This window comes from Nicotiana tomentosiformis, chromosome 6 (genome assembly GCF_000390325.3).
Source record: "Nicotiana tomentosiformis chromosome 6, ASM39032v3, whole genome shotgun sequence".
Taxonomy (NCBI): domain Eukaryota; kingdom Viridiplantae; phylum Streptophyta; class Magnoliopsida; order Solanales; family Solanaceae; genus Nicotiana; species Nicotiana tomentosiformis.
The window spans coordinates 92428478-92572656 of NC_090817.1; the positions used below are offsets into that span (position 1 = coordinate 92428478).

A 144179-nucleotide genomic window follows, 5' to 3' on the forward strand; every position below is an offset into this window, starting at 1 on the left:
AAGGGGGGCAATTGAGCTGCTAGTTCCCAGTTTGTTTAGATCATGTACCTGACATCTTTGGATAGAAACAAATAATGTTGACAGTAAAATGATAGATAACTAGGTTTATAACTGAAGAAAAAAATATGATACATAACAATAGATACTCCAAGAAACCAAAGGCTAGCTTGTACTAGTAAATAATAAATAGAATTATGTACCTTACTACTTGATCATACTAAAGCGCCTAAGATACACTTAAATCTTTGACTAAAGAAAACAACATTATATATACTTTTTACAAGAGTGTGCTATCTCATGACAAACCACAATTTTTCTAACATTAAATCCTATGAGTCATTTGAAAGGCTTTCTGTTTTAAATAGTAGCAATTGGAAAGAAAAGAGATACAAAAGATCCATTGATCCAATATATGGTATTCCTTATTTATTTGTTAATGACACTTGACATTTTTCTAAGTCATTAAGGTAGAATACATGGTTTAGAAATTCATGATTTAAAAGAAGTAATTGGAAGATTATGTAACTTATAGATTTACCCCATCATTGTCGTATGCTTCATATCTGCTTATGTTTTATTATATTGTTTTATTGGACCTTTAGTAAGTATCGATGTCGACCCCTCGTTACTACTTATCTGAGTTTAGGCTAGACACTTACTGGGTACACATTGATTTACGTACTCATGCTGCACTTCTACACTAAATGTGCAGGATCTGACAGGTTCATTCGATGATCACCTTGGCGTGTAGGTGCACCTGTTGAGGAGACTTCATGTGAGCTGCATTCCAGGCTACACATCGTGGTCCACCGAGTCTCCATTGTACTAATTATTTTTTCTGTCTTATTACATTTAGGACAACTGTTGTATTATTATTGTACTCCTTAGAAAAATACTCATGTACATATGACACCGGATTTTGGGGTTCCTACGGGTCGTTGATGTAGTTGTGTAAATATTATCATTTACTTTCAAAATCTATTTCATATGATTTCATTAAGGAAAAGTTTTGATTTCAATTACTAAAATAGGTAAGTAAGTTGATAGATCACCGTTGGCTTGCCTGACGGCGGTGTTAGGTTCCATCACGACCTTTAGCAAATTTTGGGTTGTGACAGCTTGGGATCAGAGCGTTAGGTTCACTTAGGTCTCACGAGTCATGAGCAAGTCTAGGAGAGTCTTGAGGATCGGTACGAAGACATCTGTACTTATCTTCGAGAGGCTACAGGGCTATTAGAAGCACTTCCCTTCTTGATTTCCTCATCGTGCGGTTTGATTCAATTGAGGCTTGAGCCTTTATTTCCTTCATACTCAATCTTATAAGACACGAAGCACTTGCTGTCAATTGGACGTCGAGTAGTGGTATTGATACTGCAGACGTAGTGCCGGATATTTTCCCTGCGTGTTCGGACGAGTTATTATCGTCACTTTGCGGAAGGGTGTTCTATCCTTTCGGATCAGTATATGTACTTTCTATGGTTTTGAGGCTATGCATGGATTTCTAGGTTATTCATGAGTTGTTATCGCACCGTGTTGGTGTAATGGTAGAGTGCTTATGTATGGATAGCGGCAGTGAATGGCTCGAAAGGAGGATTTCTCAGTACATGATTTATAGGTTCAACATTTAATCTCAGCAAAAGAAAGGTAATCGGACGAGGGATGTTCAAGTTTTAGTTGATGGAGTAACGAGACTAGGTATCTTCGAGCGTGGTGGAATTTTCGTTGTGATGTGATGTCGTCGTCCTTGTTTGAACGCATTATGGTTTGTCGGCATTATGGTCTTCTTGAGTATTGCCTTCGGGGCAGGGTGTTGTGAAATGGTACCTGAGAAGCGGTTGTCAGAGATAGCAGGGTATAGCGGTTTCGAAATCGAAGGAGTATTTCTAGTGTTGATGGCCGGAGAAAGATGATCTTCTAAGAGATTTAGAGTTGATAGCAATTCATTAGTTCCAGTGCTATAGGTTTGGATTTGATTTGAGGCAACATTGGGACAGTGAAGTATGAGGAAGGACACGGCGGAAGGTGTCTCGCAGCGGAGGAATTACTAGCAGGTCAAGCATGAGAAGCAGAGGTCGAGAAGTTACTTAAAGGAGATGGTTGACCAAAGTGGGAGTGTTAGAGTAGTATATGTATTCTGTTGTAGGATAACCACATATCTTGAGGAAGATTTGAGAGATTTGGGAGGCATGGTAGAAAGTGACTAGGTCCACGGATTGTAATTTGAATGGTGATTACTGTGTGAAGAAAGATTGAATATGGTAGAAAGAAGTTTTCCTGAAATAAAGAGGGGTGTAAAGATTTGATTATCATTTCGGATGCACCATGGCTTTGATTTTGGAAGGTATTGTTGAACTTTCAGTGGACGCCAATGGGGAAGGAACATACTTATACAGCCGGTGGGCGAGCATGGGCTCAGGAAAGTTTACTGATTACGTGGTAGTTGTACCTAGTGCAGCGTCGTTGGAGTATGTCAGTAAGGAATTCCATAGGTGGGTTACCTCCTATGAGCAGGTTAGCGGTTGCGTGATGTTGATGAAGCTTCTACGAAGAATATTACTTGCTACCCGGTATGAGGTCGAATATGTGATTGAGACTGATTATTCAGAATGTTCATGAAAGGCTTAACAAGGGACTTCGAGGAATTTGGTGGGTTAATAGTACGTGATCATGGTAATTGAGAATGAGGAATCGTTATGGGCTCTACATTATGTGATGGTAGCTTAAAGCTAAGTGGGGGAGCCCCACCATCTACGATTGGATCGCGTGGTTGTCTGCTTATGCGGTTTCTGGTTATCGGTGTATTGGTGGATTATTTATGACTAAGGAAAAGGAAATGTCAGGAGTAATTCGAACAAGGAACTCGATGAATGTGTGTTATACTTTGCCTTATCGATTGAGGTGAAGGATTTGGGAAGACTGCGAGTCTATGTTTCTTATGGATGTAATGTACAAGGAAGAAAATTTAGCTGGTTACTTCTTTGAGAATGTGTTCATGTGCTAGCAGAGCATTGAAGTTTGGTGATATTCGGGATCAGGTTAGAGTGGGTGACTCTCAACAACGGTTCTAGTGGGTTCAAGAATTTAAGTTCAATGCCCAAGGATTTCGGGTTTGTCGTGTGGTTAAGGATCGAGTTTTCACAGTGGATTATGAATGGGACTTGGAACGTTCTATGTTATCATCGGGTATGCGGTGCAGTATTGGAGGAATGGAAAAAATAGCTTCGGATTCGCGGAAGGTCTTACAGAATGGGTGTACCCGTTGGAGATGTTATTGTGTGCATAAAGAGGGTATGCGATGGTTCATGAGTATTGAGACGATGTGGTGTCGTGATGCATGTCACTCGGGATGAGTGCGGATTGAGTTCGTTATGTTGCGAATGGAGCTATTCTTATTTCTAAGACAAGTCAAGAGTAAATTGAAAGGAGTTGGGTTGGTTAGTAGTAGTTGAATCGACATGATTGTGGCAATGATCAGTCCCTTCGGTATGTGAAGTTATACATGTGGTTTGGGACGTACGTGCGGCTTGACAACCACCATAACTTGATTGATTTAGGAGGTATTTGATTCACATGGCCTTGTTGGGTAAATAGATTCCAGAAGAGTCATGGCGGTTTAGGTCACGACTTGAGGTTTGTATTTTCTACGGTTTGGGAATTCGGTTGCGTGTTGCATCTGTTCTTCTGAAATGAGTTAAGTGAAAGGTTTCTAGCCAATGAAGTGTTTATTCTACTGGTAATTCAGGGGTTATGATGAATTCTTATATTCTCTCGTAGCGGCATGATGGGTGTAGTGAGCAGCATGAGAATTTGAAAGTTGAGGATCAAGGTTGCGGTTCGGTGTTGATAAGAATGTTACGAGCTTGGATGAGCAGGGCAGAATTCAAATGTTTAGAGTGAGCTGGCGTTATCTTAGTATCGCCTGAGCATGGTGTTCTGTTGAAGAGGCATTGTGTATTGATTGGCGGATTGTGATTTGCCTAACAGAATTAGTACAGTTGGTGGTATGGATGTGCGGACTTTGCTACCTGAGCGGAAGGTCATGGGAGCGTACCCCACAGGGAGATTTGTATAAGTGTGGCATGTTAGTCATTTGATTGTTAAAGATTAGGACCAAGTATGGAGGTTATGGTAACATCGCGAATGCGAGAGCTTATGACTGAGAGGCTCCCTATTCCTTGGGTTGTGGCCCTTGTGAGTTTGTTTCGGATTTGACGGTTGTTCTTATGTGTCATGAATAGGGCCATTGTGGATCTTTAGAAAGTTATTAGCCTAGTATGGTATGATCAGAATCGGTGTGAGATCCGTTGGTATGACTAACGTAAGTGTGTGCTTTACGTCAGGTCGAATGTTATTTCCGCCATCAGCTATTCTATGTAAATCTCTATTATTCCATGTGGGTTGTGCGACGGCTTGATTATTCGCACACGTGTTGATGTCCTATGTAGCTTGTGGTATTATGTGAGCAGGGTGGCTCTCGAGATACAGGTCATTTATTGCACCTTAGTTGTGCTTGGGGTTCGTAATGTATGGCGCTATCCGTATCCCTAGGATTTGGTATTATGCACTTGGCGTGCTTGTGTTCGATATTCAGGCATTTCGTAAGTATAAGCATTACGGCTTGATATGTGTGTTTTATTCGTGATTGTTATGTGTGGATCAGGTGGCACGCAGCCACGGGCATGTTGTGTGAATCGGGTTGCATACCGCAATAGTGTCATGTCGGATCGAGTTGCACGCCGCAACAATGAAAGTTTGAGCATAGCTCCTTACACATATTTTGTGTGCCTTGTTTTCATCCCTGAGGTAGGTTCACAACATCTATTCGGCCTATTTATTCGTTACCTGGGCTTGGTAGTCCTTCTCTAGAGTTTGTTTTCCTTATGTATCGCATTCGAGTTGGAGCTTGTTGGCGCGTTATGGGCGTCATATAAGATTTTTGGCAGTGTCTGAGATGACTTATTGCCTGAGTAGCTTGTACTGGGTGAGACGAGGTTATTGGACCTGAAATTTGAGCAATCAGATTTATATAAGGTTCATTAAAGAGAAAATATCGTTATTTAATTCAAAATGAGGTAATGGTTCTTGTTAGGAGGAGATACTCCATGAATTATTGATTCGGCAGGTGGTTATGAGTTTCTACGCATCTCTTTTGTCGTGGCAACATTGCGAGAGTTGGAACAGGACATACATGTGTCATGAGGTGTATTGTGGGCATCAGATTCGTGGAATCTCAGTTATTGTGGTCGGGGAATGTTATTATGGACAACAGACTTATGTGGAGCATGGTGTGATTTCGGCATAGATGCATGATCATGTTTTGGTACAGTATGTGGTAATTGGTACGGTGTCCGTGTGTTAGGATCAGGCCTTGTAAAGAAATTCGGAAGTCAGAACTTGGTTCTAAAGCTTGTTAGCTAAGGTTATAGGGAGAATTTTCAGTCTGGCTCGAGCTAATGTGTTCAACTGGAATGTGGTGGCACGGGTAGGTGCACGAGGTGTTAAATAGTGATTTTGGACAACTCACGAGAAGTCCTTAGCACATTCGAGGATGAACATATGTTTAAGTTGGGGAGAATGTAACGACCCGACCGGTCATTTTGAGCTCTAGCGCGTTGTTCGGCGGTTTGAAGCCTAGAGTAGATTCACCTCAGGTATTATGACTTGTATGTGTAGTAGGAATCGAATCTTGGGAAGTTCGGAGTTGATTTGGAAAGAAAATTCTGATTTCGGAAGCTTTAAGTTGGAAGAATTGTCTAAGATTTGACTTTTAAGTAAACGACCTTGGAAACGGGATTTGAAGGTTCCAATAGGTTCGTATGATGATCGAGCTCGGGTGCATTTCGACGCTTATTATGGGAGGTTGGTATTTCAAAAGTTTAAGAAATTCTTAAGTTTGACTTGAAGTGGATTTTAATATTATCGATGTCCGTTTGGGGTTCCAAGCCTTGGAATAACTTCGTTATGTCATTTATGACTTGAGTGCAAAATTTGAGGTCAATCAGACTTGATTTGCTAGGTTTCAGCATCGAATGTAGAAGTTTGAAGTTCTAAAGTTTATTAATCTTGAATTGAGGTGCGATTTGTAGTTTTAGTGTTGTTTGATGTGATTTGAAGGCCCGACTAAGTTCGTATTGTATTTTGGGATGTGTTGGTATATTTGGTTAAGGACCCGAGTGCCTCAGGTGAATTTCGGATGGTTAACGAATTGATATTTTGGACCTAAGAAATGCTGAAGCTGGGTAGCAACTGGTGTGATCGCTTATGCGATGTCTTGGTCGTAGAAGCGACATCGCAGAAGCGAGGTCAAGCTTGCAGAAGCGACATGGAAGGGGCAAGGCAGTGGTCACAGGTGCGAAGAAATTCCTGTACCTGCAGAATCGTAGAAACGAGAATTAAGACGCAGAAGTGGCGGATCCGCAGATGCACATTTGGCCATCGCAGAAGCGCCTGCGCAGAAGCGAAAATGCTTTTGCAGATGCGAGGTCTCAGCTGGGCAGTGTGCTCCGCAGATGCGTATTTTGGCTCGCAAAAGCGAGGCTGCAGATGCATAAATATGTCCGCAGAAGCGGAAACTGGGCAGAACATAAGGGGATCGAACTTGGTCATTTCGTCATTTTCATTTGGGATTTTTGGAGCTAGGTTCTTGGATGATTTAGAGGCGTTTTCATCATGTAACACAAGGTAAGTAATTTCCCACTTGTTGGGAGCTTAATGTAAGGTTTATATGTGGATTTAAGGAGGAAAATTGTGGGATTTTGGTAGAAGACCTAAAATTTATAATTTTGGATTTTGACCACGATTTTGGACATATAATTAGGAATAAATCTTATATTTGAGTTTGTGGTGTCATGGGTAAAGTTATCTTTGAAAATATTTGGAATCCGGGAACGTGGGCCCGAGGGTTAGCTTTATCGACTTTTCGAGCAGAGTTGAAAATTGTTTAAATTGATTAATTATGGATATTAGAATATATTTTAATTGGTTGCACATTGTTTGAATAGTTTTGGATCGACAGGCTTGGGTTTGAGGTGTTATAGACGCTTTGGAGCCGGTTATGAAACTTCGGAGCGAGGTAAGTCTCCTGTCTAACTTTGTGAGAGGGAAACTACCCCTAGGTGATATTTATTATTATGTGCAACTAGTTGTGGGTGCTACGTACGCACGAGGTGACGAGAGTTCGTACGTAGCTACATCATATTATGTCCGGGTAGACTTAGGATCTCATCATGTAATATTTGAATTATTTGAACCCATTCTGTTGGCTTAATTTATTGAAGTTATAATTGAAATTGATTTAGAAGTAAATATATGTAGACTAGGTCAAGCCTTAACACTTTGAGTTGTGGGCGAGTTATTTGAGAAACGGTAAGAGTTATATTCATTTTATGCTTGTGTGCTGTATTGTAAAAACGTGTCCCGTAATTCGATGACTTCCTTACTTTTCTTATGGAGCGGGCCGAATGCCTTGGTAGTATATAGATGCATCTATGAATCATGCCGCACGTCCCTCGGCAGTGTACACATTATTCTGGATCGACCGAACGACCTCGGCGAAATCGTGCGTTATATCGTTAGTAATCCGAATGTTCACGAGATAAACCTTCCACTAATGCCCGGCGTTTTATATGGTATTCCTTATTTATTTGATAATGACACTTGACATTTTTCTAAGTCATTAAGGTAGAATACATGGTTTAGAAATTCATGATTTAAAAGAAGTAATTGGAAGATTATGTAACTTGTAGATTTACCCCATCATTGTCGTATGCTTCATATCTGCTTATGTTTTATTATATTGTTTTATTGGACCTTTAGTAAGTATCGATGTCGACCCCTCGTTACTACTTATCTGAGTTTAGGCTAGACACTTACTGGGTACACATTGATTTACGTACTCATGCTGCACTTCTACACTAAATGTGCAGGATCTGACAGGTTCATTCGATGATCACCTTGGCGTGTAGGTGCACCTGTTGAGGAGACTTCATGTGAGCTGCATTCCAGGATACGCATCGTGGTCCACCGAGTCTCCATTGTACTAATTATTTTTTCTGTCTTATTACATTTAGGACAACTGTTGTATTATTATTGTACTCCTTAGAAAAATACTCATGTACATATGACACTGGATTTTGGGGGTTCCTGCGGGTCGTTGATGTAATTGTGTAAATATTATCATTTACTTTCAAAATCTATTTCATATGATTTCATTAAGGAAAAGTTTTGATTTCAATTACTAAAATAGGTAAGTAAGTTGATAGATCACTGTTGGCTTGCCTGACGGCGGTGTTAGGCGCCATCATGACCTTTAGCAAATTTTGGGTTGTGACAGCTTGGGATCAGAGCGTTAGGTTTACTTAGGTCTCACGAGTCATGAGCAAGTCTAGTAGAGTCTTGAGGATCGGTACGAAAACATCTGTACTTATCTTCAAGAGGCTATAGGGCTATTAAGAGCACTTCCCTTCTTGATATCCTCATCGTACGGTTTGATTCCATTGAGGCTTGAGCCTTTATTTTCTTCATACTCAATCTTATGCGACACGAAGAACTTGCTGTCAATTGGACGTCGATTAGTGGTATTGATACTGTAGACGTAGTGCCGGATGTTTTCCCTACGTGTTCGGACGAGTTATTATCGTCACTTTGCGGAAGGGTGTTCTATCCTTTCAGATCAGTATATGTACTTCCTATGGTTTTGAGGCTATGCACGGATTTCTAGGTTATTCATGAGTTGTTATCGCACCGTGTTGGTGTAATGGTAGAGTGCTTATGTATGGATCGCGGCAGTGAATGGCTCGGAAGGAGAATTTCTCAGTACATGATTTATAGGCGCACCTGTTGAGGAGACTTCATGTGAGCTGCATTCAAGGCTATGCATCGCAGTCTACCGACTCTCCATTGTAATAATTATTTTATTCTGTCTTATTATATTTGGGACAACTGTTTATTGTAATAATTATTTTATTGTACTCCTTAGAAAAATGCTCATGTACTTGTGACAACGGGTTTTGGGAGTTCCTACGGGTTGTTCGTTGATGTAGATGTGTAAATATTATCACTTACTTTGAAAATCTATTTCATACTATTTCATTAAGATTTTTTTTTATTTCAATTACTAAAATAGGTAAGTTGATAGATCACCGTTGGATTGCCTGGCGGCGGTGTTAGGTGCCATCACGACCTTTAGCAGTTTTTTGGTCGTGACAATAAATGTCCTATAATTTATTCAACTAATAGAACTAAACGGATAAAGAATTCTTTTAAAATGCAATAATTTAGTCATTCCCAATGACCATCAATTATATTGTCTCTTTTCTCCATTGTTTTGCAATTTTTGCCTTTACCTTACGTAAAGAAAATACAAAAAAAAAAAATAATAAACTAACAAACTTGCGTCTTTTCCCTTGATTGTAGCTGCATGATATAAGGAAAAATAAATTTTACTGTCGCTTCTGAATTCTAATGGATGTGTTCCTAACATATACAACTTTTTCCTTTGGTTTATAAGACAAATGTGTTTCTAAGACAAATGCTTAGTAATATTTTTGCTAATTTATATGGAATAAATGCTTACCGTTACAAAAAGGTTTAAGTGCTTACCAATGCTTACCGTTATAAGAAGGCTTCGGCTTCTACCGAAAGGCAAATAACTTTGGCTCTCATGTGAATTCTCAAGAAACTAAACCAAAAATGGAGTTCCACTATTTTATTTGCTCATGGAGTACTCAACACTAAGTACTTCATGGGTTTCTTCGCTTCTTTTATTTTTTGCTCAAACATATCTAAGTTAAATATCAGATGATTTACTCAACGAAGGATTATATATGGATATATCTTTTGTTTAAGTATCTTGAGTTCATTATTGACATATTATATTTCTTGTAGCCTTGTGGGTGCGATTCCCGTATAATATTTTATGCTTTCAATGGGCAGGAATTGACACTATAAAAGGTGTGGAGTTCATAGCTTTTGTTGGAGAATGTAGAAACTAGAAAGTTTTGTACTTGATCTTTTCTTTTATATTTTGCAAAGTTAGAGAATGTGGCAGTCTGGTAGATCCCGTTTTCTTCTTTAAAGAGCTTTACACGGCTTGGCGGCAAGAATTCAAATTAGTCCAATTACTAGATAATAATAGAAGTAAAATACAAAGGCAAACTAATAATGTGTCCGAATGTTATTTTTATTTTATTGTTATATTAATTTCTGGACTTTCATGTTTTTCTTATTGTATAATAGTTAGTATTTGATCATTTAATCAATAAAAAAAATTAATGATTTGTCCAAAAGTCGAACCAAAGGATGAACGCAAATTCACCAATCGCCACAATTGACTTTAATGCAACTAACCTATATTCACGTTGAAAATGAGTTATTCCTTTCATGATATACGAATTTTATATACAAAATTCAGTTATTTTATACCTAATTGCAAGTAAGACTAAATACTTTGATGGGATGGACTTGTCAAATCTAGAAGTAGTAAAACAAAAAAATGCATAAGATGCTAGAAATAAATTTTAAAATAGCATATTACGCCTCAAAAAGTTATACAAAATCTTATAATAAGTCAAAAATAGCCGAAATTGTAAAAAATACACTTCTAAATGTGATTCCATAGTAATCTCTTTTTTCGCATTTTTCAATAAAATAACAATTATAATTTGTTAAATACTCGAGAAAACCAAAAGTACTCACTTTTGACTACTTTATTAATCAAAACAACTAAGGAGTATATTTATGGGCGCATATTAAATTACCGGAAAATATAAGGATCATTTTTATTATTTTCTCTCACATTTTAGGTGGGGTTTTAACAAAAAATATCGAAAGTTATTTTTGTGAAAAGTGGAGCAAAGGAAAATGATTTTTATATAACAAAAGAAAGAATATCGACTTTTGTGTAATGCATACAAAGCTGGATGACCACCCATAAAATTTACTCTTTTTTTTAGACTAAATGTCTCTTATTATGAATAATAGTTACCTCTAAGTTATACATTTATTAATAACAAATGATATTGTTTACAATAATTAAAATTATTTGTGGACAAATATAAATCAAAGGCATGCTAGAAGAGTTATGTTACATATTCTTTTTCTATAAAATGAAAGCTAACTTTTCTCTATGTGGCACTTTTATTCCTTTTTTGTTTTTTTATATATATTTTTTTGTACATTTAATTTACATTTTGCATATGTCTTATATTATATTTTAATCATAAAATTTTATATAAACTTTTATATTTTCTATATCAACTAAATTTATAATGATACATGTATGACCGCGCTTGTAACTTAACTAGTTTCTTTAATAGAGCGGAGGTGATTTTCCTCTCATATAACTGCTGTTGCTGTACCAAGGCTTCACAGTAAAGCCTTCGCTCTTTCAAAAGTTTCATGTAAACAAGAATTCAATACAAGAAATATGGTTTTCTGGGACACATTTAGTCGCCACATAAATTGATAGTGGCGACTCTCATATTTGACTTGGAAAGTAAACATTTATCGGCGAACCATAAGAAGTCGCCAAGAAAAAGCTCTTTTGCGACGATCTTATTTCGTTTATAGGAAAAAAGATAAAATAAAAAAATTACGCTCTCAGAAAAAAGCCGCCTGTCATTTCTTTTTTATTTCTATTTTCTTCCTCCCGTTTTTGTTGGGTTAAGTCTTCCCCCCACCCCCCCCCCCCCCCATTTTCACCAAAACAACAATAACACCCCTAGCCAAATGCAACCTCTCTTCTTCTTCCTTTGTTTCCCAGCAGCCGACTAGCATTATTCCAGTACTTGTGTTTGTCATCTAAATATTACCAGGACATATGTACTAGAGATAGAGACTTGCTACTTGTGGGTATCAAAGAAAGAAGAGTAGGATGATTAACAGATATTGAAGAAAGGAAAGTAGGAAGAGTAGAATTAAATGTTTCTTTATTATGACTCCCGCGTCCCCTTTCTGTTTGTAATCAAAGTATTTGAACAAGACTGCTAGGGACTAAATGTAACAGGAAATGCCTATATGACATTTTAGTTGCCTTCTGATCACTAATGTAGGAGATTATTTTAGTGCAATAAAAAAAGGAGGATGACAGCTAGCGTATGGCTAGACTCGAACTCAAGACCTCTAGTTTGAGAGAAAGAATATCAACCATCCCACTCACACCCTTGGATAAATATAGATATCGCAATTTTGTATCAGAAACACTGATAGTACTAATAAAATAGCAACTTATTTTCAGAGCGAGAAACGACTGCCCAAATCAATCCCACCATTGTTTTCCTCTGTCTTTCATTTCTTTTTCTTTCCAAGAAATGGATTTAAGGAAACTTGTTGGCTTGCTTCTATTAGTTTTCATCTCCCTTCTGGAGATGCTTTTAAAGAAAATTGCAGTTTCGGTGTTAAGTTTCGTGGGGTTTTCTGATTCTCAAAGATCACCATCGAATAGCAGGGAAATGCAGAGAGTTGTTTCTTCACCAAGAATCAGACTAAAGGATGGAAGATGGCTGGCATACAGAGAAAGAGGAGTACCAATGCACAAATCCCTTCACAGAATCATCCTTGTCCATGGGATTAATAGCTCCAAAGATAAGGATTTTCTTGCAACCCAGGTATGACTAGCTAACACCCTTTTCAACTTTACTAGTAATACAACATTTTACTTTCCTAATCTTGAAGCATTATCGTCCTAGTCTCCTAAGAATTAAAAGTATGTTTGATGCTCATTTTTTCTCTTTAATTGTTAACATGGTTGTTTTGATATTTCACACTCAGAGAGGGACATCCAATAATAGTTTATTTGTCTCTCCGCTTTTAGCTCCTAAATAATGTTTTCATTAGATTGATCTACTAACTATATTCTTTAGGAAATCCTAGAGAAGATGAGGATATATATGCTACAGTTTGATAGAGCTGGATATGGGGAAAGTGATATAAATCCTAAACGGTCATTAGAAAGTGAAGCTTGTGATATAGAAGAAGTAGCTGATCAACTACAAATAGGATCAAAATTCTATCTAATTTCAGTTTCTGCTGGAAGCTATCCTGCCTGGAATTGCCTCAGACGCATACCACACAGGCTATCAGGCGTGGCTTTTGTTGTTCCAATAATCAACTACAAATGGAACTCCCTTCCTCATGATTTGATCAAGAACGATCATAATAACAAGCTTTGGCGATTAGTAATTTGGCTCGCACGCTATGCTCCTGGGTTACTCTACTCATTTTTTACACAAAAATCGAACAATGTTTTCTCGGGCAATTCTGCATTGTTAAGCAAAAAGGACAGGGAAGTTGCAAAGAATGCAAATAGATCGGAAGTTTTTGACCCGGTAAAGCTCATCATCCACCTCTCTCAAATCAAACATGAGTTTTCGCGAAATGATTATCTTGAAAATTAATTGTCTTAATTAATTTGCAGAAACTTTATCCGAAGCAAAGTGATTTTGAGTCTCTTCTCCAAGACTTCACCTTGGCTTATGGAAAGTGGGACTTTGATCCACTAGAATTTGGTAATCCATTTCCTGATGAAAAAGAAAGCTCAGTTCATATTTGGCAAGGTTATGAGGACAACATAGTACCTTGTCGCTTACAAAGATATGTTTCCAAGAGGCTACCTTGGATTCATTATCATGAAGTTAGTGATGGTGGACATGCGTTGTGGCATGTTGGTCCAATCGGTGAAGCTATCTTGAGGTCCCTTCTACTTCGTGAACAAGACACAACACCACAGAGTGCTTGAATGTAATCAAGAATATTATTAGGCCTAATATCATTTAATGAAATTAAATTGCAAGGATCTTTTAATTTTTAATGTGGGTATTTCACTTTTGAGCTTGTTTTCCAATTATAACGCGTACTTTCAGTTTCAGATCTAATGATGCACATTTAGGTAAAGCCCCGAAGATTTTTCGCTAAGTATTACTATATTTTTTATCAAGCTCTAAGTTAGACACTAGATGTTTGAAAAGTTATTAAGGTACAAACTACATAAATCTTCTGTTTAGAAGGTTGAATGGATGGTTATAAGAGGAGGCGTAAATTGGAACACATTGGAGATGTTTAAGGGGTGAACATGACCTTAGCCGTACATGACCTAAGTTTCAATGAGCATATATATCAATATATTTTGAATTGAGATTTGAGCTATATATCAAAAGAAAGACCTTGAAGTCTAGTTTCTAACCCATTAAACCGTTCATCATTTTGATGTTCCAATAAAACGTTATAGGCGTTTTACTGAATACTATCATGTCAGAAAAATAGGCCACATTTTTGGGCGCCCAGGGTTGCACCAGGCGCCAATAAGAACGCCAAAACCAGAAAATAATTTTATTTGGGCGTTTTGGGTAGCGCTGGGTGCAGACCGTGATGCCGAACACGTGAGATTGAAATAAAAGGGACAGGAAGAGAGAAAATAGCCTAATTCTTTAAAGATTAAGCCTCCTCTCTCATCCTCAAGTCATCCAAGGATTCTAATACTACCTAAGATGAGTTTTCAATGCGATTAACGTTAGAATACTACTTCCAAACATCAATTCTAACAATATTCCATCTCAAAATCAATAGATTCTCAACAAGAACTCAAGAACAAGGTCTTTCTAACCTAGGGTTTCGCAATTCAAGATAAGTTTCATAACTGCCTTCAACCATAATTGTTAGAGAGGTTTATGGTTGGTATTTGTTCCTAGAAACTACTACAAAAACTTAGATTAACTATGAACCGTAGAAGGAGAGAAGAATGAAACCTAAGGTTTCTATATTTTGGAAATCTTGGAACTTCTAGTATTGATTTTTATATTAACTATCTATAGATTTGTTTGGTGAGTTGAACCCATTGGATTGGAGCAAACGAAGGTATTCAAAAGTAAGGAATCAAGTTGAATAGAGACAACAGTTTTACTAAAGTTGTCTTCTCACAAAGATCATGATTAAGTATTTGTTGGATTGTATAAGATGTTAATGTGGGCTCTGAATGGAACGAGTGCACTCACATTATCCATTAGAATTATAGAAAAGATCTTAGATGATTATCATGGTTAATAACTCAAGAATAGTATGTTGTTCCGTAAATCATGTCTCATGCATCCATGACTTATATATATATATATATATATTTTTTTTTTTAATGTATAAACTATTGAAATTTCTTTTACATGATTTTATGGAACTGTTTTGTTGAGAATTATGGAGATATATCATTATTTTAAGTTTTGTGATACAAGAATCACTCAGAAGAATATTGTGGGAGTTTTCTTAGATCTCTGAGAAGGGTTCATAACCTCTAGTGGTTTATGTTACCCGAAACTACTCATACCAGAGTAGGAGATTAGTGTATAGTTGGTTCGGACACTATGATAGAAGTACCCTGGTAAGGCACAAGAACGCGAGCATGCTAGAACCTTAAACTGTAAGGCACCACAGGAATGGGGTCCAGGCGATCGGGCTGGGATCGTCCACCATACCGATCATATGGTGACCTTTTCATAATCAGAATCAGAAAGAATGTCAAACTCAATGGAATTCCCCAGAAAATAAAAGAAAAGAAAATGCTTTAGAAAATTTACAAGGATTGTTTCGAGAAAGTTTATATATTTATCTATTTGAATTTTTTTCTTCAGAAAACAAGTGAAAATTAAAGAAATAGAATTCTCATGAATGACATGAAGAAGAACTTTATACCAGATATATGAGTTGTTTTTTTCAACTCTTCATCAGAAGCTTTTAGAATTTTCTTATATCATGTATACATATTTCTTTCAGAGTCTCGTTCCAGCTTTAATGGGAGGATTGCTTTACATACTGAGTACTGCAGTGGTGTAGTGACGTTCTCTTCACGGAATCATACATTGACCTATGTCATTGTAGGCACATATTTTGCACGTAAGCAGGCTACGAGCTAGGATATTCTCCTCTCATTACCAACAAATTTGGTGAGCTCCATTTTAGTTCGTAGAGTTCATTAATTCCAGAATTTTGTCTTACTATTCAGTATTTCTAAGAGGCTTCGTAGAAAAGGTCAAAATAGAGTCATGAGTGTCTACTTTGCATTACATTTGTTTTTCAATGTATTTCAGATAACAGAATGAATTTCTTTTCCGATTATTATTTCGATTAAAGATTTAGAAAAGAATTTTTTTTAAATTATATTGAATTGTGTTGAGAGATGCATTGCATAATAGAATTATAACAAAATAGAAACGCCTAGATGGTTCGCTCGGTCAAGTTAAGGCATTGAATGCCGGTTACGACTTGGTTAGAAATTGGGTCGTGACAAACTTGGTATTAGTGAAGCAGGTTTAGAGAGTCCTAGGGGTATATGAAGTCGTGTCAGTAGAGTCTCGTTTATCGTTGTAAGGGCCTCACTTCTATAAACGAGGGACTACATACATTTAAGAAAAGTTTCGCATTCTTCCTTACTCTAGATCGTGCATTAAAGCTTCAAGCGAGAATCAGACTTCCAGTTTCATCGATTAATCAAATGATTGATATACCGATGCAATTAGAGACTTTAAGAAGAAATGTTATCAAGACATCATCATCTACAAGTGAGGTGGTTTACGATGTTAACTACCTTTAAAGGAGAAAAAAAAGGTTAAGCCGGGAACTGACCAAGAAAAGAGTACCACAAAAAGGAGAGTGAGGTAATACCGAGATGACCTAATTCAAGACTGTAACAAATTAGAACTATCATAAATATGTCAAAGACTTTGTACTAAATAGATGAGGTGATGATGTCTTCAATAAGGTTAGAGTTGTCATAAGACTCATAAGGAGTTGGTGCTAGTAAGGTTAGTAGTAACACGATGACAGAATATATCCCTAAGCTATGTCTAGATTTAACTTATATACCCAGAAGGTCAGTCATGGCATATGCTACTGTTAATGTGAAGAGATTAGGCCAAAGGAATACATATCAGGATCTCGTCCTTGAGTTGAGACCAAATTTTATTCAAAACAACGAGGCTAATAAGTTATGTACGGGGGTCAGATAAGAATTGTACATACTCTTAAGATGAAACTTATGGTAGTTGCAGCGAGTACTTTGTGGTTCCTATCAAAGAATGTCCTCTAAATGATGAATACGATAAGAAGAAAACTAGTAGTTTATTGTATGTATTATGACCTATAGTAACACAATGAATAGATTTTTTGAAGTGCATGTGTGGTCTATTACAGTTTAAGAAGTACAAAGAGACATGGCCTCGGGATTTCAAAGTTGAGATAAATTACCACCATGAGGCGACCCACGGTAGAATGACAACACCAAGCTCTTTAAAGATACGCTGCCTGGTCATGAGTACCAAAGGACAATAGGACGTAGAAGGGAGGTAAATGTACACTATAAGCAATTCTCTTTTGGGAAAAGAAAACTCACAATACTCATAAAGTCATCCTTATATTATGGAGAGGATGAATGCTACAAAAAATGGATGAAGCGAGCAATATACTTCTAATAAGATACAAGTGTGATATGTTGGCTTAAGGCCCTAGAGTTCTTAAAGCAATATTGATATTTTTTGAAGCTAGGATAGTTATGAAGGATTCAGAGATATGCGATGAAATGACTTGAATCTCGACTATTGATCATGGTCAGTGGTGCCTAATATAACTTAAGGTTGAGCTTGTGAATAAACTCCAGAATTTCTAGCACGTAGGCACAAATAGAATGAAAATTTACAATATATTTTTTATGATAGATGTTCAGCATGGCTAACGTACCATAGTTTGACAGAAAGATTCAGAAAAGCCAAGGCATAAGAAGAGAGATATCAGAAAGGTTAGCCTTCGCGCTAGAAGTTTAATTTCGAGATACCCCAAGAAATTTCGTAAATGTATGATATCAAAAAGGTAAGATTACATAAAACATATTTTTCTATGTTGCACGCATAGAGTTGTACCAATGCAGAGTAGATTTTGAGAGTTGGAATATGTGTTTCTGGAAGAGTCTCACTTTCTCAAGTTCGCCTAAATGTGACTCAAAATAGAATAGAACATTACAAGAAATAGTATCAAGGTGATTTGCATGTGAAGTGTGCAACCTAATGCAATAAATTGGATGGTATATGATGCTTAGACATAAGATTAGTATTTTTGAAGTGCTGTAAAATTCGGATACAATAAGAATAAAGAGGGCCTAGGATGAGTGAGCCAATTGATCAAATAAGTGGTCAGGTGTTAGGTATTATACGAGTTAGACTATGAAATAAGAAAGTATAACCTAAAGAGATAAATAACTAGAAGAAAATAAGCTACTAGATGAGATCATGACTAACCTAAAGAGATTGATCAAATAAGTGGTCAGGTGTTAGGTATTACACGAGCTAGACGATGAAATAAGAAAGTATAACCTAAAGATATATATAACTAGAAGAAAATAATCCACTAGATGAGATCATGACTAATTGGTGTTATTAAAATATGTGAGTAATGAATCGGGAAGGGGTTCATCTACAAAGTATGGAATCAAGGAATCTTGAATATTATGGAAGGATTGAATGTGCGGGGAAAGTACATTAAAAGAGATGTTGACAATACTAGGATAAATCTAAACAAATGGTTAGTATCCCGAGAATTGTATATGAGAGGTAAGTATCAAAGTAAATAGAGGACACTTCGCTCCAAGAAAATGGATGCATGAAAGAACATATCTCTGATTGATTACTAGAGTGCCTAAGTGAAACATCCGCAATTAAGGAAGAATCCTATGAAACACAAAGAAGGGTAAAGAATATGCTCAATCCTTAAAGGGTGAGTCGTGACAAGTAAAGTCGGTATGAGATTGGCCCAACAAGAAGAGTCCTCATCCATCTGGGAAACAAATAGATAGTAAATCCATATAATTGCAATGTATGTGGTGTCACGACCAAAGACTCATACTAGAGAATGAAGTAACATCCTCTCTTAAAAGGCAAAGCCAAAATTATTTATTGTTGGCTAGCAACCCATCATTACAGTAAATGGCAGGTCTAAGTATGTAAACAGATTTTTAAAGGTGCATGCGTAATGCGAATTAAATACCAAAAATAATATAAGAGCACCGTGAATGTTGTAGTAGAATCAAGGGATTAAGAGAACCTGATGAGGGATGCCATCGAAAAATAGATATTGTGAGTGCACATACAACATAAGACCAATGGGTATAATTCTTAAGGTGTTAATAGACTAAGAGGCTAAAATAGCACTAGAGTGTTGTTTGCCAAAGAGTTATGTAAGAATGCATACAAGTATATTAGTTTTATAGTGCAAAATCTAAGATTGAGTAATCTAGTGCGCCTAGGCTATGTGATACCATACCCTTCATATATGTCTATCGTGCATTGAATTGTGTGACAAACTTTAATTGCACGACAAAATTGAGAATGGTGCCAATAAGTGAGGTATGAGCGTTATACTACTGTAATTCCAAAAATAGTAGAAGCGCACCACCATCTTTTGTGTAGTTTTAAAAAATTAGAAAAGATAAGAAGATGAAGAACATACATAGATGTGTTGCACCACTTGTCACAAGTCATATGAAGGTGGATAATAGCCTACCCGAAGAACAAGTAACTCACAAAGTTAGATATTGTCATAAGTTTAGAAGTAGTTCTATTTGTAACAATCAAGTGGGTAGAGGGCCAAGTTGCCAAATTGATATAGCGAACATGATAAGATAAGTGGCATTCTAAGACCAAAAAAGGATAAAAATAATGTTAGATATAAATGATTAATAGGCACCGGTAGTCTTATATTGATGAATGACGTCTTGAAATTGAGGTTGCAAAAAACAAGATACATTATAAATGTGTGGTCTATAAGAAGAATTGATATATATTCTGAGAAGAAGAGGGAAGTGATGCCTCAATCCCCCTAAACCTTAAGAAGTCCAGAAAGAAAAACCAAGAAAGAAGTTCCTATATATGAGTCATGTTTCTGATGTAACATTATGATTTTTATGAGCAGGCCTATGATCACGTCCAAAGCACACCTCAATAGATATATGAGACGGTCGTATGCAATAATAAATACCCAACTAGGAGTCGAGGTCGAATCCACTAGGAGCTAAGATGGGAGTTAGGGATATATATTTCAAATGAGCAATTGGATTATCTCAATTGCACTTCCACAACAGGGATTTGTTTTCTATTTCTACGGTTAATAATAATTGCAAGATAAAGAAAGTAGACTAGAGATAATTATTTTTAAGGTTTTTTCAAATGGGTAAAAGGCCTAGGGCTATGATCATAACATAGGTGTTTGCCTAATGGGATAAAAATGTTAATGTTTGTTTTGTTGATTGGGTACATTATAGCTCTCAACTCGATATTATGCACTCAATACCTCTCGGTTATAGATTGATTTTGCCCAATTTGGATTTCTCAAGACCAAATGGGTATCACCCAAAACAGTTGATAGGAGCTCAAGTCGGGTTATTACTATCTCTAGGTTGAACCCTTTAATTGGGTTAATCAATCTCTTAATTGACACAATTCCTTGTTAGCTAAGTTATCCTAGACTAGGTCCCTCTTTCTCAAGTAGAGACTAAGTAAAATAGGCATGAACTAATATTTGCAATAATTAATTCTATAATTAAATCATGAACTAAGCTAAATAATCAACACCCAATCATAAACAAGCACTAAATTAGATACCTATAAGGTTTATACATTAGGGTTGGGTCACAATCCTAGTAAAGGTCTAGCTACTCATAATGGGATTTGAAGCAAACAAGGAAGAAAAACTAATTAAACTCATAATGGAATCTTAGAATGATTAAATCTAATGTAAATACACTAAAGTAATGTAAAACTTCCTAAAAAGGTAAAGGAAAACGGCTACCACAACTTCAGAGGTTCAAACTTGACCTAATTTTGTGAAACTTGTCTATTTATACAAGACTGAAAATTACGGACAAAAATACCCATCGGGAGGTTCTACAGCCGCACAATTCCATGTGCGATCCGCAGATTTCTTCATCTGGCAGGAAGTGGAGTTCTGCGGTCACACATTTCTGAACTGCGGTCGCGAAGCAATCTTCTACAGCCACACATTTTTGGGTTGCGGCCGCAGAATTCTTGTGCGGTCTGCAATTCACAGAGGCTTCTGGACTTGGTCTTTTTGCATACTCACTGATCTTCGACTCTTGGCCCAATTTTGTGGCCGCACAATTCATTTGCGGTCCGCACTTTGCACACATTTCTGCTAAATTCTTCCTCTTGGTTTGCGGCCGCGGATGGAATTTTGCGGTCCTCAATTATTTCTGCGGACCTCACATTTGTTCTTCTGCGCCCTTTATTACCTTGTGCTTTGGACTACTCATTTTTGAGTCGGATTTCATCGCTGGAGACCAACTTTCAACATTCCTTTAATTTCACACAATTTTATTAGTTTTGGGAGCACAATTAAATTGCTTTTGGACTAAAATATAATCTAAAAGGAGCTAATAAGCAGTCAAAATCTCCACTTATCAACTCCCCCAAACTTAAATCTTTGCTTGTGCTCAAGCAAATAAATTAGGTCCCACCTCCAAAAGTTAAGGGACATTTCAGCGAGTCAAAGGTTAGTTATCCATATATCAGTTGGGACCGACAATTACCCATACTACTCATTTATTATCAACAAGGGGACAAGTTAAACATTCATGCACATATAGTTCTAATGTGACATTCGAGCTTCAAGAATTGGCTTTACTCATCAAGGACTCCTGCTCTATTATGTAGGTCATGGTGGACTCCAAACTCTTCCTCCTCTACTTTTCATTTGCCTAGCTCACTTAAGAAATTTAACACTCAATCCAAAGATTTATGAAAGGTACACTCATCTCTCTCAAGAGAATGTCGCAAGTACGGATTCAAGTACCATAGGCTTGACCCTCATGTAGATCACCACTTATGTAAGATCACTCGACTTGATATCAAGTAGGACTTCTTTCGTGATGTAATGAAGGCTTTTGGATTAGGGTTGGGTACAGTATGGGTGAGTGGTTACACCTTTCCTTAAGCACTCCATTTTTTTCATTTTTCGGCTTACACTTTGCCAATTTTTAGAGGCACTTTCTTTTCATTGGGGACTAGAGACACTTAACATCACTATTTCTTGATCAATTCATTCTTTTTCTCCCTTTTTGATTTCTCCGTGTTTGGGATCATTACATCCTTATTGAATCCCTTCAACCCTTCACTTATTCACTTTTTGCATTTTTCTTTTTATTCTTTTCTATTCTTGCCTTCTCTTCTCATTGAGATCATTTCTTTTCTCTTTTTATGCTTTGATACCTTTTTCAAGTTCCTCATCTCTCCCCCCATACTTACTCTTTTAGCCATTTGTTATACAAAAGTGTTAAGGAAAGCTCGGGTGCCAAGAGAGGGTCATGACAAAATGGGTAAAGGCTTGTAATATGGTCATCAAATGAGAAAGGCTCGAGACCTCCTTTGTAAAGGCTTGTAACATGGTCATAAAGAGGACATAGTCGAGGGACCACAACAACCACATTCAAGTTTAAAAATCACAATGGTCCAATCAAACCACTCGATGGTTGTCCAAGTCAACATAAAAGTCACAAAGTCACGAACTAGAGCTATTTTTTTCAAAAACCTTATTTTTAACCATAAGCACGTAGTTAAGTGTGCTGGTACCAATTGAAGCAAGTTTGACTCTTCAAGCATGACTTAATTAAGTCTTTTTATTCATTACTACTACTATTATTACCTAAACACAAAAAATAAATTAATTCCCTTAAGAAGGTTGTCATGCCATCCTTCGTTGGGACGAGTCACGTGATTCATACAATAATTACCTTCGAAAAGAACCGTGATATTAAGAAATCCAAAGGCTTATTATCTTCTAAAATATAAAAAGAAACTACTAAATCAATCAAAGAACTAATAAAGAAACAAAAATAAAGAAGGTACTAAGCAAAAACTACTAAAGATAGAATAAATGTACATAATGAGAGAAAGAGAGAGAATATGTACATAATAAGAAAAGAGAGAATAATATCAAACTATTACATGCAAATTGTCTCAGAATGTATAAAAATATGATCAATAAACTCCACTCCCCCCCCCCCAAAAAAAAGATAAGCATTATCCCCAATTCTTAAAAAAATAAGATTAAAAGAGGGGAAAGAGTGAAGAAAACTTCCTATGACTCCTTGGACATCTATGTGTCCCCAGCAATGTCACCACCCTCAGTCTCATCCAACTGAATCTCATCATCCTCAACTCTGGGTATCGCTGGGTTGGTGAACATCTGACGCACTGTCTCGGTAGTATCGGCAGCAAGGTCTGGCTCCTCAGACTGGTCGGCTGGTGCCACCGGTGTAGTAGGATCTGGGCCTGAATGGTGTGGGTCAATCAGCATGTCAAATGGAATATCTCCGGCTATAGCAAGTCGGGTCACCTGTCTCCGGAGCCGCTGACTTCTTGCTGGCCTGGGACTTTCTCATCTTCTTTACTTCTTTTCCCAGCTCTTCGATCACTGACCTGTGCTGCACCAAGGTTGCCATAATGGTGTTCTGGTTCTCTAGGATCTTCTTCAATGCCTCTTCAACTGTCGGGAGAAACTGAGGTGCCTGAGCAGTAGACTGTGCTACAACAGTACTGGTTAAGTCAGACAACTTTGCAGTTGTTGTCTGCATCCAGTTGTTGAGGCTGACCAATGTATAGGAGACTCGAAACGTAGAAAGTGGGGAAGTAGGCATGGGCACCAGCTTCAAGGATGAAGTGGAAGCTGTATCAGGAGCTTCAGAAGGGGCTGTGGATGATAGCGGAAGCATAACTGCGAAACTAGAGGAAGGCTCGACCGAAGTGGATGGAACAACAACTGCATCAACATCTACCATAGTTGGCTCATCAGACCGGCCCGCAGTGGTAGGAGGCTAAACTTTCTTCTTCGGGTTGTTCGCATCCATCAGTGAATAACAAGTAAAAGGCTTATTCGGCCTCACCTTTGTGTCATAATCCCTCAGCTTTACCCTTGCATCTGTGAGGTATTCTGTGATTGTGTTGTGATATGGATATGACGAGTCATCTTGCCGAGCAATCATTGAGATGTTGGCCAACAACACGGCCCCCACATTGATAGGGTACCTGGCCATAATAGAAGCAACCAGAACTGCCCGAGGAATCGGAAGGTAAGTCTCATTTTGGCTTGGGTCCAGTCTGCTGCAGACAAAGGTTTGCCACCCCTTCACCTAGAAACTCAGTGTGCTCTTGTGGATAGGAACCCCAGCGGTAATCCATGGTGGTGGTGGCCCTGGTGCTGCTAGAATATCTTCTAACCAAGGCCGGGCTGCATCTGCCATCTCAAGCTTCTCCAAATATTCCTTTGGCTCAACATCTTCATAACCCAAGTATGTGTTGAGTGTATGCTAATCAAATCTCACTTTGAGGTTATGCACTTTGGTGACCTTTGTCCCTTTTTTGATATGCGGCACATTGTCATAGAATTCACGGACAAGGTACTCTTTGGCATCCACCACACTCTGGGTGAACCACATTCACCCTTTGTGTTCCCTGAACTGTCTCAACACTGCTAGGTTGTACTTCTCCAGATCTTTCAACTGAAACTGTCGCTCAAGAGTAAGCGACATCACTGACCACCAAGTACGAAATCTAATGAAGGCAGCCAAGCAGACAAAACGATCCTCCCAGACCTCTTTCTTCTTCGAACTTTCAAGGCCGACAGTTATAGCATCTCCCCCTCTGCCATCATCGGGGATGTTCTGAACTGATGTATGTTGTGCCTCGGGGACAGGTGTAGTGGATGGCTCAGAAGCCTGACTAGCACTTTCCAAACCCTCGGAAGTGCTATGAGATGAGGACGACTCATCCCTGAGTTGATATCTTCCTGATGGCCTTGACTGTACAGCTGACTGCTCTTGAACAGAGTCTGAGTTGCCCTCTGATACTTCCCTAGACGGGACATAAGAGCTCATCTCAGAGATATCTCCACCTCTCCCTCTACCGGATGTAGCTTTATTTATTATTGTCCTTTGTTGGCCGAGGGGTAAGGCACTCTTTCCTCGACCCCTAGAAGGTTCACCCCTCCCTTTAGAAGTGTCACTTGTGCCTCTATATCGAACCATTATCTGTATCAAGCATAAGCGATTGTTAGTTGCAATTCAATGTTTAGTCAAACAAGGAGATATGAAAGTATACACCAAGAACACAGTAGGGGTCACAGTTTAATCATGCTTGCAGGATAAGGATCTACGGTCCGCATAATTTTCTTGCAGCTACAGATGAGGCCTTGCGGACCGCATAATTTTGTCTTGCGGCCGCAAAAAGTGAAGTGCGATCCACACAATTTCACTTGCGGCCACAACTCAGAAGTCCAAAATATGCCAACTCTATGATGACAGAGAATTGGCTGTTGTGCGTCCGCAACATGATTTCTGCGGTCCGCACAATTAGACATACGGTCGCACATTTGAGTCACAATTTTGTAGACTCTCTAATGACAGTAAAAGGGCTGTTCTGCGGCCGCAATGGGAATTCTGTGGTCCGCACCTTTTACCTTCGGCCATAGACCCCTTCCTAACTAATGTTTCCCTAGATCAACTTCTGCGGATCGCACAATTTTAGGTGCGTCCGCAGAATTCAAAATAACTACGAAAGGTCCAGTATGTCTATCTAGGTTTTGCAATTTTGTGCAAATTTTGACATGGAAACAACATAGAGGCTTGAAAATATGTTGACCTAGTCCCCATAGAGCATGTATTAGTTAACCCACTACAGAATTACCCCCACATGAATGTACAATTGAATTCTATTGACAAATGGCCTAAAAATGACTAAAAATCTACAAATTAAAATAAAACGATTAACAAGAAATTGAAGCATACCAGATGAATGAGTGTGAGGAATGACTGATAAAAAATGTTGTATGTGTGTATAGACAGATTCACTAAGTAATTTCAAGAGATTACTCTGTTTGTGCTAAGAGAGGGAAAAAACGTAACAGTTGCCGTTATCTCTCTATTTATACTACTTGGTTTTCTAAGGGAAGGAGGGGCGAGTGCAGCCATACAATTTCATGTGCGGTCCGCACTCTGTTACCTAGTGAGCTTAAGTCGACATCTAGTCTGCGACCCGCAAAAGTTTATGTGCGGCCGCAAATTGACCTTTTCTATGATACACCAAACTTGAGAGAATTGATATTTTTCACCTCCTATTTGTGCGGTCCGCAAGCTAACTATGCAGCCGTAGTACACTTTTGTTGCAACAACCATAAATGTGCAGTCCGCACAAATCAACTGCGGTCTGTAATTCTTGCAACACTAAGCCAGAATTCTGTCCACAATTCCTGTAAGTCACCCTCATCCCTGTAGTACACTTCAAAACATGTTAGCACAAAAATAACGACTAACTACAAAAGAAAAAGGAACATGGGTTGCCTCCCAAGAAGCGCCTGATTTAACGTCGCGACACAATGCAGAATACCATTATTTGAAATGAATGACCACTACGACGTGGCTATCTCCAACTTTTCCCAAATAGTGTTTCACCCGATGACCATCCTTGTTTTTGTTCTCCAAGTCCAATGCACCAAAAGGTGTCATACCCACAATTTCAAAAGAACCACTCCATTTAGACTTTAACTTCCCGGAAAACATTCTCAACCTTGAGTTAAACAACAACACAAGAATGCCCACCTTGAACTCTTTGTTCCAAATGTATTTGTCATGAAGACATTTCATCTTTTCTTTGTACAAGGACGAACTTCCATACGTATGATATCGGAACTCATCTAATTCATTCAAATGTGCAACCCTCAAGTTAGCGGCTACATCCCAATCAAAATTCAACTTCTTTAGAGCCTGCATGTCTTTGTGCTCAAGTTCCATCGTAAGATGACAAGCTTTTCTTAACACCAACCGGTATGGAGACATTCCGATAGGTATTTTGTAAGTCGTTCGATAAGCCCATAATGAATCATCAAGCTTTTTGGACCAATCCGTCCGATTAGCATTCACCGTTTTGGACAAAATACTCTTTATCTCCTGTTTAGAGACTTCCACTTGACCGCTAGCTTGTGGATGATAGGGACTCGTAACTTTATGAGTAACACCATACTTGCTAAGTAAAGTGTCGAAAGCCGTGTTACAAAAATATGACCCCCATCGCTTATAATAGCCCGCAGAGTACCAAACCTTGTGAAAATATTCTTCTTTAAGAACACCACCACACTTCTCACCTCATTGTTAGGTAGATCAACGACCTCAACCCATTTGGACACATAATCAACCGCGACCAAGATGTAGGTGTTTCTACAAGAACTCACAACAGTACCCATGAAGTGAATACCCCACACATCAAAAATATCAATCTCCAAAATGGTAGTGAGAGGCATTTCATTTTTCTTTAAGATTCCACTGGCCCATTGACATTCATCGCATCTTTTCACTAGCTCACTATAATCTTTGTAAAGAGTGGGCCAATAGAAACCACAACTTAGCACTTTGGCCGCCGTTCTTGCTCCATCATGATGACCACCATATAGCGAAGAATGACAACCCCCAAAAATTTTACCTTGCTCTTCTTCCGGTACACATCTTCTAAACATCCCTTTCATACAAATCTAGAAAAGGTATGGTTCATCCCAATAATATTCTTGGTAATCCCATTTGAACTTCTTCCTTTGGTTTGAAGAGAACTCATCTGGGATGATTCCACAAACAAGGAAATTTGCTAGATCCGCTAACCATGGCACCTCTTTCATTGAAATAGCCAAGAGTTGCTCATCAGGGAAGAAGTCATTAATTTCACATCATGTGGCCTCCCCTTCTTCTCCAAACGAGACAAGTGGTCCGCCACTTGGTTTTCACTCCCTTTTCTATCTTGGACGTCAATATCAAACTCTTGCAACAAAAGCACCCATCTCATCAACCGAGCTTTGGAATCTTTCTTGCTCATAATATACCGAAGTGTTGTATGATCTATGTGGACAATGATATTTGCACCCATCATGTACGTGCGAAACTTCTCAATTGCAAACACAATGGAAATGAGCACTTTCTCCGTAACGGTGTCGTTGAGTTGGACACTATTCATGATCTTACTAGCATAGTAGACCGGGTGAAAAATCATGTTGATGCATTGCCCCAAAATAGCCCCAACCGCTACGTCACTTACATCACACATGAGTTCAAAAGGGACACTCCAATTTGGAGCGGTGATGATGGGAATAGTTGTCAACTTGAACTTAAACAATTCAAAAGCTCGCATGCAATCATCATCGAAGTTGAACTTAGCATCCTTCTCAAGAAGCTTGCACAACGGGTTCACCACCTTAGAGAAATCTTTGATGAAACGCTGGTAAAACCTTGCGTGTCCTAAGAAACTCCACACACCCTTCACCGAAGATGGAGGTGGAAGTTTAGAAATCACCTCAATCTTTGCCTTGTCAACTTCAATTCCATTCTTTGAGATTTTGTGGCCAAGGACAATGCCTTCCTTGACTATGAAATGACACTTCTCCCAATTGAGCACCAAATTTGTTTCTTCATATCTTGTCAACACTTTATTTAAATTTGCAAGATAGTCATCAAAAGAATCTCCAACCACCGAGAAGTCATCCACGAAAACTTCGAGGTAGTCCTCAACTATATCCGTGAAGATAGCCATCATACACCTTTAAAAAGTCGTTGGTGCATTGCACAAACCAAATGGCATTTGCTTGAAGGCGAAAGTACTATAGGTACATGTAAAGGTTGTTTTCTCTTGATCCTCCAGAGCAATAAGGATTTGGTTGTAGCCCGAATACCCATCAAGAAAGTAATAGAAAGCGCGTGCATCCAATCTATCAAGCATTTGATCTAAGAAAGGAAGTGGAAAATGTTCTCTCCTTGCGACTTTGTTGAGCTTGCGATAGTCCATACACATCCTCCAGCCGATCGCCGTTCTTGTAGGAATCAACTCATTCTTGTCATTGGTGACCACCATCATGCCCCCTTCTTCGGGACATATTGAACCGGAGAAGTCCACGAACTATCAGATATGGGGTAGACAATCCTGACATCCAACTACATCATAATCTCCTTTTTGACAACTTCTTGCATAGCCTCATTGAGTCTCTTTTGATGTTCAATAGATGATTTTGCACCTTCCTCCAAGCTGATCTTATGCATGCAAAATATAGGGCTTATTACCCGAATATACGCCAATGTCCACCCAATAGCCTTCTTCCTCTTTTGTATCACTGCCAATGTAGAATCTACCTGCACGTTAGTCAAACAAGAGAAAAGAGTAACTGGTAAAGTAGAGCAAGGGCCAATAAATTCATACTGAAGAAGTGGAGACAATGGTTTCAACTCCAAGGTAGGAGGCTCTTCAATGGAAGGCTTTGTAGAAGAAGTTGTCCTATTTTCAAGATCCAAAAATAATTTCCAGGGTGCACAATTGTACGACCCCATTTCTTGCAAAGAGTTAACACATTCCATGAAGCCATCCATCTCGTCATCATCAAAGTTGAGCAAGACAGTCTCCAACATATCACCAACATTAATCATAGCACTTGTGTCATCCACAATAACATCGGTCACCAAGTCCACAAAAGAGCACACCTCATTGCTATTTGGTTGGCGCATGGACTTACAAACATGGAGCACCACTTTTTTTATCACCAACCCAGAAAGTGAGTTCTTCAACTTCAACATCACAAAGCGCCTTCCCCGTAACAAGGAAAGGTCTTCCAAGAATTATCGACACCTCATAATCAACTTCACAATCTAGAATGACAAAATCCGCTGGAACAATGAATTTATCAACACGAACCAAGACATCTTCAAACATTCCCAAAGGTCTCTTCATATTACGATCGACCATTTTCAATCTTATAGAGGTGGGTCTTGGTTGCCTAATTCCCAAGTTCTTAGAAACCGAATAGGGCATCAAATTGATATTTGCCCCAAGATCACAAAGAGCTTTAGCAAACTCAACACTTCTAATTGTACAAAGAATCGTGAAAGCACCGGGATCCTCTAGATTAGGAGCCATTGAATGCACAATTGCACTCACTTGATGAGTGACTTTTATAGTTTCAAAATTCATTGACCGCTTCTTTGTCACGAGATCCTTCATAAACTTTGCATAACCTGGCATTTGCTCCAAAGCTTCAACTAATGGCACATTGATTGAGAGACTCTGCATTATTTGAATGAACTTCTTGAATTCATTCTCGCCATTTTGCTTGGCAAGTCTTTGAGGGTATGGAGGTGGAGGCTTAGGCAATGGTTCCTTAGCCTTTTGTATTACCGGCTCCGGTATGTCAATAATGTGATCCATAGAAGGGTTCACCTCCTCTTGAGTCTCTTTCAAACTTTTATCAATATCAATCCGAATGTCATCATTTGATTGCACCACAGTGTTCGGGACCTCTTCGTCTTGTATCACTTGCTCATCATCCACAAGTTGCTTTTGACTTTAGGTGGTGCATTCCCACATCTTCCACTTCTTATAGTAACGGCCATGGCATGCCCCGTTTTGTTTTTACCCTTTGGGTTTACTACCGTGTCACTTGGTAGTGCCTAAGTCTTTGAGGGTATGGAGGTGGAGGCTTAGGCAATGGTGCCTTAGCCTTTTGTACTACCAGCTCTGGTATGTCAATAATGTGATCCATAGACGGGTTCACCTCCTCTTGAGTATCTTCCACACTTTCATCAATATCAATCCGAACTTGATCATTTGATCGCACCACAGTGTTCGGGACCTCTTCGTCTTGTACCACTTGCTCATCATCCACAAGTTGATTTTGACTTGAGGTGGTGCATTCCCACCTCTTCCACTTCTTATAGTAACGACCATGGCTTGCCCTGTGTTGTTTTCACCCTTTGGGTTTACTACCGTGTCACTTGGTAGTGCCCCCTTAGGATGAGAATTTAGAGCTTGAGAGATTTTCCCCATTTAAACATCTAAGTTGCGGATCGATGTGTTGTGTGAGGCAAGTTGGGCATCTGAATCGGTATTATTTTCCATCATTTGTTTGAACATGTTCTCAATACGCCCCATCTCATTGTTTGAAGAACTTGGACCATGGAAGGATAAGGAGGCGAGTTGATCGGTTGTTGATATATCGGGGGCCTTTGAAAACCCGATACCCGATTTCCTAGATTATTATTCCATCTGACTTGATTGTTACCCCCCCAATTTCCTTGATTGTTGTTGTTATGCCAATTCCCTTGATTGTTGCCACTCCAATTTCCTTGGTTGTTAGAACTCTAATTGCCGATTGTTTTGAGGTCGCCATTGTTGTTGGTTTGGGCCGTGGAAGTTGTTTCGTTGACCGTCAAAGTTATTCACATATTGCACCTACTCTTCTTGTTCATTGTAAGAATCATATTAATAAAAACTACTATCTTCTTGCACATAATTCTCCACTCGATGTTGCACTTGTGGACCCTTGGTCAATGTTTTGTTCACCATCATGTTCACTCCCTCCATGGCATTGACATGCTTAGGATTTTGCACTTTTTGAAGTTGAGCCTTTGCTAATTGATTCATAGTGGTAGTTAATTTGGCAATGGCTTGCCCATGGTCATGCAACTCTTTGTGAAGGCGGATCACATTCGGATCACCTTGTGGAACATTAGCTTGGGATTGCCGCGCCAATGATGTTTCCTCCATTTCATCTAAAGTCTCACACGCCTCCGCATAAGGCATAGTCATGAAGTTCCCACCGGCAAGTTGATTTACTACACATTGGTTGGTTGTGTTAATACCACGATAGAAAGTTTGTTGAATCATATTCTCCGTCATATCGTTTTTGGGACATTCCTTAACTATTTTTCTATAATGTTCTCATATCTCGTGTAGTGGTTCATTTGTCTCTTGCTTGAATGGCAAAATCTCATCCCGAAGTGTAGCCATGGTCAGCCACTTGGTTTTCACTCCCTTTTCTATCTTGGATGTCAATATCAAACTCTTGCAACAAAAGCACCCATCTCATCAACCGAGATGTGGAATCTTTCTTTCTCATAATATACCGAAGTGCTGCATGATCTGTGTGGACAGTGATATTTGCACCTATTAAGTACGAGTGAAACTTCTCAATTGCAAACACAATGGCAAGGAGCTCCTTCTCCGTAACGGTGTCGTTGACTTGAGAAATATTCATGGTCTTACTAGCATAGTAGACCGGGTGAAAAATCCTATTGATGCATTGCCCCAAAATAGCCCCAACCGCTACGTCACTTGCATCACATATGAGTTCAAAAGGGACACTCCAATTTGGAGCGGTGATGATGTGAGTAGTTGTCAACTTGAACTTTAACAATTCAAAATCTCGCACGCAATCATCATCGAAGTTGAACTTAGCATCCTTCTTAAGAAGCTTGCACAACGGGTTCACCACCTTAGAGAAATCTTTGGTGAAATGCCAGTAAAACCCTGCGTGTCCGAAGAAACTACGCACACCCTTCACCGAAGATGGAGGTGAAAGTTTTGAAATTACCTCAATATTTGCCTTGTCAACTTCAATTCTATTCTTTGAGATTTTATGGCCAAGGACAATGCCTTCATTGACTATGAAATGATACTTCTCCCAATTGAGCACCAAATGTTTTTCTTCACATCTTGTCAACACTTTATCTAAATTTGAAAGACAATCATCAAAAGAATCTCAAACCACCGAGAAGTCATCCATGAAAACTTTGAGATAGTCCTCCACCATATTCATGAAGATAGCCATCATACACCTTTGAAAAGTCGCAGGTGCACTGCACAAACCAAATGGCATTTGCTTGAAGGCGAAAGTACCATAGAGACATGAAAAGGTTGTTTTCTCTTGATCCTCCGGAGCAATAAGGATTTGGTTGTAGCCAGAATATCCATCGAGAAAGCAATAGAAATCACGGGCGCCCAATCTATCAAGCATTTGATCTAAGAAAGGAAGTGGAAAATGATCTTTCCTTGTGATTTGTTGAGCTTGCGATAGTCCATACACAATCACAAGCCGGTCACCGTTCTTGTAGAAATCAACTCATTCTTGTCATTGGTGACCACCGTCATGCCCTATTCTTCGGGATACATTGAACCGGAGAAGTCCATAAACTATCAGATATGGGGTAGACAACCCCGACATCCAACCACTTGATAATCTCCTTTTTGACAACTTCTTGCATAGCCTCATTGAGTCTCCTTTGATGTTCAATAGATGATTTTGCGCCTTCTTCCAAGTTAATCTTATGCATGCAAAATGCGGGGTTTATTCCCCGAATACCCGCCAATGTCCACCCAATAGCCTTCTTCCTCTTTTGTAGCACTGCCAATGTAGAATCTACCTGCACGTTAGTCAAACAAGAGGAACGAGTAACTGGTAAAGTAGAGCAAGGGCCAAGAAATTCATTCCGAAGATGTGGAGGTAATGGTTTGAATTCCCGAGGTAGGAGGCTCTTCAATGGAAGGCTTTGTTGTAGAAGTTGTCCTATTTTCAAGATCCAAAGATAATTTTCGGGGTGCATAATTGTACGACCCCATTCCTTGCGAAGAGTTCACACATTCCATGAAGCCATCCATCTCATCATCATCAAAGTTGAGCAAGACGGACTCCAACATATCACCAACATTAATCATAGCACTTGTGTCATCCACAATAACATCGGTCACCAAGTCCATAAAAGAGCACACCTCATTGCTATTTGGTTGGCGCATGGACTTACACACATGGAACACCACTTTTTTATCACCAACCCGGAAAGTGAGTTCTTCGGCTTCAACATCACAAAGAGCCTTCCCCGTAGCAAGGAAAGGTCTTCCAAGAATAATCGACACCTCATAATCAACTTCACAATCTAGAATGACAAAATTCGCTGGAAGAATGAATTTATCAACACGAACCTAGACATCTTCAATCATTTCCAAAGGTCTCTTTATATTACGATCGACCATTTTCAATCTCATAGAGGTGGGTCTTGGTTTCCTAATTCCCAAGGTCTTGAAACCCAAATAGGGCATCAAATTGATACTTGCCCCAAGATCACAAAGAGCTTTAGCAAACTCGGCATTTCCAATTGTACAAGGAATCGTGAAAGCACCGGGATCTTCTAGCTTAGGAGCCATTGAATGCACAATTGCATTCACTTGATGAGTGACTTTAATAGTTTCAAAAGTCATTGACCTCTTCTTTGTCACGAGATCTTTCATAAACTTTGCATAACCACGCATTTGCTCCAAAGCTTCAACTAATGGCACATTGATTAAGAGACTTTTCATTATTTTAATGAACTTCTTGAATTGATTCTCGCCATTTTGCTTTCCAAGTCTTTGAGGGTATGGAGGTAGAGGCTTAGGCAATGGTGCTTTATCCTTTTGTACTACCAGCTCCGGTATGTCAATAATGTGATCCATAGACGGGTTTACCTCATCTTGAATCTCTTCTACACTTTCATCAATATCAATCCGAACTTCATCATTCGATTGCACCACAGTGCTCGGGACCTTTTCATCTTGTACCACTTGCTCATCATCCACAAGTTGCTTTTGACTTGAGGTGGTGCATTCCCACCTATTCCAGTTCTTATAGTAACGGCCATGACATGCCCCGTGTTGTTTCTACCCTTTGGGTTTACTACCATGTCACTTGGTAGTGCCCCCTTAGGATGAGAATTTATAGCTTGAGAGATTTGCCCAATTTAAACTTCTAAGTTGCGGATCGATGTGTTGTGTGAGGCAAGTTGGGCATCCGAATCAGCATTATTTTCCATCATTTGTTTGAACATGTTCTCAATACTCCCCATCTCATTGTTTGAAGAACTTGGACCATGGAAGGATAAGGAGGCGGGTTGATCGGTTGTTGATACATCGGGGGCCTTTGAAAACCCGACCCCCGATTTCCTTGATTATTGTTCCATCTGCCTTGATTATTAAACCCCCCCCCCCCCAAATTTCCTTGATTGATGTTGTTATGCCAATTCCCTTGATTGTTGCCACTCCAATTTCCTTGGTTGTTAGAAATCCAACTGCCTTGATTATTTTGAGGTCGCCATTGTTGTTGGTATGGGCCGTGGAAGTTATTCCCATATTGCACCTCCTCTTCTTGTTCATTGTAAGAATCATCTTGATAAAAACTACTATCTTCTTGAACATAATTCTCCACTCGATGTTGCACTTGTGGACCCTTGGTCAGTGTTTTGTTCACCATCATGTTCACTCACTCCATGGCATTGACTTGCTTAGGATTTTGCACTTGTTGAAGTTGAGCCTTTGCTAATTGATTCATGGTGGCAGTCGATTTGGCAATGTCGTGCCCATGGTCATGCAACTCTTTGTGAAGGTGGATCACATTCGGATCACCTTGTGGAACATTAGCCCGGGATTGCCGCGCCGATGATGTTTCCACCATTTCATCTAAAATCTCGCATGCCTCCACATAATGCGTAGTCATGAAGTTCCCACTGGCAAGTTGATTCACTACACATTGTTTGGTTGTGTTAATACCACGATAGAAAGTTTGTTGAATCATATTCTCCATCATATCGTTGTTGGGATATTCCTTAACTACTTTTCTATAACGTTCCCATATCTCATGTAGTGGTTCATTTGTCTCTTGCTTGAATGCCAAAATCTCATCCCGAAGTGTAGCCATATTTCCCGGAGAGAAGAACTTAGAAATAAACTTTTCCACCAACTCATCCCAAGTGTGAATGGAATGGTTCGGCAAACGTTCCAACCAATCTATAGCTTTTCCTCGTAGAGAGAAGGGAAAAAGCCTTAGCCTCAATGCATCCTCGGAGACATTTGTTTGTTTGCTCCCCCAACACGTGTCCACAAACCCCTTCAAATGTTTGTATGCATTTTGATTTGGAGCCCCAGTGAAGAAACCTCGTTGCTCTAGCAAACTGAGCATCATATTGGTGATTTGAAAGTTGCCCGCCCTAATATGGGGATGGACTATTGCACTAGTATATCCTACATTGGGTAACACCCGGTGTGGAGTCGCTCGTGTTGGAGGTGGAGGTGGAGCGGGTAAATTATCATGAGGCACTCAACCTGTTCTATTGACTTGAGGTTCAAGAGAAACCTCATCAATTTGGTCATCCTCGATGTCCACATCCCCCAAAGGTAACTTTTCGAGCTCATTGTTCGCCATGGTTGTACCTATGATTTCTCAAATAATTTAGTAACATGGAAGGAAACGAAGATATTTCAAAAACACAACCAAATATATAGCTAACACCATTTTAACTCCCCCGACAATGGCACCAAAAATTGATCACGTCCAATGCACGCCTCAATAGAGATATGAAACGGTCGTATGCAATAACAAATACCCAACTAGGAGTCAGGGTCGAATCCACTGGAGCTAAGATGAGAGTTAGGGGTATATATTTCAAATGAACAATTGGATTATCTCAATTGCAGTTCCACAACAGGGATTTGTTTTCCATTTTTACTGTTAATAATAATTACAAGATAAATAAAGTAGACTAAAGATAATTGTTTATAAGGTTTTTCCAAATGGGTTAAAGGCCTAGGGTTGTGACAAGGGGTGCTTATAGGGAAGATTGAGCGGATTATTACGCTTAATGGTTCAGTTTATCGGTTATCGGATTATAAATGTAGTAATCTGCTAGCCATCCAATAAGACAACAGGTGGATTGGTATCAGATTAATGATTATTGGGCGGTTTATCAGCTAAATCAAATAGAAAAATTTTGAACCTTAGTTCTTTTGGTTGCATAGCTAAGAATATTTTCCTGTATATTGTCATATTTAATTAACAATTAAGGAATATGTATACCAACAACATAAGAAGAAAGAAAGAGATGCACGTAACTTCTTAACGTACATCATTTCGAATACATGCTTTTCAATATACTGTAAATATAACATGTTTTGATTGCAAAAGAAAGGGGAAACAATAGTTGGGAATTCAAGAAAGAGTACCTTGAAGTTCCCAAGAGTACCTTAGGGTTTAAAAAATTACTTTATATACATGGGTAAAAGTACAAATATAAAAATTCTTAACGGCTTAACGGTTTATCTACTAAAAAAATTGAGTAATCCGCCTCCAAACCGTTAAGCCATTAATTATAAAATCTCAATTCGTTCACCAACTATTATTTCGATAACCCGATACCAATAAGCCAATAAGCGGTTTTTCGGTTCGGTTAACGGTTATGGTTCGGTTTTGAACAACCCAAGTTGTGACCATAACCTAGGTGTTTTCCTAATAGGATAAAATGTTAATGCTTGTTTTATTAATTGTGGTATATTATATCTCTCAACTAGACATTATACACTCAATACCTCTCGGTCAGAGAGTGGTTTTGCCCAATTTGGTTTTCTCAAGACCAAATGGGTATCATCCAAAATAGTTGATAAGAGATCAAGTCGGGTTATTACTATCTCTAGGTTGAACCCTTTGATTGGGTTAATCAATCTCTCAATTGATCCAATTCCTTGTTAGCCAAGTTATCCTAGACTAGGTCCCTCTTTCTCAAGTAGAGACTAAATCAAATAGGCATGAATTAATGTTTGAAACCATCAATTCTAAGATTAAAGCATGAAATAAGCTAAATATTCAACACCCAATCATAAATAAGCAATAAATTAGATACCCATAAGGTTTACATACTAGGTTTGGGTCACAACCCTAGTAAACGTCTAGCTACTCATAATGAGATTTGAAGAAAATAAGGAAGAAAAACTAATTAAACTCATAATAAAAGCTTAAAATGATTAAATCTAATGTAAATACACCAAAGTAATGTAAAACTTCCTAAAGTAGTAAAGAAAAATGGCTACAGCAGTTTCATACGTTCAAACTTGACCTAATTTTGTGAAACTCGTCTATTTATACAAGGCTGAAAATTGCGAACAAAAATACCTCTCAGGATGTTCTGCGGTCGCACTATTAGATGTGCGGTCTACAGATTTCTTCATCTGGCAAGAAGTGGAGTTCTGCGGCCGCACATTTCTGAACTGCGGCCACGAAGAAATCTTCTGCGGCCGCAAGGCAAATCTTCTGCGGCCGCACAACTCTTGTGCGGTCGGCAATTCACAGAGGCTTCTGGACTTGGTATTTTTGCATACTCTCTGAACTTCGACTCTTAGCCCAGTTTTGTAGTCGCACAATTCATGTGCGGTTTGCAGTTTGCGCACATTTCTCCTAAATTCTTCCTCTTGGATTGCGGCCGCAAATGGAATTCTGCGGATCGTACATTGTACTTCTACGCCCTTTATTGCCTTGTGCTTCGGACTACTCCTTTTTAAGTCAGATTTCATCTCAGGAGACCAACTTCCAACATTCTTGTAATTTTGCACAATTTCATTAATTTCGGGAACACAATTCAATTGCTTTTGGACTAAAACATAAGCTAAAAGGCACTAATAAGCAGTCAAAATCCCCACTTATCAACCTACAATAGAGGGTGCATTTCCTAACATATATGTGTCTTTTCATGATGAAATAATTAGAATAGAAGTGGAATAGTGAGTACGGTTATGTCGCAAACCAAAATAGTAAGGGTAGCTAATTCGGACATAGAGGCTGAATCACAAGCGAAGGAGGTTATTATGAAACTATAATTGTATGGTAGCTTCATATGATATGTAAGGGAATTTACTATTACATAATTTCTCTTAAAAGTCACGAAAGATCTATATATATAAAGTCATGCTCCATGTTATCCTCAAGAAATTATAGACTTAAAAAAGACTTAGAAAAGGCTACATGGGAAGCCGAAGAGGACTTGAAGAAAAAGTACCATCATTTATTTGAGGAAGAGGCATGTACTGTTTCAAGTTTTGAAAAGTTTTCCTACCTATATATGTACAAGTTTTGATAGCTATGTGTGATCATGAGTGGCCTGGATTTTGGATTGTAGTTGGATAACAATGTGGGAAATAAATATTGAGATTTGGCAAGTTAAAAATTTTGTGGTTGTTCTAGTTCCAAAGGAGGCACTATAGATGTTTATAAGAAATTTCAAAGTGCTGGTCAAGTTTCGCGTCTTAGGAAACCATTCCAAGTGATAGAGAGTTAATAATAGGAGTTGTAACTGTAAGTGACTCATTCGACATTCGAGGACGAATGCCATATAAGGAGGAAGATTGTAAAGCCCCGAAGAATTTTCGCCAAGTATTATAGTTTTGATCAAGCTCTAAGTTGGAAACAAAGGTCTATGAAACATTATAAAGGTATAAACTACATAAATCTTATGTTATAAGGTTGAATGGATAGTTATAAGAGGAGAGGGGTAAATTGGAACATATTGGAGATGTTTAAGGGATGAACATGACCTTAGCCACACATGACCTAAGTTTCAATGAGCATATCTATCATTATATAATGAACTGATATTTGAGCTATATATCAATAGAAAGATCTTGAAGTGTAGTTTCTAATACTTTAAACAGTTCATCATTTTGATATTCCTATAAAACGTTATAGGCATTTTACTTAATACTATCATGTCAGAAAAATAGGCCGCGTTTTTGGGTACCCGGGGGAGCGTCATGCGCCAATCAGAATTCCAAAACCAGAAATAATTTTATTTGGGCATTTTGGGTAGCGCTGGGCGTGGACCGTGACGTCGAAGACATGAGATTTAAATAAAAGAGACGGGGAGAGAGAGAAAATAACCTCATTCTTTAAAGATTAAACCTCCCCTCTCATCCTCAGGTCATCCAAGGGTTCTCATACTTCCTAAGGTTCATTTTCAATGCGATTAACATTAGAATACTACTTCCAAATATTAATTCTAACAATATTCCATCTCAAACTCAATAGATTCTCAACTAGAACTCAAGAACAAGGTCTCTCTAACCTTGGGTTTCGCGATTTAAGGTGAGTTTCGTAACCGCCTCCAACCACAATTGTTAGAGAGGTTTATGGTTGATATTTGTTCCTAAAAACTACTACAAAAACATAGATTAATGATGAACCCTAGAAGGAGAGAAGAATCAAACCTAGGGTTTCTATATTTTGGAAATCTTGGAAGTTCTAGCATTAATTTTTATATTAACTATGTATAGATTTTTTTGGTGAGTTAAACCCATTGGATTGGAGAAAACGAAGGTATTCAAAAGTAAGGAATCAAGGTGAGTAGAGACAATGCTTTTACTAAAATTGTCTTCTCACAAAGATCACGACATAAGTATTTGTTGGACTGTATAGAACGTTAATGTGGGCTCTGAATGGAACGACTGGACTCACATTATCCATTAGAATTATAGAAAAGTTCTTAGATGATTATCATGGTTAATAACTCAAGAATAGTATGTTGTTCCATAAATCATGTCTCATGAATCCATGACTTGCATATATTTTTTTTAATGTTTAAACTATTGAAATTTATTTTACATGATTTTATGGGACTGTTTTGATGAGAACTGTGGAGATATATCATTGTTTTAAATTTTTTGATACAAGAATGACTTAAAATAATATTTTCGGAGTTTCATTAGATCTCCGAGAAGGGTTCATAGCCTCTACTGCTTTTTGTTACCCCAAAACTACTCGAACCACAATAGGAGATTAGTGTACCGTTGATTCAAGCACTATGATAGAAGTGCCATGGTAAGGCACAAGAACGCGAGCATGCTAGAACCTTGAACTGTGAGGCACCACAAGAATGGGGTCCAGGCGATCGGGCTGGGATCGTCCACCATACCGATCATATATGGTGACATTTTCAGAATCAGAAAAAATGTCAGAATCAATGGAGTAATTGGAACAATCAAAACAATCAAGAAAATTTGAATGTTCAAAACAATCAAAGCAATTGAGGTGGCAATAGTCAAGGATATTGGGGAGGCAACAATCAAGGGGGATGGAACAATAATCAAGGGAATCGGGGGACGGGCATTAAAATGCCCCCGATGTATCAACAACCAAACAACCCGCCTCCTTATCCTTTCCATGGTCCTAGCTCTTCCAACAATAAGATGGTGCAAATTGAGAACATTTTTAAGCAAATGATGGAGAATAATGCCGACTCCGAAGCTCGACTAGCCTCTCACAACACTTCAATTCGCAATTTAGAAATTCAGTTGTGGCAAATCTCACAAGCTTTGAACACTCGTCCTAAGGGGGCACTACCAAGTGACACGGTGGTGAACCCAAAGGGTGAGAACAACACGGGACATGCCATGGCCATGATTACAAGGAGTGGAAAAGGTGGGGATGCAACCATCTCAAGTCAAAAAAAAATTATGGATGATGAACTAGTGATTCAAGAAGATGAGATTACAAACAATTTGGTGCAAGCCAATGATAAAGTAAGAATTGATATTGATGACAATGTGGAGGAGACTCAAGAGGAAATGAACCCGTCTAGGGAGCACATTATAGACATACTAGAACCGGTAGTGCCAAAGGTTAAAGTACCAATGCCAAGGCCTCCTCCTCTATACGCTCAAAGGCTTGCCAAGCAAAATGGCGAGATCCAATTCAAAAAGTTCATTGCCATGATGAAAAGCCTATCTATTAATGTGCCATTGGTTGAGGTTTTAGAGCAAATGACCGGTTATGCAAAGTTCATAAAGGATTTGGTGACAAAGAAGAGGTCGATGAATTGTTAGACTATAAAGATGACCCATCAAGTGAGTGCAATTGTGCACTCAATGGCTCCTAAATTAGAAGATCTCGGTGTTTAATCCCTTGTACTATTGGAAGCGCCGACTTTACAAAAGTTCTTAGTGATCTTAGGGCAAGTATCAATTTGATGCCCTACTCGTTTTTCAAGACTTTGGGAATTGGGAAACCAAGACCCACATCTATGAGGTTACAAATGGTGGATCGTACTATGAAGAGACCATTGGGTTTTATTGATGATGTGTTGGTTCGTGTTGATAAATTCATCCTCCCGGCGGACTTTGTGATTCTTGACTATGAAGTAGACTATGAGGTGCCTATTATTCTAGGGAGATCTTTCCTTGCTACGGGGAAGACTCTTGTTGATGTGGAAGCCGGTGAGCTCACTTTCTGGGTGGGTGATGAAAAGGTGGTCTTCCATGTGTTCATGATGAATGTCGATGATACTTTGGAGGCCGTTTTGCTCAACCTTGAGGATGATGAGAAGGATGGCTATGTGGAATGTGTGAATGGATTGCAAGGAATGGGGTCTTACATTTATGAACCCCGCAAATTGTCTTTGGATCTTGAAAATCGGAAGACTCCTCCAACAAAGCCCTGAATCGAGAAGCCTCCCATTTTGGAGTTAAAGCCATTGCCTCCACATCTCAGGTATGAATTCCTTGGCCCTTGTTCTACTTTACCAGCTATTCTTTCCTCTTGTTTGACTAACGTGCAGGTAGACTCCACATTGGCGGTGCTAAAAAAGTGGAAGAAAGCTATTAGATGGACATTGGCGGATATTTGGGGTATAAGCCCCGCCTTTTGCATGCATAAAATTATTTTGGAGGAGGATGCCAAACCCTCCGTTAAACATCAAAGAAGACTAAATGAAGCAATACAAGAGATGTTCAAAAAGGAGATCATAAAGTGGTTGGATTCCGGGGTTGTTTACCCCATTTCCGATAGTTCGTGGACCTCTACGGTGCAATGTGTCCCAAAGAAAGGGGGCATGACAAGGAAGGATCATTTCCCACTTCCCTTCCTTGATCAAACGCTTGATAGGTTGGCCGGCCGTGATTTCTATTGTTTTATTGGTGGGTATTTCGACTACAATCAAATTCTTATTGCTCCGGAGGATCAAAAGAAGACTACTCTCACATGTCCCTATGGTACTTTCGCATTCTCGCGGATGCTATTTGGTTTATGCAATGCACCAACGAATTTTCAACTGTGTATGATGGCTATCTTCACACATATGGTGGAGGATTCCCTTGATGTCTTCATGGATGACTTTTCAGTGGTCGGGAATTCTTTTGATGATTGCTTGAAAATTTTGGATAAGGTCTTGGAAAGATGTGAAGAGACGAACTTAGTACTCAATTGGGAGAAATGTCACTTCATGGTCGAGGAAGGCATTTTCCTTGGCCACAAAATTTCAAAGAATAGTATTGAGGTCGACAAGGCCAAAACAGAGGTGATTTGTAAACTTCCACCCCAACATCCGTGAAGGGAGTGAGGAGTTTCTTGGGTCATGCGGGGTTCTACCGCCATTTCATCAAGAGCTTTTCTAAAGTGGTGAACCCTTTATGTAAGCTATTGGAGAAAGATTCCAAATTCCATTTTAACGAGGATTGCATGAAGGCATTTGAATTGCTCAAGTTCAAATTGGCAACCACTCCTATCATCACCGCTCTGAATTGGAGGTTGCCTTTTGAGCTCATGTGTGATGCTAGTGATGTGGCGGTCCGAGCAGTTTTGGAGAAACGTATCAACAAAATCTTCCATCCATTCTACTATGCTAGTAAGACCATGAACAATGCCCAAGTCAATTACACGGTGATCGAAAAAGATCTCCTTGCTATTGTTTTTGCTATGGAAAAGTTCCGCCCGTACTTGATGGGTACAAAGGTGATTGTCCACACGCATCATGTGGCACTTCGGTACCTAATGAGCAATAAATATTCAAAGGCGCAATTAATGAGATGGGTGCTTTTATTGCAAGAATTCGATCTAGAAATCCAAGACCGCAAAGGCAGTAAAAACTAAGTGGCGGACCACTTATTTCGCTTGGAGGAGGATGGGAGGCCACATGACGGCCTTGAAATCAATGACTCCTTCCTCGACGAGCAACTTCAAGCCATTTCAATGACCAAGATGCCACGGTTAGCTGACTTAGCAAATTATCTTGTGAGTGGTATTATACCGAATGAGTTCTCTTCAAACCAAAGGAAGAAACTCAAACGGGATTGCCTTGACTACTATTGGGATGAACCGTACCTCTTAAGGTTTTGTACTAATGGTGTGATTCGAAGATGTGTGCCGGAGGAGGAACAAATGGAAATTCTTGATTGCTGCCACTCTTCACCATATGGTGGTCACCATGGTGGAGAGAGAACAGTGGCGAATGTGTTGAGTTGTGGATTCTATTTGCCTACTCTCTACAAGGACCCAAGTGATCTAGTCAAGCGTTGTGATGAATGTCAAAGGGCCGGTGGGATTTCTAAGAATAATGAGATGCCCCACACCACAATCTTGGAAATTGACATTTTTTATGTATGGGGCCATTATAGGTTTGGTACTCCAAGGGCCATTATAAGTGAAGGGGGATCACACTTTTGCAACAAAGATTTTGATACCTTACTCACCAAGTATGGTGTCACTCACAAAGTCACGACCCCCTATCACCCTCAAGCAAGCGGACAAGTGGAAGTCTCCAACCTGGAGATCAAGAGTATTTTGTCAAAGATAGTGAATGCTAACTGGACGGATTGGTCGAAGAAACTTGATGATGCTATATGGGCCTATAGGACAGCTTACAAAACACCGATTAGGATATCTCCATACCGGTTGGTGTTCGGGAAAGCTTGTCACCTTCCGGTGGAACTTGAGCACAAGGCTATATGGGCATTGAAGAAGCTAAATCTTGAGTGGGATGTTGCCGCCAACTTAAGGGTGACACAATTGAATGAGCTTGATGAATTTCGATACCATGCTTATACAAGTTCTTCCTTATACAAGGAAAGATGAAGTACCTCCATGACAAGTACATTCAGAACAAGGATTTCAAAGAAGGTGATCTTGTGTTATTGTTCAATTCTCGGTTACAGATGTTTTCGGGAAAGTTGAAGTATAAATGGAGTGGCCCGTTTGAAGTTGTGAGTGTGACACCCTTTGGTGCATTAGACTTGCAGAATAAAAATGATGAAGTGTTTAGAATCAATGGTCACCGGGTGAAGCATTATTTGGGAAAAATTGATGATGGCCACGTCGTGGCATTGATTCATTTTAATTGATTGATGGTAATCTATGTCATGCCGCGACGTTAAATCAGGCGCTTCTTGGGAGGCAACCCATGTCTTTTTTTATTCATCTTCTTCTTCTTATTCATTTTTTTTAGATAGATCTTGTTTTGTGCTAATTGGTTTTGAAGTATGTTACATGAATGAGTGTGCTTTGCAGGAACTGTGCGCAGAAAAAATGCCAAGTGTGGAAAAAAGTGCGGATTGCACATTTATTGCGTGGAATGCACAATCTTGATGGCCACCGCAGAGAGGAGTCTGCGGCCGCATAATTCATTGTGCGACCGCACAACTAGAGATCACAAAATTGTAAATTCTCTAAAGTTTGACTTGCAGAGAAATAGCCGATATGCGGCCGTACAAGGAAATGTGCGATCCGCACAAAAATCTGCGGCCGCACTAAAAAATGTGCAGACCGCAGATCGTCAAAAAGGGTAATTGGTAACAGGTAAGGAGTGCGGACCGACACAAAATTATGTGGCCGCACTCATCTTAGCATTTTTTCCCTAGTTGGTCAAACTATAAATAGCAGCCCCCTCACACTGGTCAAACTTTACACACTCTGAACACTTAACACAAAAGCCAGCAGAGTGCGCTTAAATTAATTCAAGCATCTCACACTCATTTCATCTTTCTTGATCCTTCCTTGCATTGCTACATCACTGGTAGGTTCAATTCATCTTCAAAATTTTCAACTTTTTAAATTTTGTTCATAGTTAGTGTAGTTATTTTGAGGCCTAATGCCAAATTCATCATCATGTGTGCTTAACATTGTGTGGGTAACTTTCTAGTTGATAATTGGGGGATGGGTAAATTGTGCATCATGTTTAATTTGCCAATACCATGTCTAAATTGTGCACAACCTAAGTTTAGTGCCGTCTAATTTTGAAATGTGCGGCCGCACAAGAAATTGTACGGTCCGCAGATCCTTAGGCGAAGGCAAATTTTATGCATTGATTGTGCGGACCACACTCAAAATTGTGCGGTCCGCAGAAACTGAACTGCGGCAACACTCAAAATTGTGCGGTCTGCAGATCAAAACTTCAGAGAATTAATATTTCTGGGCCTTGAATTATGTGGCCGCACTCAGAGTTGTGTGGACCGCACTACAATTGTGCGGCCACACTTCCAAAATTGTGCGGTCCACATAAGCCATTATACAGCCGCACTTCCCCCTCCTGCTCATTGTTTTATCTGTAATTGTTTTATAGTCTGTGTTTGAACTTTAATTGACTCATATTGCTATGTATTGCAGAAAATGGTTAGATCAAGAGGACGTGGTGATACCTCCAAAGGGAGGGGTGAACCCTCCCGAGGCTGAGGCAGGGGTACCCTACAACTCTCCGTGCAAAAAGTGATTAGTAATAAGGCAACATTAGGCCGAGATAGACATCCGGAGCCCTCCGAATCAAGTTCATATGCCCCGTCTAGGGAAGCATCGGAGGGTGACTCTTAAGTTGGTTGTACTCACGCTACACCCTGCACCTCGTGTGCAGATCCAGGTGTTTCCGTCACGGCGGGTGCTGATTCACAGAGTACAGACATTCGGAGATCATCGAGGTAGCTATTTTGGCTTCCGCATGCCTTGACTCATCTTCCCTATCTTTTAGTTTATTTATTCAGTTCTGCTTTCCAGATAGTGTACCAGACTATGTCATTATGTAAATGCTCATGTACTTAGTGACACTCCGATTTTTGGGAAAACTTATGTATTAAGTTATGATATTCTATTCCGTTTTATGAGATTTTTATTTATTTAAACTATTTTGGTATATTTCAAATTTGAACGTGTTGGAAATGTCTGAGTAGTCGTCTTGTCTAGTAGCATGATAGGCGCAATCACGACAGGTTGGATTTTGGATCGTGAAAGAAGGGTATTTTTGTCAGGAATTTCGGAGCACTATAAATAGGCGTGAAATACTTTTTTAGGGCCTCTTTTTGTATTGTAGCAGCAGCTGATATTTATTCTTAGCCATTTTGGGAAAACTTTGAGCTACAATTAGAGAGGATCAAATACTTTTTCACTTTAATTTAGCTTTATGTCTTTAATTCTTCTTCTTTTCATTTTTCAATGTACATTGCTATGAGTTATGATCCAACCCTAGTGTGTAAAACTTATGATTATTTAATATTAATATTTTTTATTGATTGGGTTAATGTTCTTTAGCCTTGTTTATGCTTTAAAGTTAGAATTAATGGTCGCAAACATTGATTCATGCCTATTTGACTTTGTTCTTACTTGAGAAAGAGGAATTTAGTCTAGGAAAAATTGACTAATAAGAAATTGAACTAGTTGAATTATCAATTAGTTTAATTAAAGGATTTGAATTAGAGATAGGGATAATATAACTTGGACTCATATACAATTGCTTTGATTGCTACCCATTTGGACTTGAGATAGCCAATTTGGGCACAATCACTCTTTAACTGAGAGGCATTGAGTGAGTAGTTGTGTATTGAGAGTCATAACAAAGCCCGATCTACCAAGCAAGCATAGATTTACTCTACCCATTTGTCACGATCCCAATTTTCCTCGATAGGATGTCATGGCAACACCTAGTCTCTAAGACTAGGTAAGCCTAACACTTACTAAATTAATAGAAGAATTCGACCATCCATGATAAATATGAAATAGAAATCTTTATACATAACTTACAATCCCAAAACCGGTAGTACAAGTCATAAGCTCTACTGAGTTAGCTAGAAAATCCCTAAATACAACTGTTCGGAATAGAATTAAACAGTAGAAGTAAAATATCAGAAGGTGACTCTGAGGCCTGTGAACGCGATGCCAGGTTTACCTTGAGTCTCCACAGCAATGCTCGACCAGCCAACTAATAATCAACAATAGTCGTGGCACCTGGATCTGCACAAAAATGTACAGAAGTGTAGTATGAGTACACCACAGTGGTACCCAGTAAGTATCAAGACTAACCTCGATGGAGTAGTGACGAGAGACGGTCAAGCCACCTACCGGACTAAACAACATGAACAAGTGTGAAGGTGAACTAACAGAGAAACAATATTAATATAAAGCTAAGCAGGATAAGGAATACAAAATAATGCTTGCAATGATACACTAGTAACAACAATACTTAACATGAAGCAGTCAGGTAATAGTGTTGTATAGTAAATTGAACATAATCTAAGTCCGGTGATACCAAATAAAGGAAAACCAACAACAACTCAATAAAATAACCACTTTCACACCAGATTTGTCGAGCAATTCCACGAGGTACCAAACCTCATAATCACAACTCGCGGGTTCCAATTCATGAACCCTAATCACTTGGCATCTTGTGCCTGTATTACAACTCATAACCGTACTGACGACTCACGTGTCAGGAGAACATCTCTCACATAGAAGGCAAGTAGAAAAGAATACATGTAATGGTCAATAGCAACATGATTCATCTTCTTATACCGATATGGGTGATTCATCTACGTGTATGCTTGTGCTAGTGTTCTACTACAATTCAAGTCAACAAATAAGAGCAGAGATAACAAATGGCACATAAGAAACGATCACCATGAAATGTACAGTATAAGAAAGACAACAATGAAGTTGAAGCTACGGCAAGCACAACGAGATTGGCTACATAGAACTAAGCAAATATTGCAACACGGAGGAAGACAATTAATAGTATGCTAAGAAAACAACAATAAAACACAAGTACAAAAGAATGGGGAAATGACAACAAGAGCCCTATAGAGGTACAACCTCGTAGTCTCAAATCATAAAATGAATCACAACTTTCCTTATACCACCGCGGGAGACTTTATATTTAGTTTTGAAAATCATTTTTCCCGAAATAGCATCCCGCGTTTTAGCCCACCTTATCACTCTGCATGGCTTCTAGTAGTTCCCCTACTAGCTACGCATTTCAAGCCCATCTTATCTCACTGCATATTTTTCAACACCCAGACCTTATACCAGCGCATGCGTATCAATAATAACAACAGCACGACAAAAACCTAGTACAACACAATAATAACTGCACGGTAAAAACCTCGTGCAAACACAATAACAATTGCACGACAGAAACCTCATGCAAACACAATAACAATCCTTTGAACAATAACATTTGTGCCAAAACATAACAACCCAACAAAATGACTTTCACAATATGTGCCCATATGACACAACATTTTCTCAAAACAGTTTCAATATCACAACCACGCATAACCCTCAGCTTAACAATACTGAATACAATAGCAATAATAATAATAACACGAGAATACGGCAAGTAAATCAACACAAGAACTTCAAAATACAAAGAAACGGAAGAACGAACTCACAAAGTAAGACACAACAAGGAAATAATAGTCTCAACAAGAATAGTTCAACAAGGGAGAAGTAAAGTGTAACAATGATTCCACTAAAGTGCAATTCGACAACAAGAGAGATAGCGTGAATCAATGACCCCAAATAAGAATACGTCAACAATAAAAGGGATAACAAACTTCCATTAAGGCTAAGTAATTACGAAAGGGATAATAATAATTTCAATTAAGGTTAAGCAATTACGGAAAGACAATAATGATTTCAATTAAGGTTAAGCAATTACGGAATGGATATCATGACGATAAAAGAGGCAACAACTTTAGTTAAGGCACATAAGAGTTTAATCGGCACAAAGGGTATAAGAGTTTAATCGGCACAAAGGGTATAAGAGTTTAATCGGCACAAAGGGTAGAACATGAAGCAATTAATTCCAATTAAGACATGTAAGGGTGAATTTAGTAAAATGGGGGATTTAACATGACAAATAACTTCATATCTAATGAGCATAAGAACCTAAGATCCCTAAACGGTCAAATTTCCATAAATAAGCCCGAGCACGTACACGTCACCTCACGTACACGGCTTTCACATGACACAATTAGCGATAATGACTCAAATCCTAAGGGGTAGTTCCCCCAACACAAAGTTAGGCAAGATACTTACCTCAAAGAAGTTAGACCGATACTCTAATATGATCTTCTCGAGAGAAACAACCTCCGGACGGCTCAAATCTAACCAAAATAACTTCAAATCATAAATAAAACTCATAGGAAACAATTCCGGATGATAAAGTTTCAATCTTTAACAAGAACTAAAATTCCAATATCAATTCGTCCTTAAAATTATCATTTTACATTTTGAAAAATTTCTTCTAAAATTCTCATTTTTCCTCAACTCAAAATACTAATTATAAGATAAAAATAAAGATAGAATATTGGAATATAATAAATTCTGGGTAAGAACCCTCACCCCAATGATTTGCTTGAAAACCCCACGAAACATCTCTCAAAATCGAGGTCTACAACTCAAGATATGGTAAAAATAGCCAAACCCTCGATTTAAAAAATATATTCTGCTGCCCAAAAATTTGCACATTGCGATCGCAGAAGAAATAATGCGATCACGAAGAATAAATAATGACTGCCACAAAAATGTACTACGTGATCGCGAATGAATCCATGCGATCGTGAAGAAGAAATGACACTGCCCCACAAAAAGGTACTACGCGAATGCGGAAGAAGAAAGGTGAATGTGGTTTATCACTACCTCAAAGTACGTGATCGCGTACATAGCTATGCGAACGTGAAGAACAAAGTGCCAGCCTCCCCATCAGGGTCAACACTACGCGAACGTAGAAGGCCTAATGCTAACGCGAAGAAGCAATCACTCATACGCACGGGATCGCAGACTGATCCTTGCGAACGCGAAGAGGAAAAAGGACCAGTCCACCAAATAGCCTTCGCGATCGCGGCTACACCTACGTGATCATAGAGAAGGACACCAGACACCTGAAATGCAGCATTCCAAAACATAAGAAAATGGCACGTAGCCCATTCGAAACACGCCTGGGGCACCCAAAACCCCGTCCAAACATACCAACTAGTTCCATAGCATAACGCGGACCAACTCGAGGTCTCCAATCACATCAAACAATACTGAAACTAAGAATCACACCATGAATCGAACTTATGAACTTTCAAATCTTTCCACTTTCAAAACTTGTGCCGAAATATATTAAATCAACCCAGAATGATGTTAAATTTTGCATACAAGTTCCAAATGACGTAACAGAGCTAATCCAACTCTCGGAATCACATTCTGACCCCGATATCACCAAGGTCAACTCTCGGTCAAATCTCTCAACCTTCCAAAACTTCAACTTTCCAATTTTCGCCGAAATGCTTCAAATTACTCTACGGACCTCCAAATCTAAATTCGGACGCACGCCTAAGTCCAAATTCACCATACGAAGCTATTGGAATCATCAAAATATCATTTTGGAGTTATCTACAAAAAAGTCAAAACTTCGGTCAACTCTTACCATTTAAGCTTCTAAAACAAAAATCCTTCTTCCAAATTGGCCCTCAATCATCCGAAAATCGAACTCGACCACACACGTAAATCATAACACATAATACAAAGTTGCTCGAGACCGTAAGCCACAGAACGGGACGCTAATTCTCAAAATGAACGCCTGGGTCGTTACACCATTTGGTTTGCACCTAGGTTAAGGTTACAATCCTAGGCCTTTCTCTATTTGATAAAACTTCAAAAATATTTCAACCATTACTTGCTCATTAGTTAGTCAACTTTCTTAGTAGCTTAATTAGTTATTGACCTGATTCTTCAATCGACGATATACTGCTCCCTCTTAATAGCAGATGTCCATGCTTTGATTCGAAAGCCCTAGCCAATGATGAATCTTAAAAAATTGATACCCAATTTATTTGGACGATAAATCTAGCTATTTTGAGTCTCTCTTAAGTATTACTTCAACACATATTCTAAACTCCTCGTGAATTCGACCTCGACTCACGTTGGATTTATTGTAAAGTTAAACTAGTTGGAAAACATGGAGAAATTAAAATGCAAAAACTATTGGAGTAGACTGTAGAGTTTGGTTGAACCTCTTAGATGTTTCAAGGAGCTCTATGTTCTTCATCAAACTTGCTGTGTGTTAGCTATGGCGAGCTTACTTTTAAGTTTTACAAGACACTAATAATTGTTGTCAATATATTCTTTCAGACAAGAAGACATAAAAGGCAAGGCATAACCTGCATATTCTGTTCCACTGTCGAATGTCGACTATTACTCTTCTTTTCTTTACTTTTCTTTTCAACGGTTAACCAACAACCATATAGCATAGAGAACTTTGAAGATCAATCATTAAATAACTAACATAAGCAACTCTTGTAGTCCTTAAGCAATTAACGGATTGGGACATATCTCAAAGTACGCCAATATCACACTTTTTCCATAATAACAAAAGAAATATAGTGCAGTAGATAATCATGTCTTAGGTTTTATATATACGCGATCGCGAAGAACAGTGCACAGGACACCAGAAACAACAGTTTTACATGATCAAAATTGTCTGAAGCCTATCTGAAACTCACTCGAGCTCCTCATGCTCCAAACCAAACATGCACACCAGTGTAATAACATCATATAAACTCGTTCGCACGATCAAAATACCAAAATAACATCTAGAACCATGAATCGAACATCAAAACACATGAAATTCAAAAGAAAACTCAAGAACGTCTAGAATTACAACCAAGCATTTGAATCCTATCAAACAAACTCCGAATTGCATCAAATTTTCTAGACAAGTTTTAAATAGAAAAACGGACCTATACCACGTCCCAAAACGAAAATCCTAACCCCATGACCATAAAGTCAACCAACGGTCAAACTTAGAAAATTTTAAAACATTCAAATTGCTAACTTTCGGCAAAACAAGTCAAATCAACCTAGGGACCTCCGAATTCAATTCTGGGCATACACCCAAGTCCAAAATCAAAGTACGGACCTAATGCAGTCTTCAAATAAAGCTAATAGAGGTCTTGGAATACAAAAATAAGACTGGCACTCAAAATAACCTATCGGGTCGTCACAAGAATTGGTTGCCTCCCAACAAGCACTTTATTTATAGTCGTGGAATGACTTACACCAAATTTATCATTTTTTCCTCTACCTCGAAGATATAAATTATATCCCTAAATTTTATTCAAGCTTTCGGTTATGGTCCTGGGATTGTGGTACAAATACAAAAGAACCAAGCAAATAATGTTGCATTTTGCACTTCTTGGCCTTTAAGTGAGGGATGTCATTTTGTCTCCTTGGCATCGCAAATTTAAGAATGTATGCACTTTGTTTCCCATCCATTGACTCCACCATAGGCTCGGGGGAATCAATTCTCGTGTCACTATCTAAATACAATGTTGAAAAGTGTTTAGAATGAGGTACAACACGCTCCTACTCTAAAATAGATTTACTTTTCACATACTCATATGTACATACATTAGAGTCTTCAAGTGCAATATTATCTACTTTCTCACATGACTCTAGTGTACTTTTCTCAAAATATACATCGTCAACAAAAATATGATCGAATAATTGACTTTCCACTTTAAGTTCCTCAATTTAGCGTATAAGCTCCTTTTTAACTTCACATAACTCATAACTATTTTGTTGAGCGTTAGACGCAACAACCTTTACACGCAATTGAGCCTCCAAGTCGTGAATGAAATTGCCAAATTGGTCGATCTCTTGTGTCAATTCAGCTCTTCCTTCTATAAAGTGTCACATATCATTAGTAATTTTCTCACAGAGACCACCATATTCCTCTAATAATTTTCTGTGCATATCAAGAATGTGAACATCATGTTCCATATCATCCAATTCGTTACTCCTATCAAACTCACATGAATTATTAGAATCATCATAAAAGGGGATTGAGGTAGGATAACAATACTTAGGACAATTATTCCATTTGCCATAACAAATAGTACATAATTAATATGGTTCACACAACTCGGTCCTGGGAATATTTTTATATTGTTGCCACAAGTGAGGTCCTTTACAATATGGACAAGGATCACAAAAATAAAAATACTTATCATTCCACCACTTTTCGTTCAAAGATGCCATACAAAATATGTAATACTAACTACCCCTAAACTAAAATTAAAAATTTGAATAGATAAAAAGTAAAAATCTAATCTAGTAAAATAGTTAATTTCTAAGTCCACGACAACGACATCAAATATTTATTGCTCCCAAACGCACACGCAAGTATACGTGGTCGACAAGTAATAATGTGATAAATAGAGTATCGTTTTCACGAGGACTTGTGATTAACTATCAACCAAATTAAACTCAATAATTAATCTATTCAAGAAATTCCTAAGGTGTGATTATTAACTATAACTACTCTAGAGTCGTAAACTAGGAAACTAGAGAAAATATGTCAGCAAGCTTAGAGACTAATTCAATGGGAGAAAATATTCTAGAGTTATGGGTTAGCTAACAATCCCGTTGAGTCTTTCACTTAATTTGCCTAATTAAATTATCTAGTTTATTGGTTGATAAGGTTAAAATTACTCGTAGTATTCTCGTGAAGTACTACTCGCATATTCAAGATAACCTAACGTCTATATTCGTATAGAATTAGGATTAACAAGAACGCATTAATAATTCATGTATAATAACCACGCAAGGCGATTAGGTGTATCCCTATCATAACCGCAAATCCATTCCCCGTAATTCAGGTTCAAGATCTTACTCTACTCAATTCTATATGCAATCTAGAATTTCCTCTCCCGAGTTCAATCCTAGATTCGTAGATAGTATTCAATTGGTGATCAAGCAATCAAATAATTAAGCGCGAGATTGAATAAATAAATCAGTATGATAAAATAATAAGAACAATTGAAACTTCAAACTACAACGTTCATATAGCACCCACAAATCTAGAACTAATAAACTAAGAGATTAAAGGAAGAAAAGAAAAACTAGTGAAAAGCTTGCTCCAACTTGGTTTACATTCCGATATGTGAATTTCCCTTCAAAGTGGTGTCCTCTCCTCAAATATTAGGTTTAGAACCAATGTTATACAAGTTAGGAGCGTCTAGGAACCAAAAAAGATCTTCTCCAAGTCGAAATAGGATAATTTCCGAGATGGGGCGACCTGGGCAGCGCGTCGCGCTAGCTTGGGAGCTGAAAATTTTGGTCTTCTGTTTCTAGGGCCACAGGTCGCGCTACCCTGGACGCTACTTGTAAATTTTCTTCATTTTCTAGCTCCAACTCATGCGCATTCAATCCATTTCACTCCCAATTAATTTCTACACATATAAATACTAAAAGGCAACTCAACTCATTGCAATTACATATTAGAACCGATAAGAATAGAGCAAAATGCGAGGCGATTCTAATATAAAAATACATACTTTTGGCCAAACATTAATAATCCTAAAGTTTAAGAGAGTTGCACGCCCGACTTTTAACTAGTAGTTGGCATGACTATGTTAAAGATAGCGGTGCCCCCACCACCTTCAAATCCTGAGTCTGTAGCCTAGGCTTGTGATATTTTATTATGTTTAGAACTCTACTGTTCTATTGCTTCTCCCATACTGCCACCGTATAAATACATGATGTAAACAATTTTATGAGTTGTTGAATAAAAGCTATAAAGGATATATTTCTTGAGTTAATAATATTACTGTATTTAAAATTACAAATTTCAAAAGTATTATAATAGGCAAGGAAATGGGTGTCTTATGGCTATGGCCACTTATAATTGCACATAAAGAATCACAAATTTCATTTCGTTCTATTAACTCTGTTCAACTCAAATTATCACATAAAATTGGAGTATACTAACGTTCAATTTGTTCACGCGATATTAATTATATAATGCATGTTACATACGATCTACAACCTTTACAAGAAAACCATTAGTCATTTTTAAAGTGGAATTTGAGAAGAAAACAGGTTCACGATGTTCCTCCATCACCGGCGCCAGCACAAAGTGAAACCTACCTAAGACGGCGGCGACCACGCTTTTGATATGCGTGAAAGCAATCTCTTTCCCTAAGCAGATTCTTGGACCTCCATGAAACACTGGATATGTGAACGAATCCCTAGCCACGAAGGTCCATTCCCCGCCATTTTCTTCTGATCTCTTCAGCCACCTCTCAGGGCGGAACTCCGGCCAATCGGAACCCCACAATTCCGGCGACCTCCCCATTGCATACATATGATAAAAAACAGCCATCCCCTTTTTCACCTTTGTACCATCAGGCAACACATCGTCCTCTGTAGCTTCCCTTCCACCAAAAGGAACTGGAGGGTGAAGTCTCAAACTTTCACAAATTGAAGCGTGGGTATAAATCATGTCCCTAATATTACTACTCTTTTTCGCCTTCACTTCTTTAACAATTCTATCTTCCACATCTGGGTTTTTCAAGACTGACCAGAAATACCATGTTAAAGCTGTAATGACGGTATCCTGAGCGGCCAGAAGGAAGTTTATGGAGGAATCAATAAGGAACTCGTCATCATTAAATTTTCCTTCTGGGTTATTCATTAAGCCAGATAAGAAATCTGATGCATGATAATGATGATGATCAGTACCACTACTTACAACCTTCCGCCTGCTTGTGATTATTTCTCTAATAAATCCTCGGATTTCAGAGATGTCACGTCTGAGTCTCCTTTCGGAGCCCATGTTGAAAAATCGTTTGGCTTTCCAAAAAAATGAAAAGATCCTCTTCATGCTGATCTCAAATGCAGACTCGAAAGCGTCGGCGAAATGGGTCGGTGGAAAATTAGGTGAATTGGATAAGTAGGCCAGGTCGTGGCCGAGTGCCATTTGAACTGCAATGTCGAATGTGAATCTGCGTAGGATGTTTTGAAGGTCAACGACAGTATTATTGGCTGCTGCCTTAGAGAGAAGTGGGAGGAGACGATTGGAAATTTCATTTTCCGGAACTACAAAATTGGCAAACTTATGGAATGATCTGGAGTTGAATTCATGGCTAGCCCATTGTCTAAATTTTCTCCAGCGTTGGCCGTCTGCTAGGAAAACGTTGTCTCGGCACAAGTCATGAAGAACGACTCCGAATTTTCTGTGTTTGTGGTAGATTTCAAAGCGAGTCTTGAGAATGTGCTGAACATTGGCAGGATTAGAGGTGAGGATGTGAGGGTGTTGCCGTAGAGGCAAATGGAGGAAAAAGGTGGCGGAGGGTGATTTGTTAACAACCTCACACATCCATTCAACTATATTCTGATTGCGATTTCTTAAGATTGCTACAAGATGACCCAACAAAGGATATGGTCTTGGGAGTGCATCCTTATCATTATTATCAAACTTTTTTATCAAGTATGATCCAAAGTAGATGGAAAACAAGAGGAGCAAAGCTGGTAGGAAAAACAGCCAATAGAAAGCAAAATCATATTCCCCCATTGCTTAATTATCCGATCCGACAAAGAATAAAGAGATGATGGTGATCGATGATCTTCAGACTACCAAGTACTAGTTTATATATATTGGCTATCTTCCCCTACTAATCTAACAGATAAAACGAGCAACTTTAATTAGTATTGTAATTTATTTATTACAACATTGTCAATTAAACACTATATTTGTTACCCTTATTTCTATCATTATGTGCATGTGATTACTCATGAGTATGTTTCACCGATATGCGTTTTATCTCTACTTCAATTGAATGTACTTGCTTTATATTTTTCCGAGAGTCAGCGCTTGTCTTGATCCTTTTTGGTACCTCGCCAGAAAAATTAGGATAATATAAGAGGAAGATCTTAGGCCAAGATTTTCGTTGCGAGTTTTTCAACATTATAGAGTGGAGAGCGTGCAACCACATTGTCTTGTATTATTTGGCAAATATATTTCAATATTATTATACTTATAAGTAAAGCTTTTCATTTATGTCTAAATTCCAAGCAACAAAAGGAAATTTTTATAATAAAAAGGCAATAAATGCGAACGTGATCAAGACATATGCGATTGGATGGATGCCACTGTGATTGATTTGGATGGCAGAGAACAGTCATTTTTTTTTTAAGAAAAAAATCTTTTGGAATCATGGTGTACTACTATCTAAGCAAAAGAAACATGGGAAACATCATACATGCGCAAAATATGAATCAAAATATATTATCTATATCACTTTATCTTTGAAAGCAGATATGAAAATACTTCTAAAGAAGCAACTCCAAAAATAAATATGATATTGATCGTGCTGTGCAGTTTCCCAGAACTATATTTCACAGCTGGGCTATGCAACTGTACGCAAATTATCTTTTGAAGTCAACTTCTTAACTCTGATTGAGAAAATGAATTGACGGCATGATTAGTCCAAAAATATTCCCACAATTATTCCTCTTAGTTTACTTTTCCCAACTTCTCCAATGGGTGCCTTTGCTTTTGCTAAAAGGTAAAGTATGTCCGCACAGAATTCTTTTAAAAGAAATACACATGTAATTATTAAGTAAATATATGTGAAATATTCTTCATACATTTAATGAAACATTTATCAGTGAAAATAGGGGAAAAACAAACATAGTTACAATAATACAATTTTATGGCTAAAGTTTACAACGTTTAACTACAATTTTTAGTCGTCTCTGTTTAATAACATGTGGAATTCATTTTCCTCCTTCAACTTTGCTTCAAAAAAAAAAAAAACAATTCCCTCCAACTTTCAATAATAGGCATTCTCCTCTTATGTCAATTGTAGTTTTTAGAAATGCAAATATATATATTTATATACATTAGATTATCAACTTTGGAGGGAAGAACGTCTAAGTATTCAAAATTGGAGAGGGAATTTGACTTTGAAAACAAAGTTGATGAAGGGACGAAAATAATTTCCACCCTTTCCATAACATTGTTTACCCATATAACAATTAAATTTATAATGAGATTCTAAGAACACGTGATTTCACTTAATACCGATGGATAAATATGAAGATTAATAACAGAAATGAACTATAAAATAAAGCGAACCAGTGTTGAAACGGAATTCAACCCTCGAGTTAGGGTACCCTCGATTTAATTGATACCAAAATTGTTAAAAATAAAGGAAGCTGATGAACAAGTGAGTATAAGCTAAAGAGAGAGAGGGCGTTATATTGGCTTTTTTATGCCAGAACAATGTGTCTTACAAATGGTTAATACTCCCTTTTATATAGCAGAGGAGTTCTACTTAGGGTATAACTCTAATTACAGAAGAAAATCCCATGATTAACTAATTAATCATTCCTAATTTGATTTGTTCCGATATTTCTCTCGTGATCTTCGACCAGTCACGGATATTTCGCCTTTCCGTTATTATGTTATCTTCGATCTTGCTTGATGCATATCTCATTCGGTCTCGATCGCTGTTATCCTCGATCTCAACAGGTAACTCAGTTTTGAACTCGGTACCTTATCCTTGTGATTTAGTCCTTTCCGTTACGAATTCATCCTTCGATGCAACCTCTCAGTCTCGGTCAAGTAGTAAAATCGGATGGGCACGGTTTTAACCGTATACAGATAGTCCCCTCGTTTTTTGGAGTGTAATGATAAGAAATGAATTGAGCCTTCGATTTTCTACCTCGGCCTGTCATGACGTCATCCTCATGACGTAAGCGACGGAAGTGACCGAAACGTCCCATCGGTACAGTTTCCCAAATCATTAATGAGTGTCAGTTGGTGGTCGGCCACTAGTTCCTTTAAACCGTCGTCGTGAATCTAATAAATAGACCCCTTCTTCATTGATTCAAACTTTACTTTCACTTCCTTCTAATCTCCAAAGCTTTTACATCTCTTAAGTTCTTCTCTTTTGCAGATCTTCAGATTTTGCTGTTAATCTTTACTAAAATGTCAAGTCCTATTATCTTCCTCTCTTTTAAACTTACACAAAAAATGGCAAAAATATCAAAAACGGTACCACAAAAAGAAGCTGTTTCATCTTCTCAACCGGCCGGCGGGAAAATGCCGGTGGAACCCCGTCTTGAGGAATGCATTCCTGGGAGGGTGCGTGCTAAACTCTGATTTCAAGATCGATAAATCCTCGTCGATTCCTAGTCGATGCGAGCCAGTATCAAGGTGTATATGCTTGATAACTTAGGGATACCTTAAGCAGGTAAATAAAGACTGCAACTGGGAGGGTAAATAAGTGGTGATCCCGACCCCCGAAGAAGAAATCACCACCCATGTGGAAGGGTTTCTAAGTGTTTACACTTACCCTTTCACATTGGCCCCCCTCGACCCCGTCATCGTTGATTTTTGTCATCATTATCGAATAACCCTAGGCCAAATCCATCCTTCCTTTTGGCGAATTGTTATTCTGCTCCGATTTCTCCTGAGCAAAATCGAGAGGCTCCTTTTCACCCTCGTTCACCTTATCAGATTGTATAGCCCCCGCCTATATCGAGGTGGGTTAATAAAACTCCAATGTCGGGCTACCAAAGTACTGTTCTCGAGCATAGACGGGGACAAATATCGAGGTTGGATGGGCCGGTTTATTCGAGTGAGGACTTCCGACCTAATTCCAGCCGAGAAGATGCCATTTCCTGAGAAATGGAACATGAATCGTAAGTATCGTCTCACTGTTAGCTTCCGTGTATTATTTGTGCCTTTGTCTTTTCTCATCGATGTCTTTTTCCATGATGTAGCGGTCGTTTGGATGCCTAATGCGATTCCCGACCTCGAGAGCTGGGTTCAAAACCCGGCCTCGACCTCTACATATGCTGAACGCTCATGACGCGATTTATCAATGGGCCGATGGGAGGCCAAGACTCATGGTAAGCCCACTTTTCGTGTATGTGGTGATTCGATTAAGACGCCTTTCTTTTACTTATTCAATTTTCTTGTGTACAGGACTCGACAAGGATGCGGTCATGAGGCCCCTAATTGGTGAGAAGGAGACTTCGATCCTGGCACCGAAACCGGCGAAGGACAAAAAGAGAAACAAGACCCCAACCTTCGAGGATCCAGAACCTAAGAAGAAGGCAGCTCGTAAGCCGAAGAAGAACATCATCCTTATGACTGAAGACTCTGTTCAGCATCTAAGGGAGGAAGACGACTCAAGGTTGGTGGACCAAGTGGGAATGAGCACCGAGGCCCCAAAGGCCACTAAATCGGTGAAGGCTGCAGAGGCTCCATCTCAAGATGAGGGGGTCTCGGAAAGAGACTTGGGCAAAGTCCCCGAGTCATTGAGGATTGAATATGCTTACCACCATAATGAGACAACGGCGGGTATGACTATAGAGGCTGGTATCGAGGCCCCTCGAGATGGAGAGAATGCCCCAAGTGATCCACTTGGGGCAATAGAAATTGGAGGCTCCCCGCTGCTCCCCTCGTTTTCTGAAGAGATGATTCAAGAGGCTGAGGCCTCGATGACCCCCTCCATCGAAGGAGCCCATGGAAGGGAGGACCCCTTCTGTGATTACTTTACTAGGGCCGAAGATGCTACAGACTTGAGCGACTTAGAGGTTTCGAGAAAGGACTCGGGCGAGGCATCGTCCCTGTTCAACGAAGTGCAACAAGCTCTGAATCGGGTAAGCCTTAACTCCCTTTGTTGGTATTACCCTTGTGTTTATTTTTCTCTTCATGTTTAACTTTTTTTCTTCTTTCTGTGTAGGCCTCAGCACTTCATAGGGAAGAATTTTCTCGGTCTCAAGATGAGCTGAGTCGGTACGAGGCCGACATTCAAAGGCTTACTGAGGAGAGGAATTCCCTCAACCTTCTCGGTAGACAAAAAGAAGAAAAGATCAAGGACCTCTGAGCCGAGTTGGCCACGGATCACAAAGATTAGACCGACCTAATCAAGCAGGTAATGCAAATTTTAAAAGCTCATGGGCTCGATTCGGCAATGGTGGCTAACATTTCAATCTCACAACTACAGCAGAAGGTCGAGAGGATTGAGCAATTTTGAGAGCAGGTCGACATGATGAAGGCGGAGACCTTGGGGTGGAAAGAAAGTATGGACCGCTTTGCTACTGAAAAAGAGGGTGCTCACACCCAATTGTCATCGGTCGAAAGTCAGTTTCGAAGAATGAAGGAAAAGAGCTCAACTCAGGCAAAAAAATATAGGAGCTTGAGCTCGGTTGGCTTCTGAACTTGCAAAGGCCAAATCTGAAGATGAAAAGGCAAAGGCCGAGGCTGAGGCGATCATGACCGTCTACCGGGCCGCTGAAGCCGCTCAATTCCAAGCGATAAAGGTACTGAGACCGCTCAAACTCGATCACATTGGATTGCTGAACTCGCCAAATGCCAATCTCGGAGGAAAACCCTCGAGGAAATCCACGCTCGAGGTTTCGATCTTACCGACGAGATAATAAAGGCTAGAGAGCATAAAGCTGATGCTGGAGCGTTGGCCTCTTTCGATGATGATGGAAGCAAGAACGGGTCCGAGAATAGGGAGGACCTCGATGGGGAAAAAGCTGCCCCTATGGAAAATTAGGAATCTTAGGCTTTTTCTTTTTTGATCTTTTGTGGGGGACCCTGATCGGTCCTTGTAAATATCTTTGTATATATAAAAGATCTTTTTTCTGTTTCATTCATACTTTATGAAAAATTTTCTCATAAGTTCGAGGCTTAGGCAACTTGATCGAAGCCGGACTAGTGTAGTCTTAATCGAGTGAGTACTTGCTCGAACTCGGAGTAAGATGACCCTTAGGTTTTAATTGAGTGAGGATGATTTCTCGAACTCAGAAATAAAATAGCCCTTTAGGCTTTTGAATTAGGCCGATACAGCCATAGCAAAAAGAATGGCTTTCTCCCCCTTTTCGGCTTGAAAAGTTTATTGTTTAATCATATAAAATCTGTTACACCTTATCATGAAATAAAGGGATTTTCTCGAGAGTTCGAACGATTTCGTGCCCATTTGGGTTTTCTAGGATCGATATTATTGAGACCCTTTGTTTCGTAATGCCTTAGCATATTATAAAGAATTTGTTCGAGAGTTCGAACGACTTTGTACCCATTAGGGTTTTTGAGGGTCGATATTATTGAGACTCTTAGTAATTCAGCCGAGGGTAGCCTTTTTAATCGGTTTATGAAAATATTTGAAGACATGTTTTATAACAAAATCGGACGTCTCCGAACCATGTTAATTTAGCCGTAGACTTTAGCTTGGGATTCACCTTTTGGGCTTGTTCCCCTGTTATACTTCGAACTTGTTCGAAGTATCAGTCCCCGAGTGGGGTGGCCGTGGCCTATAAAATCGAGGATTTCCTTTTTAAGGTCTTACGATCTCGAGGTTTTAGTAATTCGATCATGTCGAGTTTTTGGATGGCAGTCCCCGAGTGCGGGGTCAATTGTTCAAACTTTAGTTGTGATCGGCCCGTAAGGCAATTTCCACAATAGATCACAAACACGACATTGTAAAGTAAATATTTCTCTAAGGTATGAAATATCTGGCAAGGAAAAATACTTTTTTCAATAGATTAACATGCGTACATATTTTCCATAGGGCTCGAGTAATCTACATGGGCATGGTTCATTTTACCGTTTGACCCTTACAAAATTTACCTATCGAGACCTTGTCGGCACGAAGAATTTTCCTTGTAACTATCCGAGGGTGATCCCCCCAGTATTTGAGGTTGATTGTAAAGGAGTCTCGGATACTGTCGAACTGCTCTAAGTTAGCACGAACAATGGTTGCCTTGTTAAAAACCTCACCAGAAAAACCCATTTGGGACAAAAACTGGTCCAAGGGAAAAAGAGTGCAACGTGTGCTTTCAGACCTAAGGGATTTGTTGTTGAAGAATCCTTTGGTGTCTTCGATTAAACACTTGCAAATGGTTAGTATAATATAAATGAAAATGGAGAAGGTCGTACCTTAGCAGTAATATCGTTTGAGGAGTGATATGTTCCAATTGTTTGGTAATTATTTGTCGTTCATCGTGCCAAGTTTGTAGGATCCTTTTCCGATGATATCGAGGACCTGATATGGTCCCTCCCAGTTCGGGCCAAGTTTTCCTTCGTTTTGATCTCGAGTATTGAGGGTGACCTTCCTCAGAACCAAGTCCCCGATTTTAAATTATCGAAGATTGGCTCTTCGATTATAGTACATTTTGATCTGCTGTTTCTGTGCGGCCATTCAAATGAGGGCGGCTTCCCGTTTTTCATCTAGCAATTCGAGGCTTGTATTCATAACCTCGTAATTTGACTCTTTCGTTGTATATCGAAACCTGACACTGGGTTCCCCGACTTCAGCCGGGATCAGAGCTTTGGTGCCATATACTAAAGAGAACGGTGTCTCCCCCGTACTTGATTTTGGCATTGTTCGATACGTCCAAAGGACTTCGGGCAATATTTCTCTCTATTTTCTCTTAGCATTGTTCAATCTTTTCTTTAGATTTTGAATGATGGTCTTGTTTGTCAATTCGGCCTGTCCATTCCCACTAGGATGATATGGCGTTGACAAGATCCTTTTTATTTTGTGATCTTCGAGAAACTTTGTCACTTTGCTGCCGACGAATTGCTTTCCATTTTCGCATACGGTTGCAGCTGGCATCCTGAATCGGCATATAATGTGGTCCCAGATGAAGTCTATGACTTATTTCTCACTAATTTTCTCGAAAGCCTGTGCTTCAACCCACTTAGAGAAATAGCCAGTCATAAACAAAAAAAAATTTAGCTTTACCTGGGGCAAATGGTAGAGGGGCGACGATATCCATTCCCTATTTCATGAATGGCCCTGGGGATAAGACTCAATGGAGTTGCTCTCCAGGTTGGTGAATCATCGGCGCATAACTTTGACATTTGTCACACTTTCGAACAAATGCTTTTATATCCTTTTCCATATCAGCCCAATAGTATCCTGCTCTGATGACTTTGTGAACAAATAATTTGGCACCAGAATTATTTCTGCAGGTGCCCTTGTGGATTTCTCATAGGATGTAGTCGGTATCTCCTGGCCCTAAACATATTGCTAATGGTCCATCGAACATCCTTCTATATAGTGTTCCATCTTCGGTCAATGTGAATCGTGCGACCTTCGTACGTAGAGTCCTCGATTCCTTGGAATCTGATGGAAGCTTCTCGTTCTTTATATACTCGATATATTTGTTCCTCCAATCCCAGGTCATACTTGTGGAGTTGATTTCAGCGTGGCCTTCTTCGATTACTGACATTGAAAGTTGTACGACAGTCCCCGGGCTAATCTCATCGTCTTCGACTGATGACCCCAAATTTTAAAGGCATCGGCCTCGATGTTTTATTCTCCAGGCACATGTGGTAGGGTCCATTCTTTAAAACTATGTAGAGTCACCTGTAATTTGTCCAAGTACCTCTGCATTCGATCTTTTCGAACCTTGAAGGTTCTGTTGACTTGATTTACCACAAGAAAGGAGTCACATTTAGCCTCGATGACCTCTGCTCCAAAACCTATAGCTAGCGTGAGATCTGCAATCATGGCCTCATATTCGGCCTCATTGTTAGTTAACTTGGAAGTTTTGATAGCTTGTCTAATTGTATTACCTGTGGGTGACTTCAAAACGATGCCTATCCCGGACCCCTTCACGTTCGAAGCGCCGTCTGTGAAGAGGGTCCACACCCCCGATGATGTACCCGACTGTAATAATAGTTCCTTTCGACCTCGGGTATGAGGGCTAGTGTAATGTCAGCCACGAAGTCCGCTAAGATTTTAGCCAATCGGCCTGATAGTCGATATCGTACCCACTAATCTCAATGGCCCATTTTGCCAATCGGCCCGAAAGTTTAGGCTTATGAAAAATATTATAAAGGGGATAAGTAGTCACCACACAGATCGGGTGACACTGAAAATATGGTTTTAATTTCCTAGAGGCGCTTATTAGGGCAAGCGCCAATTTTTCTAAGTATGGGTACTGGGTCTTGGCCTCACCTAAAGTTTGACTAACATAGTAAATAAGAAATTGCGTACCTTGCTCTTCTCAAACTAGGACCCCACTTACCGCGATTTGCGATATTGATAAGTACAAGTAGAGTCGCTCGTCTACTTTCGGGGTATGAATCAGTGGTGGGTTCAGGAGGTACCGCTTTAATTCTTCCAATGCTTGTTGGCATTCCGGGGTCCATGCAAAACTGTTCTTCTTTTTGAGTAGTGAGAAGAACCTGTGACTTCTATCTGAAGACCTCAAGATGAATCAGCCTAGGGCGGCTTGAGGCGCCCTGTTAATCTTTGTACGAACGTAACATTGTCGAAGACTGTGATGTCTTCGATTACCTTAATCTTATCGGGGTTGATTTCGATCCCCCATTTTGATACCATAAAGCCAAGGAACTTGCCCGAGCCGACCCCGAATGCATATTTCTCCGAGTTGAGATTCATGTCATATTTTCTTAGTATATCGAAGGTCTCCTGCAAATGTGTCAAATGGTTCTCTTCTCGCAGGGACTTAACTAGCATATCGTCAATATAAACCTCCATTGATTTACCTATTTGTTCTTCAAACATTCGATTTACTAAGCGTTGATAACTGGCACCAGCAGTTTTAGTCCAAACGGCATTACATTATATTAATAGGTACCGTATTTAGTGACGAACGAAGTTTTTTCATGATCCTCCAGGTTCATTTGTATTTGATTGTAATCGGAGTAGGCATCGAGAAAACTAAGGATCTCGTGGCCGGCTGTGGCATCGATCATATGATCGATATTCGGTAGAGGAAAAGAGTCTTTAGGACATTCTTTGTTTAAATCTTTATAGTCTACGCACATTATAAGTTTGTTTCCCTTTTTAGGGACTATGACTACATTTGCAAACCATTCGGGATATTTTACCTCCCGAATGGATCCTATTTTGAAAAGTTTGGTTCCATATTCCTTGATGAATGAATCTTTTACCTCGGATTAGGGCCTTCTCTTTTGTTTTACCAGGCGAAACTTTGGGTCCAAGCTCAGTGGATGTGTAGTGATTTCCAGTTATCATATCGGGTCCAACAAAATGTGGAATATCGACCCCACCAATGATTATGTGAATTGTGTGTTGTGGTTCTTCCTGGTTGTTTTTCCTGTTCACATCCCTGTCTTTAAAATAGTATTTAGCTCGATCGCTTAAGAATTCTCGAAGGTGACCCTCGTTGAATAGACGGGTCACCTCCTCCCTTAGTTGCCTGTAGTCTTCAGTTCTATGACCATGTGTACCATGGTATTTGCATATTTAATTGGGGTTTTTTTGGGATGGATCAGTTTGTAGGGGTCTGGGCCATCTAGTATCTTTGATTTTCCCAATGGCTGACACAATACTTGATGCGTCGATGCTGAAATTGTATTCTTATAATCGTGGTGCTTTTGTAGGATCGGCATATGTTTTGAAGCCATTTTTGCTCATGAGCTCTGTCCTCGATCGTTCCTTCTATCATTTAGGATGGGATTGCGTCCTGGGCTGTTGTTTCTATGATCTGCGTTGTATGGTTGATACTGATCTCTATTCGACCGGGGTTCTCTATTGATATACTTTTAAATTCTATCGACGAGCCTGTTTGGATAAACAAAACTGGAAGGGGTCCCCAATTGATCATCTTCGACCCTGATCTTTGACTGGTATCGATTATGTACATCGGCCTAGGTTACCGCTAGATATTCAATTACATTCTATTTTAGCTATCGTGATGCCACCGAACTGTGTTCGTTCAAAACCTGAGTAAAGGCTTGAGCAACCCAATCGTGTGTGACCGGTGGTAGTTCTATGCGTTCCATCTGGAATCGAGATATGAATTCCCTCAACATTTCGTTGTCTTTTTGTTTCACCTTGAAGAGGTCTGACTTCGTAGTTGTAACCTTTATTGCTCCAGCATGTGCCTTTACGAAAGAGTCTGCAAGCATGGCGACGGAATCGATAGAATTAGGCAGCAAATTATGGTACCATATCATTGCTCTTTTCGACAAGGTTTCTCCAAATTTCTTTAGTAAAACTGATTCAAGATCATCGTCTTCCAAGTCATTCCCTTTTATTGCGCATGTATAAGAAATGACATGCTCATTAGGGTCGGTGGTCCCATTATACTTAGGAATTTCTGGCATTCGGAATTTTTTCAGAATGGGTTTCGGAGCCCCACTTGGAGGGAAAGGCTTCTGTACAAATTTCTTTGAATCCATACCCTTTAGAATCGGCGGTGCCCCCGGTATTTGGTCAACCCAGGAGTTTTATGTCTCTACTTTCTTGTCATTTACCTCGATTTACTTTTCTCCCAATTCAATCCGTTTAGTGAGCTCCTCGAGCATTTTCATAATGGCCGGGTCAGTCCCCGATTCGTTGGCATTCGACCTTTCCAGCGTAGGCTCGGTCCTGTGGACAACTTCTGGTTCGATCCTACTAGGTGTTTGATGATATTTTATAGTTGTGCTATAGCGGCTTGTTGATCCTGTAACATTTTGAATATCAATTGGAGGCTAACTCCACCATCTTCTTTGCCTTGCATACCTCGACCACCTGATCGAACTTCCCTGCGTACACTACCTTTGGGATCAACGCCCAAATTTACATTTAGGGCAACATGTGAACTGACATATACGGGATTTGCAATTGGTGCTCCCTCGAGGTCAGCCTGAGGCACCTCAATTCTTATGGTAGCTATATTTTCATTTTCCCCGTGAACTCCGAGGCTGTTTTTACCATGTGAAGGCGCTGCTTGAGAGTTTGACATGTTTATCCTGAACACAAATTTTCTTACGAGAACAAGTGTAAAGCACTGTGTGTTATCAGAATCAGTATTAAGCAATCACTATTATCCTAGGCCCCACGGTGGGCGCCAAACTGTTTACCCTTAAAATTGGATAAGAAGTAAACTTATAATAAGGTTCTAAGGACACGTAATTTCACTTAATACCGATGGATAAATATGAAGATTAATAATATAAATGAACTATAATGTAAAGCGAACCAGTATTGTAACGGCATTCAACCCTCGAGCTAGGGTGCCCTCGAATTGATTGATACCAAAATAGATAAAAATAAAGCAAGCTGATGAACAATAGAGTATAAGCTAAAGAGAGAGCATTATATTGGCATTTTTATGCGAGAACAATGTGTCTTACAAATTGTTAATACTCCCCTTTATATAGTAGAGGAGTTCTATTTAGGGTATAACTCTAATTACATAAGAAAATCCCATGATTAGCTAATTAACCATTCCTAATTTTATCCGTTCCGAGATTTCCGCCATGATCTTCGACCAGTCACGGATATTTCACCTTTCCATTATTATGTTATCTTCGATCTTGCTCGATGCTTGTCTAATTCGGTCTCGATCGTTGATGTCCTCGATCTCGACAGGTAACTCGGTTCTGAACTCGGTACCTTATCTTCGTGATTTAGTCCTTTTCGTTACGAAGCTATTCTTCGATGCAACCTCCCGGTCTCGGTCAAGTAGTAAAATCGAGTGGGTCCGATTTTAACCGTATACAAACATATTTATAATGATGAGACTTTTTCATGTCCAAAATTTAGCTAAAGACCAGTAACTTTAGGCCTCAAGTTATGAACGACATTGTGAGAAACTGATTTGTCACCAATAATCTTGATTTTGTAGCTACTATTACTCAATAAATAGAACTAATATATTTTTTTATGAAAAAACTTTACTATATAGAAACCTTCGCAGAGGCCGAGGCACTTGATAGGATGGCCATTTCGGCTATGGAAAAGAAGGTCACATAGCTTTCTAATACCGTTCAAGCGGCAGAGATCAGAGGGGCCTAGGGATAAACAGTTTGATAGGCTTCAAGCTCAATTAAAAACTCTATTTGAGTTTGGAACTTACTCATTGCCCCGGTCTCGTGAGTTATCGCTTGAATTTCTTCATCCTCCACCTGATCGTTCTGCATGTGCGAAAGATGAAGGTTCAAATAATGGAGAAGATGTGATAAAAAATACTCCTTAATATTGTTTGTATTGCTAACCCGTTCTTGAACTATATTGTGCTACTATTAGTACTCTTATAAATTAGTTTATACTTATTTTAGTTCTTTTGAGTTAGTATCTTCTTGTTGACTGTTGTATGTGTTTTAGTTGGCAATTGAATATTTTGATATTATTGTAGTTGGTGTTTTATTTGGGGATCGTTGTGAGGTGTTTGTATTTTGGAGAATATTGAATATAACTATTTTGGTTGATTGATAGCACTGTAGTACTGAATTGAGCTATTTTGTATGGTATTGTTTATTTTGGCAGGTGGTGTAACTATAAAACTATCATATTCTGCAATATCTTTTCCCCGAAAATCGATCGATTACTATCCAGTTCAGTCGATTTTCTCATGAAAAAACAAAATTTTAAAATTTTTGACCATTGTTGGTTAGTTAGTACCCAGAATTCATAGCATAAACCGACCGAAGTCAGGTTAGTTAACTAGAAATTCTTTAAAGTATTTTGCTAGAACCCGACTGACTTCGGTCGATTTATTATTTTCTAAAAGTAATAAATATTTGGATACTAAGTGAGATCGGCCGATTTGTTTACTTTTTTAAAAAAGTTGAAAATATTGATTGGCTTTAGTCAGTTCCCATTTTATTCATTAGATCGCCTGTTAGAGAGAAAAATAAAATTGGTTCAACTGATCGATAGTTTCGGCTAGCTAGAACTGACCGGCTTCTGTTGGTTTCCTATACCTACCATATGTTTTCCGACTTGCCTATTTTTTCCCCTTAAAATCGGACAACAATTAAACTTATAAGTGGTTTTAAGGACATGTGATTTCATTTGGCACAAACTGATAAATGTCAGAATTAATGCTAGGGATTAATTGTAAATAAAGCTAACCAATGTGATGAACAACCATGACCCTCGAGCTAGACCGCCCTCGAACCAGCTAAATATGATATTAAAAAGTATGCACATTAACAACAGAGCTTGCAAGAGAAAATATGATATATTGCCTTGTTATGCGTGAATGTATGATGGTTACAAAATGATTAGGACCCTCTTTATATAGCAAAGGAATCCTATTTATGGTATAATTCTAATTACAGAAGTAAATCCCACGATCCTCGCTCGATCACGGATATCTCGGCTTTCTGTTATTCGGCATAGCAGGCCTCCTTCGATCTTGCTCAATATCTTTCTCGCTTCAGTTTTGCATTGACCTCGATCCTGATCGGCCATTGATCCACGAGCTTACCAATCTATCTTTGTACCATGTTCCGATATAACTAAGGTCGGGCCTTGATCGTCCGTCCCGATTTTGGTTAGTCATATCAAATTAGGCAAGCATGATTCTGACCGTATACAGATAGTCCCCTCATTTTTTGGAGTGCAATGACAAGAAACGAATTGAGTCTTTGGATCTACCCTCGATTTATCATGGCGTAAGCATCATGACGTAAGCGGTAGGGGTGAACAAAATATCCCATCGATTTAGTTTCCCAGACATTTATGGCGCGTCAGTTGTCGGTCGGCCACTAGCAACTTTAAACCTCGTCGTGGAACCCATAGATAGGGCTTTTTTTGCACTGCTTCAAATTTTACTTTCAATCTCTTCTGCTATAATCTTCAAAGCTCCTTGCATTCCTCAAGTCCCTGATCTGCAAATCTTCAAGTTTTATTGCTAACCTCTTTCTAAAACACCAAATATCCTAATCTTTGTTCACAAACTACGCTAATGCCGTGGCCGTAGTTGAACGTCCCCTTGAGGACTTTGTTCCGACGAAGTGTGCTACTGCTGCTGATTTCAAGGTGGAGAACACACCCATGATTTTGGGTCGATGTGAACCAATGTCGAGGTACATGTGTACGATTACGGAAGGTCTCCTCGAGAAGGTGAAGGAGGAGTGCAACTGGGTAGGAAAGGATGTAGTAATCCCTATCCCCGAGGAATCCATCACAACTCACATGGAGGGGTATCTAAGTGGCTGTACTTACCCCTTCACGATATCTCCCTTAGATCCTATCATTGTCGCCTTCTGCAAGAGGTACGATGTCACTCTAGGCCAAATCCATCTGTCGTTCTGGAGGATTGTAATCCTTTTTCGATTCTTTGTATGAAAGATCGAGGGGAATCTTTTTACCCTCGATCACCTCATGCGCAATTACGGTCCTCGGCTTTATCATGGAGGCATGGTCAAGCTTCACCGCCAAGCCACCAAACCCCCGTTCTAGAGCATAGATGAGACCCGAGACCGAGGTTGGATGGGTGGATTTGTCCGAATAAAGACTTCAGATCTAATCCATGCAGAAGACATGTCGTTCCTCGAAAAGTGGAACATGAAATGTAAGTACCGTTTTGCCTTTGAATATTCATTTCGTCGTTTTGCTTCTTGCCTTCCCCTTATCTAAGTTTTTGTGTTGTAGTTGTGGCAGTTGTGCCGAATGTGATCCCCGACCTAAGGCGGTGGGTCGAGGGGTTAGTATCACAAAAATTTTACTCCGAGCGTGCCTGGACAGAGTTATCAAAGGTCCAATGGGAGGCCCGTAACCATGGTAATCTTTTTTCCTTAGAAATGTTTCTATTCGGGTTTTGTTATTGTGTTTACTTATATTTGTCATTTTGCAGGTCTCGGGAAGGATGTGCTCGTGAGGCTCCCTTCTGCGTAAGGAGAGGAATTTCTCCCCCCATCCGCCCCAGAGTAGAGAAAAGAGAAGAAGAGAAAGGAGGCTCTGAGTCCTCCAGGATCGAAAAAGAAAAAGCCGGTTAAGAGGCCCTGTAAGCCTAAGGAAAATGTCATCCGCGTATCTCTGGAGTCCGCCCAACGAATAATGTATATGACTGAAGACGAAGACGGAGAAGAAGAAAACTATGAATTGATGACTCGTGTGCGTGCTGGCATGAAGCTTTAAAGAACTATTGGACATGCGGGAGCCGGAGTAGCGTTTCCCCGATCCGATGAGCCCGAGCCAGAAAGAGTCGAAGATGCCTTACTTTGAGGCGGGGAGGCTACCGAGGAGGCGATCGAGGCCGGTGCAAAAACCGAGCTCGAGGCTCCCCGAAAAGAAGACGATGCCTCTAAAGACACACTTGGGACAATAGTGATCGGGGACTCCTGCTCATTCCCTCTAGTTCCGGATTCGATGATACATGACGCTTGGGTTAGGAAAGCTTGTCACGGAGAGGGGGCCCACGGAGAGGAAGACTTTTTCTATGGCTATTTTGCTGACGTGGAAGATGTTATTAGTTTGGATGATTTGGACGTACCGAGGAAGAACTCGAATGAGGCGTCCTCGATCTATATACTGACTAACCGATTCTCGTCCCCCAATGTTGAACCTGATCGTAAGAGGCCTCTTATCATCTCGATCTCGAAAGATACTCAAGTTTTCCCTGCCCCCATAGGGGTGGAAAGTTATCTTCGATGCTTGATCACTGAAGAGGACCAGGCAAAAATGGATGTAGTGGATGTTGCATGTTTGTTCAACGAGGCCCAGCATGCTCTGAATCGGGTAAGTATAAGGGACGTTATCTTTTTATGACTTTGAATTACAGATATCTCTAACATTTACTTCCTTTCTCGTAGGCTTCAGTGTTGCACCACGAGGCCTTTCTCTGAATCCAAGAGGAACGCAAGGCCGAGGTCCGGGGCCTCAGGGAGAAATGTGATACTTACAAGCTTCTTAGTGAGAAGCTTCAGGTAGACCTGGTGGAGGCTCGAGAAGAGTATGCCGAGATGGCTAAGCAGGTATTCTGAGTTCCTCGTGATAGCAAGGCTGAGTTGGAGATAACGACTAACGATCCAATTCTGCAGGTTCGACAAATGTTTGAACAGATCAAGGACTTCCAAAAGAAAATAAATGAAGTGCGAGCCGAGGCTGAAGAGTTCAAGGGATGTATCGACATTCTGGCCACACAGAAGGAAATATCTCAAGCAGAGCCGGATTCGGCTAAATCATAGCTTCTATATGCAAAAGAGAATGCCTCGGTTAAGGTGCAGAAGGTCGAGGAGCTCGAGTCTAATTTACCAAATTTGGTCAAAGTGCTCGAGGTTGCCAGATCTGAAGTGGTCGTGGCCAATTCTAAGGCCTAGACTACTTCGGTCCAATACAGAGTCGATGTCGAAGCCACTCTCGAGCATGCCAGGGTCATGGTTGATCATTCGAAGTGGCAGGCCCGAATGGAGGCTCTCGAAGGGGTCATTGAGCAAATTTTCGACATATCTGCCAAACTCAAGATCGCCAAGACTGAGGAAGCAAAGGTTCGAAAGTTAGCATTTCCTGACGAGGCTTCCGAGAATACGAGCGGATCTGGTGGAGAAGACTCTGAGGGTGAAGAAACTTCCTCTGATAATGACCATGCTGCTTAGGCTTAGTAATTTTTGTTTTTTCTTCGAGGCCTATCGGCCTTTGTAAAGAATTATTTTTTGATCGGGCCATGAGAGCCTTGTAAGAAAAACTTTGATATATGAAAACTTTTTTCTTTCCATGGTTCCCGAATCCGTTGTCTTTTAGTTATTTTATGCAAATGTCAAAGTACTTTAGTGCAAAGTTATATGGTTGTATTCAACGGTCTCAGATCGGACATTCGAACTTAACATGAGGCAGTTTCCGATAAATCGGAGCCAAGTGAGATCATTTATCTGGACTCGGAATAAAGTAATCTTTGAGTTTGATGTTCGAGTGAGAATGTTATCTCGAATTCGAAATCAAGTGGCCCTTAGGCTCGAAGAACAGTTCCCGAGTGGGAATTTATTCAAACTCGAGTTAGTAGTCGAGTAAGAGTGATATTTTGAACGAGAAGTGAGAATAGCACTTAGGCTTTCGTATTTTACCAATCTGGCCTTTGTAGAATGATCGTTTTAACATATATAAGGCTTTCTACCCCTTTTTGGCTTTCAAGAATTCATGTTCGTAATGGTTGTAATGCCTTAGCATGAAATAATGAAGTCGTGTTCGAGAGTTCGAACAAATTGTTGCTTTAATTGCCTTTCTGGGTTAAGGCATTATCAGAGTTCGATATTTATCGACATTCTTTCTCAAAAATATCTTAAGTATTAGGATTCTACCGAGGGTAGCCTTTTAGAACCTGTTTTGAAAATGTTTGAAGGCCTGTTTTGTTACGGAATTCGGACATCTACGAGCCGTGCTAATTTGGTCGTAGCCTTTTAATTCAAGATTTTCCCCTTGGGCTTATTTTCACGGAAAACTTCAAGCTTGCCCTAATTATCAGTCCTCGAGTGGGGTGGTCGTGGCCTATAAAAATCGACGTTTGCCTTTTTAAGGTCTTATAATCTCGAGGTTTTAATAATTCTATCTCTTCTATTTATCTCGTCTATTTTTTGGACGGCATTCCCCGAGTGTGGGGTTAGTTGATCAAACTTCAGTTGTGATCGGCCCTTAAGCTTGTTTACAAAATAGATCAAAAGTATGAAATTGTAAAGTAAATTATTTTTAAGGCATGAGATATTTGGCAAGGAACAATTACTTCTCTTAATAGATACACACGTATATGTTGTATGTCAGGGCTTGAGCAACCTATATGGGCACGGTTCACTCGATCGTTTGGTCCTTACAAAATTTACCTATCGAGACCCTGCTGTCACGAAGTGATTTCCTTGCAACAAAGTTGACATTCGGGGGTGATTCCCCCCAATATTCGAGGTTGATTATAGAGAAGCCTCAGATATTGTTGAATTGTTCTATGTTAGCACGAACAATGGTTTCCTAGTTAAAAACCTCGCCAGAAAAAAATAATTTGGGACAAAAACCGGTCTAAGGAAAAAAGAGTGCAACGCGTGCTTTCAGACCTAAAGACTCTGTGTTGAAGAATCCATTGTCGTCCTCAATCGAGCACCTGCAATTGGTTAACTTAAAATATAAATGATAATTGAGAAGGTCGTACCTTAGAAGTAGTATCGCTTTAGGAGTGATACGTTCAAATTATTTGTTAACTGTTCGTCGTTCATCGTGCCGAGCTTGTAGGATCCCTTTCCGGTGATATTGAGGACCTGATATGGCCCTTCCCAATTTTGACCCAGTTTTCCTTCATTCGGGTTTCGAGTGTTGAGGGTGACTTTCCTTATCTCCAAGTCCACAATTTTAAAGCGTCGAAGATTGGTTCTTCTGTTGTAGTACCTTTCGATCCGTTATTTTTGTGCGGCCAATCGAATGAAGGATGCCTCACGTCTTTCATCCAATAATTCTAAGCTCGTATTCATGGCCTCGTTATTCGATTCCTCTGTTGCATATCAAAACCTGAGGCTAGGTTTCCCGACCTCGACCATGATAAGAGCTTCGGCAGGATGCCAAAGAGAACTGTGTTGCCCTTGTGTTGGATTTCGACGTCGTGCGGTATGCCCAAAGAACTTTGGGAAATATCTCTCTCCATTTTCCCTTAGCATTGGTCAATCTCTCTTTTTATGATTTTGAATGATGGTTTTGTTGGTCGATTCGGCTTGTCCGTTCCCGCTGGAATGGTATGGCGTTGGTAGAATCCATTTAATCTTGTGATCCTCGAGAAATTTAGTCACTTTGTTGCCGATGAATTATTTCCCATTGTCGCACACAATCTCGGCAGACATCCCGAATCGACATATAATGTGGTCCCAAATGAAGTCTATGACTTTTTTTTCTCTGATTTTCTCGAAAGCCTGTGCTTCAACCCACTTAGAAAAATTATAATGATTAGATAAAATAAACTGAGCTTTACATGGAGCCGATGGTAGAGGGCCGACGATGTCCATTCCCCATATCATGAACGTCCATATGGATAAGACCGAGTGGAGCTGGTCCCCGGGCTAGTGAATCATCGGCGCATACCTTTGGCATTTGTCGAATTTTTGGATGAACTCTTTGGTATCCTTTGCCATATAAGCTCAATAATACCCTGCTCTAATAACTTTGTGAACCAGTGCCTTCGTGAATCTCCTGCAGGACATAGTCGGTGTCTCCCTGTCCCAAACATATCGCCAATGGCCCATCAAACATCCTCCTGAATATCGCTCCATCCTCGGCCAAGGTGAATCGTGCTGCCTTCGTGTGTAGAGTCCTTGACTCCTTCGGATTTGATGGGAGTTTCCCGTTCTTTAGGTATTCAATGTACTTGGTTCTCCAATCCCAGGTCAGGCATGTAGAGTTTATTTCGGCGTGGCCTTCTTCGATTACTGTTTTAAAGAGTTGTACTACAGTCCCTGAGTTAAGTTCGTCATCCTCGACCAATGATCCCAAGTTTGCAAGGGCATCAGTCTCACTGTTCTGTTTCTGAGGTATGTGTTGTAAGGTCCACTCTTTTAACCGGTGCAAAGTTACCTCTAGCTTATCCAAGTATCTCTGCATTCGATCTTCTCGGACTTCGAAAGTTCTGTTGACTTGGTTTACCACAAGTAGAGAATCACATTTGGCCTCGATGACCTCTGCTCCCAAACTTTTAACTAGCTCGAGACCTACAATCATGGCCTCATATTCGGCCTCATTGTTTGTTAACTTCAAAGTTTTGATAGATTGTCTAATTATGTCACTCGTGGGTGGCTTCAAAACGATGCCCAGCCCAGATCCTTTTACATTCGAAGCGCCGTCTGTGAAGAGGGTCCATACCCCCGATGACGTACCCGATTATTATAACAGTCCCCTTTCGACCTCGAGCATGAGGGCTAGCATGAAGTCGGCCACGAAGTCTACCAAGATTTGAGATTTTATGGCCGTTCGGGGTTGATACTTGATATCATACCCGCTGATCTCGATGACCCATTTGTCTAGTCGACCCGAAAGTTCGGGTTTGTGCAAAATATTGCGAAGGGGATAGTTAGTTACAACACAAATTGGGTGGCATTGAAAATATGGTTTTAATTTCCTAGACCCGCTTATTAAAGCAAGCGCTAATTTTTCTAAGTGTGGGTACCGAGTCTCAGCCTCACCTAAGGTTCGACTAACATAGTAAACAGAGAATTGCGTACCTTGCTCTTCTCGAACTAGGACCCCACTTAACACTATTTTCGAGACTGCTAAGTATAAGTAGAGTTGCTCATCCACTATCAGGGTGTGAAGTAGCGGCGGGCTCGACAGGTATCATTTTACCTATTCCAAGGCTTACTGATATTCTGGGGTTCATGCAAAATTATTCTTCTTCCTAAGCAACGAGAAGAATCGGTGACTCCAGTCTGAGGACCTCGAAATGAATCGCCCCAGGGCGGCTATGTGCCAGGTTAGCCTTTGCACGGCCTTTACATTATCTATGACCTTGATATTCTTGATAGCTTGGATTTTATCGGGGTTAATCTCGATTACCCGATTGGACACCATGAAGCCGAGAAACTTGCCCGAGCCAACCCCTTATGCGCACTTTTCTGGGTTGAGCTTCATATTGTACTTCCTCAGTATATCAAAGGTTTCCTGCAAATGCTTTAAATGGTCCTCTTCTTGTAGGGACTTAACTAGCATGTCATCAATATAAACTTCCATAGATTTCCCAATTTTTTCTTCGAACATTAGATTTATTAGGCGTTGATAAGTTGCACCAGCAGTTTTTAGTCCAAACGGCATTACGTTATAACAATAGGTGCTGTATTTAGTGATGAACGAAGTCTTTTCCTGATCCTCCGTGTTCATATGTATTTGATTGTATCCGGAGTAGGCATCGAGAAAACTGAGAATCTCGTGACCGGCCATGGCATCGATCATGTGATAGATATTCAGCAAAGAAAAAGAATTCTTAGAGCAGGCCTTGTTCAAGTCCTTATCGTCTATGCACATTCAGAGTTTATTTACCTTATTCGAGACTACCACTACGTTTTCTAGCCATTCGGGATACTTTACTTCCCGAATGGATCATTTTTTGAGAAGTTTGGTTTCCTCTTCGTTGATGAAGGCATGTTTGATCTTGGATTGGGGCCTTCTTTTTTGCTTCACCTGGCGGAATTTTGGATCCAGAATCAACTTGTGAGTGGTAATTTCCAGCGGGATCCCTGTCATATCAAGGTGGGACCAGGCAAAAAACTCCATATTAGCTTTAAGGAATTGAATAAGTGTTTTCCTGAGCTCGGGAGTTAATCCCGTGCCCATGTATACCTTTCAATCGGGCAGATGCTCGATTAGTATGATTTGCTCCAGCTCTTCAACCGTTGATTTTGTGGCATCAGAATCATCGGAGATTATGAAGGATCGGGGGATCATATAGTCATTATTCTCATAAATTTCTCGTTCCTCCGGTTGGGCCGAGGCTAGCGACTGTGGTTGCTATTTGACTTCCAACTCTCCCTTTGAATTCGATCTTTTTGCTGATGAACGTGCTGATATCGGTGTCACCTCATCGATTGCAAACATCTCCTTGGTGGAAGGTTGCTCCCCATGCACTGTTTTGACTCCCTCCAACGTCGGGAACTTCATAACTTGGTGAAGGGTCGAAGGAACTACCCTCATGTTATGGATCCAAGGCCTTCCGAGCAGGGCGTTGTACCTCATGTAACCCTCGATTACATGGAACCTACCCTCATGGATGGTCCTGACCACGTTCACTGGCAAGATAATCTCACCTTTGGTGGTTTCACTCGCCATATTGAAGCCGTTAAGTACTCGAGTTGCGGGCACAATTTGATCTTGTAGGCCGAGCTGTTCTACCACCCTCTATTGAATAATATTGGTTGAGCTACCTGGATCAATCAAAACACGTTTTACTTGAACTTTATTCATAAGGATAGATATTACCAATGAGTCGTTATGAGGTCGTTTGATCCCTTCCGCATCATCACCGTTGAAAGACAAAGTCTCTTCTGGTAGGTAATCTCATGCTCTCTTTTCTCTTATGATCGTCACTTTGGTGCATTTAAATACTAGTCTTTGTGGAATATCGACCCCTCCTACGATCATGTGAATCAAGTGTTGTGGCTCTTCCTGCTCATTCTACTGATTTGAATCTCTGTTTTTAAAGTGATTCTTGGCTCGATCACTTAAGAATTCCCGAAGGTTCCCCTCGTGGAGCAATCGGTCTACTTCCTCCCTTAGTTGTCTGCAATCTTCTGTTTTATGGCCATGGGTACCATGATACTTGCATATTTGGTTGGGATTTATCTGGGTCGGATTGGTCTTTAGAGGTCGTGGCCATCTAGTATCTTTGATACGTCCAATGGCCGACACTATGGCGGAAGCATCTACGTTGAAGTTATATTCTAACAATCGAGGTGTTTCTTTAGATCCCGCATTACTATCAAAACCATTCTTGCTCATGAGCCCTCGGGAGCTCTTTTCTCGATCATTCCTTCTTTCATGCCGAATGGGGTTTCGTACAGGGCCATTATCTCTCCAATCTCCAACGTATGGCTGATATCGATCTCTGTTCGACCGCGATTCCCGGTTGAAATCTCTTTTAAATCTTTCCACGGGCATGTTAGGATACCGACCTTGATCTTCGAGCCCCCAATTGATCATCCTCGACCTTGATCTTCGACTGATACCGATTATGCACATCTGCCAAAGTGACAGTTGGATACTCGATAAAATTCTGTTTCAGTTATTGTGAAGCTACGGAACTTCAAGCATTGAGGCCTCGTGTAAAGGCTTGAACACCCCAATCGTCGGTGACCGGTGGCAAATCTATCTATTCCATTTGGAACCAAGACACAAATTCCCTGAGCATCTCGTTGTCTTTTTGTCTTACCTTGAAAAGGTCCAATTTTCTTATGGCTACCTTGATAGCTCCGGCGTGTGCCTTTACAAAAGAATCTACAAGCATAGCGAACGAATCAATAGAATTAGGTGGTAAGTTATGGTACCATATAATAGCTCCCTTCGATAGAGTTTCCCCGAACTTCTTCAGCAATACTGACTCAATCTCATCACCTTCCAGTCATTTCCCTTAATGGCGCACGTGTATGAGGTAACGTGTTCGTTTGGATCTGTTGTCCCATTATATTTCGGGATCTCGGGCATATGGAACATCTTGGGTATTTTCTTCAGAGTCACACTTGGGGGGAAAAGGTTTTTGGACAAACTTTTTGGAATCAAGTCCTTTCAACACCGGTGGTACCCCCGGGATTTGGTCGACCCTGGAATTTTAAGTTTCAACTTTCTTATCATTTTCCTCAATCCTTTTTCTCCTATTTCGATTTACTTTATCATATCCTCGAGCATCTTTATGATAGCAGGATTGGTCTCCGATTCTCCTCCATTCAATTTCTTTGATACCGATTCAGCTCTATGAATAATTTCTTGCGATGGATCGATCTCGATCCCACTTGGTGCACAATTTTGATTCTGAAGTTGTGCTATTGCAGTTTATTGAGTCTGCAACATTTCGAATATCATTTGAAGGCTAATCCTGCCTTCTCTACCGCCCTGTGCATTCTGATCAGCTATTCGAGCATCTTTGCGGACGCTATTTTTAGGATCAACGCCCAAATTCCCATTAATAGCAATATGGGAGCTGACGTCGATTGGATCCACGGCCAGAGCTCCATCGGGGTTTACTGGAGGTACTCAGTTTCCTGGGGCGTCTATATTTTCATTCTCGCCATAGAGACCAATGTCATCGTCTGTGTGTGGGTGCTACTTGAGAGTTTGACATGTTGATCCTGGAATCAAAGACATTTCAAAGAACAAGCGTAAAATTATGTGTGTTACGAAACATTGTACCAAACAATCACTATTATCGTTAGCCCCACGGTGGGCGCCAAACTATTTCCCTTTAAAATCGAATAACAATTAAACTTATAAGTGGTTTTAAGGACATATGATTTCACTTGGCACAAACTGATAAATGTCAGAATTAATACTAGGGATTAATTGTAAATAAAGCTAACCAATGTGATGAACAACCACGAACCTCGAGCTAGACCGCCCTCGAAGCAGCTAAATATGCTATTAAAGAGTATAGACTTTAACAACAGAGCTTGTAAGAGAAAATATGATATATTACCTTGTTAGAATGAATGTATGATGGTTACAAAATGATTAAGACCCTCTTTATATAGTAGAGGAATCATATTTAGGGTATAATTCTAATTGCATAAGTAAATCACATGATAGGCTAAATATCCGATCCTAACTCGATATGTGTCGAGATTCCTGCCACGATCCTCGCCCGATCACTGATATCTTGGCTTTCAGTTATTAGACGTAGCAGGCCTCCTTTGATCTTGCTCAATCTCTTTCTCGCTTCGGGTTCGAATTGACCTCGATCCCGATCGGCCATTGATCCACGAGCTTACCAATCCATCTCCATACCATGTTCCGATATAAATGGGGTAGGGCCTTGATCTTTCATCCCGATTTTAGTTAGTCGTATGAAATTAGGCAAGCCCGATTCTGACTGTATACACCTATTCCAGTTGATTTCAGGTCAAAATTGACTACTTTCGATTGGTTATTTTGGGTAGTTTTTAGTAGTGCATGAGAAATGAACGCACCTTAATGTGCTTGAACTGTGTTGAGATAGTGATTATCATTTAATGATTATCAAAATAGGGATATTATTATTGTTTAAATTGTAGAAGACGCTTTTGTTTGACCAAAAATATAGATCTTGGTTCTAAATAATTAGATTTAAATAAAGAAGAGTCAATCTTAGCTAATGATAATATCCTAAAAACAAATCTATCGGTTTTATGACAAATAACTTCTGTATTTGTCTAGATGGCAATGAATGTAAGCAATAATATCAGTATTCAATGATCCAAAAAGATGGAATATGGCATTAAATAGTAATAAAACAATAAATGGCATTTAAGTAAATAAGAATATGTGAGTCACCCGAAAAGGGGTGAGATATGTGGATATCCTTTCTGACAATAATAAATGATTGATGAGCCTTTTAAATACTCAGGTTATTCTTGGATCTAGTGGAAAGAATAGACAAGAATTTTAGCAAAAAGATTATTTTTCTATGATTGTAATAAGGCCAGATTCTCTCTATAAAGTCAAAGTGTTTTTTTACAAATGAATATCGCAGGTCCCCGATCATTGTATCTCTTTCTACTTATAGGGAACATGTTCCTAGAAACTCTAATAGTACAGGTGCAGAAAATATACACTAGAATATTCTCTTTACTGTCCTACCTTGAAACTAGCTGTTATAACTCTATTATGGATGCTCGACCTCGACATTGATCTTTGACGACTCCTCGACCTTGATTTTTGCTAACTCTTCGAGTGCAACCTCAATTGTTTCTAGAACCACTTCGACCTTAGAAGGGCCTTCATTGGAGTCGTATTGGCGACACATAGTAGCCTGTGAATGCCTCCTTAATGCTAACATGACTTAATAATATTTGAGATAATTTTTGACCCATACAATTGGTCCCTCCGCTTATTGAGGTCGTCCTTGCAGGTGAGCTTAATGAGCGGACAATATTATTTTCGGTCGAACTTATCGAGTAAGCTGCACAAGTTGTAATCGTCGCATCGAGCAGACCACGTGGCCTTCTGTGGGCCGTATGTTTCAAATATCTCGAGTTTCCCGGGCGATTTGTTGGAGTTATCTTGTCCAAGGAATAGAGTGATGTCATGACATCTAGCATCATTATGACGCATATTTCCGAATTGTTGCCTTGATTCCCGTGTGACCCTTGATTGGATATGCCGTTTCGATTCTTGTGCCAATTATGACGAGTCGTTTTTGGGTTTAGTGACATGATATCTATAAATTGTGGGTTTTGGACTCGATTTTGAAGTTTATTCCTCCTAACTTTCCAGAGAATCACCCTTCTTGCCATTTTATTCGCTAAACTTCCTTTCCTCACTCTGCTGTCTTACTCCATCTCCATTATTTCCTACTTGTTATTATCCTTTACTACTTTGCACCATGTCTAACTTACCATCAGACGCTGGTGAAGGGAGTTGTATTCCTCTTTTAGTTGTTGTGTTTCTTTCTCATGGGGAGTGTGCTTCTGCCATTGTTGATGATGTAGCATTCCCTTCAGTGGAGGAAACAATCCCCCGCAATCCTGACGCTAGGTCTGACCTTACCATATCACCTGAACTCAAGGCCAAATTCGGCCTTCCAACCATGTCGAACTGATCCCTGCTGGCGAGGATGTAGTACAAATTCATTGCCCCGGATACTGCGTGCTATACACTTATCCTTTCCTCATCGGGTTTTCATTCCCCCTTCTTCCATTGGTGGAGGAATTATGTCATCACTACTACCTCTACCCCGCTCAGCTTGCATCGTACGTCTATAAAATTATTAGGATGCAGACCAAATTTGCTGAGTTGCCCAGGGTCGAGCTGACATTGCAACATTTGGTTCATCTCTTCACCCCTAGCTTCTGTAGGGGACGATGTTGAAACTTCGCCATCGTGGAGGAAAATATTTGGTGGTGAAGACATACGATAAGGCCAGTCGCTAGTTCTGGCTTAATATTTTCTACGTGAGGACCAAGGACGTAGTGACTAACATTGATGGATTTCCAGAGACTTTGAATTACAAATGTAAGTGCTTGTTTTTTGTTTGCGTTCTTTTACTTACTTGGAGTTGGTTCAAGGACTTTTTCTTTCCTTGTAGCCAACATTTAGCCTCCCTTTCTAGTCACGCACATTTTTTATTGGTTCAAGCAAATCCTCCCCCACATCGTAGGGATCCGTGAAAGGCCGAGCTTCATCAAGAAGTTCAAACTGGTTCTTCCTTTGACAAGTAACTTTCCATGTTAGCCCGTGATCGTTCCATTTTTCATTGTATGTCGACTAGTTTTACTGACTTAGACATTTGTTTCTTTACCAGGCAGGATGTCTTCTAGAATGAGCCGGGAAAGGGTGCCATCCTTTCGGATGAAGGCTGATACCCCTTCGGCTTCTACCCCTATTGCGACTACTGTCGCTTCTATGCCGACCCCTTCCTCGGCCATCGCAGTCTAAGAACCTGCCCCTGTTCCGTCCCATGCTTCTGCTCCTCAACTCCTTTCACTGATTGATGAGGACGATGATCTCTCTCCTGATGACAGTAGTCTAGTGCCTCGTAAGAGGAGAGCCAGGGATGCAGGAGAAGAAAGGCCAGTAGCCGTCAACTTAGAAGAATATGACTTTGTTCTTCGAAAGACGGCCATAATGCATGTTGGAGAGAGAACCACAGTGGGCTCCAAGGTTCCGCACTTGTAGGATATCAACACAAGTGCTTCGATGCGTCCCGCGGGGGAGATGGTCGAGGGAGGGATGCATGATGACGACCTCACCCTTTCGACGTAAGAGGAGGCCTCGTCTTTTAGGTTCATAATGGAGGTCCCCTCCGCGGCTTATGTCAGAGAGAAGGCCGTTGCTGAAGAGGACGTCAGATCCGACTCCAATATGGATATGTACGATTTGAGGATGATGGACAAGGGACTCACTCAACTTGAGGTGAGTTTGGAAGGGGCTCCAGGACTATTACGATCCCAATGGATCATAATCTTCTTGTAAACACCAAGGAAGTAGTCCCTTCCCTCGATCCCATTTGTTTTGAGGTTGAGGGTACGACCCTCGAGAGGATAAATGACAGAACTTTATCGAATAACATTGATAGTCTTGCTCCACGGGTAAGTACGACTATCGTCTGTTCTTTTCCTCATGCTTTGATTTCTTTCGTAAGTACTAATTCCTTTTTCTTGGTTTGCAGGCGGTTATTATAGAGATTGAGAGTGCTCGCCGGGAGAAAAACTGTAAAGACATTTACTTGAAGATGAAGGAAAAGTATAAAACTTGCCTTGGGAAGTACTAAATGCTCTGGTGTCGGCTTCACGAAGGCGGCGACGTGCGGGTCCTCAGGGAGGACTTATAGAAGAGGGACGAGGAGATGATGCGGGTTGTGGAAAAATAAAACATCCTCAAAGGGATGTTAAGGAGCAAAGAGTAGGAGCTTGAGCTTAGCAGGGGCATAGAGGTCCAATGTAGCGATCTCCAAGCCCAAGCGGTCCAGCTGCAAGGCAACTCGAAGAATGCCAGTTTAAGGGGGAGGCTCTTAGTGGTGAGGTCGCCGAGAAACAGGAGGAGCTTGATAAGGCGGTGTCTACTCGGTCGGGGCCTTAGAGGAGGGTGGATTTCCTTGAAGTGGCAAACCAAACCCTTCATTCTGAGCGAGAAAATGATTTATCGACGGTAAGGTCTAAAGAATAACGGCTCGATGAAAGGATTGGGGGAGTTGGAGAAAGAGACCTCTGATCTTTATGATCAAGTTACCACTCTGGAGGCCAATAAGGTCAAACTACTTGTACAGCCTTCTTAATCTATGGCTTCTAGCTTTCCCAATGTTCCTTGTGAGTTGTATGAAGAGTGCATTCAAACCGAGGCCTGATTGGATGTGCTTCGATAGTTGCATGTGGAGGGCTCCGTACCTGCCGCAGACTTTGAGGATGCTTGGGTCAAGGCTTGTGAGGCTCAGGTTGCTTGTGGCTATGGCCCGACTACGCCTCGTCTTGGCGAAGAAGATAAGGACGATGAGGATGTTATAGTTCGGCTTGAGGATAAGGCCTGGTATTATTCTATTTACCTTCTGGGAAAGGAGGGAGAGGACGTCGAAGATCGAATCGTTGAGGATGTTGCGGGCCGTGATGGCGATGGACAACAGTAGTTTTGTTATAATTTTGTGTATTTTTGCTGGTGTCTTCAAGAGCCTTTGTAAGAAACCATTGTCTATAAATATCAAAATTTGTTTTTGCCTTAATTTGTACCTTTATTATTTGCCGTGGTTTTTTTCATGTACTTTGCATGTTTTGATCCTTCATACTTTTATTGTTGTTCTTATAAATATCAAAGTCTTTGGGTTGAATAGATATGGACTGAATTACCCCTCTACCCGTATAAGACGAGCATGTCTACAGACCGATTGGTTAGGTTTGAACTTGGTCGGACTTAGCTTTTTTGTTTGGTTAAGTTTAATCTTCGATTGAAACGTGGACGAGGGCCGATAGGTGTCATTCAAACTTGGTCGAATTTTAACTTCTTTAAATCTTAACCGAGGGCCAGTATGTGTTGTTTAAGCTTGGTCGAATTCTAACCTTGGTTAAGGTGCGGCTGAGGGCCGATAGGTATTATTCGTGCTAGGTTGAACTTAACCTTTTATTAATGTGAGGTCGAGGCCCAATAGGTGATATTCGAGCTGGGTCGAACTTAACCTTTCCTTAAATCATGGGCCGAGGGCTGATAGGGGTTATTCGAGTTGGTTCGAACTTAACCTTTTATTATATCACGGGCTGAGGGACGATATGTCTTGTTCGAGTTGGTTTAAAGTTAACCTTTTATTAATGTGAGACCGAGGGCTGATAGGTATTGTTCAAGCTGGGTCAAACTTAACCTTTGTTTAGGTGCACTCGAGGACCGATAGGTATTGTTCGAGCTGGGTCGAACTTAACCTTTGTTTCGGTGTGGCCGAAGGCTGATATATGTTATTCGAGCTAGGTCGAACTTAATATTTGTTTAGGTACGGCTGAAGGCTGATATGTGTTGTTCAAGCTGGGTCGAACTTACCTTTGTTTAGGTGCGGCCGAAGGCCGATAGGTATTGTTCGAGCTAGGTCGAACTTAACCTTTGTTTGGGTGCGGCCGAGGGTTGATAGTTATTGTTCGAGCTGGGTTGAACTTAACCTTTAAACAAAAGGTGTTCTAATAGACGTAAGTTTCTTATTACTTTTATGTTGTTTCTCTGATTCTAAGATTGGAGAAACTTATAGATTTTGAGCATTGGCTGGCGTTTTAGTCCTAGTCTATCTATCTAGTCCCTTCATTATTAGACTTGGAGAGTATTGAGGAGTCGAGCAATGAAAGATAAAAAAACAATTCCTCCCTCGCATACTTCGGCTCAAAGTGTTCCTTTTTTCGCATCGTTAAAAACCTCCTTGAGAAAACCCTAATGGGACAAAACTCAAGTAAGGGAAAACAAGTACGACTTGAGGACACCTCTTCTTTTTAAAAGTTGAAGTACTTGAGGTGGATAATGTTCCAATTGTTCGATAATTATTTTCCTTCCATTGTCTCTAATTGGAATGAACCCTTGTTTTCTTTGGCTGTAATTTTGTATAAGTTCGTCTCCAGTTTGCCTTCCCATGGGTCATTGCTCTCTTGCGTTTTAGCTTTGAGTACGTAGTCCCCGACTTTGAGTGGCTGGACTTTTTCTTTCTTGTTGTAATAATGTTCTGCTTGCTGCTTTTGGGTGACCATCATTAGGTATGCCATATCTCTTTGTTCATCGATCTTATCGAGTTCCTGCCTTCTACTCTCATCATTACTAGTACCGCTTTCGTAGGAGTACCTTAGGATGGGTTCTTCGACTTTCACTGGTATGACTTCTTTGCTCCCACAGATCAGAGAGTATGGTGACTCTCCTGTTCTAGTCTTCTGGGTAGTTCTATATGCCCACAATACTTCTGGGAGTATCTCCAGTCACAGTCTTTTGGGGTCTTCGAGATTTTTCTACATAATATTTAATATGGACTTGTTGGAGGATTCTGCTTACCCATTACTAGCCGGGTGATACGGGGTTGAAAGTGTCCTCTCAATATGCCATTTCTCGAAGAATTTGATGATTTTCTTTCCCCATGAAACCGGGGTCCGTTATCGCAGCTGATCTCCTTAGGTAGGCTGAATCGCCAGATGATGTTTCTCCAGATAAAGGTGATTACCACTTGTTCGCGTTTTTGGGTGAATGCTCCTACTTCCACCCATTTAGAGATATAGTCAGTTAAAACCAAAAGGGATCATACTTTACCTCGCCCTACTAGGAGGGGGCCCACGATGTCATTCCCCACTTGATGAACGACCAATGAAAGGTGACTGGGTGGAGATGTTTGCCTGCTTGGTGAATTATTGGGGCATGTTTTTGACATTGTCCGCATTTCTTCACGAATTTTGAAATGTCCTTTTTCATGGTAAGCCAGTGGTATCCTGCCCGAATGAGACACCTAACAAGTGCTTGATTTTCGGAGAGAGAGCCGTAATGTCTTTCATGAACTTCCTCGAGAACGCGTTGGGTTTGGTTTGGGCCCAAACATTTCTCCAGAGGGCCACCGCATTTCCTCTTGTACAGGTCGCTATGGAGGAGATTGTATCTAGTTGCTTTTATTCTCAACATTTTGGCTTCTTTTTTGTTGTTTGGGAGTGCGTCGTCCTACAAGTAGGAGATAATACAATTGCGCCAATCCCAAGTTAAGCTTACCGCTCTTACCTAGATTTGGTCTAGTGCTGAGTTGAGGAGGTGGACTACACTTTTATCCCCGGTCCTAATGCTTTTGGTGGTTGCGGCCAATTTAGCGAGGCCATCCGCTTCAACATTCTGCGCATGTGGGATCTGGTCGAGCTGGCATTCGTCGAACTTGGGTAGCATCTTACAAATTTCGGTCTAATATTTTTACAACCTTTGTTCTTTGATTTGGAAAGTCCATGTGACTTGTTTGGCTATGAGCTGGGAATCACAACGGAGTTTTAACCACTTCGTCTTGTATTCGAGTGCTAGCCTTAATCTTATAATTATAGCATTATACTCAGCCTTATTATTAGTTATATCTAGGCATCTTAAGGACTGAAAAATTACTTCACCGGTAGGGACCTCGAGTACGAGTCCCAATCCAGATCCGGAAGCGTTGGATGCCCTGTCGGTGTACAGGACCCAAAGGTCTTGTGTTTGGAGGAGCTTGAGCAGCTTTCTTCTAGACTTCAGGCATTATCATTGTGCTGAATTCTGTGATGAAGTCGGCGAGCACTTTCCACTTTATCACCGTTCGTGGCTAATGTGTGATATCGTGCTCTCTTAGATCGATGGCCCACTTGGCCAGCCTCCCCGATAACTCGAGCTTATGTAAAAGGCTCCTTATATGAAAGGTGGTGACGACTGAGATAGTATGGCACTTGAAATATGGTCTAAGCTTTCGTGAAGCTACGACAAGTGCCAAGGCTAGTTTCTTAAGCAGTGGGTACCTTGACTCGGCGTCGACGAGTGTTTTGCTAATATAATAAATGGAAGATTGTGTACCTTTGCATTATCGGATCAGGACTGCACTTACTGCCACTTCGAAGATGGCTAGGTAGACGAGGAGATGTTCCCTGGGTTCGGGCTTTGAGAGTAGAGGTGGTGATGATAGATACGCCTTCAGTTCTCGCAGATCTTGAATACACTTAGGCGTCCACTCTAGTCAATTATCCTTTTTGATTACGCCAAAAAATTTGTGACATCTGTTATATTACCGCGAGATGAATATCGATAAGGCGGCGATTCAACCAGTCAACCTTTGGACTTGCTTCTTGGTAGTCAGGAGCTCTGGTATCCCTTCGATAGCTTTGATCTGGTCTAGGTTGACCTCGATCCCTTGTTGTGATACTAAGAAGCCCAAGGACTTTCCCAAGGCTACGCCAAAGGTGCATTTCTCTGGGTTTAGTTTCATTCTGTACCGTCTTAGTATGTCGAAAGCTTCCTTCAAATGGTCGATATGGTCCTCTAACTTTACGGATTTGACCATCATGTAGTTGATATATACCTCCATGGTCTTTTCGAGCTAATCTTTGAACATTTTCGTGACCAATCTTTGATAGGTAGCCCCTGCTTTCTTCAGCCCAAATGGCATGACCCTATAACAATATGTTCCTTAGTAGGTGATGAACGTGGTTTTCTCCTGGTCCTCTTCTTCCATAAGTATCTGGTTATAGCCCGACTATACGTACAAAAAACTCAACAGCTCGTGCCCAGCCGTTGCGTCGATAAGTTGGTCTATATATGGTAACGAGAACGAATCCTTCGTGCATGCTTTGTTCAAGTCCGTAAAGTCTACACGCATCCACCATTTCCCATTTTTCTTTTTGACTATCACTACATTCGCGATCCACTTGGGGTATTTCGACTTTCTAATTGAGCCATTTTCTAATAGTTTCTCCACCTCCTCGTGGACGACATCGTTGATGGAAGGATTGAACTTTCGTTTGACCTACCTTACCGAGAGGTAGAATGGATTAATGATTAATTTGTGTGTGGTAATCTCCTTATGGATGCCCGACATATCTGCATGGCTAAAGGCAAATAGATATGCATTAGTTATTAAGAATTGACTAAATTTACCTGGTTCTAGGAGCTTGCAGCCAATGTAGGCATGTTTGCTGTAGTCGTTGGGATCTAGTTGAAAGGGGTGGAGGTCCTCTATAGTCGAATCTGTGGCTTCAACCATTTCGGGATCCATGATGGCGTTCGTGATCTCTTCTTGTGTCGACCTCGACCATGTTGATGCTATGCCTTTTTTTCCTTGTCTTTTTTCTATTGGGTTGTCGTGCTGTCTAAGGCTATGCGGTAGCATTCCCGGGATGTGCGTTGTTCTCCCCGTATGCTGAATATCCCCAAGGTGTTGGGAATTAGCTTACTTGGTATAATCTGGAGGGGTCTGCTCTCATGGGATGTATCCATAGTCGTCCTACTATGGCATTGTATGCGGTGGCCTGGTCCATGATGTGGAAGGTTGTCTCTAGCGTTACACCGCCGGCCAAGACGGGGAGTGTAATTTCTCCCGATGTCCATTCAACTCCATTTATTAAAACCGGTTAGTGTATTGCAGCGTGGCACTATCTTGTCCTTGAGTCTCATCTAGGCGAGGACTCGGGGATGGATAATGCATGCTCCGCTTCCATCTTCTACGATGATACATTTGACATCAATATATAAAATGCGCAAAGTAATGATGAGAGCATCATTATGAGGGAAAGTCAAACCGTCGTCATCCGACTCGTCGAATATGATACTTTTTTCTAGTTCGTCATACCGTTCGCGAGTGATAGATCGTTTGAGCTTATGAGTGGTAGTGAATTTAACGCTATTGATGGAGGCGTCATGGTCACCGCCGATGATCATGTTGATAGGGCGAGCTGGTGAAGGTGAGTTCGGCAGGTCTTGGCGTTCACATCCTCTAGCAAAGTTGTTTCTCCCCTTATCGCTCAGCAGCTCTTTGAGGTGTCCCTACCAGAACATGTTTACGACCTCTTGCCTGAGGGCGATGCAATCTTTTGTTTTGTGTCCGCAGTCCTGGTCGAACTCGCAGAGGGCGTCTGATTTTCATGGTGCTTGGATCGGACCTCATCTTTGGCGGCCACTTTACCTTTGTTTTGAGTTTCTCCAGGGCATAGACTATTTTTGTAGGTGACACACAAAAATTGTGAGCAAATAATAGGGGGCATGCCTCGATCGCTCCTGTGAGTCCTTATCCTCAGCCTGGATGGACCTTCATCATAGCGAAAAGAAGGCGGAGCGGGGGCCCTGTCGTATGGCTGATGTCGTTCCCTATTGGGTCCTGAGACTGGGTGATCCCTTTTGATGTTTCTCTTCGTTCTTTATTGGACTCGGCTTGTATCAAGATGATCCATTAAGTTGGTTTGTTGAGTTCGCCCTCATCTTCCCGGATTTCGTCACAGAAAGCGTTATGGATTTTATCCCAAGTAGTTGGAGGATATTTTATCAGCCGGCTCAGCAGTTTTCTAGTTGCTCTCGAACCATCTCTACTCGACTCATTTTGAAAAGTCGCGACCGCTATCCCCTCGGACAAGTTTGGTAGGGTTATCCTTACCCTGTTGAATTGGGCAAGGAAGTCACTCAGTCTCTCTCCCAAGGAGTGCTTGATGGAGAATATGTCATTTACTCTTGTTTCAGCTTTCTTGGATTTGGAGTGCGCCGTTACGAACTTATCAGTCATTTCCTCGAAGGTTTTTGTGGAGCGGGCTCGTAGCTGTGAATATCATGTCAATACCCCTCCCGTAAGAGTTTCGCCAAATTTCTTCAGCAAAATAGAGGGCACTTGTTCCATGGTGAGGTCGTTGCCTTTCACGGTGGTGACATAGTGAGTCACGTGACCTTCGGGGTGAGTCGTTTCGTCCTATATCCTGAGATATGGCGGCATTTTGAAGGTCTTTGGTATGGCATGCGGGGTTGCTTCTTCGTTGTACGACTACTATACGAACCTACTAGCGTCCTTCTTCGACAATAGTTTAGGGGCGCCCGGTGTCGAGAGAGTACGATACATCGGTGTAAAAGATTTTCTTTTTTCTGTGAGCTTGGTTTACTTGACCAAAGGGTGTGGTAGAACCAGAAGGAGAGGAATAAATACCTGGTCTATAATTTTGACAAAATGAGGACCGCTATTGGGAAATATCTTCTTCCTCTTGGTCATCATCAAAGAAGTTGACGTCCGGGGCTTCCTCTTTCCCTTTAAAATAAAACTGGTGAAGTCCATCCTAAAGTTCAAAATCTACATCCAACACCAGAGGTTCCTGATGAGAACAAAACCAAAGAAATGCAAGATGAGAAGGAGTCTTGGTGTTCTTTCATTTAATGTTTGAGTGCTTTGTTTTCATTCTCCATTTCTTCCATCCTCTTTAGAACAACAGTGAGGATGATGTCACCTGCATTGTCAGTAGCATTGTGAGTTATACTTGGTGTTGGAGGGTCTGGTTGGTCGCCCTATTTGTCTGCTCGTTGCACTATGTAGGCTCTTTCCGTCTTTGTAGTCGTGTTGTTGAGCACGCTTACTAGCGTATCGATCAACTATGATTCGAGGAGCTTTTTCATGGCCGGTGGCATCTCTTCCCTCGTGGATGTGGAGGCCCCTTTTTCGTTTGGTTTTCTTATGCCACAATAGGGTGAATGAGACCTCTTGCACCTGAGGGAGGCAGTGGGTGTTACATCATCACCTAATGTTTCACAACTCTCGTTGACAGCGTTTATGAGGTTACTAGGGAAATCACCTGTCACTTTAATCCTCTCTCTTTGGTTACCTGCCATGTAGGTTTTCCGTTTATGCAAAGACAAAGAAAAATCTTGGGGTTTATTAGGTTAGTAACTCACATTAGCTGTAGATCTAAAGGAAACTAAAATATTAGCTAAGAAGTCCCTACAGACGGTGTCAAACTATTTGACCAAAAATATAGATTTTGGTTCAACCAATTAGATTTAAATAAAGAAGAGTCAATCTTAGCTAATGATAATATCCTAAAGACAAAGCTATCGATTTTATAACAAATAACTTGTGTATTTGTCCGGATGGCAATGAATGTAAGCAATAATATCAGTATTCAATGATCCAAAAAGATGAAATATGGCATTAAATAGCAATAAATGGTATTTAAATAAATAAAAACGTGTGAGTCACCCGAAAAGGGGTGAGATCTGTGAATATCTTTTCTGACAATGATGAATGATTGATGAGCCCTTTGAACACTCAGGTTGTTCTTGGATCCAGTGGAAAGAATAGACAAGGATCTTAGCAAAAAGGTTATTTTTGTATGCTTGTAATAAAGCCAGATTCTCTCTATAAAGTCAAAGTGTTTTTTACAAATGATTATCTCATGTCCCCTATCATTGTGTCTCTTTTACTCATAGGGAACATGTTCCTAGGAACCGTAATAGTACATGTACAGAAAATATCCACTAGAATATTATCGTTAGTATCCTATCTTGAAACTATCCATTATAACTCTATCAAGGAAGCTCGACCTTGACCTTGACCTTGATCTTTAATGACCTCTCGACCTTGACCTTGATCTTTGATGACTTCTCGATCTTGATTCTTGCTAACTCTTCGACCGCAACCTTCATTGTTTCTAGAATCACTTCGACCTTAGACAAGCCTTCGTTGGAGTCGTATTGGTGACACATGAAAGCATGTGAATGCCTCCTTAATGCTAACATGACTTAATCATATTTGAGATAATTTTTTACCCATACAACTTTGACAAACTAAAAATAGAAATAATTTTAAAGTCTCTCATATAACTTGAACCACAGATCATGCAAATTGTAACAAAAGTAATAATGCTAATTAATTAAGAGTTCCTGCTTTAGCATATTTTTCAAAGTTAGAAATGTTACTACTAAAAAAAAACTAATTCCAGATGGTATAGAAAAGTTAATACTACTTCCAGCATAACATCGATCATCATTAATTGAACAGAACAGTTATCTTCTGATGTGAGCAATAAAGGTATCTAACTCTTTCCTAGTAGCACCACCATCCACCATGGACTCTTTGATTGCATTGCCCAACAATTTGGCGTTCTTCCTCATGTCATCTCCTTCTAATGAAGTCATTAATCTTTTCACAACATTTTCAATAGTCATTGATGAAGTTAAGTTATCTTTACTATCCCATTTCCTCACATTCAAGCCTATTCTCAACACCTCTGTTATAAGCACAGCATTTCTTGGCTGGTCAACTTGCATAGGCCATGCTGCTATTGGCACTCCCATAGTAATGCTCTCCATACATGAATTCCATCCGCAATGACTCATGAACCCACCAGTTGATTGGTGTGCCAAGATTTCCAATTGGGGTGCCCAATCTTTCACTATAATTCCTCTTCCTTCTAATCTTTTTTCAAGCCCTTCTGGCAATTGAGCTTCTACCAGTACATTATTTTCTTCTGTCGAAGCGTTTGCTTTGCGATCATCAGCAGTCCTTAATAACCATATGAATTTTTGTTGGCTTCGCTCTAAACCAATGGCTAGCTCATTGATTTGGTCGTGTGATAAAGAAACCGATGTTCCAAACGATATGAGTATCACTGAGTTTGGAGCTTGTTTGTCCAGCCACTCTAGACATTCATGTCGACGTACAATTATTGGACCTTTTTTCTCCATAATCACCATTGGATTAAAAGGGCCAAGAGCCCATTGCTTATCATTCCCCATGAACTTTGTAAGTAAATCAAGATAAGGACCCTCTATCACTCTGCTTGTATCATGAATATCTCCACATTTGATCTTTCCAAATTCAAGTTGCTTCTTAAGAACTTCCAAGATTTCAGGCGGGTAAGAACTTTCAATGGATGGAAGGTTTTTTAGAATCTTCATTTTCCTTCTAATGTTAGGTGATGAAAATATCAAACTCGAGACCTTTAGATTGGCAAAAGCTTTCATAAATGATTTCAAGAGTCTTTCACTTACCATCGTAGGATGATTCGTCTTCACGTAAGCCGGAAAAAGCTTTGTGATGGCATCCCAAATGAACGAGTAAGTATTAAAAGCTGAGCTACCGTGGAAACAGTAAGCTTCCATATTAGGTATTAAACGTACATCTTGAACAGTACAAGTCATTAGGGAGTCGTAAATAATTACCACCCTCCTATACTTAGCAGACACTTCTTTTAGAAAGGTAAAAACAGGTTCACGCAGCTGTAAAGTTGCGTGAAATAAACATGTCATAAGCTCTGTGCGAGATATTTGAGAAGAAATATTTAGTGATGGTGGTACTGGAAATTCTTGAAAATAGATGGTGGACCTTGCATTTAGGTCCCAACCATGGACGCGAAGCTTTGCTTGCTTGATATGATCTTCAAAGCCAATATAATGTATTGGTAAATTATAAGACGATAAAAGACGAGAGAGATGGAGAAGTTGATTGAGGTGCCCTTGTACTGGAAAGGGCACCATCACTACAGCAACTTGTTTTTCTAAGAAATCATTTTGGTCATGGCTTTGATCTAAAGAGGCGCAACCACCCATTTTAAACGTCAAGATGAAATAATTGGCTTTTGCTAGTCTTTACTTATGTCTTGTGTTGGAGTTTATACAAGAAAAAGCTAGCTGTCTGGGATTTGTAAGATCAATGCCAAGATTTTGCGTCCCATTGAGATATACTTAATCAATAGTCTATCACTTTTCATCCGCTAACTTTCTAAGTCGCAAAGTGCAAAAGTAGCTTTCAAACGATTAATAAAATGTTAAAATATACACTCCTATTAAAATAATAAGCAGTGTTGTGCATCTACGGATTTGCTGTATTGCCAAGCTGTGATATATGCAATTGAGGGCTATTGCGTAGCACGATCTAAAATGCATTTTGCATTTAGTAGAGATACATATTATTGTTCGCTTGTTGCCAGATACTGATCTTAATGACAAAGACAAAGACAGGGTAGCTTATAATGGCAACTGCATTGCACGATATAATGCAATCTGATCTGATACTTGTATTTTGGGAAAATATTTGCACGTCTGCTTCAATGATTGAGTGATCAATATATTTGATTGTACTTAAGAATTTCGGGATACACCTGCAGAATATATACAAAATGTTTTCTACATTATATACATAATAGAATTGTATTCCATTATTAATTGATAAGTCCCATCTCTCTGTTTTGTGTTCGAATTTTCTTCTATCATCAAAATACTGCTTATAGTGCTCCACCTCAAATTGAGTGTTGTGTTTCGCTTATCTATCTGGGGTTGAATTTCATTATCTTTGACAAAAGAACTTCGAGGTGCATTATAAATAGTTAAATAACAGACCCACATTATATTTTATTCAGCTCAGGATTGAGATATCGTTGTTACTGTTATAACATGGTCTAAGTAAATTGGTGCTAGATCAGCGAAGTAAAGTATTTTAACTATCTTGAAAATAACATAAACGCTTGTATATTCACAAAAAAATCAAGACATCAAATATTGTCTTCCTCAAAGCGGAAGTGATCAAGGGAAGTTATTCCTCATTATCAACTCGAAATATTGTCTGGCTTCATGGAGATCAAATATCTCCCACGAAAGTCTGCATTATCATCCGTTCGAGTAACATGTTGTGAAAGAAACAAACCCACCTGTAAATGAATAGTGAAAGAAAGAAAAAAAAGTCAAAGAAATATTTAATGAAGAAAGAACAATATGCAAAAGGAAAAGAAAGAAATGTATGTTGCACCAAAAGTTAGCGGCAATAAATTCACATTGTGAAAAAAGAAGAAAATGTATGAGTTAATATTGGCTCATGTAAGAAAAGAAGCAGTGTTCATATTCTGATATTTGCCTATAAATAGGCATCCTTGTCCTCAATTGTAAATCATCCCTCAAATTTTTTCTTTCTCTTCGGAGTAACAAAATATTTTCTGTGTGTCCGTGGAGTAGGCAAAAATTGCCGAACTACGTAAATTTTGTCTTATTTTGCGAGTTTTTATTATTTTTCTCTTGAAATTATTATATCCTTCATTTAGTCTGACACGCTTCCCAACAACTGGTATCAGAACATAGACAATGCGATTCTAGTTGAAAAGTACGGTATTGGCGCAATGTACTATTCACATGAATAGTGCAACATTATTGCTCATTAATACTAACACTATTCACAATAGTGAAGTACTATTCATTTATAGTGATAGTACTATTCACCAATAGTGATTATTGTCTACCTTACGGTTAGGACATTTTTTCTTACACATAGTAGTATTTGCGGTTATTATTCACAAGTACTATTCACATTTAAAAAAAATTGTGAAAAATGGCATCTGAAGAAGGGAATGTTAAGATTGACAAGTTCAATGGAAAAGATTTTGGATTCTGGAAAATACAAGTAGAGGATTATTTGTACTAGAAAAAAATTATACTTGCCACTCACTAGGGTAAAACTAGAGAATATGGCCAAAGCGGATTGGGATCTATTAGATCGCCAAACTTTTGGTGTGATTCGTTTGACGCTAACACGAAATGCAGTGTTTAACATCATTAATGAGAAGACCACTGCAAGCTTGATGAAGGTGTTATTAAATATGTACGAGAAGCCATTTGCTTCAAATACAGTTTATTTAATGTGTCGATTGTTCAACTTAAAAATGACAGAAGGTGAAGGTGGATCTATTACAGAACATATCAATGAGTTTAATGTAATATTAACTCAATTGAGTTCTGTTAATATAATATTTGATGATGAAGTCAGGGCGTTGATTCTACTATCATCTCTACCGGAGAGTTGGTCTGTAACTATAACTGTAGTTAGCAGTTCATCGGGTAGTACCAAACTCAAATTGGAGGATATTAGAGACTTGGTTCTAAGGGAAGATATTCGTCGGAGAGAAACAAGTGATTCCCCAGGATCTTCTTTTAATACCAAAAGCAGGGGGAGAAGCAGCCAAAGAGGACAAAGTCATCATGGCATATTAAAGTCAAGGAGAAGAGGGCAATCCAAAAATTGCAAAGACATTACTTGTTGGATTGGGATAAAAAAGGTCACTACAATAGTCAGTGTAAAGAACCAAAGAAAAGAAGGATGAAAATTCAGCAAATGTAATTGCTGAACAAGTCAGTGATGCAATAATTTAATGTGCAGATATTCCAGTAAAATCTTGGATTTTGGACTGAGGTGCATCCTTTCATTCTACCTCATGCAAAGAATTATTGCATAGTTATATTACTGGAAAATTCGGGAAGGTTTATCTAGTAGACGGCGAACCTCTAGATATTGTCGAAAAAGGTGAATTTCATATAAAGACTTCATAAGGGACGCTATGAAAATTACAAAATGTCCAGCATGTTCTTGTCCTCAAGAAAAATCTAATATCTATATGTCAGATTGATAGTAAAGGATACATAACACTATTCGGTAACGGATCGTTGAAAAAATTCAAAGGAAATTTGATTGTGTCACAAGGCTTCAAGAAGGAAACATTGTATGCAACCGCAATAAAAAGATATACTATCATAGTCGTGACACAACATTGTGGCACCGAAGGCTCGGACATATGAGTGAAAAGGGAATAAAGTTATTGGCATCGAAAGAAAAGTTGGAAAATCTAAAGCATGTTGAATTAGGTTTGTATGAAGATTGCATTTATGGGAAACAATTAAGATAGTAATTTCTTAAAGGCGGGAAGGACGCCAAAGAAAGAGAATCTGGAACTAGTTCATACGGATGTGTGGGGACCAGCTCCTATAACTTCTCTATGAGGCTCATGTTAGCCCCAAGGTTTCATATACTAATTTTGATGATACCAAACCAACATAAGATTTAATCAAAGAACATTTACTAGTGGTAAATTTATTTTATTGGTACATGTTTATTATAGAAAGCAGATGGAAGAATAAGGGTTGATTTACTACAAAATTAAAGAAGAAAATATCTGCAATGCATACTACTTTTATGGAGGATATTATTGAGATTTATTGGTATGATTTACCTTGCTAAAAGAAAGTTTCAAAATGTATCAAAGAAGATATGAAAAAGAATTATAGAATATCTTTAAAAGATTGGTACAAGAAAAATAAAAGGAAAGAAATTAGAAGATTGAAGGCGATAACATGAAATATTTTAATAAGGAAATGTGCTATATGTTGATTAAGGAATATTGTGACTATTCAAAAGGACGGAGAATGTCTACTAGTGATAAGAGACATCATCATATATAGATTATGGATGAAATTAATAGCAAAGCAAAAGAAGACTTGGAAAACCTTCTAGTACCAACTCTCTGAAGGAAAGAAAATTACCCTTAAATTAAGGGAATGCCAAATTCATGTAGTGCACATGAAAAGGTCCAAGTTCATCAAAGAATAAAAAAGGATTATCTAAGATTATTCCGTAATGAGGAGCTGTTATTTTCCGCCAATATTACTGTATTTGTAAATAATAATTCTGGAAAATATAAGTTATCGTAATGAAACAGTAATTAATTCGGGCCCACTGAATTCACATTGTTTCCTTAAGGAATTTAATCCCCTCCTAGTACCCAAGGTTATGGATTATTTCCTCCCAGGATAGAACGAATCACATACTGGTATAGCGGTACTTCAAACCCCAGTATTTCAGCGAACACAAAGTTCGGTAGCAAATCACACTTATAGTTGCTTTGTTTGAAGTTAAAACAATGCAGAACAAAGGAGTAGAAACTCAGAAAATAGTATGAAAATGCTGAGAGGAATGAGTGCAATGTATAGCCAAAGTTGAGCGTTTTCAGTTTTGGTGTGTGTTGTGTCTTTCTTCAATAGCTGCTGCACATATTTATAGCAGTCAGCTTTAAAGATGAACGACCCTCCACCCTCCATGGTGGAGCATGCACTAGCTTGTTTGTGGAGCAAGCACTTAGACATGGTGGGAAGAGCATTAGGCGGCTTCTATTACAGCTGGTGGTCAATACACGGATTGGAACATATCTGTTACAAATGCGGATAATCTTATGTTAATATTTACTATTAACAAATAAATTTGGTCCAAAATATTAATCAATAAATCGATCATTTGACCAAATCCAAATCCAAATCCAAATCCAAATCCAAATTCGAATCCGAATCCGAAGGCGAAGCTGAAGCCGAAGCCGAGCCGAGCGAGCGAGCGAAGACGACGCGAGGCTTGCTTTCTTCTTAACTCCTTAAGAGCTACAAGAAGAGCAATTATATATATACCCACCAAAAATCTTTTTCTCTTCCAATATGGGACAATGTCTCATTGTCAAGAAGGGGAAACTTAAAATTTTACTCAAAAAATTCATTTTCCCTCCATTTTCCATTCACCCTCATTTTAAGACTATTTTATCTTAAATAAAAAAAACCTCAACAATCCCCCACATGAATGGGGAATGGCTATATCACGGAAGTATGTATGAAAAAACTGTGTGATTTGCAAGTAAGGATTAATCGTATCTGGATATGTAGGTTTCCCTTTGAACTTTCCGTAGTGAACTTATGTCGGATATACTCGGTCAATCGATAGATTTGATATCTTTGAACCGTTGATCTTTGGTGTATACCTAGACAACCATAAGTCACACAATCAACCCTTAACCGTCTTTGGTTCTCATTGTTGTGTTCGTTTCAGCCATGAACATCGCCTGGTTTCATAAGTGCGTAGAGAACTGGCCTTACAAAGTTCTCCTTGAAGCGCCTAACACTTCACACTTACATAGGTGATTCCTAAACGTGTCATCCTGTAGATACACTATTTGATATACCCCGTATCAAATTTAGAAATCATTAAAAAGCCTTAATGCTTTATCCTTGGTACTGAGCATTGTCTCATCACGAGAACGGATTAAAATTTTATTTGACAATGTTGAACCGTCATTAATGACTTTGTTTGATCTCCTTGAACCTAAATCTTGGGATCTCCAGTCTTCTAGGTAGAGTTACCGCCACAATGACTTGTTCTCGGCCATAGCCCCATTCCCCTTGATGATTTCTCAACTACCTCTCTAGTTAGGCCTTTTGTAAGTGGATCCGACATATTATCACTTGACTTTACATAGTCAATCGTTATAATTCCTCTAGAGAGTAATTGCCTAACGGTTTTATGTCTTCGTCGTATATGACGAGATTTATCGTTATACATAACGCTCTCAGCCCTTCCAATTGTCGCTTGACTATCACAATGTATGCATATTGGTGCCAACGGTTTGGGCCAAAATGGAATGTCTTCCAAGAAATTTCGGAGCCATTCAGCTTCTTCACCGGCTTTATCTAAGGCTATGAATTCAGCCTCCATTGTAGAGTGGGCAATACATGTTTGTTTGGACGACTTCTAAGATGCCGCTCCTCTACCAATAGTGAATACATATCAACTCGTGGACTTAGAATCAGTTGAACCGGTTATCCAATTTGCATCACAGTATCCCTCAATTACCATAGGGAATTTACTATAGTGCAAATCAAAGTTCTGGGTATGTTCTAAATATCCCAAAACTCGTTTCATTTCCATCCAATGATATTGGCCTGGATTGCTCGTATATCGACTCAGTTTACCTATAGCACAAGCTATATCTGGTCGTGTACAATTCATGATATACATTAAGCATCCCAAAACACGAGCATAATCCAATTGTGATATGCTTTAGCCTTTATTATTTGCTAATACAAGATTCACGTCAATTGGAGTCTTTGCAACTTTAAAGCCCAAGTGCTTGAATTTTTCAAGTACTGTCTTAATATAATGAGATTGTGACAATGCCAGACCTTGAGGAGTCTTATGGATCTTAATTCCCAGAATTAAATCAGCAACTCCCAAGTCTTTCATATCAAACTTGCTATTGAGCATACGCTTAGTAGCATTTATATTGGCAATGTCATTACTCATTATCAGCATATCATCCACATATAGGCAAACAATGACTATGTGATTTGGAACATTTTTAATGTACACACATTTATCACATTCATTTATCTTAAAACCATTTGACAACATTGTTTGGTCAAATTTCGCATGCCATTGTTTGGGTGCTTGTTTTAGTCCGTAAAGAGACTTAACAAGTCTACATACCTTCTTTTCTTTACCTGGAACCACAAACCCTTCAGGTTGTTCCATGTAAATTTCTTCCTCCAACTCTCCATTTAAGAAGGCCGTCTTAACATCCATTTGATGAATTTCAAGACCATACACTGCAGCTAATGCTACTAACATCCGTATGGACGTAATTCTTGTAACTGGAGAGTATGTATCAAAGTAGTCTAGACCTTCTCGTTGTCTATACCCTTTGACTACGAGTCTTGCCTTGAATTTATCAATAGTGCCATCATCTTTGATTTTTCTCTTAAAAATCCATTTAGAACCCAAAGGTTTATTTCCAGGAGGAAGATCAACCAATTCCCATGTATGGTTGTTCAATATGGATTCTATTTCACTATTGACTGCCTCTTTCCAAAACAATGATTCCGAAGAAGTCATAGCTTCTTTAAATGTTTGAGGCTCATTCTCCAATAAGAAAGTCACAAAATCTGGTCCAAATGAAGTAGACGTTCTTTGACGTTTACTACGTCTTGGATTCTCCTGATTACATGTACTTTCTTTTGTTTCTTCCCGAGGTCGTTTAGATCCTTCACCAAACGACTCACATTCCTTTTTATACGGATATATATTTTCAAAAAACTCAGCATTATCTGATTCTATAACCGTATTATTATGAATGTCGGGATTTTCTGATTTATGAACCAGAAATCGATATGCTTTACTATTTGTCGCATATCCTATGAAAACACAATCAACGGTTTTCGGTCCTATCTTTACCCTTTTGGGTTTAGGAACTTGCACTTTTGCCAAACACCCCCACACTTTAAAATAATTCAAGTTGGGCTTCCTTCCTTTCCATTTTTCATATGGAATGGATTGTGTTTTGCTATGGGGCACTCGATTTAATATTCGATTAGCCGTAAGAATGGCTTCCCCCCACAAGTTCTGTGGCAAACCAGAACTTATCAACAACGCATTCATCATCTCCTTTAATGTGCGATTCTTTCTTTCCGCAATCCCATTAGATTGGGGCGTGTAAGGGGCTGTTGTTTGATGAATAATTCCATATTCTAAACATATTTCTTCAAAAGGAGATTCATATTCACCACCCCTATCACTTCTTATCATTTTTACTTTCTTGTTAAGTTGCGTTTCAACTTCATTTTTGTATTGCCTGAATGCGTCTATTGCTTCATCTTTACTATTCAGTAAGTAAACATAGCAATATCGAGTACCATCGTCAATAAAAGTTATGAAATACTTCTTTCCACCGCGAGATGGTATTGACTTCATGTCACAAATATCTGTGTGAATTAAGTCTAAAGGATTTGAATTCCTTTCAACTGACTTATAAGGATATTTAACATACTTAGATTCTACACATGTTTGACATTTTGATTTTTCGCATTCAAACTTAGGCAGTACTTCCAAGTTTATCATTTTCCGCAAAGTTTTATAATTGACATGACCCAAACGTACATGCCATAAATCATTTGACTCAAGTAAGTAAGAAGAAGCTAAAATATTATTATTGTTTTCCACAACCATTACATTCAGATTGAAAAGGCCCTCGGTGAGGTAACCTTTTCCTACAAATATTTCATTCTTACTTATGACAACCTTGTCGGACACAAAAAACGCACTTAAAACCGTGCATAACAAGAAGTCCAGTAGATACTAAATTCTTTCTCATTTCGGGAACATGAAGGACATTGTTCAAAGTCATGACCTTGCCAGAAGTCATTTTCAGAAATATCTTCCCATATCCTTCAACTTTTGTGGTTGAAGCATTTCCCATATAAACTGTCTCTCCGGGTCCAGCAGGAGCATAAGTAGCAAAAGCTTCTCTAACTGCACAAATATGGCGAGTGGCTCCAGAATTAAAGCACCACTATTTAGGATTTTCCACCAAGTTACATTCAGAAAGCATGGCACACAAGTTATCAACATCATCATGCTTTACTACCATGTTTGCTTGACCCCTTTTCTTGTCTTTATTCGGAACACGACACTCCGCAGATTTGTGTCCGATTTTCTCACAGTTGTAGCAGTTTCCACTGAACCGCTTCTTGCTTGGGTTGTATTTCGGAACAGAAGCCTTCTTCCTCTTTTTGTTATTTTCAACAATATTTGCTCCCATTATTGTTGAATTTCCACGGTCTCTCCTTTCAGCAGCTTTATTGTCCTCTTCGATTCTCAACCGAACAATGAGATCTTCAAGGGACATTTCCTTTCGTTTGTATTTCAAATAATTTTTGAAGTCCTTCCACAATGGAGGCAACTTCTCAATCATTGCTGCTACTTGGAATGATTCATTGATGACAAGACCTTCAGCAAGTAGATCATGAATAATCACTTGCAATTCCTGAATTTAGGTAATAACAGACTTGCTATCTACCATTTTGTAGTCCTAAAATTTTGTGGCAACGAATTTCTTCATCCCGGTATCTTCAGTTTTATATTACTTTTCAAGCACATTCCACAATTCTTTTGACGTCTCCACGCCACTGTATACATTATACAGATTATCATCCAGTCCGCTAAGAATATAATTCTTGCATAAAAAAATCAAAATACTTCCACGCTTCAATCACGATAAAGCGTTCATTCTCTCGAGTTTTATCTGGCAGATCAGGAACATCTTCCTTGATGAACTTCTGTAGACATAACGTAGTTAAGTAAAAGAACATCTTCTGTTGCAAGCACTTGAAATCAATCCCGAAAAATTTTCTGAGTTTTTCTGCCGGTGCCAATGCCGGTGTTCGGCTTGTCGATGCGTTGGCAGTCACCGTCGGAACAACTTGGTTTTCGCTTGCAGTCGTCAATTTTTCTATAAAAGAATGACACAAACAAACGTTTAATAAACGTTTTCAAACTGGAGTAAAAATCACGTATATTTTAATCTCCAACAAAATGCCACGAAGGCTTTACTCTCCAAAATGGGAGTACACAAAACCACAAAGGTTTTAGTTTGCAGAATAATAAGAATAACACAAATACAGAAATAAATAATTAAATTCCTTAAGATTGTTATTTTCCGCCAATATTGTTGTATTTGTAAATAATAATTCTGGAAAATATAAGTTATTGTAATGAAACAGTAATTAATTCGAGCCCACTGAATTCACAGTGTTTCCTTAAGGAATTTAATCCCCTCCTAGTACCCAAGGTTATGGATTATTTCCTCCCAGGATAGAACGAATTACACACTGGTGTAGTGGTACTTCAAACCCCAGTGTTTTAGCGAACACAAAGTTCGGTAGCAAATCACACTTACAGTTGCTTTGTTTGAAGTTAAAACAATGCAGAACAAAAGAGTAGAAACTCTAAAAATCGTATGGAAATGCTGAGAGGAAGGAGTGCAATGTATAGCCAAAGTTGAGCGTTTTCAGTTTTGGTGTGTGTTGTGTCTTTCTTCAACAGCTGCTACACATATTTATAGCAGTCAGCTTTGTAGATGAACGACCCTCCACCCTCCATGGTGGAGCATGCACTAGCTTGTTTGTGGAGCAAGCACTTGGCCATGGTGAGAAGAGCATTAGACGGCTGCTATTGCAGCTGGTGGTCAATACACGGATTGGAACATATCCGTTACAAATACGGATAATCTTATATTAATATTTACTATTAACAAATAGATTTGGTCCAAAAAATTAATCAATCAATCATTTGATCAAATCCGAAGCCGAAGCCGAGCGAGCGACGACGGCGCGAGGCTTGCTTTCTTCTTAACTCTTTAAGAGCTACAAGAAGAGAAATTATATATATACCCACCAAAAATCTTTTACTCTTCCAATATGGGATGATGTCTCATTGTCAAGAGGAGAAAACTTAAAATTTTACTCAAAAATTTTATTTTCCCCCCATTTTCCATTCACCCTCATTTTAAGACTATTTAATCTTAAATAACAAAAACCTCAACAGGAGCTACAGCTAGAAAACTAGTCTTATGAAAAAAGGCCACATTTGAAGTAATTCAAAGTACCAAGGGATCTCATATGCAATAAATTGGTGCATGACTCTACACAAGTTGTTCTTATGGACACACTTCGAAGGAAAGAAGAATTATTTCAAGGACTGAAGATCTGAATACTTGAATATAACAATTATTGCACAAGGAAGTGAAGGTAGTAGTGGATCGTGACTTTGTAAATTAAGGGAGTACAATGAAGCGGCAATCAAGTGGAATATCCAGTACTCCAAAGAATGCAAAAAATCCATAATTAAAATGGTCCTTTTCCAAAGGAAAGCTTACATTGAGAGAAGATATCCAAGTCTATCATACAGAGCGATGTTAGCAACAGTCAAGAAATCTAAAAGAATATATTACTCCAAGATTCAGGGAAGCAATCAACAAACAACTACAAGGAATATTGGAAGAATCTTCAAAACTCCGTAGAGTTATACAATAGTTAGAACAAGTTGAAAAGGCTAGCTCTACTAAAGAAGAAAAAACCTTCGCTGACAACTTTCCTACTTTTTCTACACCTTAGTCAAACAATATATTCTTAAGTTTACAAGTGTAATAAAAGATAGAGATAAAGGGAAAAACACTAAGAGGTTGTGTCGTTGTTCGTTTCTTTGGTGAGTGAGTAAAAACCAAAGTGTCGTTTTTGGTGAGCGAGTGAAAACTAACCCTTTATCATTTGTTGGTGAGCGAGAGAAAACTGTAACGACACGACTGGTCGTTTTGAGAGTATTATCCTCGAACCCCTATTTATTGCTCCCTCTATTTTATTTTGTGGTTACGTGACTTGTCGGGAGGATTTGTTTTTGGTTTTGGAGTGGAATGGGACACAGTCCCTAAAATGAAAGTCTAAGTCGTAAGAATTGACCATAGTTCAAATTATATGAAGACGACTCCTGAATGGAGTTTCAATGTTTCCAATAGCTCCGTAGGGTGATTTTATCTTAGGAGCTTGTTCAGATGTTGAATTGGAGGTTCGTAAATCATTTTAGCGTCAATTGGCGAAAGTTGTAAGATTGGATGATTTTTGGAAAAGTTTGACAGGGAGTGGACTTTTTGATATCGGGGTCGGATCCAATTTCGAAAGTTGGAGTAGATCCGTAATGTCAATTATGACTTGTGTGCAAAATATGAGGTCAATTGGACTTAATTTGGTAGGTTTCGAAATCAGATGTAGAAGTTTGAAGTTTTAAAGTTCATTAGGCTTGAATCGATGCGCAATTCACGTTTTTAGCATTGTTTGATGAGATTTAAAGGCTCGACTATGTTCGTATGATGGTTTAGGACTGGTTGGTATATTTGGTCAAGGTCCCGGGGGCCTCGGGTGGTTTTCAGATGGTTAGCAGATCAATTTGGAATTGAGTGAATGGCTAAAGGCACCAGTTCTAGTGCAATCGCACATGCGCAAGAATGGCTGCAGGTGCGAGGTCACAGAAGTAAGCATTTGGGCACATAAGTGGACCTGGAAAAGGTGGCATGTGATCGCAGGTGCGACGTGAAGGCCGCTAAAGCGGAGTCGCTTCTGTGGAAGTATCACCGCAGAAGCGGAAAGGCCAAGGAGGTGTGTTGATCGCAGATGCAGACGAGGTCCGCAGGAGTGCATGTGCAGATGCGCTCCTTAGCCGCAGGAGCGGAAGCGCAAAGGCGCATTTGGGTCCGCATAAGCGGACGAGCCTGTACTAATTTAGAACCGCACCTGCGATGGAAATTCTGCATGTGTGGAGCCGCAAATGCGGCTATGGATTCGCAGGTGCGACTTCGCTGGGAAGAAAAGTGCCAATTCCGAGGGTTTAATTTCATTCTTCATTTTTGAACCTAGAGATCTCGGATTGAGGTGATATTTCGAGGGCTTTTCAGAGAAAATATTTGGGTAAGGATTCTTGACTTATTTTTGATTTATTTTCACTAAGATATCAATTATTCTTCATTTAATTAAGGATTTGAGTTGAGAAATTTGTGAAAAAGGTGAAAAACCAAATTTTGAGGTCTTGATCAAGAATTTTGCATCGGGTTTGAGTAATTTTGGTATGGGTAAACTCGATATCGAATGGGTGTTCGTATTTTGTGACTTTTACCCGATTCCCAAACGTGGGCTCGGGTCGACCTTTTGGGCCGAGTTTTCAATTTTTTGCTAAATTCGTAGTTTCATTATTTTAATTTTTTTCTTGTGGTTATATTTATAGTATGAAATTATTTTGGCTAGATTATAGCCGATGAGAGTCGGAAAGTCGAGAGAAAGGCATCCTTATCGACTGATTGAGCGAGATTTGAGGTAAGTGACTTATCTAACCTTGTGTGGTTGAAACTCCCCTTAGGATTGGTATTGTTGTAACAATTTGTGATATGTGAGCGCCGTGTACGTGATGTGACGAGTACATAAACGGACTAGATGTGAAAATTCTTGTTCTTGCTGAGTAGTCTTCTTTTAAATTCCTTAACTGAGCTACCTTAGCATGTGTAGCTGTCATGTTTAGCTTAGTATCGCATGTCTACGTATCCTAACTTTTACTTGAAATTTGTGCAACATGCTTAGTTGAATTACTTTTGGGACTATAAGGCGGTATCTCGGGAGATCCCCCTATTACATATTTACTTTTGGGACTACGAGGCGGTACCTCGGGAGATCCCCTTATTGTGCATTTATATTTGGGACTACGATGTGATACCTCGGGAGCGCTCCTATTGTTTACCTCTATTTGTTGTGCTGTTACCTTTCTAAAATATCTCGTTGTTCATTTCTCAGTCATTTCCTTGTATTATTATACTCTCTGCCTCATTTCTTTTTGTTCTAGTAGGGTCATGACCTCACCTCGTCACTACTCTACTAAGGTTAGGCTTAGCACTTACTGGGTACCGTTGTGGTGTACTCATACTACACTTTTGCACATCTTTTTATGCAGATCCAGGTTCTTTCTACTAGGCGAGATACTAGTGAGCTGAACTGTACGTGGAGATTTCAAGGTATATTTGCCAGCGTCCGCAGACCTCGGAGTCCCCCTCTATCCTTATTATGTTATTTTCCTTATTTTCTTTAGATTCTGATATATAGAGACATTTAGTATTTTCTCTTAGAATCTTGTGACTTATATCTACTGGGTTTTGGAAGTTGTAATTATTTGAATCGCAATTTTTATTTATATATCATATATTGAGATTCGAGTTCAGTTTTATATTCAGTTATTCCGCAAATTGTTAGGCTTACCTAGTCTTAGAGACTAGGTGCCATCACGACATCCTACGGAGGAAAATTGGGGCGGTGACAAAAACCAACCCTTGTAAACGTTGGTGGTAGAAACCACAAAAGAAATACTCAGCCCAATTTACAAAGAGCTCTAAAAGATAACACTCTTGCGACCTAAGAGGATTGGATTAGGATACCATATTGGTTCCGAACCAGTATAAAAATTTCTGGTGTCATTTACTTTATCGTTTTCATAGTATATGCTGCACATTCACTATTTCTTATAATTTACACGTGGTTAAATTAAACTATCTCCGTACCAGTCGATAATGTATATACCGTAGTCGACTAAATTTTTAACAAGCGTAAAATTCACCCCCACCCCCACCTTCTTGTACTTTCAATTGGTATCAAAGCATGTCTCACTTCTTTATTTTTTGCTTAACGACAAGTGAGAAAAGATCCATGGGAGGTCATCAAATTACTGGAACCGTTCTTCAAGAAGGATAGTCAACAAAAAGTCCATCGTACTTCAATAGTCAATATTATAGCCATTGGAAAGAAAGAATGAAGGTTTATGTTTAATCAATAGATTATCGAGCCTAGCTAGTTATTCAGAATGGACCAAGGCCTATTCCGAACATAAGTGATGAAAAGAAGCTTGTAAAAAGGGCATTCATATTTGATTACACAAAAGAACATTTGAATATTATGCAAACAAATGCTAGAGCAATCAACATGCTCTATTTGTGCGATTAGTGAAGAAGAATATAAGAAAATATCCACATGTGAGATTGCTAAATATATATGGGACAGATTGAAAAATATTCATAGGGACACCAACAAAGTTAAGAAAATTGAATCCAAATCAACTCTTGAAGGATCTGGAAATGGTGAAGATCGAGAAGACTTGTCCATGATACCCATGACGGAAAAAAGAACAGTAGAAAAAAGCAGAATAGAAAATCTCATTCCATCCAGAATCATCAAAAGAACCACAAGAGTGAGGTTCAACAACAAGAGAACGTATGCTACTATGAATGTAATAAACCTGGACATATAAAATTAAAATGTCCTAACCTCAAGAAGAAGAATCATTGTATCTCAACTTGGAGAGACGGGGATGATCAAGAAGAAATTACAAATATATGTCTCATATAAAGAGGAGAAACGGACGAGGTGTGCTTTAATGCTATTCTAGATTGTGATCTCAAGAAAAAGAATTACAAATCTTGGAGCGACAAGGATGAATCTGAAGAAGAAAATGATCACAAAAGAATGGAGAACCTATGATTCATGGAAATGGGAGAAATTTACAAGATATGTCCTACTCCTATTACCTATTGCGATAAATCTGATGAATTGCAGGAAAATATTGAATTGGTTCTCAACGACCTTGAGAAAGTTCTTAATGAATTTAATAAGTTGAGGAAAGAGAAGAAGAAATGGGAGATACAACTTAAAGAATATAACAAGTTGATATGAGAATAAAGATTGAGAGATCTAACTTGAAGAATATAACAAGTTGAGAAATGAAAAGAACGACTGGGATATTCAGCTTGAAGAAAATCTGGTGAAGAACAACTTACTTCAAGAAGAAAATTCTGAGTTTCGCAAACAAATAATCAGCTTTCACAAATCCTTCAACCACTACTTTGATCAATCAAATTCGACTCCTTGTCTTAAAAGCTAAAAGTCAAATGAAAAGGAATCTACTAGTGGACGTCTTATTTCAAACAAGTTGACTAAGGGAAGTTACAAGTCGACAAATAAGGCATCTGCATGTAAACACTCTTCTTCTCATATTACATACCACTACTGTGGTAATTTTGGACATAAAGTATTTGCATATAATTATGCAAAAAGTCATGCTAGATCAAAATATGTTTGGAGATTTAAACAAATATATGCATCTCCAATTACCCTAGCTACTAACCCTGAAGGACCCAAAAAGGTTTGGGTACCAAAAATAAATTAATTTATTTTGCAGGAATTCTGAGTCCAACCATAAAAAAGGGATAAATGATATTTGCATAATGGCTGGTAGAGGCACATGCTTAAAGATGCTTCAAAGTTTACACATACTCTAAAGGATGAAGGAACTATTACACGTGTTGGTAAAGCTTAAGTGACTGGTATCATTAAAGTTTATTCAAGTTCCTTTTGATGCATTATAAGGTGATGCGTATCTAGTTACTATTTTTTTAAGTGTAATATGATATATTCATATTAGTCAAGTATATATATTGCGTAGAGTCGACTAGCTGCATTATACTATAATTCTGTTCGGTGTTATTTTTATCCTTGACTTAGAGATTTTGAATATCACGAATGCTTGTCTTGCATGAACCATGTCATTTGTATAAACATAAGCAAAAGCAAGCACACATATATTTTTTATGTCGTCATGTGCTTAAGATATTTTAAAGAGAATTACTTCTGATATTCATTCTCTTGGTGAGAGTATCAATATTCCTTTCAAATTCAAGAAGGTTGTTTAACCTTGAGGCTTCTATAACTTGTGCACATGTGGAGATACTCGACCATTCCTAAGACTCAAAAGCTTGAAAGGTACAGGTATATGTTTCTATTGATGTTTATCCATACTTTTGCTTAGGTTATATTTCTTAATAAGAAAATGATGCATTTGAAATGATCATAGATGTGAGTTATAATATTTGCTCGATAATATTTTTGCGACAAACATGATTTCTCACATATTTAGTTTGGCGCTAGAATTGAATGCAGAGTTGAAAAGAAAGCATGAATTTTGGATATATTTTATAAATTAGCATCATTGGCTTCTATGTGCTTTAATATTTCTTCATTGGGTCTTATCTCGAATGACATTCTGTCTGGGCTATGGGAAGGAAGAAATTAATTTTTGGTTATATTATCTCCTTTGGTTGCAACTGTCTTGATAAGACTCTTGGTATATTCCTTATTCGTTACTACTTAAGATTATATGAATTTTAGAATATTAGTTGTAGAGAAATCTAAACGTGCGTGTCTTCTTTACACTAATAAATACTTTTCTAAGCAAATTGTGAATAAGGATGAAGAACTTACATGAATACCTTGCAATAAACTGCTAGTGACACATCTATACTAGTTGAACTAGACAGTCATGAAGAAGCATTAAGTAATGAATGATGGATTCTAGCAATGCAAGATTTGTTGAATAAAGATGAAAGAATCAAAAGTATGAAAATCTAGTACCAAACGAAGGAGCTGCAATCATGGATATCCAACAAGAAGCTTGATAATAATGGCAAGGTTGTAATAAATAAGGGTGGATTTGGCACCCAAGGTTTCACACAACAAGAAGATTTGCCTTAGATTTTTCTGTTTCAATGTGCTTTTTGCAAAGTTTTTTGAAAATAACAAAATCATGGAGTATCTATTTAAATGGTTTTACAATTGAAGGATCTTTTGTCTAGCATCTCACTAGAGGTTAAGGTTTTCTAACCCATACTTATGTGACTAATATTTTCTATATGTTTAAACAACTCTAGATTATTATATGACTAATATTTTTTTTCAATCATGATTTTACTAGAGGCAAGTAGAACTGCATAACATTTTTAAAAGCATGATCTTGAGTCACAAGTGCACTAATTTATGTTGATGATAATAGCATTATTGGTAACTCTAATGAAGAGTTTGTCAAAGTATTTCTTAAGATTATGGAAGGTGATCAGTTCCGAGATGAGCATGATAATCTTCATGTTCCAAATAATGTGAAGCAAGGAGAAAATTAGTAAGTCCGTCGATCAAATAAAGTACCAAGGTATGAACGACTCTCTATTGCATTTTTATAACAATTATATTATAGTATAATTGATCCCATAAATTTTTTTTTTATCACCAAAAACATTTTTTGGTTGATATTCTAAATTATGGCTTATTGTATCAGAGAACTAATTGCTTTGATCTAGTAGGATATTTGTAACGATCCGACCAGTAGTTTTACTTTCTAGAACCTTGTTCCCCTAAATAAGACTCCTCGTATGTACTTTTGCTATTTTATGACTTGCGAGGATGGTTAGTTCGGGATTTGAAAGGGTTCGAGTTGAAATCGAAACACTTATTTCCTTAAGGTTGGCCAAAAAGGCTAAGTTTGACTTCGGTCAATGTTTGAGTAAATCTTGTAAAAGGGATTTGACCATTACAATAGGTGCGTATGATGATTTTGGACTTGGACGTATGTTCGGATCGGGTTTTGGATGACCCGGGAATGTTTCGGCGCCTAATAGTAAAAGTTGGCTCTTTGAAGGTTTTAAAACTCTTTAAGTTTAAGTTGGAGTAGGTTTTGGTATTATCGCGGTCCAATTATAATTCAGAGACCGGGAATAGTCTCGTATGGTGATTTAAGACTTGCACGCAAAATTTAGTGTTGTTCTGAGTAGTCTAAGTATGTTTCAGCGCATTCGGAGTTAGTTGGAAGAACTTGAAGTTCATATTTTGATTTAATTCGGTTTGGGGTGTGATTCTTAGTTTTGATGTTGTTTTACACGTTCCGAGGGTGCGAGCGAATCCGTCTTATAATTTCAAACTTGTTGTTATGTTTGGGCGGCGCGAATTGAGTTAAAACTCAAGAGGGCTGCTGGTGCACCAGTTCTGGTGTGCCCGCACCTGCGAGCTTTGGGCCGCAGGTGCGAGCCCAAAGATGTGGGAGTTTGGCAGCAGAAGCGGCTTGGAACGTTTGGCCATGGCCCGCAGAAGCGAAGTGGTTTGCGCAGAAACGGCCCCGCTTTTGCGATGAGAAGCCGCAGAAGCGAGACAACAAAAGAGGAAACACGTCCGTCGATACGGCCGGCGTTGGTCCTGTGGAGTTCCGCAGAAACGGGACAGCAGATGAGGGCCCCTGACCGCAAATACGAAATTTGCAGAAGGCAGAACACTTCATTTAAGTCGGGACTTAGGCATTTTTGGGTTCATTTATTGTACTCTTGGGCGATTTTGAAGCTTCAAAAAGGGGGGATTTCAACCTAGCTATTGAAGGTAAATAATTTCTACCTAACGTGAGTTTAATACATAGATTATGGGTAGATGTTAACATGTAAATTTGTGAAAATTACGGGTTTAGATGAAAAACCTAGGTTTTTGATAAAAATGGGATTTAACCACGAAAATGGTTATGGAATTTAGTGAAAATCATATATTTGAGTTCATGAGGTTATGGATAACAACTTTCTTCAAATATTTCCGGAATCTGGGCACGTTAGCCCGGGGGTGAATTTAGGAATTCTGCAGTTAGGGTTGGAAAATCACTTTAATAGTCAGGATATGAACTTTTGAACATGTATTGATTATTTTATATAACATTTGTCTAGTTTTGAGTCGTTTGGCACCGAGTTGAGGGTTTAAAGCACAATTGTGGACCGGAAAGTAAGCTTTGAGACGAGGTAAGTCTCTTTTCTAATCTTGTAAGAGGGAATTAACCCCATAGGTGAATTCAATTAATAAGTTCTTCTATTTGTGGAGGCTACGTATGCACGAGGTGACAAGAGTCTGTACGTAGTTACTAATTATGCTTATGTCCGGGATATTTAGGATCCAAATCATATTATACTTGAGATGTTTGCACCATACTTGTAAATTTAAGCGCCTAAACCATATTGGAACTTGATAAAGGAATTGTAAAAGGCAATTTCATTTACTTGAGTTTTGGACGAGTTACTTGACCGTTAATGAGAATTGATGTTTTCTTTGAATATTAGCATCTTAATAATCTTTGAATCGGTTGTTTATAAAGTATTTTCCCTTCTTGTGGAGTGGGCCAAACGCCTCGGTAATAGAATAAATGCATCTATGGTCCGTGTCGTTCGACCCTTGGCAGTGCACAATTTATATATTTGTATGTTGGATTGGGTCGTACGACCTCGACATAATTCGTGCGTAAAAATTCTTGGAGACCAATTCTAATTGATATTGTTTCATTGACTTGAGAAATTAATTTGTTAAATGATGGAAATAAATTTGGGATTTACTATTAGTGAAAGAATTATTTATTTATTTCTTGTTATTGAGTTTTCAGCTGTATTTCTATAATCCATGCTTAATTATAATTTCGGTATTTATTGTTAGCCCATAGTAAGTGTCAGAGTCGACCTCTCGTCACTACTTCTTCGAGGTTAGACTAGATACTTACTGGGTACATATTGTTTATGTACTCATGCTATACTTTTGCACTAATTGTGCAGGATCTGAGATAGGTACATCTGGTTATCAGTCTGGCGCGCATCCTTGATTTCCACGAGACTCTGTGGTGAGCTACCTTCCAAGCCCGCTCTGTAGCACCCGAAGTCTTCCTTTTGCTTTTACTTTCTGTCTATTTCACTTCAGACAGTAGTGTAGTATTTTTGTATATTCTACTAGTAGCTCATACACTTGTGACACCAGGTCTTGGAAATTATGCTAGTAGACACATGATAAATTTTTGTATATATTCTTATCTCATTTGCTCTTAAAATTATTTATCTCCCATTTTATTTAAACTTTTACTACATATTTATGCCCTAATTAAAAATCAGTTATTTTTAAAATGTTAAAAGAAACAATCACATGGTTAGTTCACTGTTGGATTGCCTAGCAGTAACGTTGGGCACCATCATGGGCTATAAGAGAAATTGGGCCGTGACAACATGGTATCAGAGCACTAGGTTCACGTAGGTCTCACAAGTTATGACCAGGCCTAATAGAGTCTTACGGATCAATGCGGAGATGTCTGTACTTATCTTCGAGAGGCTATAGGGTGTTAGGAAACTACTCTTTCTTCATCTCCTATCGTGCACTTGATGTTATACTAAGTATCTTTCTCTTATTCTCTCACAGATGGTGAGAACGCGCACGGCAGATGTTCCAGACCCGAGAGGAGCTTCTCCCCCTATTGTTAGAGGTCGAGGCAAAGGCAGGGAGGACACCGGCCCGAGGTATGGGATGAGGACTTCCCAGAGTTTCCCCAGTCATGACACCAGCGGATCCGGTAGAGGATCCCATTATTGAGGAGCAGGGCAAGGTGCCTGCAGCAGAGCCAGCCCTGGTAGATTTCATGTCAGCACCGGGCTTCCAGGAGGTCATGGGTCGTATGCTACAGTTTATGGATACTATGACCCATGCCGGTTTATTTCCAGCAGACCCAGCCACATCTCAGGATGGAGGGGGAGCACAGACCCCTACTGCTCAGGCTCATGGGAAAGCAGTTGCTGTATATCAGACCCCGGGAAAACGACTCGTGGGCGGAGCCCAGCCAATGGCAGCAGCTGTTCCTGATCCTAGATCAGTTGTGGCCGGCGAGCTGCATAAGCTATTGTATATATGGACTAGGCTACACCCTCCTGTCTTCGAAGGTGAGCGACTTGAGGATCCTCAAGACTTCATTGATCAGTGCAGGGACAGACTGCACAACATGAGGATATTAGAGACCCACGGGGTGGATCTTACTACTTTCCAGCTAGAGGGCAGAACCAGTAGATGGTGGCAGTTTCATCTTCTTAACAGACCAGCATGTTCTTCTCCCTTAACTTGGGATCAGTTTGCACGCCTTTTCTTGGATAGGTATATTCCACCCTCCCAGAGGGAAGAGTTGCGGTTTCAGTTAGAGCAGCTCCAGCAGGGTCAGATGTCAGTGACCGATTATGAGGTAAGATTCTCTGATTTGTCTCGCCGTGCACTTATGATACTTCCTACTGAGGCAGAGAGAGTACCGAGGTTTATTACGGGGTTGCACTCCGGTATTCAAGCCACTATGGCCCGAGAGGTTGAGATGGGGACTTCTTACCAGTTGGTTATGGAGATAGCTCGGAGGATTGAGGGTTATTGTCAGTGGGGTAGAGACTAGATGCCGCGGGATAAGTGGTTTCGTTATTCTGGAGGGTTCAGTGGTGCTCCGTCTGGGGGAAGGGGTCAGTTCGGGAGAGATCAGCCTAGCAGGCCCACATATCCAGCACCGCCGCCTCTTTGGGGTACTCCAGTTCGACCTTATTTCAGCACCATGCCAGAGAGTTCCTACTGCCCACTAGCTTTTCAGGGTTTCTCCAGTGGGTATTCAGGCTATCAGGGTCAAACTTCAGGTCAGCAATCCTTCGTACCGAGAGGTTGTTTTGAGTGCGGGAATTTCAACCACGTGCGTAGGTTTTGCCCTAGGTTTCGAGGCAAGGCAGTATGATTACAGCACCAGTAGTCGCACCAGCCGTCCGTTTGCCTAGAGGCGAAGGGAAGGTGGGTAGGGGCCATCCTAGAGGTGGAGGCCGGTCAGGTGGCGCTCCAGCTAGATTATATGCTTTCCCGGCCAGACCAGATATAGTCGCCTCAGATGCCGTGATCACAGGTATTATTTCTGTCTGTAGTAGGGATGCTTCGGTATTATTTGATCCAGGGTCTACCTATTCATATGTGTCATCTCTATTTGCTCATTTCCTAGATGTTCCTCGTGAGTCCTTTGGTACTCTTGTTTATGTGTCCACTCCAGTGGGCGATTCTGTTATTGTGGATTGGGTCTATCGGTCCTGCATTGTTACATTATGTGGTTATGAGACTAGAGCGGATCTTCTGTTGCTTGATATGACCGACTTTGAGGTCAACCTAAACATGGATTGGTTATCTCCATATCATGCCATCCTTGATTGCCATGCAAAGACTGTTACCTTGGAGATACCAGAGTTGCCTAAATTGGAGTGCAAGGGTTCATCTATCAGCACACCTAGTCAGATCATCTCTTTTATGAAGGCTCAACACATGGTCGAGAAGGGTTATTTGGCTTATCTAGCTTATGTTCGGGATATCACCGTAAAGACTCCAGCGATCGATTTAGTACCCGTAGTCCGGGAGTTCTCCGATGTGTTTCCTTCTGATCTTCCAGGCATGCCACCATATCGTAATATTGATTTGTGCATTGATTTGGCTCCAGGTACCCAGCCTGTATCTATCCCGTCGTACCGTATAGCTCCAAAAGAGTTGAAGGAATAACTTGAGGAGTTGCTAGCAAAGGGGTTCGTCAGGCCGAGTGTATGACTCTGGGGTGCACCGGTGTTATTTGTGAAGAAAAAGATGGGACTATACGGATGTGCATTGATTACCGCTAGTTGAACAAAGTCACCATTAAGAACAAGTACTCGTTGCCGTGTATTGATGATTTATTTGACCAGTTGCAGGGTGCTAGGGTGTTCTCTAAGATCGACTTGATAGCGGGGTACCATCAATTGAAGATTCGGGATTTGAATGTTCAGAAGACCGCTTTCTGGACTAGATATGGCCATTATGAGTTTCTAGTGATGTCTTTCGGTTTGACTAACGCCCCAACGACATTTATGGATTTGATGAACAGGGTGTTCAGGCCATATATTGATTCATTCGTCATTGTCTTCATTGATTATATTTTTATCTACTCGCGCAGCATGGAGGAGCACGAGCAGCATTTGAGAGTGGTGCTTCAGACCTTGCGGGAACATAAGTTATATGCTAAGTTCTCCAAGTGTGAGTTTTGGCTAGATTCTGTAGCATTCTTGCGGCATGTTGTATTAGGCGGGGGTATTAAGGTGGATCCCAAGATGATTGAGGCAGTTCAGAGTTGGCCTCGTCCTACTACGACGACTGAGATTAGGAGCTTCTTGGGGTTAGCAGGTTATTACCGCCGGTTAGTAGAGGGCTTCTCATCCATTGCAGCACCTTTGACTAAATTGACCCAGAAGGGTGCTCCATTCCGTTGGTCCAATGATTATGAGGCGAGCTTTCAGAAGCTCAAGACAGCTTTGACTACGGCACCAGTTCTAGTGTTGCCTTCCGGTTCGGGGATGTATACTATGTATTGCGACGCTTCACGCATTGGTTTGGGTTTTGTATTGATGCAGGAGTGGCGAGTTATTGCATATGTTTCACGTCAACTGAAGCCCCATGAGAAGAATTATCCTGTACATGATTTGGAGTTGGCCGCTATTGTTCATGCTCTTAAGATCTGGAGGCATTATCTTTATGGGGTGTCCTGTGAGGTTTACACCGATCATCGTAGCTTGCAACATTTGTTCAAGCAGAGGGATCTTAATTTGAGGCAGCGCATGTGGCTTGAGTTACTGAAGGATTATGATATCACCAATCTTTATCATCTGGGCAAGGTGAACGTAGTTGCGGATGCCTTGAGCAGGAAACCGAAGAGTATGGGTAGCTTGGCATACATTTCAGCAGAAGAGAGGCCCTTAACTTTGGACATTCAGTCCTTGGCTAACAGACTTGTGAGGTTGGATATTTTAGAGCCCAGCCGAGTTCTTGCATGCGTCGTTGCCCAGTCTTCATGATTGGAGTAGATCAGGGCTCAACAGTTTGATGATCCACACTTGTTGGTTCTCAAAGATACGGTACTACATGGTGGTTCCAAAGAGATTACTATCGGCGAGGATGGTGTTCTGCGACTCAAGAGTCGCCTATGTGTTCCTAATGTCGATGGTTTGAGGGAGAGAATTCTAGAGGAGGCACATAGTTATCGGTATTCTATTCATCCAGGTACTACGAAGATGTATCGCGACCTGAGGCAATATTATTGGTGGCGGCGGATGAAGAAGGATATAGTTGAGTATGTTGCGAGGTGTCTAAATTGCCAGCAGGTTAAGTGTGAGCACCAGAGGCCAGGTGGCCTACTCGAGCAGATGACTATACCTGAGTGGAAATGGGAGCGCATTACTATGGACTTCGTAGTTGGGTTATCACTAACCTTGCAGAATTTTTATGCGGTTTAGTCATTGTCGACAGGTTGACCAAGTTAGCACACTTCATTCCGGTGGCTACCACGTATACTTCAGAGTGGTTGGACCAGATTTATATTCAGGAGATAGTTCGGTTGCATGGTGTGCCTGTTTCCATCATATTAGATAGAAGCCCTCAGTTCACTACGCATTTCTGGAGAGCAGTACAGAGTGAGTTGGGAACCTGGGTAGAGCTCAGCACAGCCTTTCATCATCGGACCGACGGGCAGTCGAAGCGGACAGTTCAGATCTTGGAAGACATGCTCATAGCGTGTGTGATTGACTTTGGAGGGCAGTGGGATAGATTCTTGCCCTTGGCCGAGTTTGCTTACAATAACAGTTATCAGTTTAGCATCGAAATGTTGCCATTAGAGGCATTATATGGTCGGTGATGTCGTTCTCCCATCAGATTGTTTGATCCCGACGAGGCTAAGTTATATGGTACTGATTTGGTGAATGATGCCTTGAAAAAGGTAAAGTTGATTCAGGAGAAACTTCGCACAGCACAATCCAGACAGAAGAGTTACGCGGATCAGAAGGAGCGTCATTTATCATTTATGGTGGGCGAGAAGGTTCTCTTGAAAGTCTCGCCGATTAAGGAGATCATGCGGTTCGGGAAGATGGGCAAGTAGGCAAAAATTGACGTAAAATATTCTCTGTGTGACCGTGGAGTAGGCAAAAATTGACGTAAATCTTGTCTTGTTTTGCGAGTTTTTATTATCTTTCTCTTGAAATTATTATATCCTTCATTTAGTCCGACACACTTCCAAACACGCTGCTCTAGCCCTCAAATCACGAAGAACAATCAAAGAGAAGGATTAAGGAAACAAATAGAATTGTATAGAAACACGCTGCTTTAGCCCTCAAATCACGAAGAACAATCAAAGAGAAGGATCAAGGAAACAAAAAGAATTGTACTCACAATTGATTAATTAAATTTTTTTAAAGCATTTTATCTTGAGAAAGGGAGAAGATTATGAAAGTTAAGTCGTGCAGTTAAATTTAAGTCTAAGGAAAAATAGTATTTAAGCAAATTTCACCTTGTTTAGTTGGAGATTAGACACAATACTCCTATCAATTATGTAAAGTAGGATACATAATTATCATGGTAATTATCCCTGGAATATTTACCATTGAAGTATTCTCTGAAAGTGTATCGTACTTAGATAAGTACAAATTATTATTTTGTCAATCTGGTAGCTCGAGGGATAACTAGAGCATAAGCTCTTTCCTGGAAGGGACATGAACCTCCATTGACCATCTTTTGTACGTTCAAAGTGACCTAATAGATTTACACTATCATTACATAAAACTTCAACTCTATCAAAAATAACAAAAGTTAACTTTTAGTTTGCAACAAAATGAACTTTCCAAGTTGAGTTGCCCAACATTCATACTTCATACCTTTCGATTTGGAACCTAATTACCTTTCTCTTTGCTTGTGAGGTGTTTCCCCTTCTCAATATCTATAAGTGGCAACTTTTACTGTTCAAGATAAATTTCTTCTCTTGGCTAGTACTAGCTGATTCTTTAATATTTAGAACATGAAATTGAGAGAAGTAGCTCATATAGTTTGCATGACTTTATGTTTTAAGGCACATAACATATTTAAGGCAGGCATTCTTTGCCGGGCAGAGAAGTTAGTGTAATTTAATTTATAGCCTTTTCTTTTCGTAGGGAATTTGTTTTGTCAGAAAAGGAAATCCTTACTCTGTGACATGTCTGTTTCCCAAATGATGGAAATTTCCCACTTGATATAAAAAATGGCAATCAGGAATGAAGATTCCTATGTGCAATCAAGTTCGTCTTGTGTCTTAATTCTTCTAGAATAAATAAATAAATACAAAAACATTAAACTGTCTAACATTGTACACTAGTAATCTTCATGCTGGAATTTGAAACACCATCTGTCTGCAATCCCAGAAAAGGGAAAAAGAAGGGAAAAAAGACAAAAGAAAACTTTGAAACACACCCCAAACTACAAACAACAGTAGGCAGTTTGTTGTTTGAAGTCAAAACAAACATAACTAAGCAGCAGCCAACTTGATGAATTTGAAACAGCAGATCTACAAGACTCAATCCATTTAGCTTCTTTTTCAGTTTAAAAAGAGGTGTGGAAGGGAGATTTAGACAGGTTTCGATCATTTCTTTGACAAGATTTTCAATGAAAGCTGAGAATGGCCCTAACATAGTCCTAATAGCAAGTCTTGTCGCCTTAAGATATCCTTCCCTCCTCCTCCTCCTCCTCCCTCCTTTTTGTGTTTTAATATCTATATCTAGTATGGTTGAGATGCCTCACACTTTATTTCTTTCTGGGAAAGTTTATGGAGACCATGCAAATCAATCACACTTGTATTAATTTCAAGAAATCAATCTACTTACAGAGGCACCGTGTGAGTGCATAGACGAATAAATACTTTTAGTTTTCTAACTTTGGCCTGTATAGTGGAGGATCTTCCCCAAGCACAAGCGATTTCAAGACAGCTTCACACACTGCCCTGTCATACACAAGCAAGTGACCGCCATCAGGAACTTCATGATACCGAATCCAGGGGAGCCTTTGTGAGACATGTCTTTGTAATTGAACAGGCACAACTTTGTCTTCGTGGCCTTGCCAGATGTGAACTGAGGTTTCATTTTGTGGGTACGGGTTACTCAGCTCCAATGGATTAAAATCCCATTTTCCAAAAGCCACAATGCAGTCACTACAAAGGGAGTCGAATACACTTCGGTCCTTTAGGCCATCCTGTTAAAGAAAGTAAAAGCATCTGTTAAAATTTTCAATCTTTACACAAAGTGGTCTTTTTTTTTTTTTTTGGGGGGGGGGGGGGGGGGGGGGGGTCAATGGCAGAATGTTACCTGAGTGAACAATTGATATCCTGGTGTATTCTTCAAGGCATCCAAATCTTTGTCACAGAAAAATTGAGGGTTTCCATCAAGTACAGAAGCTGATGGGAAAAGTTTTTGAGTCAACCACCAATGTAATAGCCCCCGAGCATAGCGTGTGATCCAAATTACCCACCGGCAGAGTTGTTTCCTGTAATCATCCTTTGTCAGATCCTTAGGCAGTGTCCGCCATTTATAATTGACAAAGGGAACAACTAGAGCCACACCTGCAAGCCTGCAATGCATTATATTCACAAAAGTAAAATCTAATAGGCCTAAACTTTAACTAGTAAAGCCAGCAAGCTAAAACTGTCAAGTTAGTTCTGTTACCTTGCAGGAATGTGCTTGATACAACTCCAAGCCGGGTAACATCCCAACGACACGCCTATTATGTAGAATCTGGATCCTAATTGCAACAGATCAGCTAGCTCTTCAATATCAGATGCCTCACTTTTAAGCGACCTTTTTGGATTAATCGAACTCTCTCCATATCCAGCTCTATCGTAGATCAAAAGGTATATCCCCAATTCATCCAGGAGTTCCTGGGAACTAGAGCACTATTAGATCATTCTAAACTAGACATTATTTGCATGATATTCAAGAATAACACCTCTTTAGCACAAAAGAAAGCACTTTCCAGCTCCATCCAATAAATTCTAACCTAAAGAAAAGGATCTAAATATGATAAACCACAAAACAGAAGGGAATTTCAATCACTTATTTTGGCTTGAAGTCAATTCAATTATCAGTGGAAACAGTAGTTCTAACTAGGCAATGTCAAGTTTAATTGTTCTTGAAAAAGAAAAAAACATTTATGGATCTATTTATTTCAACACTTTCTCCTCAAATCTGTGCTATTGACATTCAATTATCAATTCTCTAGCAGTTTGATGATAAAGAATTCACTTTCAAACAGTGGGAAGTGAGGTTCAAAATCAAGAAACTATGGTAAATAAAGACATCAGAAACTTCAAAGATACAAATCAAAAAGATAGAAAGAGAAACAGAATGAGCATACATCAGAAGCCATAAAGCTCATTTCTTTGGAGCTGCCAAAGCCATGAACAATAATAATTCTGTATCTGGAAATGTTCTTGGGCACTCCTCTTTCCCTGTAAGCCAAGTATCTGCCATCACCAAGTTTGACTCTAGGTGAAGTGACAACAACAGATTCATCTACAAGTGGCTTTGATTCAGTTTTCTCAAGAGAAGGAGAAGGAGATGGTTCTGTGGGCTGACCAGCACATCCCAGACAACCCATCATCATTACTACAAGTTTCTTGAAAACCATTAATTTTCTGAAATTGACAAATAACTGGTAAGCAAATTGAAATTCAGTTTTTGGGTTTGATTTGAGCTTACCAGATACACAAATTCTCTGCAAAAATATCTAAGAATTACTAGCCTTAGATGCTAGGTAGATGAGGGGCATGGGAACATGCACCTTTTTCCTCCTTTACCCTTTAACTTGTTTTGACTATTTTAAGATTGGTGTTTGAATTGTTTAATACTACCTCCATTCCAATTTAAGTTAACGACCGATCAAGGAGTTTAACAAAAAATAAAAAATTTTGAAATTTGTGATCCTAAACAATTTAAAAAGTAATCCAAATTATTTGTGTAGTTATAAAAGTTTTTTATTAAAAGTAGAATTATAAGTTTAAGCAAAATTATTTTCAAATTTAAAAATAAATTATTATTTTTTGAACGGATAAAAAAAAATAGATTAATTAAACGTGAGTGAGTACTAATGTATAGGACTAAAATGGCAGCTTGTCCTATGAGCATATGGGGTTGGCCGGTTGGGTACAAGCAATCCCTGTTTGGAAAGAATATTTTTTACTTTGTCCTAATGCATAGTATTTTGCAGGTTTGACCATTGTGTCAAACTCTGCTTTAGATTTTAAGGTTGCTGATCTCATTTTTATGGTTTTGTATTTCAATGAAGCGGTCTCTCTGTCCTGAAATGTTTTCACACTTTTTCTTTTGGCGACGTAAAATTCGAATTAACTGAATTTGACTGATATTGGAAAAGGTATTATTTTATCATTTTTTAAATGAAAAAAGATTATCCGTTATTATTTTATATATAGTTATTACTATACGATTAATTCACGGCAAAAAATACTTATCACTTATTCATACTACACATATTAAATCGGTAAGTGTATGACATCAAATAAGTTTTTATTATTTAATCATAATTAATTAATTAATTTTATACATCTTAACCATATTTTATTTTTGCTACATAATCATGATAAGTAATGAAAACTTATGTAATATTGTAGTACTTAAAATTGTTCTGCTTCTCACTGCCAGGGTGCCACTACCAGCACATGTTGCCAATTTATGACAGGGAATTAATCAGGTATATATTGACACGTGGAATAATGTTACTCTACTTTATCTTAGTGTTTTTGCCCGTGTTTACACCAACTTTATTCGGTAGCAATAACCCCTTTCAGTAAGTTTCTTGAAAACCTTCAGAATCTATCATCAACATTTTCACCATCTTCATCAGCAAATATAAATTATAATTCCATCATAGAATTTTTGAAGTTGGAATTTACATGCGTGTACAATTAGTATTTAAGAAAACTTGAAAATTATGTTCATATAATAAAGGAGTTATATACAGTGTCTTTATTCCTAAGTCTAACTGTTCAGAATCCAATTCCCATATCCTCCGTTATTATTGCCATGTACTCCCAATTCATCTGTGATTTTTCCGAACGTAAGAAAAGCAAAATAAATTAATAATTGACCTTAAATTATTGACTTGATACTAATTTAACCGCGTTCTCCGATTTCCCATTCATATGAATTAATGTCATTTTCAACTTAGGATCAGTTTCTTGGAATCAGCAAAGAAATGGTTTGGACCTGAATGTTTGATGCATTCAGAAAAACCCAATTTCTTGGGATTGGGCCGGAGCCCATGAACCACCCAACACAGCCAGTCTACTCAAATAGTCAACTTATGACATTAACACAAAGTTTATGAGCTAATTAGTCAGAAATATGTAGGAAATTTCTAATGGATAATTTATTAGAAATCGATGGAGGTTAAAGTTATTATTTGTTTCATACGAAGTATTATACAAGGATTAAAGTGCGCAGAGTCTTATTCTGTAATAGAATACCTTAAAAGAAGTGATCGAAAGTGAAGAACAATAAAATGCCATTTAGCAAAAAACTGTCGGATCTAGCTAGCCAGTGAAGTGGTCCAAACAAAACCAAAATAACTGATTTTGGAAAGAACTCACCTAATTATTATTTATCCGTAAAACGGTACAGTTGAATTTATTACGTGGTTTATAGACAAACGAATTGATTTGATCCCAAAGTGATAAATAAATTAAATGAAAAGTAAGACTTAGTGTTGAAATCGAAAGAAATAACAAGCTTCGTTTCGGGATCAAGGCTTCCGAAGACAGTGACAAGAACAATACTAAACAAAAGACAAAGTTGTATTATTCAGCTTGATAGTAAAATGTAACATAAGTTTTGCGAGAGATCTCATGTGTTAAAATGGTTATTGAATTCCCTATTTATAGCTATACCTAGGGAACGAGATCCTAGGATCAAGCCCCTCTTAAATGACAATAATGAGGGTCATTGATGAATATATAACAACAGGACATGAATGCCAAACTTCTCTGCAACGGCTGCATATTTAATACGGAGGAATATTCTTCATTAAATGTCATATGGTGACAAACATTCATTTGCTTCTGTTGACTACGTTCCCTTCGGGATCTGCTCGATATCAACCGAAGCTTGTATCCTCGGTCTTGGTTTTCACTCCCCTCATCTTCCATCTGCCTCTGGTTCCACGTGTCATGTAATCATTTGAGCATTTAATATAAACCAATTTTACCATATACAGATAGCCCTCTTGCTTTCTGGTGGCACACCTTTGTGTCATCGGAAAGTTGGTGAAGATTCCTTTCTTGGCGAAATATTTTATGAACCCTTCTGAAAAGTTTATGACGCTTGATAAGACGCATGTCTCCTCGCATTTAATACCCCGAACACGTGTTACCCCATGATTTAACAATATAGTTGTGTCCCACGCCATCCTCGCTTCGTCGTGCGATGTCTAGGTCCATGACTAGTATGCTCGGACTCTCGGATTCGGTAAACGCAATGGGCATGGGGTCTTCATTGGCTCCTATCTGCCCAAAGAATGCTCCTTACGAATGACGGTCGTGCTCGTCTTGGACTTGGCCGTGGCCTTTGGGTCGGCCATGCTCATGCGGTGCCGACGTCAATGAGGAATGCTACCTGGTTGATCCTGCCAGTAGTCATATGCTTGTCTCAAAGATTAAGCCATGCATGTGTAAGTATGAACAAATTCAGACTGTGAAACTGCGAATGGCTCATTAAATCAGTTATAGTTTGTTTGATGGTATCTACTACTCGGATAACCGTAGTAATTCTAGAGCTAATACGTGCAACAAACCCCGACTTCTGGAAGGGATGCATTTATTAGATAAAAGGTCGACGCGGGCTCTGCCCGTTGCTGCGATGATTCATGATAACTCGACGGATCGCACGGCCATCTTTGTTCTTTTTCAAAAAACTTTATCAACTCCCTGTCATTATAGCTTCTTTTAAAATTTTCAAGAACTCTAGTCTTCTCTTCGGTGGGGGCCCGAAGAGGGGCAAATATAAAGAGGTTGATGTTGATGTTGATCCTCCAACGGTGAGCACCATCATGCCTAAACATCTGAATACTGCCTGAGATTTCGAAGTGAAATTCCCTACTTCAAACCCTCGAACTTGGGTTGTTGGTAGATACCCTTCTTCTATTCTCCCTTCTAGTATTCCTGCTGTGAACGAAGATTATGTCTGCCATGCCCTAAATATCATTGCTCCTGATCTGGTGGAATGGGTGACCTTCATTAAGAAGGGTTTTACGTACGTTTACACGTATCCCTTCACTTTGGGTCTGTTTTCTTTGAGCGGGGAACTTGACCCCGTGATTTTAGAGTTGTGCCACCGGTACCATGTCTGTTTGGCTCAGGTAGGCCCTTCGGTGTGGCGAACGGTAGCTTGTCTGCGGAGGTTATGCCTAAAAACTAGGGAGCCCCTCACCCTAGCATATATGATGAACCTCTACTCCCCAACAAATATTTTGTGGGGGAGTAATAAACTTCCGCAAGCGTGGCCACCATGCTTTGCTTACCAGAATGGACTATGACAGTGATCGTGGATGGATGGAGCAGTTTGTTGTCATTGCCACCATGGATATCATCCCGACTATAACTCCGTCTTTCCCCGAATTCTGGAATCGTTCACGTAAGTTCAAAATCTACTTCCTTCTCCGAAAAAGGTTATCTCATGCCATTGTTAACCCTTTTTCTTTCGTTATTTCAGTTACTCGGTGGACACCATCACAGGTTGAAGGCCTAGACCATTGGGTTCAAAAGATTCTTGACATCACTACACCAGAAACCTGCCAGTGGAAAGAGTTGGCCCCCAAATATGAGTGGAGGGCCAAGAACCACCGTAAACTGACTCTTCTTTCATTCCACCTTTGTAAATAAGAAACCCTGCTAACCCTACCTTTTTGTTTGATTTAGGTCTCCCGCAGGGTTCTATTTCCTGCCCTGAGGAGGATGTTTTGGTCGATCCCGCAGAGGCTGCGAGGTTATTGCAAAAGGCTCTCACCCTGACCGGTGCCCTTGGGTCTGCTTCCGGTGTAGGTGCTTTCTTTTGAAGTCCTCGGCTAAAGAACAAGCAACCAAAAATGCGGCGTTCCTCCTCAGCCGGGGGTAAAAATAAGAAAGTGAAGAAGGACATATACGATGTAACGATCCGACCAGTTGTTTTACTTTTTATATCTCTGTTATCCTAAATAAGACTCCTCGTACGTACTTTTACTATTTTATGACTTGCGGGGATGATTAGTTCGGGTTTGGAAGTGTTCGGGTTGAAATCGGAACACTTAGTTTCTTAATATTAGCTTTAAAAGGGTTAAGTTGGGTTGGGTCAACATTTTTAGTAAACGACCTTGAACCTAGGATTTGACGGTCCCAATAGGTTTGTATGATGATTTTGGACTTAGGCGTATGTTCGGATCGGGTTTTGGATGACCCGGGAGCGTTTCGACGCTTAATATTTAAAGTTGGCACATTGAAGGTTTTCAAATTCTTTAAATTTGGTTTGAGGTAAGATTTGGTGTTATCAAGGTCCGATTGGGATTTCAAGAATGGGAATAGTTCCTGGTGGTGATTTGTGACTTGCCCGCAAAATTCGGCGTCATTCTGAGTTGATTTGATAGGAATTAGACGCGCGGAAGTATTCTCTAGAAATTCTTGAGTTTCATAATTCGATTCATGCATTTTGGCATCCGATTCATATTTCTAGATGTTATTTTGGTATTTCAAGCGCGCGAGCTGGTCCGTATTATGTTGTTGGATGTGTGAGCGTTATTGGATGGAGTCCCGGGAGGCCCAGATGCGGAACGGATTGGAATCGAGCTCGGAATTTGCATGAAGAACTGCTGGTGCACCAGTTCTGGTGAATCTGTGCCTGCGAGATTTTGGCCTCAGGTACGAGCTTTTGACCGCAAAAGTGGCCTGGCATGGACTGCCCAATGATTGCAGAAGTGAGGCAAGAACCGCACCTGCGAAGGCGCAAGTGCGAGGGAGTCGATCGCAGAAGCGGGAGGATTCGCAGGTGCGACGCATGTGCCACAGAAACGGGCTCGCAGAAGCGACGCTTTGCCCGCAAAAATGATGGAGGCAGACCTGGGCATGGTCTGCACCTGCAATGTTTGTCCGCAGAAGTGGAGTTGCAGGTGCGACAGTGGAGTCGCAGGTGCAAATCACTGAAGGCAGTGAGGTTCATTTAAGTCGAGACTTAGGCTATTTTGGCTCATTTCTTTCATCTCTTGGGCGATTTTGGAGCTCTTTGAAGAGGGGATTTTACCTAGCACTTTGAGGTAAGTAATTTCTGTATAAGATGAGTATAGTACATGTATTATTGGGTAGATTCTTAGCACATAAAATGTAAAAATTGTGGGTTTAGTTGAAAAACCTAGGTTTTGATAAAAATGAGATTTAACCACGAAAATGATTATGGAATTGGGTGAAAATTATATATTTTAGTTCGTGAGATTATGGGTAACATTTATCTTCAAAAATTTCTGGAATCCGGGCAGGTGGGCCCGAGGATAAATTATCGAAATCTTCCAATTTGGGTTGGATAATTACTCTATTAGCTAAGTTATTAACTTTTGAGTGTATATTGATTAATTTATATAATATTTGGCTAGCTACGGATTGTTCTGAGCAAACTTGAATCCTTACATTGAATAGTGGGCTGGAAAGTGAGCTTTGATACGAGGTAAGTCTCTTACCTAACCTTGTAAGAGGGAATTTACCCCATAGGTATTTTAAATTACTATTTGCTTCTAATTGTGGGGGTTATGCATGCATGAGGTGACGAGAGTCTGTGCGTAGCTACTAATTATGCTTAAGTTTGGGTAGTTTTAGGACCCAAATCATGAAATACTTGTAATATTTGCACTCTAATTATTAATTTAAGTGCCTAAATTATATTGAAACTTGATAAAGGATTCATAAAGACCAAATTTCACTTACTTAAGTTTTGGCGGCTCACTTGAATGTTAACAGAAATTGTGCTTCTTTGTGTATTAGCCTTGTAATAGCTTTGAAATCGGATGTTCATAAAGTATTCTCTCTTCTTGTGGAGCGGGCCGAACGCCTCGACAGTATAATAGATGCAACTATGGTTCATGCTGCTAGTCCCACGACCTCGACATAAATCGTGTGTGTTAATGCTTGGAGCCCGAATACACTTTATATTATTTTTATGAATTGAGAGGTTATAAGTTATTTATTAGCCCAAAATTTATTTGGAGTTAGTATGTATTAGTTGAAGACTTTTGGAATTTACTATGAGCTAAAGAATCATTTAATCCTTGTTGGCTATTGTGTTATTATTATTATTCACATATTCCATGCCTATTTAGCATTCCTGTACTTTGTTGTTGGCCCATAGTAAGTATCGATGTCGACCCCTCGTCACTACTTTTTTGAGGTTAGACTGGATACTTACTGGGTACATGTTGTTTATGTACTCACGCTACACTTCTGTACTAATCGTGCAGGACCTGAGGCAGGTGCATTTGCAGTTATCCAGGTGCGCACCCATATTACCCTGAGGCTTAGTAGTGAGCTGCTCTCTGAGGCCGTTCTGTAGCACCACAGTCTCTCTTTTGTATTTACTTTATGTCTACTCTATTTCAGACAGTAGCTTAGTGTTTTGTATATTCTACTAGTTACTCATACACTTGTGACACCAGGTCTTGAAAATATGCTAATAGACTTTATGGCTTTTGAGCATTTATTTCGATGTATTTGCTTTTTCATTAGTTTTCTCTTTACTTTATTAAAGTTTCTACTTATCACTTATTTAATAAATAAAAACCAACTACTTTGAAATTATTAAAAGGAATAAATACATGGCTAATTCACCGTTGGCTTGCCTAGCGGCGACATTATGTGTCATCACGGACTATAAGGGAAATTGGGTCGTGACACCTGAGCCAGCCGCAGTCACTGTGGTTATTGATGATGATAGGGAAGCTAGTGATGAAGAGGCTTCCCATCAACAGATACTATGATCTTTATCAGCTCAACAGAATGCTCAATCTGGAGATCTTAGAACCCCAACCGAGGGCGAGGTCCGAGCGCTCTGGGGAGAATATGATTTAGTGGAGAATACTGATTCTCCCTTTCCGAGCCCAGTCATTGCTTCTAGTCCAATGAGGTCGGGTACCGGCTCCCTTCTGCCTTTGGTTGGTGAGCAACCAATAAATAACATTGCCTATGTCGCAGCTCCTTCTCAACCTTCAACACCATCATCTTCATCTCCCTCCACATCAACTGTGTCTTCATCACCAGTAACTGCTACATCTCCTTTACCGGCCGCAAACATCCGAGAGGAGGATGCCCCTCCTCCCCAGTCCCCCAACAATGGGAATTTGGGGTACAACTATTCCACCCCTTCTGCAGATCCCCAAGGGAGGAGGATTGTTTCTCTCTCGGTCTCAAAGTAGTGACATCTGCTATCCAAGCCAGTGGAACTTTCTAACTATCTAAAGTCTCTAGCTTCAGAGAAAGATAAGAAGAACATACACTGTCTTTCGGGGGAATATATGTTGAACAATGCCATGTACAATGCAGCAGCGGTATTGTACTTGCTTTCTTTATTGCTTGTCTCTACTTGACTTGTTTAAACAGGGTTTCTGACTTCAATATTATTTTTACAGGCCAACGCTTCCGAGGGCCTTCAGAGATTGATCCTTGACAAAGAAGGACTTATGTCAGAGCGGGATAAACTGTTCGCCAAGAGGTACCAACTCGTTGTGTGCCTCTCGGTGCTAGAAGCGAAGGTTGCTGAAGCTGCCGAGCTTGAAGACCGGCTGAAACAGACTGAGCAAGAGGTAATGGATCACAGTCAAGAATCCACTTAGCTACATGCACAACTTCAAGATACAAAGGCTAAGAGTGTTGAGTCTCATAATCTTGCTCTTGCTGCTACCAAGCGTGAGTCTGCCTTCATTTAACGAGCAAATAATTTGGAGGCAGCTTTGAACTCTAAAGCTAAAGAGACTGTTGTTGTCGGTGAGAAGAGGGCCCAGATGGAAGATATATATAAGAAGATCATGGATCAAAATAAGTTTCACATAACCAAAATCCATGATCTCGATCATAGCCTCAGTGCCATGAGGTTTGAGCGGGATGACTTTTTATCCGAGGTTGATAGGCGTAAAGCAAAACTTTAGCACCAAGGGGATTCCCTCATTATTGAAAAAACATACTCTATGTACCAAATGAGTAAGAAAACCTTGGAAGAGGCCATAGCGGGAATTATTGATATCAATGATGAGATCACCAAGGCCCGAAGGCCAGAGTTAACTGCTCGAGAACGTCTCCGGGCTCAGCCTGATACAACTGATTCTTCTAGTCCCGGTTCTGAGTTTTTGGGAGCCGAAGAGGAAGTCGAAGAGAATGATGATGAAGTCCAAGATCCTGCATCGGCGGCAGATCTGCCTACTTCTCCCGGGGCCGTAGATGTCTCTTTTCCTCCGAGTTCTGGTGGCGATGAAGTTTAGCCTTTTTTCTTTCTTTTTCTTTCGTTCTTTACCTTTTGTATTTTTGTACTTATGCCTCTTGGCATGTATAAATAAAAGGACCTTTTATTTAAGTGTTGCGCAAAGTTCATTCTTTTTGTGTCGAATTAAATAAGGTTTCGGGTGTGTTTTCTTCCGATAGCTTTTGGGTTCCGGGCATAAACTCTTCCAAAACCAACCCTTTACTATGAGGCTTTCATAAAAGAGGCCCCTCTTATGTTTACGGTGTTCTTGAAGAGGACGTCTCATGCCCATTCCGGCACTAGCATTTAAAGTTTTTAGTTAACTTTAAAATTATAAAATCAATTCATCGTTTGGACAAGAAACAAGATAAAAATAAAAGGACTTCATTTTATTCCTTCTATCTTGAAAAGTACATAAACATTCGTTCACCGAATGAAAAGAAATTACCAATACATGTGGCTAATTTGTACAACTTATTTCTACGGGGCTAACTGTGCAGTCCTTGATCCGGATGAGACATTATTGTTTATAGGTCTCGCAATCCCGATTTTCTTGGAAATCAAGTTGTCGTATTCTCATATTATCTCCCCCAGTATTCGGATGCGAAGAATGCGAATTAGAGCACTCGAAGTCTTGTTCCTTTGAGGAAAAACACTCGTGAACGGTTGAATATTCTTTGGTTCGATGGCAAGCTTTGTTTCCAGTTAGGAATTTTGCCATCGAGCTAAAGATTATCTAACCATCCCATAGTGGCTTGTTATTTCAGTGCCTTGTCATTTAAAGGTCTTAACTTTGCTAACAATTCTCCTTCTGTAGTATGCTTTATGTTGCTTCCTCGTTAAAAACTTTGCTAGAAAAACCCAATTGGGACAAAAACTGGTCGAAGAAAAAAGAGTCCAGCACATACTTTCAGTATAAGCGGGATCCATCAACAGTAATACCTTTTGAGGTGAGTCGCATTCCAGTTGCTTGGCAATTTGACTCCATCTTGATTCTCTAGATCATATGATCCCTTCCTGGTGACGGTTGAAACCTGATAGGGGCATTCCCATGTCGGACCCAGCTTTCCCCCATTGAGCTCCCAGGTGTTTTGAGTCACTTTCCTAAAAACCAAGTCTCCCACTTTAAGATAGCAGAGATTGGCCCTCCGGTTAGAGTATCATTCCATCTTTTTTTTCTAAGCTACCATTCTTGTATGGGCCAAGTCCCTACGTTCGTCAAGCAACTCCAGTTTGACTAGCAATGCCTTATTATTTGCTTTTTCGTCCACCTAGAAATACCGCAAGGTTACTTCTCCTACTTCCACCGAGATCAGAGCTTCTGCGCCGTATATGAGAGAAAAAGGTGTCTCCCCCGTGCTCGACTTGGCCATCGTCCGGTATGCCTATAGTACTCCCGGTAACTCTTCGGTCCACTTGCCATTGGCTGTTTCCAACCACTTTTTGAGATTTTAAATAATCACCTTATTGGGTGACTCCACCTGCCCATTTGCGCTCGGATGGTATGGTAAAGATGTGATTTTTTGAATTTTTAGGTTTTCAAGAAATTTTGTGACTTTGAAGCCTATGAACTGTTGTCCATTATTGCAGGCAATCTCCTTCAGTATTTTGAACCGGCAAATTATATTTTCCCACAGGAAATCGACCACTTCGCGCTCACCGATCTTTTGGTAAGGACCTGCCTCAACCTATTTTGTGAAGTAATCAGTTAAAATTAAAAGACACCTTACCTTCCCGGGACCCAGTGGCAGCGGTCCAACTATATCCATCCCCCATTTCATGAATAGCCATGGGGTACAGTACCGAATACAAGAGTTCTGCCGGTTGGAGTACCAACTGTGCATGGCGTTGACACCTTTTGCATTTCTGAACGAATGCCTTAGCGTCTTGTTCCATCGGTGGCCAATAGTATCCTATTCTGACTAATTTTAGCACTAAAGAATTTGCACTAGAATGATTCTCGCAAATTCCTTCATGAACTATCGCATTATGTAGTCTTTCCTTGAGGCTTCTAAATATCGGGCCAACGAGCCTTGGAACAACCCTCTATATAACTGCCCCCTAGGGGTTGTAGTGAGCTGCTTTGGTGCGAAGTGCTTAGGATGCCTTCGGGTCTTCGGGCATCTTGCCATGCTAAAGGTAGTCAATGAACTCATTCCTCTAGTCCCAGATTAGGTTAGTTGTATTTACTTCGCAATAACCGTCCACATCCAGTACCGAATGCATACATTGGACGACAGTATCAGAATCTGATCCCTTCATCTCTGCGGATGAGCGCAAATTGGTCAATGCATTCGCTTCTGCGTTTTCTTCTCATGGGATGTGGGTGATCGAGCACTCCCTAAACTGCGTGAGCAAAGTTTGAACTTTAATCACATATTGTTTCATGCGTTCCTCCTTTGTGTCAATGATTCCATATACTCGATTTACTACTAGTTACGAATCACATTTGATCTCTATGACCTCGGAGTCAAGTCTCCAAGCCAATTCTAGTCTTGCAATCAGTGCCTCATACTCGGCTTCATTGTTAGCTAAAGGAACATTTTTTATTGCCTGCCTTTGGATTTCTCCCGAGGGCATGATTAAAACCACCCCGAGCCCGAACCCTTTAACATTAGAAGCTCCGTCCATGAACAAGGTCCAAACTCCTGATGTCGTTTGCGACACCAACACCGCTTCTTTTACATCCAAAGACAGGAAACCCCAGACTGAAATCGACCACAAAAGTCAGCCAAAACCTGTGACTTGATTATAGTCCTAGGCTAATATTCAATATCAAATTCACTAATTTCAACTGCCCATTTGGCCAATCGACCTGACAACTCTGGTTTGTGCACGATATTCCACAGGGGAAACGCTGTCACCATGGCTATCGAGTGACGCTAAAAATAAGGCTAAGCTTTCGAGAGGTGACTACGAGAGCTAAGGCCAGTTTTTTGAGGTGCGGATAACGATTTTACGCATTTGACTAAATTTTGTTAACATAATAGACAAGAGATTGCGTACCTTCGTCCTCCCAAACTAGAACGACACTTACTGCTACCTCCGAGACCGCTAAGTATATCAGCAATTGTTCGCCTTCCTCCGATTTTGATAGTAATAGAAGGATTGATAGATACCGTTTTAGGTCTTTTAAGGCCTGTTGGCATTCTGGAGTCCATTCGAAGTTCTTCTTCTTCTTCTTCAGAAGTGAGAAAAAGTGATGACAGTTTTCTAAAGACCGAGAAATGAACCTGCTTAGAGCAGCCAATCTTCCAGTTAGCCTTTGGACTTCCTTCTTGCTTGTCAGCTGGTCTGGGATGTCCTCGATGGCTTTGATCTTATCACGATTTACCTCGATCCCTCTTTGTGACAGGAAACCCAAGAATTTAATGGAGCTAACTCCGAACGCGTATTTTTCGGGGTTGAGCTTCATGTTGTGCTTCCTTAGGATATCGAAGGTTTCCTAGAGGTGTTTTAAGTGACCTGTATTCAAAGACTTGACCAACATATCATCTATGTATACTTTCATTGTTTTACCTATTTCTTTTTCGAACATCTTGTTCACGAGCCTATGATAAGTGGCTCCGGCATTTTTAAACCCGAAGGGCATCACATTATAACAATATGTGCCAAAGTTCGTTATGAAAGAAGTTTTTTCCTGATCCTCTGGGTTCATCTTAATTTGATTGTACCCGAAATATCCATCCAGGAAACTCATTAACTCGTGACCGGTCGTGGAGACAATCATTTGATTGATGTTCACCAATGAAAACAAGTCTTTCGGACACGCCTTATTCAAGTCCTTATAATCCACGCACATTCGAAATTTATTATTCTTTTTCGGAAGTACAACTGCATTTGCTAGCCAGACGAGATACTTTACCTCCCGAATTGATCCGATGTCAAGTAACCAAGTTAACACTTCTTTAACAAACCTATTTATGACCTCGACTATTAGGAGATTCTTCTACCTTACTGGTGGGATGCTTGGGTCTAGGCTTAGCTTGTTCATGGCCACCTCTAGGGGGATACATGTCATATCCGTGTGTGACCATGCAAAACAATCAACGTTAGTTTTAAGGAAATCAATAAATCCTGACCTGAGCTCGGGATTGAGTCCTGTCCCCAAGTGAAATTTTCTCTCAAGGAATTTTTGGAACAAAGCCACTTGTTCGAATTCTTCTATCGTGGACTTGGTCACATCTGTTTCTTCTGGTACATGAAAATATCTTGGTAGCTAGTGGGATTTCGATTACTCCCCCCCTTTGTCACCTTCGCTTCGTTCGAGAGCAGGCGTCAGTTCCTATAATTTCTATGTGTTAAATTCCTTCCCTTTACTGCTAGAAACCGATACCGCATTCATTTCCCTTGTTGTCGGTTGATCTTCTCTTAGTTGTTTGATTTCTTTCAGAGTCAGGAATTTCAGTAGTTGGTGATATGTCCATGGTACGACCTTCATCTCGTGTAACCATGGTCTGCCGAGAATTATGTTGTAGCCCATATCGTTGTCCACCACTTCAAATAAGGTGGTCTTCATGACCCCTTCGACATTCGTGGGCAGCAAGATTTCCCCTCGGGTTGTCACACTTGCTAAGTTGAACCCGGCGAGGAGCTTTGTTGCTAGAATGATGCTTCCGGTTAGCTTGGCTTGTTCCAACACTCTCCATTGAATGATGTTGGCTGAACTTCCTGGGTGAACCAAAACACATTTAATCTTGAAATCTAGAGCGTTAAGAGAAATTACCAGGGCATCGGTGTGCGGCAGAAAAAGTCCATCAGCGTCTTCTTCCATGAAGGTGATATTGTCTTTGGCGACTTCCCGGAGTCTTGCTATGAGTCACTGATACCTTTGTCTTTTTGTATGCCGAAAAGGTTACAGTGTTAATCTCCTTCCCCCCAAAAATCATATGGATAGCTAGTCGATGAGGGTCTTCCCTTATCTTCGAGGGTTCTGCGTTGTCTTGGCTACAACCATAATTGTTCTTGGCCCGGTCGCTTAAAAATTTCCTGAGATGGCCATTCTTCAATAGGTTGCCACCTCTTCACGCAGTTGTCGGCAGTCCCCAGTTCGGTGGCCATGAGTCCCATGATATTCGCACCATAAATTAGGATCCCTCTAGCTGGGATCAGATCTGATCTGCATCAGGAACCGTTCTTCCTTAATGTTTCTCATTGATGATACCAGCTCTACTACGCGTTAAAATTATACTCTTATAGCCTGGGATAAGTGGAATCACAGGAACCCGATACCTCTTTTTCCTGCAATGATCTGTTGTTTCGGCCGCCATCAGTTCTTCTATCGGGGAAGAGTCTATCCGCTGAATGGAATCCTTTTCCACTACATCCTTCGGCCCTCTCGTAGGGCGAGAATCGGTCTTTAGAAGATCACCGATTTGGATCAAAATCATCCTTATATTTATCCATGTTCGTTTCTCAATCCCGACCCTTGGTTGATACCGGGAACCCGAGCTGATCATCTTTTATCCTTATCTTTGATTCATAACGGTTATGGACATCTACCCATGTAGTTTCTTGGAACTCGAGCAGACTTTCTTTCAGCTTATGGGAGGCATCAGAGCTCCTCGGGTTCAACCCCTTTGTAAATGCCTCAGCTGCCCATTCGTCTGGCACGGCCGGTAACAACATCCTTTCTTTTTGGAACTTGATCACGAACTCAAGCAGTAATTTGGACTCTTCTCATGAAATTCTAAATATGTCCTCCTTTTGGGTCTGGACCTTCCTGGCCCCGGTATGGGCCTTGATGAAAGAATCTGCGAGCATCTCAAATTGAATATTCGGGTAAAAGCGAATACCATGTAAAGGCCCCTTTCGTGAGGGTTTTTCCGAATTTCTTCAGTATGACCAACTCAATCTCATGTTGGGCCAAGTCGTTTCCTTTCACCGCCATTGTATAAGTTGTAATGTGCTTCTGAGAGTCTGAAATCTCATCATACTTCGGTACGTCTGGCATTTTGAACCGTTTCGGAATAAATTGTGGTGTTGTGCTTGGCTTGAACGACAATTGGGTGTACTTCTTCGAGTCTGGGCCCTTTAATACTGGTGATGCACCCGGATTTGATCCTTTCGAGCGTGGAACTCTTTCGTATTTTGATCCATCAGCTTATTCATTTCCCTCAAGAATCTCATGAGTTTGGTTTTGGAGGGATCAATGTCGTTTTTGTTACCGGATCAACTGTCGATCCCCCCAACTCCGTCGAAGCTGACCTCACCTTTCAGGGTGTTATTATCCAACTCTTTGAGCTTTTTGATTTGCAGGAGCACTAGGAGAAACATGGCGCCTTCCATTCGTGTTATTTGAAGCGCCTGATAACGCCTGCTTTAGTTCTGTCATGATCTGGTCTTGCCTTCAGATATGGCCCATGATGGCGTTTTGCTGCTCTCTCAAGATCCTTACTGTTTCCGCAACGTGCTCATCCTTAGCGTCATCAGGAGTCGTCTCTCGCACATGTCGGGGATATTGCCCGCCATGGACCGGAGTTACTACGTCCCTCTCGTTGCGGCTGTCACTGATTGAATCCTCATTTTGAGGCAGATTTTCGTGTGTCTTAACATTGTGTGTGACGTTGACATCATTAGCTGCCATTTTTCCGATTTTGATATGAAAGAATCAAATAAATTAGAAATAGAAGCAATGATCAACTCAATTATGCAGCTGTCTAATCCCCACGGTGGGCGCCAAACTGTTTACCCGTAAAACGGTACAGTTAAATTTATTATGTGGTTTATAGACAAGAGAACTGATTTGATCCTAAAATGATAAATAAATTAAATAAAAATTAAAACTTAATATTGAAATTGAAATAAATAACAAGCTTGGTTTCGGGAGCAAGACCTCTGAAGACAGCGACAAGAAAAATACTAGACAAAAGATAAAGTTGTATTATTCAACTTAATAGTAAAATGTAGCATAAGTTTTGCTAGAGATATCGTATGTTAAAATGATTGTTGAATTCCCTATTTATAGTTATACCTAGGTAATAGGATCCTGGGATCAATACCCTCTTAAATGACAATAAAAGGGGTCATTGATAAATATGTAACGGCATGCCATAAATGCCAAAATTCTCTGCAACGACTGCATATTTAATATGGAGGAATATTCTTCATTAAATGTCATCTGATGACAAATGTTCCTTTGTTTTCGTTGACTGCGTTCCCTTCAGGATCTGCCCGGTATCAACCGAAGCTTTATCCTTGGTCTTGGTTTTCACTCCCCTCGTCTTCTGTCTGCCTCTGGTTCCACGTGTCATGTAATCATTTGAGCATTTAATATAAACCAATTTTATCCTATACAATTATGTGATTGATTGATTTTATTCTGTATACAACAACAATAATAACCCAGTAAAATTCCACAAGTAGATGATTTTATTTTGTATAATGTTTCTCACAAAAGAGAATATTTTAAATATAATGCTCAATGTGTTTATTTTCTTTTTAGAAAGAAAATTTACCTAAAGAATATTACATTTATTTAAGAGAGCTTAATGAGCTACTAGTTAGGAAGTGCCCAAGAAAAAAACAATATGCGAAAAGAAGAGTTAAATTGGGAAAAAGTAAAGACAAATTTTGGAGTAATGTGGTGTTTTACAAAACAAAATAGAAAAGAAAAAGAGAGTGTATAAAGAAAATACGATCTAAGAGTAGCAAACCAACCTGAAGAGAACTATTGCTAGGTGAGTTTAAGCCTTAATGCATAAGTCTTTTTTTTAGTTTAATTATTTGGTGTATGTCCCATTGGTCCAATTAATCCGAGTTTTCTCGTTATCTCTATCAGAATATTTTTCATTTAAGAGTTGAAATTGAAATTTCTGGTGAGAATGAGGTTTCTCAATCCTTCCAACAAACTCATATATGGTAAGCAAATCAGGGCAAATCTTAACAATTCTTGTTTTTGGCATGCATTTTCTATCAAAATAAACTTGATCCTCTTTCTACACAAAGCCTTCCTCATTGCTACTTGACATGGTTAAAAGTAGGTGTGGATTAAAAATTAAAACTTTATGTATTAAAAGTGAGCACAAGTTAAAAATATTAAAGTCATGCGTTAAAAGTGAGCAGGTTAAAGTGGAGCCCTGCATTAAAATCTAACAAAGTAAAAAGTAGAGTCCATGCGTTAAAAATAAGAATGGTTGAAAATTGGAGCTGATACGTCAAAGTAAGCATATGTTGAAAATTAGAGTCATGCTTTAACAGTAAGCATAAGTTAAAATTTGTTTTTGTTTTTAAAGATGCAGTAGTAAAGAATGTTGAATATATGGTTGAAAATTTATCTCTATATGTAATATTCTAGACATTCATTTTTGGACCAAAATCTTAATTATTGAATTGGCTACAACCTGATCTGAACGTCTGTGTAATGACCCGACTGGTCATTTTATTTTCTACATCCCCATTACCCTAATTAAGACTCCCCATATGTGCTTTTACTATTTTATGACCTGTGGAGATGGATAGTTCTGGTTTGGAAGGGTTCGGGTTGAAATCGGAACACTTAGTTCCTTAATAGTGGCTTATAATGGTTAAGTTTGACTTGAGTCAATGTTTTGAGTACACGACTACATAACGGGGATTTGATGGTCCCAATAGGTTCGTATGATAATTTTGGACTTGGACGTATGTTCGAATCGGGTTTCGAATGACCTGGGAGCGTTTCGGCGCTTAATATTGAAAGTTGGCGCATTGAAGGTTTTTAAGTTCTTTAAGTTTAGTTTGGAGTATGTTTTGGTTTTATCGAGGTCCGTTTGGATTCCAAGCCAGGGAATAGTTCCGTATGGTGATTTATTACTTGCACACAAAATTTGGTATCATTTCGAGTAGTTTAAGTATGATTCGGTGCCTTCGGAGTAAGTTGGAAGAACTCGAAGTTCATAAGTTGATTCGATTTGGTTTTGGGATGTGATTCATACTTTGGATGTTATTTTACGTGTTCCGAGGGTTCGAGTGAGTCTGAATTATGTTTACAAACATGTCGGTATGTTTGGTCGAGGCCCCGGAGCCCCCGTGTAGAATTCAGAGGGTCAACGGAGCTTGATTACTCTTTGGAGAAGAGCTAAAGGGGCTGGTATCTGGTGAGTTCGCACCTATGGCAGGGATGGCCGCGGGAGCGGCGCCGAAGGTGTGGCGTATTGTTCACAGAAGAGAAATGGAGTAGAGTCAGTGAGATCCACAGAAGCAAAGCATTTTCTACATAAGCGAACTCGCTTCTGCGATGGAGGGTCCGCAGATGCAGAGAGAGACAACCTGGCCATGGTCGCAGGTGCGCGAGGCGAGGCACTGAAGCGGCCTTGCAGATGCGGAAATTGGACGTAGGTTCGAACAGTCGTGGATCGTGCATTTTTCATAGATGCGAACAAGCAACCATAGGAGCGGCCCCACAGAATCGGCGATTCTTCTGCAGGTGCAAAAATCACTAAGGCAGTAAGGGTGCATTTATATTGAACTTAGGTTCTTTTTCTCTCATTTTCACTTGGGGTGATCGATTGTGGAGCTTTTGGAGAGGAAATTTTCACCAATCATCGTGAGGTAAGTAATTACTACTTAATGTGAGTTTAATACGCGGATTTTGGGTAGATTCTTAACATGAAAATTGTAGAAATTATGGGTTTAGTTGAAAAACCTAGGTTTTGATAAAAATGGAATTAGACCACGAAAATGATTATGGAATTGAGTAAAAATTATATATTTGGGCTAGTGAGGTTATGGGTAACATTTATCTTCAAAAAATTTCGGAATCTAGGCACGTGGGCCTGGGGTGAATCGGGTTGGGTAATCACTATAATAGCTAAGTTATGAACTTTTGAGTATATATTGATTAATTTATATAATACTTGGCTAGTTTCAGATTGTTCGGCACCGACTTGAGGACTTAGAGCGAATTTATATTCCGAAAGTGAGCTTGAGAATAAGGTAAGTCTCTTGCCTAACCTTGTAAGAGGAAATTTACCCCATAGGTGTTTTAAATTACTATTTGCTTCTAATTGTGGGTTCTACGCACGCACGAAGTGATGAGAGTCCGTGCGTAGCTACAAATCATGCTTATGTCCGGGTAGTTTTAGGATCCTATCATGGAATACTTGTATTGTTTGCACTCTACTTGTTAATTTAAGTGCTTAAATTATATTGATACTGGATTAAGGATTCGTAAAGACCGAACTTCACTTACTTTGAGTTTTGGTAAGTTACTTGACCGTTGATAGAAATTGTGTCTCCTTGCGTATTAGTCTTGTGATAGCCTTTAAATCGGATGTTCGTAGAGTATTCTCTCTTCTTGTGGAGCAGTTCGAACGCCTCGGCAGTATAATAGATGCATCTATCATTGATGTATTCCCTGCCTATTTAGAATTTTCGTACTTTATTTATTAGCCAATAGTAAGTGTCAATGTCGACTCCTCGTCACTACTTCTTCGAGGTTAGACTAGATACTTACTAGGTACATGTTGTTTATATACTCACGCTATACTTTTGCACTAATCGTGCAAGATCTGAGGAAGGTGCATTTGGCAGTCATTCAGGTGCGCACCCCCGTTACCCCGAGGCATAGTGGTGAGCTGCTCACTGTGTCCGTACTGCAGCACCTGCATGCTCTCTTTTGTATTTACTTTCTATCTATCTTATTCGAGACAGTAGCATAGGTAGTTTGTGTATTCTACTAGTTGCTTATACACTTGTGAAACCGGGTTTTGATAGTATTCGAGTAGACACTTTATGGTTTTGAGTATTAATTTAACTGTATTTACTTTCTCATTAATTTATGCTTTACCTTACTATAATTTTTCACTACTCATTTACTTGCTAAATGAAAATATTCAACTACTTTGAAATTATTAAAAAGAACAAATACATGACTAGTTCACCGTTGGCTTGCCTAGCGGCGATGTTGGGCGCCATCACTGCCTATATGGGAAATTGGGTCGTGACAACTTGGTATCAGAGT

The 144179-nt window shown here is 39.7% G+C and overlaps 7 protein-coding genes across 9 annotated transcripts; 2 read left to right on the forward strand and 5 right to left on the reverse strand.

The window, feature by feature from the left end:
- Positions 1-12166: 12166 nt before the first annotated feature.
- LOC138894980 (uncharacterized) lies at positions 12167-13800 on the forward strand. The gene is made up of 3 exons (XM_070179691.1): positions 12167-12605; positions 12861-13325; positions 13415-13800. Exons 1-3 carry the CDS (start codon positions 12309-12311, stop codon positions 13733-13735), a joined length of 1083 nt encoding a protein of 360 aa, XP_070035792.1. The 5' UTR covers positions 12167-12308; the 3' UTR covers positions 13736-13800.
- A 15770-nt stretch (positions 13801-29570) lies between these two features.
- LOC138894412 (uncharacterized) lies at positions 29571-29975 on the reverse strand. The gene has a single exon (XM_070179110.1). The coding sequence runs from the start codon at positions 29973-29975 to the stop codon at positions 29571-29573; it is 405 nt and encodes a 134-aa protein (XP_070035211.1).
- Positions 29976-40865: 10890 nt separating this feature from the next.
- LOC138894413 (uncharacterized) lies at positions 40866-43542 on the forward strand. The gene is made up of 4 exons (XM_070179111.1): positions 40866-41471; positions 42233-42426; positions 42559-42838; positions 43090-43542. The coding sequence occupies exons 1-4, from the start codon at positions 40866-40868 to the stop codon at positions 43540-43542; spliced, it is 1533 nt and encodes a 510-aa protein (XP_070035212.1).
- Positions 43543-55504: 11962 nt separating this feature from the next.
- LOC138894414 (cytochrome P450 94A1-like) lies at positions 55505-57049 on the reverse strand. Its single transcript, XM_070179112.1, has one exon. The coding sequence runs from the start codon at positions 57047-57049 to the stop codon at positions 55505-55507; it is 1545 nt and encodes a 514-aa protein (XP_070035213.1).
- Positions 57050-67186: 10137 nt separating this feature from the next.
- LOC138894415 (uncharacterized) lies at positions 67187-67681 on the reverse strand. Its single transcript, XM_070179113.1, has one exon. It carries the CDS (start codon positions 67679-67681, stop codon positions 67187-67189), a length of 495 nt encoding a protein of 164 aa, XP_070035214.1.
- A 26514-nt stretch (positions 67682-94195) lies between these two features.
- On the reverse strand, positions 94196-95923 carry LOC104094651 (zeatin O-glucosyltransferase-like). The gene has a single exon (XM_009600619.4). It carries the CDS (start codon positions 95856-95858, stop codon positions 94314-94316), a length of 1545 nt encoding a protein of 514 aa, XP_009598914.2. The 5' UTR covers positions 95859-95923; the 3' UTR covers positions 94196-94313.
- Positions 95924-122553: 26630 nt separating this feature from the next.
- LOC104115460 (uncharacterized) lies at positions 122554-124568 on the reverse strand. Of its 3 annotated transcripts, none has more exons than XM_009626103.4 (5): positions 124466-124568; positions 124122-124372; positions 123434-123645; positions 123077-123338; positions 122554-122963 (listed from the first exon to the last, which is right to left on the reverse strand). In XM_009626103.4, exons 2-5 carry the CDS (start codon positions 124368-124370, stop codon positions 122637-122639), a joined length of 1050 nt encoding a protein of 349 aa, XP_009624398.1. In that variant the 5' UTR covers positions 124371-124372; positions 124466-124568; the 3' UTR covers positions 122554-122636. The 3 variants fall into 3 exon arrangements, with proteins under 3 accessions (XP_009624398.1, XP_009624397.1, XP_009624396.1); XM_009626102.4 differs by having other exon boundaries at positions 124122-124401; positions 124548-124566; XM_009626101.4 differs by having other exon boundaries at positions 124122-124401; positions 124466-124558.
- Between the last annotated feature and the right edge of the window lie 19611 nt (positions 124569-144179).

Coding starts and splice junctions, on each gene's coding strand:
- LOC138894980 (XM_070179691.1), top strand. CDS start 12,309: ATGGATTTAAGGAAACTTGTTGGCTTGCTTCTATTAGTTTTCATCTCC. Junction 12,606..12,860: donor AGGATTTTCTTGCAACCCAG/GTATGACTAGCT, acceptor TATATTCTTTAG/GAAATCCTAGAGAAGATGAG. Junction 13,326..13,414: donor GATCGGAAGTTTTTGACCCG/GTAAAGCTCATC, acceptor ATTAATTTGCAG/AAACTTTATCCGAAGCAAAG.
- LOC138894412 (XM_070179110.1), bottom strand. CDS start 29,975: ATGGCTCCTAATCTAGAGGATCCCGGTGCTTTCACGATTCTTTGTACA.
- LOC138894413 (XM_070179111.1), top strand. CDS start 40,866: ATGGTGCAAATTGAGAACATTTTTAAGCAAATGATGGAGAATAATGCC. Junction 42,427..42,558: donor AAAAAGGAGATCATAAAGTG/GTTGGATTCCGG, acceptor AACGCTTGATAG/GTTGGCCGGCCGTGATTTCT. Junction 42,839..43,089: donor GCTTGAAAATTTTGGATAAG/GTCTTGGAAAGA, acceptor CCTTTATGTAAG/CTATTGGAGAAAGATTCCAA.
- LOC138894414 (XM_070179112.1), bottom strand. CDS start 57,049: ATGGGGGAATATGATTTTGCTTTCTATTGGCTGTTTTTCCTACCAGCT.
- LOC138894415 (XM_070179113.1), bottom strand. CDS start 67,681: ATGGATTCAAAGAAATTTGTACAGAAGCCTTTCCCTCCAAGTGGGGCT.
- LOC104094651 (XM_009600619.4), bottom strand. CDS start 95,858: ATGGGTGGTTGCGCCTCTTTAGATCAAAGCCATGACCAAAATGATTTC.
- LOC104115460 (XM_009626102.4), bottom strand. CDS start 124,394: ATGGTTTTCAAGAAACTTGTAGTAATGATGATGGGTTGTCTGGGATGT. Junction 123,646..124,121: donor TGAGCTTTATGGCTTCTGAT/GTATGCTCATTC, acceptor TCTAGTTCCCAG/GAACTCCTGGATGAATTGGG. Junction 122,964..123,076: donor GATATCAATTGTTCACTCAG/GTAACATTCTGC, acceptor TTTCTTTAACAG/GATGGCCTAAAGGACCGAAG.